Source organism: Danio aesculapii, chromosome 16 (genome assembly GCF_903798145.1).
Source record: "Danio aesculapii chromosome 16, fDanAes4.1, whole genome shotgun sequence".
Classification (NCBI taxonomy): domain Eukaryota; kingdom Metazoa; phylum Chordata; class Actinopteri; order Cypriniformes; family Danionidae; genus Danio; species Danio aesculapii.
Genome location: NC_079450.1, coordinates 33872956 through 34017134, shown reverse-complemented (window position 1 = coordinate 34017134; position 144179 = coordinate 33872956). Strand labels below are relative to the sequence as shown.

The 144179-nt window shown below is 36.1% G+C and overlaps 8 protein-coding genes and 2 long non-coding RNA genes across 14 annotated transcripts in view; 4 read left to right on the top strand and 6 right to left on the bottom strand.

Annotated features, from left to right (window-relative positions):
* The window catches only part of trim108 (tripartite motif containing 108), a 6873-nt gene extending 6483 nt beyond the window's left edge, over nucleotides 1–390 (top strand). Inside the window, exon 6 of the mRNA XM_056474645.1 lies at nucleotides 1–390. This exon is cut by the window's left edge and continues 1813 nt beyond it. The gene's annotated coding sequence lies outside the window, so the exon portion shown is untranslated.
* LOC130242754 (uncharacterized) overlaps nucleotides 1–16453 on the bottom strand; it is a 17672-nt gene extending 1219 nt beyond the window's left edge. The window contains exons 1-7 of the mRNA XM_056474650.1: nucleotides 16375–16453; nucleotides 15877–16191; nucleotides 15463–15774; nucleotides 4822–4902; nucleotides 784–828; nucleotides 565–645; nucleotides 1–451 (exon numbers count right to left, since the gene is read on the bottom strand). The exon at nucleotides 1–451 is cut by the window's left edge and continues 1219 nt beyond it. Coding sequence (XP_056330625.1) covers nucleotides 399–451; nucleotides 565–645; nucleotides 784–828; nucleotides 4822–4902; nucleotides 15463–15774; nucleotides 15877–16191; nucleotides 16375–16435 — 948 coding nt within the window. The 5' untranslated portion in view covers nucleotides 16436–16453 and the 3' untranslated portion in view covers nucleotides 1–398. The remainder of the gene's footprint in view (nucleotides 452–564; nucleotides 646–783; nucleotides 829–4821; nucleotides 4903–15462; nucleotides 15775–15876; nucleotides 16192–16374) is intronic.
* A 3079-nt stretch (nucleotides 16454–19532) lies between these two features.
* On the bottom strand, nucleotides 19533–23404 carry LOC130243100 (uncharacterized). Its single transcript, XM_056475156.1, has 4 exons — nucleotides 23347–23404; nucleotides 22942–23256; nucleotides 22551–22862; nucleotides 19533–19600 (listed from the first exon to the last, which is right to left on the bottom strand). Exons 1-4 carry the CDS (start codon nucleotides 23402–23404, stop codon nucleotides 19533–19535), a joined length of 753 nt encoding a protein of 250 aa, XP_056331131.1.
* Nucleotides 23405–40178: 16774 nt separating this feature from the next.
* Nucleotides 40179–48658, top strand: LOC130243099 (uncharacterized). Its single transcript, XM_056475155.1, is given in 10 exon segments — nucleotides 40179–40230; nucleotides 40727–41075; nucleotides 41077–41435; nucleotides 42149–42229; nucleotides 42686–42799; nucleotides 44550–44645; nucleotides 44964–44992; nucleotides 45101–45169; nucleotides 47546–47608; nucleotides 47758–48658. Coding segments are annotated over 10 exon segments (1317 nt in total). The 3' UTR covers nucleotides 47863–48658.
* A 4109-nt stretch (nucleotides 48659–52767) lies between these two features.
* Nucleotides 52768–59576, bottom strand: dicp3.1 (diverse immunoglobulin domain-containing protein 3.1). 3 transcript variants are annotated; one of them, XM_056474649.1, is made up of 12 exons: nucleotides 59391–59576; nucleotides 58909–59214; nucleotides 58503–58820; nucleotides 57532–57564; nucleotides 57016–57054; nucleotides 55551–55589; nucleotides 54738–54821; nucleotides 54573–54601; nucleotides 54431–54481; nucleotides 54253–54309; nucleotides 54040–54099; nucleotides 52768–53891 (listed from the first exon to the last, which is right to left on the bottom strand). In XM_056474649.1, the coding sequence occupies exons 1-12, from the start codon at nucleotides 59494–59496 to the stop codon at nucleotides 53805–53807; spliced, it is 1209 nt and encodes a 402-aa protein (XP_056330624.1). In that variant the 5' UTR covers nucleotides 59497–59576; the 3' UTR covers nucleotides 52768–53804. The 3 variants fall into 3 exon arrangements, with proteins under 3 accessions (XP_056330624.1, XP_056330623.1, XP_056330622.1); XM_056474648.1 differs by lacking the exon at nucleotides 55551–55589; XM_056474647.1 differs by lacking the exon at nucleotides 57016–57054.
* A 4751-nt stretch (nucleotides 59577–64327) lies between these two features.
* Nucleotides 64328–82987, bottom strand: setdb1b (SET domain bifurcated histone lysine methyltransferase 1b). Its single transcript, XM_056474818.1, has 22 exons — nucleotides 82775–82987; nucleotides 80429–80679; nucleotides 79489–79652; nucleotides 79370–79413; nucleotides 78792–79086; nucleotides 78245–78446; nucleotides 78100–78173; nucleotides 77690–77880; nucleotides 77439–77568; nucleotides 77111–77270; nucleotides 76892–77020; nucleotides 75338–75626; nucleotides 73368–73720; nucleotides 72895–73011; nucleotides 72621–72790; nucleotides 70871–71110; nucleotides 70299–70463; nucleotides 68825–68997; nucleotides 68603–68690; nucleotides 67550–67788; nucleotides 67322–67410; nucleotides 64328–64983 (listed from the first exon to the last, which is right to left on the bottom strand). The coding sequence occupies exons 2-22, from the start codon at nucleotides 80674–80676 to the stop codon at nucleotides 64866–64868; spliced, it is 3678 nt and encodes a 1225-aa protein (XP_056330793.1). The 5' UTR covers nucleotides 80677–80679; nucleotides 82775–82987; the 3' UTR covers nucleotides 64328–64865.
* A 1764-nt stretch (nucleotides 82988–84751) lies between these two features.
* On the bottom strand, nucleotides 84752–94797 carry LOC130242877 (uncharacterized). Of its 2 annotated transcripts, XR_008839101.1 has the most exons (5): nucleotides 94501–94797; nucleotides 94281–94381; nucleotides 92428–92509; nucleotides 88570–88622; nucleotides 84752–84976 (listed from the first exon to the last, which is right to left on the bottom strand). It is a non-coding gene; the product is annotated as an uncharacterized LOC130242877 (long non-coding RNA). The 2 variants fall into 2 exon arrangements; XR_008839100.1 differs by lacking the exon at nucleotides 84752–84976 and having other exon boundaries at nucleotides 88495–88622.
* LOC130242878 (uncharacterized) lies at nucleotides 86230–88060 on the top strand. Of its 2 annotated transcripts, XR_008839103.1 has the most exons (5): nucleotides 86230–86283; nucleotides 86586–86637; nucleotides 86790–86916; nucleotides 87231–87354; nucleotides 87973–88060. It is a non-coding gene; the product is annotated as an uncharacterized LOC130242878 (long non-coding RNA). The 2 variants fall into 2 exon arrangements; XR_008839102.1 differs by having other exon boundaries at nucleotides 86586–86916.
* A 923-nt stretch (nucleotides 94798–95720) lies between the features above and the next one.
* On the top strand, nucleotides 95721–119790 carry znf687a (zinc finger protein 687a). The gene is made up of 11 exons (XM_056474888.1): nucleotides 95721–95985; nucleotides 98169–100200; nucleotides 101262–101340; nucleotides 101492–101576; nucleotides 103805–103989; nucleotides 104081–104272; nucleotides 107186–107348; nucleotides 107437–107670; nucleotides 108105–108217; nucleotides 108919–109021; nucleotides 117250–119790. Exons 2-11 carry the CDS (start codon nucleotides 98190–98192, stop codon nucleotides 117823–117825), a joined length of 3741 nt encoding a protein of 1246 aa, XP_056330863.1. The 5' UTR covers nucleotides 95721–95985; nucleotides 98169–98189; the 3' UTR covers nucleotides 117826–119790.
* Nucleotides 119791–124795: 5005 nt separating this feature from the next.
* The window catches only part of LOC130243508 (otoancorin-like), a 28621-nt gene continuing 9237 nt past the window's right edge, over nucleotides 124796–144179 (bottom strand). The window contains exons 13-30 of the mRNA XM_056475688.1: nucleotides 143153–143261; nucleotides 142843–143061; nucleotides 142597–142758; nucleotides 142169–142309; nucleotides 142038–142093; nucleotides 140319–140439; nucleotides 140085–140203; nucleotides 139799–139934; nucleotides 137510–137703; nucleotides 134441–134531; nucleotides 132185–132347; nucleotides 131876–132063; nucleotides 130277–130429; nucleotides 128220–128362; nucleotides 127995–128131; nucleotides 127805–127902; nucleotides 126484–126706; nucleotides 124796–125348 (exon numbers count right to left, since the gene is read on the bottom strand). Coding sequence (XP_056331663.1) covers nucleotides 125269–125348; nucleotides 126484–126706; nucleotides 127805–127902; nucleotides 127995–128131; nucleotides 128220–128362; nucleotides 130277–130429; nucleotides 131876–132063; nucleotides 132185–132347; nucleotides 134441–134531; nucleotides 137510–137703; nucleotides 139799–139934; nucleotides 140085–140203; nucleotides 140319–140439; nucleotides 142038–142093; nucleotides 142169–142309; nucleotides 142597–142758; nucleotides 142843–143061; nucleotides 143153–143261 — 2533 coding nt within the window. The 3' untranslated portion in view covers nucleotides 124796–125268. The remainder of the gene's footprint in view (nucleotides 125349–126483; nucleotides 126707–127804; nucleotides 127903–127994; nucleotides 128132–128219; nucleotides 128363–130276; nucleotides 130430–131875; nucleotides 132064–132184; nucleotides 132348–134440; nucleotides 134532–137509; nucleotides 137704–139798; nucleotides 139935–140084; nucleotides 140204–140318; nucleotides 140440–142037; nucleotides 142094–142168; nucleotides 142310–142596; nucleotides 142759–142842; nucleotides 143062–143152; nucleotides 143262–144179) is intronic.

The window sequence follows — 144179 nt, the reverse complement described above, 5'->3', positions numbered from 1 at the left end:
TTGTATTATATAAATATTCCTACTACCACAAAGAATAATAATGAAAGCATTATTGAAAGTTATCTGCACATGTTTGTTATGACAACAAAATGGACTATTAAAAAATTCAAAACCTGCTGTAAATTTTTTAAAGATTTGTAGACATGAAAATATACACAGTAGAATTAAAGGGAGATTTCAACCTGATAATCCTGTCATCATTTACTCACCCTTCACTTGTTCCAAACCTGTTTGACTTTATTTGTTCTGTTATTTAAAATAACTGTTGGAATATGGTAACTGTTGACCATAGTGTTTGTTTTTTTCTACGAAGAAATTCAACGATATTTGGAATTACTTGAAAGAGAGTAAATAGTGAGCTTTTTTTGTTTTGATGACCTATTCTTTTAACTGTTTATTTATTCTAATATTGCAGGCATCTCTATTTCTTCTAGATGTGAGTCCTTCTTTCCTACAAAATATAAAATAACACAAAACATTAGTGACGTCACATGCATTTTTCTATTACTCCAGATTGTTAGAGATCAGTGTGAATTATCAGATTATGAAATGACTAAAACTCACCAGCCTTTCTTGCACAGATGATCTGAAGAAGAATCACAGTAGGAGCAGCAAACACTGCAATCTCAACAATAATCACAATCACTGCAGGAAACGTGAACAGATGAGGAAAGAGACAAAGAAGACAACCAATATGTGAAAGAAATACGATGACAATTACAAATCCATTGACATTTTCAGTATAAATTAAACATCAGTCCAAGCAAGCAAGTCATTTCATACCTCTTAATAATGAAACCCCAGTCATACAGAGTTTAGTTTCTGTACCTGTGGATTATACGTTTGTTTAGTGCAGCTCAAACATAAAGTAGAATATGTACATGTTGACATCTAAACTTTTCTATCTTTTATAGAAGCTATTTCAGATGTGTATATATACATACATACAGTTGAATTGAGAATTATTATTATGGTGGCTTGAAAAGCCAGCATACTGTTATCTATCTTAAACTTATTATTATTCTTCTTCTTCTTCTGAGACTAATTTCTAAGTGTATCTCCTCCTAGGCCTTTCAAGCTACATACTTCAAACTTTCGTCAAACCTTCGAACTGGTCTGACTCGGGTTGCTATATCTTTTCTAACTGATCCGACCTTGGGTTTTCCGAAAAACGACCCAGAAAAATCCCAAAAGTCCCATTGACTTAACATTGGGTCAAACTTTGTGAGCTCATAACTCTGCATCAGACTGTCCTACAGACTTCTAACTGGACTCATTTAACTCAGTCTAGCCAGCAGCCAATAACTGATGACTTTTTAACTTACTAGCCACTCCCTAGCAACCAATTACAGCACCCTAGCAACTGTCCCATAGACTTCCATTGTAAAAGACTCCCATTTACTTAACATTGGATCAACCTTTGTGAGCTCATAACTCTGCATCAGACTGTCCTACAGACTAGAGTCTGGCCTCATTCAACTCAGTCTAGCCAGCAGCCAATCACTGATTACCTTTAAACTTACTAGCCACTCCCTAGCAACCAATTTCAGCACCCTAGCAACTGTCCCAGAGACTGTGACTAGCTATTCTAACACACGCTAACAGTTTTAACATCCTACTGACATGCTAATCTTGCTAGAAAGGTGCTATCAACACGATAGTGACATGCTAGTCATGCTAGTAACATGCTAATTCATGCTAGAATCATGCTAACAACATGCTAATTCATGCTAGAAACAAGCTGATTCATGCTAGAATCATGCTAGTAACATGCTAGTTACATGCTAGTTAATGGTAGAATCATGCTAATTCATGCTAGAATCATGCTAACAACATGCTAATTCATGCTAGAAACAAGCTGATTCATGCTAGTAACATGCTAGTTACATGCTAATTAATGCTAGAATCATGCTAGTTACATGCTAATTCATGCTAGAAACATGCTAATTCATGCTAGAATCATGCTAACAACATGCTAATTCATGCTAGAAACATGCTAGTAACATGCTAATTCATGCTAGAAACATGCTAGTAACATGCTAGAATCATGCTAGTAACATGTTAATTCATGCTAGTAACATGCTAATTCATGCTAGAATCATGCTAGTAACATGCTAATCCATGCTAGAATCATGCTAGTAACATGCTAATTCATGCTAGAATCATGCTAGTAACATGCTAATTCATGCTAGAATCATGCTAGTAACATGCTAATTCATGCTGGTAACATGCTAGTAACATGCTAATTCATGCTAGAAACATGCTAGTAACATGCTAATTCATGCTAGAATCATGCTAGTAACATGCTAATTCATGCTAGAATCATGCTAATAACATGCTAATTCATGCTAGAAACATGCTAATTCATGCTAGAATCATGCTAATAACATGCTAATTCATGCTAGAAACATGCTAGTAACATGCTAATTAATGCTAGAAACATGTTAGTAACATGCTAATTCATGCTAGAATTATGCTAGTAACATGCTAATTCATGCTAGAAACATGCTAGTAACATGCTAATTCATGCTAGAATCATGCTAGTAACATGCTAATTCATGCTAGAATCATGCTAATAACATGCTAATTCATGCTAGAAACATGCTAGTAACATGCTAATTCATGCTAGAATCATGCTAGTTACATGCTAATCCATGCTAGAATCATGCTAGTAACATGTTAATTCATGCTAGAATCATGCTAGTAACATGCTAATTCATGCTAGAATCATGCTAATAACATGCTAATTCATGCTAGAATCATGCTAGTAACATGCTAATTCATGCTAGAATCATGCTAGTAACATGCTAATTCATGCTAGAAACATGCTAGTAACATGCTAATTCATGCTAGAATCATGCTAGTAACATGCTAATTCATGCTAGAATCATGCTAATAACATGCTAATTCATGCTAGAATCATGCTAATAACATGCTAATTCATGCTAGAATCATGCTAGTAACATACTAATTCATGCTAGAAACATGCTAGTAACATGCTAATTCATGCTAGAATCATGCTAGTAACATGCTAATTCATGCTAGAATCATGCTAATAACATGCTAATTCATGCTAGAATCATGCTAATAACATGCTAAATCATGCTAGAAACATGCTAGAAACATGCTAGTAACATGCTAATTCATGCTAGAAACATGCTAGTAACATGCTAATTCATGCTAGAATCATGCTAGTAACATGCTAATTCATGCTAGAAACATGCTAGTAACATGCTAACTCATGCTAGAAACATGCTAATTCATGCTAGAATCATGCTAGTAACATGCTAATTCATGCTAGAATCATGCTAGTAACATGCTAATTCATGCTAGAATCATGCTAATAACATGCTAATTCATGCTAGAATCATGCTAATAACATGCTAATTCATGCTAGAATCATGCTAGTAACATACTAATTCATGCTAGAAACATGCTAGTAACATGCTAATTCATGCTAGAATCATGCTAGTAACATGCTAATTCATGCTAGAATCATGCTAATAACATGCTAATTCATGCTAGAATCATGCTAATAACATGCTAAATCATGCTAGAAACATGCTAGAAACATGCTAGTAACATGCTAATTCATGCTAGAAACATGCTAGTAACATGCTAATTCATGCTAGAATCATGCTAGTAACATGCTAATTCATGCTAGAAACATGCTAGTAACATGCTAACTCATGCTAGAAACATGCTAATTCATGCTAGAATCATGCTAATTTATGCTAGAAACATGCTAGTAACATGCTAATTCATGCTAGAAACATGTTAGTAACATGCTAATTCATGCTAGAATCATGCTAATTTATGTTAGAATCATGCTAGTTACTTGCTTATTCATGCTAGTAACATGCTAATTCAGACTCGGCTTTTCAAGCCACCATAAAGTTTGTCCTCAAACTTTAATATCTAGTCTTCGAATTATTATTATTTTTTAATAATAGTGATGTTTAACAGAGCAAGGAAATTTTCACAGTATGTCTGATAATATTTTTTCTTCTGCAGAATGTCTTTCTAATAAAAGCAGTAATCATTTTTTAAACACCATTTTAAGGTCAATATTATTAGCCACTTTAAGCTACATTTGTTTTCGATAGTCTACAGAACAAAGCACCGTTATACAATAACTTGCCTAATTACCCTAACCTGCCTAGTTAACCTAATTAACCTAGTTAAGCCTTTAAATATCACTTTCAGCTGTATAGAAGTGTCTTGAAAAATATCTAGTCAAATATTATTTACTGCCATCATGGCAAAGATAAAATAAATCAGTTATTAGAGATGAGTTATTAGAACTATTATGTTTAGAAATGTGTTGAGAAAATATTCTCTCTGTTAAACAGAAATTAGAGAAAAAAAAACAGGGGGGCTAATAGTTCAGGGGGGCTATTAATTCTGACTTTAACTGTATATTCTCACCTTGAAATTGTAAGGTTTTATCTGCGTTCTGAATGATTTAGAGATATTGAGCTTCAAAGTTTTTGCATTCCATAGCAAACAGTATGTGTGTAACATTTGTTTTTTTAAATAAAAAGTCTTAAATTGTAAACAACTTATAAAAAACATCCCATAATGTAAATAAGTTGTCAATTAATAAGAATATGTGAATAACACAATTTTGACAATAATGTCAGATAGAACCTTATAATTCTAATATATATATATATTTATATATATATATATATATATATATATATATATATATATATATATATATATATATATATATATATATATATATATATATATATCTTTTTTTGTGGAATTAGCAGGAAGGCAAAAACATGATGATGTGTATCAATAATCTTGTACCTTGTGTTGTTGGAGCTGCTATAGTTCGGCTTGTTTTCTCAGAGTTTGAGCTGCTTTCTGGAATCAGCGTTGTTGGGTCAACTGGATAAGCAGCAAAAATGTTAACAGTTATTTTTGCCATATGACATGTTGTCTTTTGTTTTTTTTTTTTTGTATTGTTAGAGTGGATTATGAAAGTAGAATTTAAATATTCCAATGTTCCAAATCTCTGAGACTTTCATTCCACTTCTAAAGAAAAATTTAAATATTTTAGATGAAATCAGAAAGTTCTATGGCCTTCTATAGAGAAAGGGAATGTGTTGTTACAACATTCTGGATATGTAGGGAATGGTAGCCTGATTCCAATTTAACTTATTAATTAACTTATTTATTTATTGTATCATATACACTCGTCAGCTATAAACTGTAAGCGCTTACCCCAAAAATAAGTAATAAAATTATATATGAAAATGTTTTACTGTGGCAGCTCATATATACCCTGTCACAGTTGGTTCATTTGGCTTCTCTGTTTCCACTTTAGAGCTGGAGATTGAAAAATATGTAATGCAAATTTTCAGCTTTTCAGACACATAAAAAGCATTTATAAATGTAGCTAAGATACATAGTAAGATGTTTTTCAAACGTCCAGAAAAATACTAAAAACAATATTGTCGAAACACTCTGATCTGACAAGGAAGTCATAGATAAACAAAATCATTATAACAGGGTTTTTGTGTCACACAAAGAACTTGGAGCTTTGTATGATTACAGCTGAACCACTGACAATGTTTTGACTGCTTTGTTTTCTGTTTATAGAAGATGAGAGCACTCAGATTTAATCTAAAATGTCTTAATTTGTGATCTAAAGATGAATTGATGATTGGTTTGGAACAACATGATGACGAGTAAATAATAACAGATTTTTTTTTTTTGGGGGGGGGGGGGGGGGGGGGGTGAACTAACCATTTAATGTTGCTGACTTAAAAGAACTCTCTTGTTGTTACACGTTGACAAAGTAAAATACTTCCTCCTTATAACTCCTTATGGGGTTTGGCTGCAGACCAGGTGCAAATGCAAGCTGAAATTGCATTCAATGCTTTTAATGTGTAAACCTAACCCCGTACCCAACCCTGCATGACTGCATGCAGGGTTGCAGACTGCATGTCTCAGTTTGTAGAGGTCTGCAGCCCAATACTATTGGAGAGTACATAAAAGACAAATTACAGCTCAGGCAAGCTGATTACATATAGCACAACTATGGTTGTTCCCTAAACTACAGGTGTCTTTAATGATTTAAAATGCTAAATAAAAAGCCACATTCTCTTCATGCTGTCATTTTGTTTCTGTTATTTAGCAGACATTTTTGCAAAAACAACTTACAAATGAGGAGACGTTAAGCAATTAATGAGGCAATACACACAAGAAGTGCTACAAAGAAACTGAAACTGTTTAGAAAATAAGAGCTAGACTAAGGAGGGGGATTTTGAATTTCTTATTGAAGTGCTCAATGCTGTAAAAAAATGGGTTCCACATAATTCCTTCATATTGTCCCAGCACAAATCTATTAAGTCAGCTTAATCATTTAAAAAAAAATGAAGTGGATTGAACATAAAACAATCAAGTCCCCCCCCCCCCCCCCCCCCACCCACCAATTTATAAAAATTAAGAATTGTGTTGTTTCAGCTAGTTTAAAATAAAAAGTAATAATGTTAATCATTCTCCAGTCCTCCGGCAGCCGCACCCAAACATACTTCCTCTTTGTCTACAAATTCTTTGTACAATATTAAAAGCATGAGACTTTCTCAACTGCAAATGATCTGTGTTCAGGTTCAGCACATGTCCGCTCACAGGAAGTTTAGCTGCAGAGCTAAATCTAATTTTAGACATTGAGGCCTCTGCCTTTCTATCAGCTTCACCTACTTCTGCAAAAATGCTAATTAGTTTTCAAACACATCACCTTAACCAATCCAAATGTTTAATGAAAAGAAAAGAGACCAAAGAAATAAATATGAATTCCTTTTTCACAACAAAACATGCAGCATAACATCAATGTTTTATGTTCATCTTTGACTCAAACACTGGTTTGCTGCTCCACAAAGGTGACACACAAAAAGGACAGAAGAAATTTGACTCTGGTTTCACTGAAAAAAAATGTTTTTTCCCCACACAAACAAACAAAACAATTAAATATCTGGTGATGCTGATTTTGTTTTAAGTGAGGCAGAACATGTCCTGAAATTATGTAAAATACTGATGTTATCCAATGTTTAATCTATCATTAAAAGAAACGGTAAGATGCTTGCATGTGCTCCATGGTTTAATTTAGGCTCACACAGTTTAATTTAAGCTCAGACATCAATGATCAGCATATGAACCTCAACAATGGTGACAATTAACAAAATGAACAATAACAATCAGGCTATACTTGTCAGGTGTGTGGACAGAACCCAGACGCAGATCAGCAATAGAAAAAATACCCCTTTATTAATTAGGAACAAAAACAACAAAAAAAAAAAACCCGGAAACAGAGCCCAGATGTACACAGTACGTAACATAAGAAACGAGCTCAGGGGGGTATTCCAGAAAGCAGGTTATGTGACATACCTGGGTAAGTTTAAGAGTAAGTAGGTGGATAACCTACTTACTGGTTCCAAAAACGGAGGTAACTTTTGGGGTATGTTAACTAACCTAAGGAACTTACTCTCTGAAGACAACTTGCTCCGGAGCAGGTTATGTTCCAGAGTTTGTCTGTTTTAGAGTGTATACTGAGCATTGCGTGCTCTTGATGAAAACTTTGATGGACGTAGAAGGACAGATATACAAGTGTTTTCCTCGTGAGAGGGTTATAAGTGCATGGTTCTTTTCATAACCAAATGAGTGAATGAGCGTTGTTATTTTAAAAGAATCATTAATGTATTTAGCAAACCTTTTGATTGAAATCAAACGTGACAAACCGCGGGTCTACGCTTACCACATAAAACTTTCAGTGCAGCTCTTTGTTTTTGCGTCAGGGCATTTTAGGCTACTGTACAATTTGGCAATAGCATGTAGAACTATCTGTACAGTATGCCTGGCACTGAACTGTTTTATACACTTTCGTACAGTTCCTTGGCCATAAACCACTGCGTATCATTACACAGTCATTTTTGAGCACCACAATAGCATAGTGGACAGTGTGCTGTTACAGAACAATGGTGCGCACAACAGAGCAAGTTTGAAACTTACGTATAGAGATCTTGTGTTTTTTCCCTCTTTCTCTTTCTGCAACCCTCACATTTTTCTGCAGCTTATAGATAATTTTATAAGAAGTGGCAGCCCTGCTGAAAAATCCAGCTTAAACCAGCCTAGGCTGGTAGGCTGGTTTTAGCTGGTTGACCAGCCTGGTTTTAGAGGGGTTTTGGCCGTTTCCAGGCTGGTTTGCAGCCTGGTCTTAGCTGGTCAGGATGGAAAATGACCAGCTAAATTCAGCTAAAACCAGCTTGATCAGCCTTGGCTAGCTTGGCTGGGCTCTCAGCCTGGCTAGGCTGGTAAAGCTGGTTTAAGCTGTTTTTTTCAGTAGGGAGCTTTTTCTTTTGTAGGAAAATATCCATATTTTAAGATGTAGTCGTTCATTTTAATATAATTTTTTTCAGGGTTTCTAAATGCTATTGGGTGCATTAATTGCAGCCTGTTTAAAAGTTCCATCAGTCGCTAAGGGACACTGATAATATGAAATCTGTCCATAGTATAAATGTGCAAGTACAACTTAATTTTCTGTCCATAATATTTTGGTGTTTCAACTATTAAACTCATTACTGCTTCTACTAACTAGCTCATATGTGATCACCCCACCTCATCACTATGTTGAGGCTAAATGGCTGATTTTCAGGGAGTAATGATTCAAGTGTACAATACAAATATGATAAAAAAAACAAAAAAGTTTTTTTTTTTACTGTATTTGTATTATATGCTCGATACAATAGTGAAATTCAAATATGGAAAAGTGCGGACAAATTTACACTGTTTGTTAGTTGAGACAGAAAGAACTTCATCTGCATGGAAAACAAAAAGCATAAAAAGAACCTAAAGCTACCTGACAACAATCACTACAACAGTGACTTATTGTGTGGTTTAACGTCAAATAATTCATTAGTAAGGGACAGAGCAGCTCCTCTAACTGGTGGCTCACAGCAGTTAGACAGGCCTCAGCCTCCCTTCTACATGACAGAAAAATATTCTAGAGTGTTTAATAGTTCTTCTAGCTCCAGAAGGATTAATTTCTACAAGCCTTATATACACATTCAATACAATTCAATACACAGTCAATAAACATTAATATAGTGGCCTAGAAATTAATGGCAGGAAAATTAAATGCATGAATGGTTACAAAACATACTTTGAAAGCATGTTAAAGAAAGGTTAAATTTTTCATTACAATAAAGGGAGGGTGGCATGTGTAATTTAATGAACTAATGCATTTTCTTCTTATTTATTTTTTCTTTTCTTATCTATTTCTTATCTAATATTTCTTTCCTTCGTTGATGCAGATGTGTAATCTGTGATTGAAACCTTTACCTCCGCCTCTGTAGAGTGTGTTGCCCTTTTTTTTCTCACCGTGACTTTCTATGGTGACTCATGAATTCGGCGATCTACTGAAAATGCCTTCAGGTATGCGCCGAGCACACGCATTAACCTGCGGTTATCTTCAGGAGGTTGATTTAACTAACTCTTATCAGCTGTTTTGGATCCAACATACTCGCAGTAAAGCTGCGGTCACACTGGGCTTTGTGTGTGCGAAATTCTGTCGTACGGCGCTGCGAAAAGAGGCGGGATTAAACAAAATGATTAGACATTAAAAAAGCGAGCGATTTGCTCCATGTTTTAAATTTCTGTCCAGAGAGGTCATGTTTTGATTGGTCTCACGCAGTCAAGCGATGCGATTTCGCAGGTCAGAGTTCACCAAGCTTGAACTTTGCACCGCAGCGAACTGCGAAGCTTAACGCATGACCCTGCGTTTTCGGTCTGACGCATTCGCGTGCGTATGAATGGAAGTCTATGGGAGGAAAAACCTAGTGTAACTGCAGCTTAAACAGGTTAAGCTGCGGTCACACTGGACTTTCCTCCCCATAGACTTCCATGTTGAATGAATAAATAATCAATAAAATGTTATAAATAATTGATATAGAAATATATATAATATATTATATTATTATTTACATTTATAGATAATTATAAAAAAACTAAATCTAGAGCGCAGCAGACAGATTTAAGCAGATAAAAAAAAATCTGAAGAAAACACTTGTTATTGTTCTAAACACAATTTGTGTGGTAGGTGATTATGGTATCTAACATGAATTCCTCATCAACAAATATTAATATTATTGTGACTTAATAAACAGTTGATTATGCACCTGTTTGTGAAGAAGTTACTTGTGTTTTCCCACAAAACACAATTGTGTTCAAATTACGTCTTTTACACGTTTCTTTTGGACAATTAGACATTGAAATGACGTCCCCTAAGGGTGCAGAATAAAAGTTCCCCTTCGGGAGGGGAACTTCAAAGCTATGTGGAAACTTCCACTATGGGGATTTCGTCAGAATCCAATCATCTGAAAGAGTATATACACGGACCAATGAAATGCTAATGAGTTGGCAGCGTCAGATTGCACAGCTGTCGCTACTTGCAATCAATTTGGCAATAAAATCACAGTGCGTGCCAAGCTGAGCATCCTTTCTAAGATCCTTTCACAAAGCTTCTGAGAGAGTCGATGAGCGTTCCTCCAGCTGCATCTACAGAGAGAGAGAGAGAACAAGAAAGTGGGCTGCTACTTCCAATCCAGAGTGTGCGATACGCGGTGGCAGATGGTCGAGCTGGGGTTCTCCCTTGCCTGGTGTTCTTTGGGTCCGGTCCTCTAGAGCGGTTTGTATTGTTGCGAATTTCCTAAAAGAGCAAAACGGTCATGCAGCGCGTATTTTTCTGCATTTCTGGATGCGGTAGTTTCCTGTCCCCGAATGATGGGCACGAGCACTGCGTTTCATGTCTGGGGGTCCAGCATGTTAATGCGGTGCTCGCGGGCAGTGCATGTCTGAAGATGGTATGTGGAGGATTAAGAAGGCAAGAACTTCTAGCCTCCCATCCATTTCTTCCCGAAAGTTCACAGTGGGCTCACGCAGTCTTGGAGGGCACCTTTCTTTGCCCGATCTGCATGCGCCTCGGCCCTCATGTGCAAGGCGTGTCAGTTATCTGCCTCCCTCAGAGCCAGAGCCCACACATCCGCGGTTCAGTTGGGCTCTCTCTGTCTCTGCGGGTTTTCACCAAGCTCGCAGAGGGTGCCCAAGTGCCCCTTCGGCTCGCAGGCATCTGCATACTCAATTATCTTGACAACTGGCTGATTTTAGCTTACTCACGAGAGCAATTGATTATGAACAGGCACCTTGACCTATTGGGGTTTCAGGTCAACCGAGAAAAGAGCAAACTCGCACCCGTGCAGAGGATCTCTTTTCTCGGGTTGGGGCTGGACTCGGTCACCATTACAGCGCTTCTCTGGAGAGCGTGCCCAGCTAATGATGATCAGTCTAAGAGTTCGACAGGAAAATAGTGGTCCCCCTGACATCATTTCAGAGTCTCCTGGGGCATATGGCATCCACAGCCGCTCTCACGACGCTCGGATTACTCCATATGAGACCACTTCAGCACTGGCTTCACGATCGAGTCCCGAGACACGCATGGCACACTGCGCTGTGTCGCCACGCCCTCAGCCCTTGGAATAACCTCGCATTCCTACAGGCCGGAGTGCCTCTAGGACAGGCATCCAGACATGTTGTCGTTTCGACAGATGCTTCCAGCACAGGCTGGGGGGGCCATGTGGTGAGGGCATGCAACTGCAGGCCTGTGGAAAGGAACCCAGTTGCATTAGCATATCAGTTGCCTAGAGCTGTTGGCAGTGTTTCTCGCTCTCAACACGTGCTGGTCAGGCAGGACAGCAGGGTGACGGTAGCGTGTATCAACCGTATGGTGGGCATTCGCTCACACCGCATTACTCAGCTCGCTTGCCGTCTGCTAATCTGGAGTCATACGTGGCTGAAATTGCTGCGCGCCATTTATATTCCGGGCGAGCTCAACCATGAAGCTGACACGCTCTCACGGCAGCCTTTACGTCCAGGAGAGTGGAGACTCCACACAAAGTCTGCTCAGCTGATATGGGAGTGCTTCGCGGAAGCCCAGGTTGACCTGTTTGCTTCCCCCGAGAACGTTTATTGCTAGTGTACCGAGGGCTCCCTCAGAGGACCTGGTCTCTCAGGGACAGGCCACCATCTGGCACCCTCGCCCAGATCTTTGGAACCTCTACGTGTGATCCTTAGACACAGCGAGGAAGACTTAGGTAACCTATTGATGGTGGTGGTTAATACCATCACTCAGGCTAGAGCCCCCTCAACGAGGTGCGCCTATGTCCTAAAGTGGAGTCTATTCACTGAGTGGTGCGCTTCTTGCTGAGAAGACTCCCAAACTTGCCAGATCAGCGTTGTGCTTTCTTTCCTTCAGGATAGGCTGGAGAGCAGGCTGTCACCCTCCACACTGAAGGTTTACGTGGCTGCCACCTCCGATCACTATGACGCAGTGGCTGGCAGAACCGTGGGAAGGCATAACCTCATCATCCGGTTCCTCAGAGGCGCTAGGCGACTAAATCCACCACACCCCCCTCTCATGCCCTCTCGAGATCTCGCCCTTCGAACCACTCGACTCAGTATCTTTAAAATTTCTGTCCCTGTAGACAGTTCTGCTGGTTGCGTTGGCATCAATTAAGAGGGTTGGAGACCTGGAGGCATTTTCGGTCAGTGACTCGTGCCTGGAATTCAGGCCGGCCTACCCTCATGTTGTCCTGAGACTCCCGCTTGGATATGTGCCCAAGGTTCCTACCACACCATTGAAGGACCAGGTAATGAGCCTGCAACCGCTTCCCATGGAGGAGACAAACCCAGCCCTTTCATTACTGTTTCCTGTTCGCGCTTTGCAAGCTATGTGGACCACACTCAAAGTTTTAGATCATCTAAGCAGCTCTTTGTCTGTTATGGTGGTCGGCAGAAGAGAAGTGCCATATCAAAGCAGAGGTTGGCCCACTTGATAGTGGATGCCATCTCCCTCGCTTACCAAAGCCAGGGCAAGCCGCGTCCCCCAGGAGTTCAAGTGCACTTCACTCGGAGCATCACACCCTCTTGGGCGCGTTCCTGTGGCACCTCTCTAACAGACATCTGCAGAGCTGCGGGCTGGGCAACACCTAACACATTTGCAAGGTTTTATAATCTGCGAGTAGAGCTGGTTTCCTCAAGGGTGTTAAGAATCCCTTGGTGATTGCGGAAACATTCGGTGAAGGTGTTGTAGCACGTTTGCTGAGCCATTCTCTCTAACATGGAGATCCGTGCACTTTCTCGCTCTGTCAGTAAAGTTCTCCGCTTGGCGAACCCTGCAGAGATTCCTCCGAGGACCCCACCATCTGACTCAGCGGAGGAGTTAGGTGCTGTCCCGTTACATTGTTGGCATGCCCACTGGTCAGCCCGCGTTCTGGGTATAGGTGCCCTATGTGTGATCCCTGCTGGCAATCCCATATGCTCACTCAGCCACGATGCAGTCCCCCCTCACAGACAGACCCGTGTCTTCCCTCACCGCTAACCATCTTATTTCATATGTTTACTCCCCCTTCTCAGAGCCAGTCCATATGTCCTCCTTGCCACCAGGTCTCCCTACTTGGGCAGCAGGTGGCTTCCGCAGCGTCCTCCCTATCGAGACTGCACGCTTTCCCTATATACTGTCGTATTCTAAATTCCTAGAAATTAACTAGATGCATTACGACTCCTGAAAAATATATCTAAATCTGTAAATCTTCTGTTAAAGTGGGATAAGGAAGAGCCAGGGAACACATTGGAAGACAGCGCCCTCGGCGATGAAGGTGCGCTCACGCTCTCGGCTTGGCATAACCTCTCATCGGGGGCAAAGTAAGGGCCAATTATTGTGCCGTTTTCCATACATTTTCCCATAGTGGAAGTTTCCACATGGCATTGACGTTCCCCACCCGAAGGGGGACCCGTACCCAAGTACTTATTCAGAATTATTGAGAACTAAAAGTTTTAAATGTTTTATTCGTTTTAAATGTTTTTAAAAGTTTTAAATGTTTGGGGAAGCAATGTGCAACATCAAGAATCATTGTATGCTTCTCAATGATGGTGACACATTTCATGCTGTGAGAATCGTACAACACTTGTATATGACTGTATGGAAATATTTCACCATCATTGAGATGCATACCCTGATACTTGATGTCTGTGTATTTTTAGTGCCTCAAATGTTCACTGTGCTTTTAAAACCTGACCAGTGGACTGCTGGCTCTTAATGTGTTAGTGTAATTAACACCACAGCGCCATTACTATACAACACTATGGTCACTGACTAAATGAGATCAGCAAATCAAACTTTTAAATAACCCAGCAGAAATAACAAACTGCTTCTAGGTTTTCTTGCTACAGCAGCAGATACATGTGAAGGGGGCATTTGAAGACATCTGACAGTAATAAAGTCAAACAGGTTATAGTAAGTGAAGAGATGCTGTTGATGCTGTTTGATGCAGTTGTTTATTGATCCTCTGCTGAGATTTTGAGAGATTTCATTAACTTAAGTCCAAACAGGACGTCATAAAAGCTTTTATTCTGCTCCCTTAGGAGACATCATTTCAACGTCTAATTGTTCAAAAGAAATGTCTAAAAAACGTCATTTGAACACAGTTGTGTTTAGTGGGTTACTGTTGTCTCTGAGCTGCCGACTGTATTTCACGAGTAAACTCTCTCAGATATTTGACTGAATAGAATATGCATATTTGGCGTGCTGTCTTGGGAGAGGGCTCTGAGCTCAGAATTACACTCTAACTTGTGTTGTTCGCCTTTTCAGGATAGAGAGAGTGATAGGTGTCACGGTTGCAGGTTGTGTGCACTTCCTGGTGTGTCTCTGTTTTTGTCACATTTTGTTCTGTTTTATTCATGTGCGTTGTAGTAGCAGTTTTGTTTTGGTCACATGAAACATGATAGACAGTTTGTTTTGCTGATTCAGCTGTGCTTATCATTCGCATCAACTGTGGCTTCATTGTGCTCTGTGTTTCATCGGGATGCTCTGTGTTTTTGGGTCTGCCAGCTGTTTCCAAAGGGCTACTCTGATTGGACCAGCTTTTCTATACAGCACCACAATTATTTTTTTGTTATAGATCTATTTTTTTGCACTGTTTGTCTTCTACCAGTCATTAAAGACCTTGCATCTTCGAGCCTTGTTGTTGTTTTTTCAAGGAGCATGACAGATAGGGGTCTGAGTACAGTGTGTAGCCCTGCTCCAGAACGCTCCAACCCTCTGATTCATTCTGGGTTTAAAACAGTGGATTAGGGATGGTGGAGTTGAGAGAAACAGAGGTAGGATATTCTTGACTATTTATTTTGGTCTTAAGCTGGTTGGATATTAGAATGACTGTTAATAATGAATAAGCCTGGTTAAAACTGATCATTCTACTTAAATTTGTTTATAAAACATCACTTTGTGTGTTTGTCTCAGTTGGAGCTGGGATTTAAATGTTTAGACAAGTCATACTGTAGAATAAGATCAAATTTTTATACTTCATCATTAATACAAAGTTATAAATAACAGTTTACCTGAGTACTTGACAGTGAATGAGGCTGAGGTCTTCATTTGATTTATCTGAGTAAGCTGACATCTCCACTCTCTGTTGTGATCTTCATTCAGGAGTTTTGTAGTCAGACTGATGTTACAGAGATTTGAGAAGAATAATATCTGATATCTGGAGTCTGTCATCAGATTCACACCAGCCTGATTCACCCACATCAGCTGATATCCTTCACTACGGAACAAAGTATCACAAGAGACTCCATAATAATAATACAGCTGACAGGAGAGAGTCACATATCTGCCTGCTCTGATCTCAGTCTGAGAGAGTGATGGAGAGACTGAAAGAGACAGATATTATGATTTAAAACAATTCATAAAAATTATTATTATTATTATTATTATTATTTAAATATACTGTAATTATTCAAGAAATCACTGACCATGAAGAACATTCAGATAAACACGTGCGTCATTTCCTTCTCGTTCTCCATTCACATATTGTCTGCATCTGTAAGATCCATAATCTTTTTTTGTGGCTTTCTTGATGTTCAGAGAGCAGTCAGAGCCCAGACTCAGTCTCTCACGTCTCTCTGTGTCGTTCTTCAGTTTTCCTCCAGCAACCAGTTCAACCGTCTCTGAATTTCTGCTATGGATCCATGTAGTTGATGTGCAGTCAGAACGAGCATTATTACAGGGCAGACAGACATTTTTTCCAGAACTGAAGAACACATGAGTGTCTTCTACTCCACTGGAACCTGAATCACAAAATATTTGAGTGAACCTATATTAAGTATTATCAATCAATTATATCTGCAAATGGGGCTCAAAAAGAGATCACACTGTGAAGCTAAAAACTGAAAAGAAATTGTCTGTCAACCTTGCTGCAACAGAGAAATTTAATTTAACATCTTAAAGATCATACAGAGGTTTGTCTTTACCTGAGAGAAGTGGACAGAGAATGATCAGACTCAGCAAACCCACATGACACTTGTCAGCCATTTTCTGTTTCTGTCTGTCTTTTCTTTACAGCTCTTCCTATAAACACCATAAGCTCCTCCTGTGGTTGTGTAATTACTTTGGTCAAAACCAACCGAATGTTTATTGCTGACTCTGTGTTACAGCTGAATTTCACTGACATGCTATCAGTGCATGGTAGACAAAATAAAAGTATGACATTAGGGAATTACTATTGAGCCAACCATGTGACATTTTTAATAGTCCACAGCAACATTAGAGAGCAAGTAACACTGGAACTCAGATCATCATTGGATTCATACGCACACACACACCCACACGCACACACGCACACACACACACGCACGCACACGCACGCACGCACACACACACACACACACACACACACACACACGCACGCACGCACGCACGCACGCACACACACACACACACACACACACACACACACACACACACACACACACACACACACACACACACACACAAAAAACAAATATCTGACAGTTCCCTAAGCAAGATCCTGATCAAATTAAGCACTGCCGCCAACAGTTCATTTGCGTAACGTTACTTGAATATACACGACTTATTCGCCACCTGTGAAAGGTTTCCTTTGCCTCGCGATCTCCAATGAGGCAAGACGAGCTCACAGCATTTAAACTCCAAGATGCACCCGTTCAAACTCCCGTCCTGCCCCTGCTGTTTTTGTCCAGTTTGCACTTTATGCTGGAGCTCACACGCCTTCTTTCGGCTTTTTCTCGGCTGGTACTTTGCCGCAAAAGCTGCATGGTGGGTTTTAAAATGTCTCTTAACATTTGATTTTTTACAAGAGGAAATGCGTTTTGTTCAAATCAGACAGAGCAGAGCACCAGAGCTTTCAATAAAAGCAAATGTTTCTGCCCACTCAATTAGAAACTTTCGATGTTTCTCAGGATTACTTTCTGTTTGCCATCATCACCACTCATGAATGTTGTTTGAATTTCCGTGCGCGCGCGGTTACCATAGAAACGCAAGCTTATTTACAGCGCCGCACACACGCATTGTTCGAAACCTCGAGATTTTATTCTTTTTCCTCCAAAAAATACAACAAAGAGGGAACTGTAATTGTATTTTCAATGGGAAACTGATTTCTAGTTATCTGACGTTATCATTTTTTTAAGCAAAAAAAATATTATTTAAGGGAGACAGCAGGAGAGCCACGTATTTGGTCATAGAGCCACTTGTAGCTCTCGAGCCATAGGTTCCCGACCACTGGTGTATGCTGGATAAAATGCCGGTTAATTCCGCTGTGGTGACCCCAGATTAATAAAGGGACTAAGCCGAAGGAAAATGAACAAATTACTAAAAATAAATGAATTTCACAACATTGCTGCAATTTTCCACAGTAAATTACATAAGTATCACTTTACAAAATTTAACTGCAAAATTTACAGTAATATGTTGTCTTCAGAATTTTATTGTGTAATTAAATGACTATATCTTTTGCATGTTAGTAATAGGAATTTCACTATCAAGGACCACGCTACAACCGTTGCTTGAGAAACTTTATTACTAATTGTAGGGAGAAGTAGGTAATGGTTATGTAGATTGAGAAGAGAAGTATGGATGATCGAGACTCAAAGTGGGGGCTTTGTCTCGTAGGTTAAGGTAGAAACTTTAGAAGACCCCCCCGATGCAGCCTGTGGAAGAAGAGAGGGATGTTAAGAGGTATGGAGAGGTGAGGGGAGGGGGGGGGGGGGGGGGGGGTGTAGGGGATGAGTGGATGAGATTTAGAGGGAAATTGGGTGGGAGGGAGGGAGAATCTGAGACAAACGGTTTAGGGAGGGTCCACTTCCTCTAAATAGTAGGCGGAGGAGGCTGATTGGTTTAGGCGTGGTCCCGCTACTGAACTTTATTAACTCCATTCAACCTTTTTTTTTCTAAAAAAAATATACTCTAAAAATTTAAACTAAATTGATATTCAGATATATTAATATTTAGAATATTTACAGTTATTTATTCATTCATTTTCTTTTTGGCTCAGTCCATTTATTAATCAGGGGTCGCCACAGCGGAACGAACCAACTTTTTAACAGTTATTTTATATGATTTTAATATTATAGGATTATTCATTTTTATTACATGATTGTTTATTTTTGTTATTTATTATAAATTTTTTGTCACAGAAAGTCTCACCATTAAGAACATATGGATAAACACGTTCTTCAGGTCCATATTGTTGTTTGTTCACATATTGTTGGCAGATTCATAATCTTCTTTTGTGACTTTCTTGATGTTCAGAGAGCAGTCAGAGCCCAGACTCACTTTTCACATACATGTTAATAAAGACTGTGAGAAATCAGTTTAAAAACACTGGGTTAATCCATAGAGAGCTGGCTAATCAGTGTTTTGTTTCTTCTCCAGAATTGCATGCATTATCAGATTAATGTCCTACTACCTTTTTACTTTTCTTTACCGTTCTACTTTACCCTAAATGGCTACTGGAACCAAATCTTAAGTATTAAGATATCATTATTTTTATGACCAGATTATTTATGACAACTCATACAAATGACAAATCAGAACGTTGTTGTTATGTCCAAAAATGAGATGTTTTTGCTTTTACATATTTGTGACTGGACCACTTGTGCTTGAGCTGCAGGAGTAAACATTCATTTAGTTAATTTTTTAATGCAGGGTAAATTATTATGCCAAGGTAATTGTTATGCCACTTTTGACACTCTAAAAATCCAATAATACAATACTTTAATTATAAAACGTAATGTTTTGAAAAGTGTACATTTTTCAAGATGTTTTAAGACTCAATATTTATTATCAAGTAAATGCAGTAAAACATTAAATGAGATATTATTACATCGCTAAAATAATTTTCAAATGTATGCTTTAGTTGAAAATTAAACAGAAAAGTTAAGTTGAATTTGATAAGTTGAAAATGATTTTAGTTAAGTCAGTTATTAAAGACACACAAAACAGCCAAAAGTCCATGATAATAAATGCAAAAGGAAATACAACTGCTGAGATGACATTGGGATTTTGAAGCATATATATAAAATTCAATCTCAACAGAAAGATCCACAAACATCTTCACTGTCAGTTCATTCTATTTAAGGTATTATCATGTTATTTAAAATCCACTCAGTAAAGTCCCCTGTGTAAAATGAACACTGCTCATCCCTAATATGCACCTCTGCCCTCTGTGTGTTCTGCCTTTCAGTTCCAGTGTTTTCAGATGTGAACGCACGGATGGTCAAGCTCTATATCTGAGATCATCTTCCACCCTAGACTCATTGGTGTGAACGATCTCACATTTCCTCCTCTAAGTGAGATGCTGTATGCTCAAATTATTTCTCATAGAAATAAATGGAAATCACAAGTTCATGTTTGGATTTCACAGAAATTAAACAAATTAGACAAAAGACCTATTTCTCTCAAATATTATTCACGCGTTTGTCTAAATCTGTGTTAGGCCCTGCTCTCGCTACAAATTCTCTGGCATGATGTGCTGTTTTGTGGGCAAAGCAATAATAAGAAGAGAAGTTGCCCATACAGTGATCTAGTGAGTGAAAAGCTATGTGGTGCACCAACACAATCTCACGGCAATTCGTAACTTTTTGATTTAGTGGCTAATTCGTATATGAATACATTTTCGTACAATTTGCTCATCCCCCAATGACGGTTGGGTTTAGGGGTGGGGTTAGGTGCCACGCCTCCTTTTTAAAATTTCGACCGAACTCGTACGAATTAGCCACTAAACTGACAAAACGTGAAATATTTACGTTTTCTCGTGAGACCAGGCTGGGTGCACTGGTAGAAGTTTGACATGATGTTAGAGGAGATGGAACACCTCTATGTAGATGTTTGCAGTGAAATGTCTAAAACTGTAAATTGCTTATACACTGTAAGACCCGATAAGTAAAGTTAAACTGTTTGATGAAACCGATTGCGGCAAACTATTTAAATTTTGAAACCAAATGGTTTGAGTATGTACTGCAAACTTCAAAGTAACTTTAAAAAATATATAAGTTAAACTAATTTATTTCATTTAGTGATTTTTCACTATTAGGTTTTACAGTGTACGTCATTTTAGCTGTTCAAAACTGATCCCTTCCAACTTTATTCGTCAAGCAAAACTGTACAGTTAATTTTTTTACATTCACAAACAGCTACATTACACACTGCAAGTATATATGCAAGTACATTTACAAGGTGCGAATAAATTAGGCTGTAGCTGGATAGATGAAGAAGAAGACATTTGAAATATGCTGTATTTAATGTTGTGTATGAGGTCAATATCGGCGATAGGAAAGGTACCTTAAAGCAAAATGCATATAGTCATTGCGATGCTATCTCTATATTTGTTTGTAAGCAGTAATGTATTCTAAAATTGTTGATGTCAAAAATTGATCTGGGTGGTAGTCAGGGTCCTTCCTCTGTTTTCTTAATAAAAAACAAAACATAAAAATATATGTTTTTAATGTTTCAAGTTTGAATCATCAGATTGTGTGAAGTTTAAAACTCACCTGCTCTCCTTGCCCAGATGAACTGTAGAAGAATCACAGTAGGAGCTGCAAACACTGCGATCTCAACAATAATCACAATCACTGCAGGACACATGTGGACAGATAAGAGACACAAAGAAATTCAAGGGTGCACTTTTAAACAATTACAGAATTGTACAGCGCAATGAACAATTATAGACATTTACTTTTACAGCATTTAGACATCCATCGACTGTTTAATTGTTAGAAATGAACAGCATTGCAAAGTCATACCTCTGAATAATGACCTAACAAGTTCTACTGGCTTCAGTTTCTGATGCTGTGTCAGTGGAGCATGTCTGTTAATTCAGTTCAAATATATAATGGTATATTTAACAATTTATCAAGACTCGTTATTATTAGAAATAAAAAGAATTTAGATTTTTCAATGCATGTAAATCAAAAGAATGAAAAAGAATGAAAAGATTTCAGATTTTTCAGTGACCTGCTGTTCTCTTTATAAGTTTTAAGAGAGAAGTCAGAGTTATTTTTAATGATTATTTTCACAAGACAAACGATAAAGTATGTGAGAGCAACAACAAAACACTTGTGGTGTCACCAACTGTCCTGTGAGTGGCACTATAGTGGAGTGTGTGAAGTAATGTGAGAATGAGAGAGGAGAATAGTCTGGACATGTGGTGCAATCCAAATGGGATGTATCAGCCTTTGAAGGGTTTTTCGGAGTGAAAGAATTATGGCCACAATAATTAAGTGCCATTACAAACTGAAGAGATCAAAACTGGACACTTTGAAGGGCCCTTCGGAATGGAGTATTTAGAAAAATATAACACTTCAGGAAATTATCCTTTAAGCAGGGAAGCTGTTTGGTGTCGCATATTGCACTCGATTCAAAGGGCTCATTCATATGCTCTAATCCCTCCAGAGGGACCATCTGAAGGAATTAGGGCATAGGGATGAGCCCATCAGTATGGAATCGAGCCATGGCCTCTGTCTTATGTCTCTACTAAATAATAGCACCACTAAAGTGAGAAAGATGGTGCTTACCTTTTGTTGGGCTTTGGGGTGTGTTTCTGCTTGAAGGATCCACAGATTTTGTGGTGCTGACAGGAATCACTGGAGTCGTTGCATCATCTTGAGCTGTTCAAGATAAATGTTAGTTCATACAACAAGGATATTCTTTCAATAGGTGCTGCTTAAGTCAGTGTTTCCCAACCCTGTTCCTGAAGGCACATTAACGGTACACATTTTCAACCTCTCCCTAATCAAACACACCTGAATCAACTCATCAGAAGATTAGAAGAGACTCCAAAACCTGAAGTTAATGGGTCAGATAAGGAAGACATTCAAAATATGTACTGTTGGTGTGCCTCCAGGAACAGGGTTGGGAAACACTGGCTTAAGGGACATGCTGTTGAATCCCTAAAGGCACTTTTTTCTGAGTGTAAAGTTCAACATTCATTATACTGTAGAGAACATCCATTTTTTTCTTCCTTACATCTGTTTGTAATCAGCAAAAATAGGCTATAGTAAGCAAATCGATTAAAAATTAAAGGGAAAATAAAAAAAATCCCACTTGATGACCTAAAACCAGACATGGTTATGCTTCTCTAATTCCCCTGAAACTGATTTATACAATTTCCTACCTGAGTACTTGACAGTGAATGAGGCTGAGGTCTTCAGTTGATTTCTCTGAGTAAGCTGACATCTCCACTCTCTGTTGTGATCTTCATTCAGGAGTGTTGTAGCCAGACTGATCTTACAGAGATTTGAGAAGAATAATATCTGATATCTGGAGTCTGTCATCAGATTCACACCAGCCTGATTCACCCACATCAGCTGATATCCTTCAATACGAACCAAAGTATCACAAGAGACTCCGGGATACAAATGCAGCTGACAGGAGAGAGTGCCAGATCTGCCTGCTTTGATCTCAGTCTGAGAGATTGATGGAGAGACTGAAAAAGAAAACAAGACATGCAAGTTCAAGTGTGTGGGTTTAATAAAATAACTACTCTTTTGTAATTGCAAAAGTACCATGAAGAAAATGCAAAAAAACATGTTCATCGGTTTCTTGTAGACGTCCATTGAGATATTGTAGGCAGAAGTAAAGCCCATACTCTTTTTTAGTAGCTTTCATGATGTTCAGAGAGCAGTCAGAGCCCATTGTCAGTCTCTCATGTCTCTCAATGTTGTTCTTCAGTTTACCTCCATTAACCAGTTCAACTGTCTCTTTATGACTGTTATAATTCCATGTAGTTGATGTGCAGTCAGAACGAGCATTATTACAGGGCAGACGGACATTTTCACCAGAACTGAAGAACACATTGGTCTCTTCTATTCCATTTGTACCTGAAACAAAGTGATGTATCACAATTTATTTGCATATTTATATTTAACTTGTTTACTAGTGTTGTGAAAAGCATATGGAAATGTGTTTACCAGTAAAAATTGAGCAGAGAATTATCAGTTCCAGCAGAAACATGTGACACTCAGCCATTTTTAGTTTCTGTCAGTTTTTCAGATCTCCAGATTCTCACAGGCTTCTACAGTTGAGACCATTATCTCAATGCAATAGTTAGATGCACCTTACAAAGAGAGAGAGAGAGAGAGAGAGAGAGAGAGAGAGAGAGAGAGAGAGAGAGAGAGAGAGAGAGGAACTACTAATGGAATTATTCAAAATTCCCACCAACCAGTCTAAATTTGTTTGAGATATGTTCACATATATGTTACCTTTTACGTTACAAGGTTATATTTCTATGTTATTCACAATGTCCTATTAAACAATCTTCTGCCTGTTTTGGTTCACTATACGACAGTACCTTAAAACCAGGTTCACATACAAATACACAGTCAGAAATAAATGTGGTTGCATATGCTGCACAAAAAAAGGAAGTTAAAATCCATTGCAAGAAATGTAAGAAAAAAATCATTATTATATAATTTGTCAATAAAATGTTTCAAAATATTTGTCTCTTAAAAGTTCTCATTTATGAAAAATGTGATGAACCAGAATCACTTAGTTATTCATGATTCCAGTCATCTTTCTCTTTTCTTGAGATCTCAGTTCACTTACAGCTCCGTTAAATAAGGCACGTCTGAGCAGTCAGAAAAACCTCAAGCACACAGAATTACATTAAAACAGGATGTTAAGCAATTAAGTTTTTTATAAAGTTGCAACATCAGTTATAATGAATATTCAATTACAGTTTCGGCACACTAACAGAAATCAAGCATCATGTTTGTTCAGGCAGAACACATTAGTAAAGCTTGTAGCAAATGGTTTTGTCTTGAGGGTTTGACTGACTAGTCTGCCCTCTCTGTCAGCCCGTGGCTGCATGGACAACATTATGGAATTTTTCCCAAGCCTAAACCATATACCTACCTCTAACTGTATGCTTATTACAGAAATATACATTTATTAAAAGTGATGGAAATAGACTTTTTTCTAACAGAAATTAATTTTTCTGTAAACTGAGTGAATGAGCAACTATCAAAACAAACAAAATAAATGTATTATGAGATTATGTTTAGTGAAACAACAACCAATGTTTGGTATTAATATGTTAAAGCTTTGAAGAGGTACAACCTCAGAAACCACCAGGCATTTTGACATCAAATTTGTTAATGCCATAAACAATTAGAAGTACAGAGGCAGAATGTGCAGCAACGTTTGTCATGGAGCATCAAACCAAGTGGATCAATGAGTGACAAGGCATTTTAAGTTTTATGCACAAAATCAGTAAAATCGCAAAAGAGATTTATTTATTGTTTTATAAGATTTGACCAATAGGTGTCACAGTTACTAATTTGATGTGGTGTGGTTAGTGTGAGGTGTCAATAACGCACCTCAAGTTTAATGTCAATATGTTTAAGCATTGCAGAGATACTCTTAGTTACTCTTAGATGCAGTTTGGCAACATGTCAACACATTTAGTGATGCATTTAACGAACATAATTTCATCTAAACACATGCAATCCATCACATTTGATCAGCAAGGTCTGAAGATCTTATGCAAATTTGTGAAAATCTGATCAACAGTCTAGGTTTAAAGACTTGTGGTATAGGCCATTTTGATGTGGTCATGTCATTGGCCAATGAACATTTCCTGCTTGTTTTCAAACTAATTCATAACTGTAACCAAGAGGCAATTCAATCATAACTTAATGTTAAAATTCATTCATTCATTCATTCATTTTCTTGTCAGCTTAGTCCCTTTATTAATCTGGGGTCGCCACAGCAGAATGAACCGCCAACTCATCCAGCATTTGTTTTATGCAGCGGATGCCCTTCCAGCTGCAACCCATCACTGGGAAACACATACACACTCATTCACACACACTACGGACAATTTAGCCAACCCAATTCACCTGTACCACATGTCTTTGGACTGTGGGGGAAACCGGAGCACCCGGAGGAAACCCACGCGAACGCAGGGAGAACATGCAAACTCCAGACAGAAACACCAACTAACTCAGCCGAGGCTCGAACCAGCAACCTTCTTGCTGTGAGGCAACAGCACTACCTACTGCACCACTGCGTTGCCCCAATGTTAAAACTAAGCTGTCATAACATTATTTATCAATATTGTTGGATGCAGACCTGGTGAAGTGCAATCTAAGCTGCATCCAATGCTTTTTCATGTGCTCACCTAAACCCACCCCTAACCCTACCCGTCACAGTGACGTCACTCACTTTATTGAGTGCATTGTGTCTGCCATTGCACCACTGAGTGATGCAATCTCAGCTTGCATCATAAAGGCTACATCCAGATACTATTGTCAATATTTGGCTCTTTTTGGATTCTCGGAATTTATAGAAATTAAAAATGTAAAACAGGAAATATATCAGGACCATTGTATTTGTTTACATCCTTTAAAATGGTATATAGGTGAATTGCATTCAATAAATTGGCTGTCGTGTATGAGTGTGTAAATGAGACAATGTATTATTGTTCCCCAGCACAATGGGTTAATGGGTTAGTCTGCCCTCAGTGCTGGCTTGTGCCAAGGTAATTGACAGTTCATTCCGCTGTGGGTGAGTGAGTGTTTTTGATCAATTAGCAAGCAGTAATCCGTTTTAATGCAACTTGATGAAACCCATAGGAATCAGTTGCATCAGATTCAAAAATTTCTTTCAAATAAGTATGCAGTCAGAAGCTCACCTTGGTGGACTATTACATAGGGAATATAAAGCTTTGTGCCATCAAGATTACCCTTGAATAGTGGAGGCACTAGTTAGAAAAAACTCAACATTCATTCATAGTGTACAGTATACTGTACTACTGTACTACTATCAAGCCATGCAACCACCTGTCCGCTTGATCCCATTCCCTTTCATCTCTTGCAAGCCATTTCTCCTGCAGTCATACCAACACTGACTCACATAATTAACACATCTCTTGACTCTGGTCTATTCCCTACTTCATTTAAGCAGGCTATGGTAACCCCACTGCTAAAGAAACCCAACCTGGATCAAACGCTACTTGAAAACTACCGACCGGTATCCCTGCTTCCATTCATGGCCAAGATTTTGGAGAAAGTAGTGTTCAATCAAGTCCTGGACTTTCTTACTCAAAACAACCTCATGGACAACAAGCAATCTGGCTTTAAGAAAGGCCACTCAACTGAGACTGCCCTGCTCTCGGTCATGGAGGATCTCAGACTGGCTAAAGCAGACTCTAAATCATCTGTCCTTATCTTGCTGGATTTATCAGCTGCTTTTGACACTGTAAACCACCAGATCCTGCTATCTACGCTTGAGTCACTGGGCGTCGCAGGCACTGTTATTCAATGGTTCAGTTCTTACCTCTCGGACAGGTCATTCAGAGTGTCTTGGAGGGGAGAGGTGTCCAACCTACAGCATCTAAACACTGGGGTACCTCAGGGCTCTGTTCTTGGGCCACTTCTCTTCTCTATCTACACGGCATCTTTAGGAACAGTCATCCAGAAACATGGATTTTCCTACCACTGCTATGCTGATGATACCCAGCTATACCTCTCTTTTCACCCCGATGATCCCTCGGTTCCAGCTCGCATTTCAGCCTGCCTGTCAGACATTTCACACTGGATGAAAGATCATCATCTTCAGCTTAACCTCACGAAAACGGAAATGCTTGAAGTTTCTGCCAACCCGACTCTTCACCATAACTTTTCAATCCAGATAGATGAAGCAACCATCACTGCATCCAAAATGGTAAAAAGCCTTGGAGTAACGATTGATGACCAACTAAACTTCTCTGACCACATTTCTAGAACTGCTCGATCTTGCAGATTCGCACTCTATAACATCAGAAAGGTCCGACCCTTCCTATCTGAACATGCAGCTCAACTCATTGTTCAAGCTCTTGTTCTCTCCAAACTGGACTATTGCAACTCTCTACTAGCCGGGCTTCCAGCTAATTCTATCAAACCTCTTCAGCTGCTTCAGAATGCAGCAGCACGAGTGGTCTTTGATGAACCCAAAAGAGCACGTCACTCCGCTACTCACCCGTTTGCACTGGCTGCCAGTTGCTGCTCGCATCAAATTCAAAGCTCTGATGTTTGCTTACAAAGCGACCTCTGGCTTTGCTCCTTCGTATCTGCTCTCACTTCTGCAGATGTATGTGCCCTCCAGAAACTTGCATTCTGTGAATGAACGTTGCCTCGTTGTTCCATCCCGAGAGGGAAGAAATCACTTTCCCGAACTCTCACATTCAATCTGCCCAGTTGGTGGAATGAACTCCCTAACTACATCAGAACAGCAGAGTCACTTGCTGTCTTCAAGAAATGACTAAAACTCAACTGTTTAGTCTCAATTTTCCTTCCTAATCTGCAACTGCCTCTCTGGCTATACCACTAACTGTACTCTCTCTCAAAAAAAAATAAAATAAAAAAAAATTGTTTTTTTTACTAATGCTTTGCTTCTTAGACTTTACACACCTGAAACTTGTCTATAGCACTTGTTCACTGCTGCTCTTATAGTTGTGTAAATTGCTTCCTTGTCCTCATTTGTAAGTCGCTTTGGATAAAACCGTCTGCTAAATGACTAAATGTAAATGTAAATGTATACATTCCATAAAGACATTTCTGAGATGCCAAACTCCTTGTCAAGACAAGGTCCTGTCAACTTGGTTCCAAGAACCTCAAAGCAGATGCTCTCCATTCAGGTTTCTGAGGAATGCCTTCAATCCAATTTGGTTATTAAATCCTCAGAAACCCAGAATAGGTTCTCCACAAATGTGTCACACAAACCGAAGTGTATGGGGTGTCCCAAAAACCGACATTATGTTCCATGTTCACAACGCTCTCCCTGATTCACTTCACTCTTACTCCGCTCTGGCCAACCAATGGCTAAAAACACCTTCACGTTTATCAGCAACAACTTCTGGTGGCCCAAAATGGCAAGAGATATATGCTGGTACTATATGTTCAAGCATGTGCCAAATGTGCAATGACAAAGAGTCCTTGCCATCTACCACTTGGCCAACTAAGAAAAACACTGAATAAATGTCTTTGGGATTTGTCAAGATATTGTGTCTGGCCCCTAATTAATTTAAGTTAAGTTAAGGAAAGCCATTAATAACTCCTGTATGTGGTCATAAGCTGCAAGCTAATCACAGATTTTATTGGCCCTTTCAATGGAAGACAACAAATAGAATCCGGCACTTGCCTACTCCAACTCCATTCTCAATACTGGATTCAGTGCTAAATTTCTATCACTCACCTGGCCTTTTCGCCATAGAGCCTGGTTCTCTGGCAGACATATTTGATCCATAAAAAATATTTGTTTCATAACAAACATCCAGACCCTCCTGCTACACTTGGAAGAGGCAGACCAGCACAGTGTCAAGGCCTTCTATCCTCAGGAGCAGGCCATGGAAGAGGGGGTACTATCAAACTATAGGCTCTCTCACCTAATATCAATGATCTCCTTCATCTGAATACTAGCATCTGCACCTTGTCATCACACTCATAATTCTCTGCATGTACAGCACACCCCTCAGCAACAGATACTGAGCTCTCGATAACTCAACAGAGGATCTTGCGTGCAGATGAAAACTATAATGCAGAACAGCATAAAACAAAATCAATAAACCAACAGAGTTCTGTATGTTTACACTGCTACATCTGGGAACCAACATTAACCCCATAAAACCATAAAAAACATATAATAATATACCACAATAAAAAAGTATAAATACAGATGTCACCACTTCAATATGTTCCCTCTGCCACCATGCTTGCTGTCGCCGCGGCAGTAGTAAGTGCGCCTGCAGGTTTTGATCACTGGGTGGCGCTTTAACCATAGATTTTCAGCTTTGCCTTTTCACAATACTAGACAGGACATTGTACCTCCAATAAAAATATAATTTTGTTTGGTTGTTTTGGTTTTCTTGGTAATAAACATGCTTTTACACTATAGACAAGATACAATACATGGTGAGAAGCACAGACCTAGGCTGCAAAAATTAATTAGCCTTTATAGTGCCCCATTACATTACATTGGAGTGAAAAGAATGTTCGATTTCTAAATCCTTTAGTTTTATTTATGCACGGTAACCATTTTTAAAGTCTGTCTAATTTGTTTCACTCCAGGCTAATGCGACATGCATACAAGATTGACATTTAATACTGAAAGAACTTCCTTTGACCAAGTGGTGATGTTATTACCTCAAATCTTAAACGTGCGCACAAGATGCATTGCTTTGCGCATGTCCTGTCTTGTTAATATGATTATACGCATTACTACCAAAACATGTTAATTCTGTACATGGCTGTCAATCGTTCATTGATTCATTTTCTTTTCGCTTAGTCCCTTTATTAATCAGGGGTTGTCACAGCGGAATGAACCGCCAACTTATCCAGCATATGTTTTTTATGCAACGGATGCCAATCCAGCTGCAACCCAGTACTGGGAAACACATATACACTCTCACATTCATATACTATGGCCAATTTAGCTTACCCAATTCATCTATAGTGCATGCCTTTGACTGTGGGGGAAACCGGAGCACCCGGAGGAAACCCATGCGAACACGGGGAGAACATGCAAACTCCACACAGAAATGCTAAGTGACCCAGCCGAGGCTCGAACCAGCGACCTTCTTGCTGTCAGGCATTAAAAAAACTTCAAGAATTATGTTGTTTCAGCTCATTTTGAATAAGAACAAACAGCAAACATCATTTTTTGAGTGTAACATGAAAGCTAATGCACTCATCTTGTAGCATACGATGGCTGAACTTCATAAGGATTCCTACGATCTGACCAGAACAGCAGAAGTCGATCAAATAAAGGCTAAATATTGGCTACATAAGGTTTCCCTTCAGGAAAGATCCTCAGCAATCCCCCAGGCTCCTAATAAAACATTGAGTGACATTTGATTATCAGTAAATTATAACATTTATAAACATATACATCATATGAAAGCTGAATGAATGAGCTTTCCATTGGCGTATGGTTTGTCAGGATATTATTATCTGAGATGTAACTACTTGAAATTTGCAATCAAAAAATATATTTTGATATATTTATGGTAGGAAATTGACAAAATATCTTAATGAAACATGATCTTTATTTAAAATTCTAGTGTATTTTACATTAAAAAAATAGTTTTGATCCATAGGCTACCATTTCCAAACATATACATAGACTGATTTTGTGGTAGTTTTCAATTACCAAAGTCAGTTGTAGTTTTACATGTAGTTCTTTTTACTGGGAATTAAATCTAGCGACATTATTACCACATGCTAGTTATTACTTTAGATTAAAAAATGGGTAACATGCATACAATTATTTCTACTTTTTACATGAATTTGTACAGTGAAATGTTTTGCAAATGGCATTAAAACCACTTAAAATTTACTCCCAATGTTTACCATAAGCCTGCTCTGTTTTACCCTTTATCCAAACGAAGTGAATTAACTCTTTTACTTTAAGAATTACAAAATCATGTTTCAGTACAGAGCTGTTAAGATTCCAGTAAGAATTATATATTTTAGTAGGACACTGGCTAAAAATGAATATGAATTTGTATTGCCTTATGATCAGTTGAAGGGGTATCAACTCTTAGATTCCCTTCAAATATACGGGAGACTAACCACAAACCTATTCTTGACTGCTTAGATCTTGATTTGTTACACCAAGCAAAAGCTCTTTTATGAGGATTCATGACTCTCCAAGCATTGATCAGATCAAATCTTTGCATCAACATTTTAGCTTTATATTTGTATTATTACAGGATGCAGGAGGCCATCTTTGAACTGTGTTACCTAATGTGATCTTAAAATCACCACCCAAAAGCACATGTGCGTCTGGGAAATTTAGCTAACCAATAAATAATTTTTAAATATTATATGAAAGAGTATTGTTGTCAGCCTTTAAATTGTACCCATACATATTTATGACAACAAAATTAAAGTTCTGAAGTTAAGCAATATGACATATGTAATGTCCATTAGTATCAAAGTCTACAAAAGGAAGTTTCCAGCAGAACGTTGAGGAGCATGGGAGCAAAAAAATGTCATTTCCCCATTGGGATTTCCAAAAAGGTACATCCTCGAAGATGCTGTGAGTCTCTTGAAGGAAAAATCTGTTTTACACCATTTGGCAAATTAAAAAAATGGCTTTCCATTTTAAATTGTGCCTTAATCCCCTGGCATTAAGAGGTGAAGTAGATAAAGACATAACAGTAACAAAATTGGAATAATATTACAAAAATAAAAGTCTTAAAAACAAATCTTAAAGCAGAAGCTCAAAAACTGCTCAAGTGCTCAAGTTAACTGTGATAAGAATAACGTTACATCGACTTTAACTATTTTGGATCTAAACCAGAGATGCCCTAAGTGGGGCCCATGGGCCAAAGTTGGCCCATTGATTTGGCCCACAATCCCATCTGAGAGAAGAGTGAGAATGATGGAGAGAGTTGAGGTGATTGCTTTTAACACAGAGATCGTCATTTATAATTTGACGTAACCTTTGTTGTTTGTTTTATTGCTGAGCTACAAAAAAGCAAACTAAAACTAAATGTTTCAATTAAATGTTGTATCTGTTTAAAAAAAATGTAAATACTGTCACAAATAGAGGACTATGCAGAAGTAAGTAAATAATACTTAACATCCAATTGAGATGTAGATTGAAAATAATTAGGACTGTTATGTTGCGTAAAAGTAACTTTGTTGATGGTCTATTGCTTACACTTATGCTCGCGGTGCCATCTTGCGTATCCCCCTCTTCAACGCTTCTCTTGACAACATTCTGAGCCAGTGACGTCGCATTCTAAACATTCGATCTGCATTCTTTTAAAGCTCTTATGGTTTATCTCAGTTTTGTCAGTTGTCAGTGTTGCTGTTTGTACTTGACCAAGGTGAGTTCAATACCGACAGTACGAGTGGAGCCACGCCAATTTAACGAAAGCTTCGTAAAGTTTCACTCGGGCCCGTCTTTGCTGTAGTTCCCTGCGGTTTGCATATATAAATGCTACATAACAAGGATTATTATGTGTTTGTTGCTCGAAATGTGCTGCCGAGCAACATTTCGGGTAATCCAGCACAGACTGGCGCCTGGTTAGCTCGTGTACTCCCTGAGGTGAGGCTAAGCAGCGTGCCACACGGGTTCTGAGGACCCTCAGGGAAACACGGGGGGCCGGTAGTGGGACCTGCTGCCAGGGTTATGGTGGGTGGGAGCAGCGTGGTCCACTTTAGCTTCTATTTTATAGTTTTAAACTTTAGTTTATTATAGTTTAAAATAGACAATATGCCTTTGTGTGAACTGTTTAATGTTTTGTTCTGTTTGTCAGCAGGCCAGGGTTGTTGAGCAAAGAAGCTTTCAGAACAATACGCTCAAGACCGCGATTTATAGTTATACCAACAAATAAGTAGTTGTTGCAAATATACCTTAATTTCTCCTCACGGTATTAAAATCCTTAATAAAATAAATAAACAAATAAACAAATAAATAAATAAATAAATAAGGTTTTTGAAAAATGCTATATGTAACTTCATCAGAATTGCACTGCAAATTACATGTGGTTTCTCCTGGAAAGTCTAGCTGTCAAGTGTAGTTAGTTTAGACATGTGTTCAGCATAGGCTACTGTTTTTATAAAGGAAGTCTGTCAGGTTTTTAAGAAATGGCATTAACAAACCAGTGAGGTGAATGCATTAACATTGAACCATACATACGTCTATGAAAGTAACGTTAACTCTACAGTTAAAGTTAATAAGAAAAGCAGGAAGAATACAAACGGGGGGAATATTAACTGCTTACCTTCAGGTGAGGTTGTTCTTACAGTTTCACACAAATTCATAGTAATGGCGATAGTTTTACTCACTCGTTTTTGCGACCTTTGCTAACTATGAAAATTGGTGGGAGCTACGATATAAGCTATAGGCCAATATTAGCTAAAGATAGAGTAAATATTTATAAAGCTGATGAATAATTAAACTATGAAGAAAAAAATGTATGCAATATGCCCACTGAAGAAATTTCAAAACATTTCCCACTGATTATAAGAAGGTCTCACATCTGATGGCAGAAAAATGTAACGTCAGATGCCAGTCACAAACATGCAGCATATTACAATGCAAAGTACTTTTATTAAATACTACTGCAATTTGTCAAATCTCATTTACAAAAATACCATTAAAAACAACAACAAAATAAATTCTAAGTAAAAAAGTCAAAAGAAGAACAGCTGTTTTCAAATAGCATTAATTATATAGGTAGAAAGCTGTAAAACTTAACATTACAATCTAATCTATTTTCTCTGTAGCAAATAACACATGATTGCAACCAAATATTGCTGTTAGCTATACCCCAAACTAATTCTATTCCCATTTAATAACTATAGAGACATTTATTAGACTTCAGGATAAGTATTCATCAGAAGGGTGCTTTTGACAGTAAATGGAATTTATTGTAAACTTCAAGGTTGCATTAACTTCTAAAAGGGCCTTAAATCTGAATGGTAAAATTGCTATTTCTTTACATTATGATTTCTGATTATTTGAAGTCAATAACCATTCTGGGCTCATAGTAATTAGAGATACATAGAAAAAGACATAGTAATTAGATCATAAAAATATATATATATTTAATTACTGATCTTATGGTCATAACCCAGAATCGTCTTATGGTCTGTTTCCCAAAAGCAGCGTACTTTAAGGGGCAATTAGAAAACTGTTGTAGCTCTATGAATGTTCTAGAGTAATCGTCAAAGCACTACATACATCTGAAGACACAAAGTCAGAAATTACAGGGTCACCTTTATTACTGTTTAAAAATAACGAATAAAATGAAATTAAAAAGAGCAAAAAACAAACAAACATAAAATTTACGTCTAAATTAAATGACTGAAAAAAAATATTTCAGCCATTTTGCCAGTGTCTCGTCTGTAGGTGCTCTTTATAGACTTGTCTTGTTTGCTAATCTACATTAGATGAAAAATGTTCAGGATCGAACTCCATTAAAGGTGATATTTCAGCACTTCACAAATGGACAGTGAAACAAGTAGCAAGAAGAACAAGTTCTCACACATTCATATTGTGTGTATGTTTGGGAAATGGACATGGGGTTGTGAAGTACATTCATAGCCTTGTAATGAACAGAACACCTGGCCCTGTTCTTCTCATTTTAATGTAAAAACATAAAATAAAATTAACGGTTTGTGAACGACTGCATTTAATGCCGTATGTATGTGCATATATAAACTCCTGGACAATTACCTTAAAGGTAGCAATCATATTTAAAATCTTATTTTAAAAAATACAGATTTTTGCATATAGTTTTATGGTTAAGCGCATTGACATACAGTGTTCAGCATAAGTGAGTACACTTCATTTTGAAAAATAATAATTTGATCCATTTCTCAGTGAATATAGGCAATGCATTTTGGTGCATTTAGACATAACACATTTATTAAACAGAAATATTTATTAAAATAATATTTAAGTCACCAAACATTAAAAATGAAAAGATAATACAATTAAATTCAAGCAAAATATTGTAAAAAAAATTACAAACTACAAAACTAACACATTTTTCCTTTTTTTTGCTTCTCTTGATTTTTCTTGTTTTTAAATTTTGTATTTAATATTTTTCTCTAACATATAAATTTGGGTGTACTAGTTTTTGGACCGTTATTGTAAGTTATTTTGTTAGATAAGCTCCAGATTTGGCTTCAGTACTGACTAATCTAATGTATGCACTCACAGAAATAATGGTACGCGAGCTGTCACTGGGGTGGTACCTTTTCAAAAGGTAAACATTTGTACTTGAAGGGTCCATATTGGTACCTCAAAAGTATATACTAGTACCTACAAATTTTAAGAGGAATATTTTTATACTTTTTAGGTACTAATATGTGCCCTTGAGGTATTAATATGGACTTTACCCTTTGAAAAGGTACCACCCCAGTTACAACGTGCGCACCTTTATATCTGAGAGTGTATGCACAAATATAATATTGTATAGCTTCCTATTAAAAATATGAATTTAAAAGAGATATTTGTAAGGGGTGTACTTATATATTCTGAGCACTGTATGGCAAGTTTAATTCCTCATGTGATCCTTTTAAAGAGAGTATATATTCCAGTATTGTTAGTACCAGAGCTAATTCATATGGGTGGTCCTTCCTTTGTTCTCTGAAGAAAAAACAACAAATAAAGAAGTTTTTATTATGTTTTAACCTTTTTATAGACTAAATTATCATATTCAACTCACCAGCTCTTCTTGCAGATGAACTTTAGAATAATCACAGTAGGAGCAGCAAACACTGCAATTTCGACAATTATCACAATCACTACAGGAAGCAATGACAGAGGAGAGAGAGACAAAGACATTGTCAAATTACCAGTCAAAATCAAGGGTATAACACAATTTACAGTTCCTGAGTTTCAAAGTGCAATAAATAGTGAAATTTATAGCATTTCCAAATTTAAGCTGCGGTCACACTGGGCTTTTCCTCCCATAGACTTCTATTCATACGCACGCGAATGCGTCAGACCGGAAACACAGGGTCATGCGTTAAGTTTGCTGCGGTTCAAGCTTGGTGAACTCAGACCAGCGAAATCGCATCACTTGACTGCATGAGACCAATCGAGGATCAAAACAGGACCTCTCTAGACAGAAATTTAAAACATGGAGCAAATCACTGGCTTTTTTAATGTCTAATCATCTTGTTTAATCCCGCCTCTTTTCGCAGTGCCGTACGACAGAATTTCCCACACACAAAGCCTGCAGTGACCGCAGCTTTAATGATAGTATTTAGTGATGCTCTAAAGCACTTCATACCCCTGAATAATGATCCAACAGTCTTACTGACTTCAGATTCTGCTATTGTATCAGCCACATCTGTAAATTATATCTGAGAGTTAATTTCAAACATATAAATAAAACACATTAATGTTCACAGTGATACAGTATTTTTATATATACACAGAAGCGTTGTAATCATAATGGGGCATATTGTTTGATGAAAGGACACACAACCAAGCTTCAAGCTTTCCTTCTTTTATTGCTGAACTATAACCTGCTCATATTGGCACCTCCCTCTGTTTCTCTATAACTTCTCTTGATATCAAAACAGCAATTGTTTAAACAACCATTATTATAATCTCTGCATTACACTATTCCTTTAAAGAGACTGTTCCAGTTTCTTTAACAGAACTCTGTAACACACAGCAACCTTTATTTATTACCAGCTTAGTCCTTTCTTGGACTTATTTCTGGTTATCTGCTGGGTTTGTCCTTCTCCTTCCTTAGCAGGGTCCATTAAGTGGGAGGAAGCTGCAGGTAGCACTGCATTTTTCTGTAGTGCTTCCTTCTCTGATTCCTTCTGCTCTCTGGCCATAAGTTGGTAGGGGGCAAGTCATTCATGATAGATCACTATTGTCCATCTCATTACCACCAGCTTGACCCGGTAGGCTGCATAACATCAGAAAACCTGGTTAGCACCTCACAGGGACAGTAAAGCTCTGGGAGTGCCCCCTTTTCCTTCTTGAAGTAAATCCAAACACATCCCAGTGTCCTCAGGATCACTGTTTGGGAGGGCAAGGGTGATGAAGATGCGTGTTATGGGGAATGTGAAGACCAGTTCTGCCAATGTTATTAGCATTTGGCCAAATGTGAAAGCTTCTGGGAAGATTCTTGGAATGTTTTTATGGGCTCAGAGGATCAGGATTGTTAAGGTATGGTTGAAGCATTCCCAGGTGTCAACACAGTTCTTGGAATATTTCAGCTTCAAAATAATGGTAGCTTTGCAACTCAGAGAGGTTCTGTGGGGTAGTCCAACACTTTAATTCTTATACTGATCAATAGTGACTTATGAGGCACTTATCACATTTCCCAGGTTTGCAGTCCCTCTCACTTTCTTTAGATTGAGTCACACCAGAGAAGACCACCTGAAGGTTTTGCATTGTCCTATTAAAGTCTGCAGCATGCACCAACAGATAATCTAGATACACCACACAGCACCTCCATCAACCAAGAGTCCAGACAGCATTACCTGGAACTGCCATAGCCCTTGGACAATAGTGAAAGCATCTTCCACCTGACCGCTGTGGGAATATAAATTTATATAATCTAATTACTTATTAACAATAATCTATATAAAACTGAGAAGGTATAGTCTTTGTTTTTTAATTAGCTGATTTCATTTGAAACTCTGGCTAAGGTGTGACATTAAAACCTTTTGCTCCCTGAGCCTGAGTTTTGTGAAAAGTCTTGTGGGGCAAAAGCCGAGAAATCACAAGCTACATGTCATGCTTCATACTATACGGTAGCATGGGTCCCATCAAGTGGAACACCCTCGCCAGTTCAGAGGTATTCTTTTTCTTCTCTTGGTGTTTTATTCTGATTCTCTTTTAATTCTCTCCTCTTCCTGTAGCATAAGGTCACCCCCACATGATCTACCAATTCAATGTCAGTGTTGCTTGCCCTGCCATACTTGGAAAGAAGGGTTATAAAAGGGAAATTTACCATGAAGAACATTCAGATAAACACGTGCATCATTTCCTTCTCGTTTTCCATTCACATATTGTTGGCAGCTGTAACATCCGTAATCTTCTTTTGTGGCTTTCATGATGTTCAGAGAGCAGTCAGAGCCCAGACTCAGTCTCTCACGTCTCACTATGTTGTTCAGTTTCCCTCCAGCAACCAGTTCAACCGTCTCTGAATGTATGGTATAGATCCATGTAGTTGATGTGCAGTCAGAAAGAGCATTATTATAGGGCAGACGGACATTTTCTCCTGAACTGAGGAATACATGACTGTCTTTTGCTCCACCAATACCTACAAAGATGATTTGAGGGATTATTCTGTTATAAAAATACTACATACACACATGCAACAAGGCCATGCTCTGTATCAACCATCAGATCGTCATAATAAAAAAAATCTTTTACATATTCGCAAAAAAGTGACTAATTAGTACAAATGAAAATTTGAAAAGCCCCCCAAACCATACACCTAAAACTAACTCTCATTGGGGGATGAGCTAATCACAACAAAATGTATTTCATCTAAATTAGCCACTAAATCAAAACATTGTTTTCCTTGAATTTGTTTGGGGTATTCAGGAATGAAAAATGATTTGCAAACACCTCAATGGCTAAAGATCACATCTAGCCCTATGCATGAAGCCTATTATATGATATTATTATATCTAACTTTTTCACCAGTGACGTAGAAGGAATACAGAAATGTGTTTACCTTTGAAAATTGAGCAGAGAATCATCAGTCCCGGCAGCAATATGTAACACTTATCAGCCATCTTCTGTCTCCTTCAGTTTAACATTGACAGCTTGTCTTCTGCTTGTAGCTTCTTGTAATCACAGACTCCAAATAGTCTATAATGTGGTTTTTCAAAAAGCTTACACAATGTAGCCTCTTTAAGACTAGCCTAAGCCTCCAGACCTTTGCCTGCTTCTGTAGTTGAGATGATGAGACCAGATAAAAAAGAATGAAGAAGAGAAACTACCAATGAAATGATCCAGATTTCACACCCACTGATCAAAAATAGGTTAGTTTATATTTCATTTCATATACAGCGGAGATTTAAAGTGCTTTACTTAAACAGGAATAAAAGAGACAAGTAAAATAAAATAAAAACAAATGATAAAAGTGATTAAAAACAGATTAAAATGTGTTAAAACAGGTTAAAAAAAGAATAAAAAAGAAAAGAAAGACACATTAGTGCAATCTGTCGGACATATCACAGTGCTCATTCAGTAAAGGCACAGCTAAACAGATGTGTTTTCAGTCTTGATTTGATTGTGCTTAATGTTGGAGCCAATGACTGTATAAAATATGGACGACGCGACAGCGCCATTTTCCATTGAACGCTTTGAGGTCAAAATGCCTCCGTGACGGTCAGAAACTTGTCACAAAAGACTGCTGAAATTGCAGCATGGGCATGTGCAGAACTTGGAGCACATCTGATCATTTCTGGAAGCTGATTCCAGCAGCAGGGGCGTAGTAGCTGAAGGTCGATTCACCCTGATTTGACTGAACTTTTGGAATTTCTATGTGATCCTAAAGATCTGAGTGATCTATTAGATTTGTAGTCAGTGAGAATATCTGTAATGTATTGAAGTCCTAGGCCATTTAGTGATTTATAGACGAGTAGTAATACTTTAAAATCTATTCTGAATGTAACTGGGAGCCAGTGTAGAGACCTGAGGACAGGTGTGATGTGCTCTGATTTTCTGGTTCTGGTCAGAATCCTTGCCACAGCGTTCTGAATCTCACATAGCCAAATTTCTCCAACCCCGATCTAGCCCACACAATCAGCTTTTGCTTGGCCCACAAGCCGCAGTGAATTATGGTACATGATTGGACCAAGTCTGGCTTCCATACAAGGCCCAAACATGGACCATATGTGTGTGTTTTATCTCTGAGGAATGTAATACATGACTCTTTAACTCACATATTTGTATGTTGACAATATTTATGTTTATTGGTTGATTACTACTTCTTTCTGTATTAATAATATATTGGTTCAAAATATTATCTTGTCTCACAAATATTTCACTTGATAAGCTTGAAAGAAATATGTGACAAGCAGGAAATCATTCAAAGGTTGAAATTAATCAGTTCATATTGTAGATTGAGAAAACCATTGATTGTTAAGCCATGATTGTCAGACAATAGAAAAAATAAATACATAATCACATGGCAGTTTTTTCCATTACACAGTTTACAGTGTCTGTGTAGGCAGTTCTTTTCTGAGGATCATGACTAAGAACTGTAGCATAAGAGGAAGTAAAATCAATTGCAGAAGATTGCCAAAAGTAGAAAATGGGTGCTGAGCGTCACATGTGTCTGATGGTTCTCTTCTCATTTCTCACAGGTAAGCACATCTGTAAAACATTTTTAAAATCTGTGCACAAACATTTATTTAAATATATTAAAAGGAACTTCTAATTTAATTACTCTCAAGCTAAGACTGAATACATATTCTTGCAAACATTTAATCTTTGATATATTATACTGTTTACAGCCTTAATACAGAATGCAATTATAAGTGCTTTGATATTTACAGCTTGGAGAAAAATCCTTGAATTTTTTTTATAATTTATATTTATTGAAGCTGCATGAGAGAATTTGTGTTATAAAGTGAACCAAACTATCATATAAGAATATATTCCTGTGTAAATTATGTTAGCTATGTGTTAATTTCTGTCTGAAACAACCAAAATATTTTATTTTAGGCACAACTGGTATAAGTGTAAACTATGAAGGAACCTGGTGTTTGTCATTAAAGATTAAATTGGATTTTTGTAATTCCTCTTTTAATATTTATTTTAAATGGTAAGACATGATCACTTAAATTAGCTGTTTTTCAGGTACAAGTGGAGCAGAAGACACTCATGCGTTCTTCATTTCTGGTGAAAATGTCCGTCTGCCCTGTAATAATGCTCTTTCTGACTGTACATCAACTACATGGATCTATAGCATAAATTCACGGACAATTGAACTGGTTGCTGGGGGAAAAACAAAGAATGACACAGAGAGACGTGAGAGACTGAGTCTGGGCTCTGACTGCTCTCTGAACATCAAGAAAGCCACAAAAGAAGATTACGGATCTTACAGCTGCCAACAATATTTTAACAGACAACAATATGGAACTGATGCACGCGTTTTTCTGCATGTTCTTTATGGTCAGATTTTCTGTACAGCACATAATATCTTAAAATAACCCAAAGAGTGAATCCATCATTGCATTTTTGTATTGTGTTTCAGTCTCTTCATCACTCTCTCAGACTGAGATCAGAGCAGGCAGATATGTGACACTCTACTGTCAACTGGATCTTTATGCATTCACTTGTGGTGATTTGGTAAATTATAAAGGATATCAGCTGGTGTGGGTGAATCAGGCTGGTGTGAATCTGATGAAAGACTCCAGATATCAGATATCAGATTTCCCCTCAAGTGACTGTAAGATCACTCTGACTACAACACTCCTGAATGAAGATCACAACAGAGAGTGGAGATGTCAGCTTACTCAGAACAATCAACTGAAGACCTCAGCCTCATTCACTGTCAAGTACACGGGTAAATGTTTTTTTTTTTAGAATATCAGTTATTTCAAGAGTTCATACTTAGATGATGATTGATTATAAAGCATGTTTGGCATGCTGTCCCGGGGGAAAGCTCTGAGCTCATAAGATCCCAGAACCCGGGGCTCCCTCCCGTTTGAAGGGCAAGAGGGGAGTTTGAGCTCAGGTAGATCTTGAGAACTCCCCCCACTGATAAGGCAAAAAAAGGGGGATTAAGGATGGCTATGAGGATGTGCTGCTGATTAAAGCTCATCTATGGTGCCAATTTGGTTTAGTCAACTTACTTATGTTGCATGTCTCTGGACTGAGGGGAGAAGCTGGAGAAAACGGGGGAAACCCACACAAGCACGGGAAGAACATGGACTCCACACAGAAATGTCAACTGGCCAGGTAAAACCCAAACCAGAGACATTCTTGCTGTGAGGCAACAGTGCTAACCACTGGGCCACCGTGCCACCCTATAGAAGAAACAAGGGGGAAGGAAGGGGGTGGAAGGGAGGATTCTTCAAGACAAAGATGACTATGGTAAGATACTTTGGCTATTTATAATGAGTTAGAAATCGTCTGATTGGTGAATCATGCATTAGCTAATGCGGGACCATAAGCATGTGATCCTCTCGAAATTAGTTTATAAATAAACTTTGATGATGATGTATTAAAATATGATCATATTCTACAGTATGACATGTCGGAACGTTTAAATCACAGGTCAAACTGAGACAAAGACACAAACTCCAGTCGGCAGCTCAGAGACCACTGTAAACACACCAGTAACTTCTTCACAACCAGGTACATAATCAAGACACTAATATGAAGGTTTGTCAATGAGGAGTTCATGTTAGATGCAATAATCTCACCCCCAAATCTTTTAGAACAAATAACAAGTGTTCCTTTTGATTTTTTTATCTGCTTGAATCAGTCTGGTAATTCTCCTCTGACCACAGATATGGCTTTTCCCCCCAACACAACTGCTGTTCTCTTGACTATTTATTTATTTATTTGTTGAGAATTTTCTATAAACCCTGGAGATTGTTGTGCATGAAAATCTTTGAGGCAGTGGTTTAACAAAACAACCAAGCCACACTAAAAGTCACTCAGATGACAGATGATTGGTCTACATTCTATTTCTTGAATTGAACTTCAGCTGATTGTCGTAAAATGAGATTTTATGTCACTGCGGTTTGGACAACAAGCTGTCAAAAACCCAATAATATTATAGACTTTTCTTCTTCCCATCTTTCCTAGCATCAACTACAACAACAGCAGCACTGATTCCAGTAGCCACAACAAACTTTGTAATGACAAGTAGTCAAGTACCAAGGCCACCAGATGATAAAGGTATGTATCCTATATATTTTTGTAACCTCTCCTATATATAGGACATTTGTCCCTTCCCTGATATATGACCTTTTATATGACCCAAAAAGTTGCAATTTGTGTAGATCAATTGGTACATCCATTGCATTATTGTAGCACAATCATGGACTCAATTTCATGAAACACACATTCTTAAAAGTTGAACAGTTAAAAACTGTAAATTATGTTCCATAGCATTTACAAAAATCAAAAAAGTACATTTTGTGAACTAAAAACAGAAAAAAAGTGGATAAAGGCCTGTCTGAAAAGTTCACAAAATGCATTTCTATAAACCTTCATTTTGATTGGTAATGCCAGTCAACACATTAATTTTATTTTATGTCAGCTTGAGAGTGCTTAACTTTAAAGAGCCCCTATTATACATTAAAAAGGGTCATATTTTGGTTTTAAGGGTCTCCAACAACATGCTGATAAGCATGCAAGGTCAAAAAACTCTTTCATGGTCTTATAATCTGCATTTATTTTTACCTGATTATCCCAGCGACTCCCATATGAATCGTTTAGCGATTCATTTGTTCCCAGTTCAGACACCTCACCCCAAACCTAACCCCCCCACCCAGGTCTCCTGGATTTTCAGGGACAGATGTTGGCAGGTATATGTGTGCAGTTAAACACCAGCATATTGCTCTATTCTTAACTATGACACACATCAGTATTAATCCACACAGTGGCCATACCTGCCAACAGTCCGGGAGATTTTATCCGGGGGTGTGCGCGAAGTGAAGAGCGGGGGGGTGGGGGTAGGTGCGAGCGAACTGAAGAGAGAAGATGCGCGCGAACTGGGGAGCAGGTATGAACATGGTTGCGTGTTGGTGCGCATGGGGACTGAACCAAAAAACTCAGAGGGGGGCGGGAATTCCGGGAGTTTTCCGGGAGACAGAACAATACGGAAGGGTGGGCGGGAGATGGGTCTGAAATACGGGAGACTCCCAGGAAAAACGTCTTCATGATAATTCAACCGGCGTCTGCTACAGTGCTGGTCTTCCTCTTTTTCTTTGCTACTGTTTGTGGGCGGGGCCGCAGGTTTCAATTTTCTCGGGTTTGCGTGCACAACAATTGGGCGGGGCTTAAGTTTCGTATCCACGTCACGCCGAAACGGCGAGACTCGTTATCAAGACAATTCATTTGAAGCACTATGAGTCGACTTTTGAATCAATAGTTTTAAACACGGTGCACTTTCAGATTTAAGCCTTAGCTGGATGTTTCACTTCACTTAGAGCTGTGTTACACACTACATGGAAGGTCATCCTCAAAAACCCATAATAGGGGCTCTTTAATGTGACTCTGTTATGCCATATAAAATGTTCCTTAAGATCATCTTGTCTCTCAAGTCTTAAATTATTCATTTCAAGATTTGTTCTTTATAAACTCTTGCTTTCTGAGAGCCTGCTCTCTGATTGGTCAGATGGCCCAGTCTGTTGTTATTGGTCTACTGATTATAGTGTGTATTGGTGGGAAAAACACTCATTACCATATATGACAAGTCATTCCTTCTAATCGTTTGTAACAGCTGTATTACGATAATATGGTGAAAGCCCATATTTCATTTAAACAATAAAAAGTACGCAGTTGGTAACCATTTCAGCTATCCCTGACTTCATGAGCTTTCTGTAAACCTATAATTTTCCACAAGCATGAACTTTCTTAATGCTAAATATTGACATATCTGCAAATAAATCTCATTTGTAATTTATTCTATTTTTAATGCTGGTCTAAGTGTGTCCCCCTATAGTCTCTCCCTCAGTGATTGCAGTTGCTGTTATTCTCGCTGTGTTGTTTGTTCTGATCATTGTCGTTGTTCTCTGGATGAGATGTCAAAGAAGAGCTGGTAAGTCTTCAGAGCTTCTTCAATATTTGAACAATAAATAGATAATCGACACATTACATGTTTAATGGTTTACACACCAACCCATCAGTTTCTAGGTACATCACAGAAATCTTCATTTGATTATATGCGATGGAAAAAAAAGTTTAGCTGTTTTTTTGTTTTTTTTTGCAGCAAAGTTTGTTGATTTAAAAACACTGTAACTTCAAACTTTGGTTTTAAAAACATACATTTAAATTCAATTAGCATTAATGAGATGTTGTTTTACTTGTGTGGTTTACTGTAAATATTTTTTTTACATGTTGCAATACTATTTTTCAGACAATACAAAAGAGACTAACGAGCCTGTGGTGAGTATTATAATGTCAAAGACTTGTGAGGTTCACACTCTGTCTTTGTTATATGTGGACTCAGATTAAACAACAAGTAAGAATAATTGTACTGTTTCTTATCTAAAGGTCGCAGATACAAACACAAGTTACAAAGAAACAATCAACGTGTCCAGTCATCCTTCACCCAACATTATTGTAAGTACTGATTTATCTTCATTAAAATGATTTCCAGTTGGTCAGGCACATTAGGTTACTTGTTACATACCAACCAAATAACCTGACAAAAAAAGTCAAAATATGCAAATACTTGTTCAGTAGTCTCTGCTCAATAGATTAACAGTTTAATAGTGGCGCATTTAATTCCCTGATTTTTAAAAAATAACGCTTTACATTTCATCACCTTGGATTTATAAGCTTCTACCTGCATTCTGAATGATTTAGAGATATTGAGCTTTAAAGTTTTTGCATTCGTATAGCAAACAGTATGTGTGTAATATTTGTTTTTTAAATAAAAAGTCTTAAAATGTAAACAACTTATAAAAAACATCCCATAATATAAATACGTTTTCATTTAATAAGAATATGTCAATAACTCAATTTTGACAAAAATGTCAGATAGAAACGTATAATTCTAAGGTGACGATTTATTCTAATTAATTTGCACTGCAAATGTTTTCAAAACAGACGGCACGGTGGCTCAGTGGTTAGCACTGTTGCCTCACAGCAAGAAGGTTGCAGGTTGCTCCGGTTTCCTCCACAGTCCAAAGACATGCAGTATAGGTGAACTGAATAAACTAAAATTGGCTGTATAGTGTACAGTATGTGTGTGAACAGTGGCGGTTCTAGCTTAAATGACACCCTGGGCGAATCACCCCGTATACGCCCCTCAACCCTAAAAACCATCTAGATAAACATGTACATTCTTAAAAAAACAAAAAGTTGTTGTTTTGACCAAACTTTGGGTAAAATATGGACAAAACCAGATATGGGATTATTAAAAAATAAATAAAATTATTATTAATATATTATTATTCAATTATTATTCTAAATAAATAACAGAAAACAATCCTAAATGTAACTGTAAAACAATGTAAAGACACAACTGGAGTGATATGCTAAGATCACCTAAGAAATATTTTATACGAATATTAATGACAATTCTAATACAAAAAAGTTTTATAGAATTATCTGTTCATCTTTGACCCGTCTCAAGGCCGAGAATTAATGTTATTAAGTCTTACCTCCCTGACTCTATCTCTCCTTTCTGCTTCATAGCCATGCTTAGTCAAAATAAGATCATCATCATATTATAAGCTTCAGTTTTGTTAACTTGCAAAACTCGCTGCGTGTCGACACCTTGTGTCATAAAAGTAACAGAAAAGGCCTTTACTCCGGTTAAATAAAACTTAATGTAAACTATCACAGTAGCCATATTAGTGATGTGCCACCTGATATGTTGTCACTCACTTTTGCAAAAAAATACATACATGTGTGATTAAAGTACATACAGTCTATTAAAACACAGTTAGAATAAAGCCATTTATTTATAGGGTTGTTCTAATTGTGTTTTAATAAACTAAGTCACACACATAAATCTTTTCTTGCAAAAGTGTGACACTGAATTATTCAGAATAATCCTACGATTCTGTGGTTTTAGGTGACTAAAGGCTGCTCTGATACTCGGGTAGCAGTGGTAGTATTAGAATTTATCCAGTTATAAGTTGTTCTTTCACTGAAAAACTACATAGTGTTGCATTTTAAGATATAAAAATAGCCATGTTGAAATTAATTACAATGGTAAAACTGCTACAGAATCCCATAACCTGGTTAACTGTACATTTCTTTTAAATATACAGTAAATAACCAAATATACAGTAAATAACCAAAAACTGACCATGACACTCCACTTTTTATGCTCTTTCTTTTGGTTGACACTTCTGTTAGTTTTATTTTACTAATTAGTTATGTACATTACAGTTTCTTGTAGTTTACAGTACTTTAATATTATTAATCTAATTTTGATAAATAATGTTTACTGCATTGCTTTAATTTGATTTGTGTTATCGTGATAGTGTTCAGTAGCTGTGTGAAGAACACCAAGCAGCTTTGGATGTTTTTCTGTTTGTAAGAAAGCCGTTTGTTCATCATATGTCTTTCTCATGTCCACATGCTTATGATTGGGTTTTTATCTGTGTATCAATGTTATAATAATAATAATAATAATATTTTTTACTTTTATATAGCGCCTTTAAAACTAGTATCTCAAGGCTCAGACATATCAAATGTACAGCAGTAAAAGATAACATACAATTTTATTATTATTTTAATATTAGTAGTAGTACTTCTAAACATTGGTGTATAAAATTCTAAATTAATGAAATATGGTAGTTTACTGAAAAAATTTTACGGTTCTTTTACAGTTTTTTAATGGTTAAATTCAGCTGCCATTTTTACTGTAAATTTTATGGATTTATTTTTAAGTCTACAGATTCACAGTGATTAAAAATCTCCAACATTCATGTATGGATAGGTCTTTCCTAACTGGGTTACCCATTTTCCAATGCTGTTTAGGAGCAGAAAGATGATGTGAATTATTCAGAGGTTGTCATACACCGTAAACTACAAGACAACAAGGTGAGTAAACACTTCTTATCCTCCATCCAGGACTTTGCAGACCTGTAGCCGTTTTATTCTTAAATACAGTTTCTAATGTGAATAAAACTAATGAAACGTTGCAGCATTTGTGTGTTAACGGTACCACCTTGCTTGTGTTATTCCTGCAGGTCTATAATACAGTGACTTATTCTTCCATCAGAGGAGTAAAGGCTGAAGCACAGGAAAACTGTTGCAAACTTTATGCCTCGGTTAACAAGATCAGACATTTATGATTAAAAAAATAAGAGTATCATAAAAGTTTAATAAGAGTTTCATACTATTGTAGAGACTGTTTTATATGATCAAATCTAGGTGTTGTTTATTTTGTATTATCAGTCTTTTGGTCAGTTTGGGATGTTTGTATCATGACTAGATGTGCTAGGTCATTTGGAGGACAGTTTTAGATCATTCAGATTATTTTCTTTCTTTTTTTTTACTATTTTTAACCATTTTTAAAAGACGCTATCCTACAACATCCTCTTTAGTGGCTAAAGCTGAAAGACTGATTTGTTTCTCTTAACAAAACTAGCTAGAGGAACTTTGAGAAGACAAATAAACCTCTGTGACAACAAAACCTGCACTGTTAGATGAATAATTTCCAGTGATTGCATAAAAAACATTTACCAGTTGACAAATTTTGCATCAATCCAATTGTAGAAGTGTTGAGATTTAGTTCAACTAGTGAAATGCTTGTCAGAATTATTATTATTTTTGAATGTGACAGAGGATTGAAATTCTGTTCTGCTTCAAGAGTCGAAAGAAATCTTCTTATTTTTGTTTTTGGAAGTGTTGTGTTATCATATATACAACCCCAAATAGGTATGTCTGCAGTCCTGACCTATCTCCAATATAGAATGTGTCACATTCTGAAGCGCAAAATGCAACAGCAAAGACCCTGTACTGTTGCCCACCTTAAGACTTGTTTGCTGGAAAAATGGGGCAAAATTACACCTGAAACACTTCATCACTTGGTGTCTTCACTCCCTAAATGTCTTTTAAGTGTTGTGAATAGGAATGGCAACATTACAAAGTGGTGAATGCTTTACTGTTTCAACTTTAGTTTACAACTATTACTAAGTAATGTGTTGTTGTATTTTCTACAATGAAATACAAGTCAAAGTAAATTTAAAAATCACTACTTTCTTTTTTATTTGTGTTTTCCATACGGTCCCAACTTTTTCTGATTTGGGGTTACTACTATATATTTATATGAAGTCAGAATTATTAGCTTTGCCTTATTTGTTTTATTTTGGCCAGAATAAAAGCTCATTTGAATTTTTTAAAAAACATTTTAAGGTCAAAATTATTAGCCCCTTTAAGCTATATATTTTTATATTTGCGCTGTCTGTGAAATGTAGGCATCTAAGAATAGCCAAAAAAAAATATACTAGTCATCAAATTAAAAGATTAGACAGACTTATGCGTAGTCAGTCATTCCTGTTTATTGATGACTAGTCTAGTTTTAGGCTATTCTTAGAGACCTATTCAATTTAAATGACAGCCCAAGTTTAGCCTTGTTTTAGCCAAGCCGTTTATGTTTAGACATCTATTGGCTTCTTTTAAACACACACAGACAAAATGGTTGCAGTAGTATTTACTATAAATTACTATATATATTTTGCCCAATCTCACAGGGAATTGTAACTATTTTACATATTATCAGAAAAGTGGTTAATATGTATGGCTTAACTCATATGAAAATAACAACTCAATGCTTTACCGACCCCTCATTGGAAGATGAGCAAATAGTACTAAAGTGTATCAATGAAATTTGATAAATTCATATGAATTAGCCACTAAATCAAAATGTTACTATTTGTTATGTGATAGTATTGATTTTTTTCAGGGGAATCATTTAAGAATACCTTTTCCTCTCAAAATATTTTCACATGACATTAAATTGGCCCTTTGTAAATCATGCTAGGTCTGGTGGAGATGTCTCTCAACAATATCTCTAAATAGGGCAATCACTTCATTTGAAAGTCTAAACATAGAACGGTATATACAGCTGAAGGCAAAATGGTTAGCCTTCCTGTGAAATTTTAACTAAGTGCTGTTTAATGGAGAGATTATTCAATACATTTTTAAACATTTAATGACTAATTTCTAATGCATTTTTTTTCCCCTTTGCCGTGATGACAGTACAAAATATGCTATTTTTTCAATACACTATATTCAGCTTAAACTGAATTAAAATAGCATAAATACAAACAAATTCAGAGACAGTAAAATCTGTTTTGGTGTATATGAGCTGAGTTTAACAGATTTCAATTATTGAAATGTCTGAAAAATATAGTAGTATAAATATTATACTAATAATAGCTATAAACATAAATTGGATTGATAGCCATAAAGACTACCTTGAGAGTCCACATTTAAAGAATTCAATAGCATGAAGCAACTTGTGAATAGAAAGAAGAGAAACTAAGAACAGAGGCTAATTTCCATCAGTCTAAACTGATAGTGTGTTATGTGTGGGTGGATCTACTGTGGTCAAACTAATTTCTCACGCTTAAAAATTGTTTCACAACAATAAAACCACAGCTTCAAAAACACCCTGGAAAACTTATAATTTAACACAATAAGCAAACAGTATAGCAAAACAACCTACAGCTATTGTCATAATCATAAAATAAACAGTATCTTTTTAAAGCAATGATTCTAAACTATTTTATATGATGTAAATATGTCACCCTGGACCACAAAACTCTAAATTGCACTGGTATATTTTTGGTAATAGGCAAAAATTATTTTGGTTAAAATTGTATATAGAACCGTACAGTAATATGCATGACAAAAAAAAAGATATTAAGTGAAGATCATGTTCTACGAAGATATTTTGTAAAATTTATACCATAAATATATTAAAAAATTCAATTTATGCATGGCTAAGAGAAACTGACAACTTTTTCAAAGCTTATTTCTTAGTATGTAGATTAAAAAAACAAACAATTGACAAAGTGATTTCAGATGATTCACATTTTTCTCAGCTACATTTTGTCCTATCCTAACAAACCATATCAATGGAAAGATAGTTTGTTCCGCTTTCAGAAAACAAATCATATCCATTTCCATCAAAACATTCATGAATAAAATAAGTGAACATAAGAAATGAAAAGTTAATTGGCACACAAGAAATTAATGTCATACAGTTTTATTATATACAATAAACTACCAGGAGAAATTGATAAATATATGTGTTTTATGCTGATGAATAAGGATTTTCTTTATGTTTAAAATATGTATAAAGTTTAAACAACTAGCAAAAAAGAACAACTTACTATAATCAAAGACACATAATCTTAAGATTTAACCCAGGACATTTTTAAGAAAAAAATCTGACCTTGACTTTATTTACAATCACATTTGAAGATATTTGATTACTTGAATTGAAGCTAATGTAATACTAAGACTATTAACACCAAACCCATGTAGACAAACACACAAACCTATATACAAAACAATAAAAGTCAACCAATTTTTCATCTGTCATGCCATCACGAGAAAGATCAATGACCTTGACTATCTACAGCTTGTACCAGTGCAAACTTTCTACTCTACATTGCTTTTGACCAGTTTCACAAAAAAAAATTACACAAAATGTTCATAAAGGCTATAGAAGTTCCAGCTAAGGGCCAGCTTTAAACTAAAATTGATAATTAGGTATGACAAAGCAATGTGAGACTTGTAAGTTTAAACGCAGCAAGGCATTCATTATGTGACATGTCATGTGACAGGAAGCTTGTGCTCCAGTTGAGAATGTGCTCATATCCGTTTGCTGAGGTGGTGTACTGAGGGTAAAGCTGCGGTCACACTGGGCTTTTCCTCCCATAGACTTTCATTCATACGCACGCGAATGCTCGTGCGTCAAGTTTCGCATGTCGCTGCGGTGCAAAGTTCAAGCTTGGTGAACTCTGACCTGCTAAATCGCATCACTTGACTGCGTGAGACCAATCGAGGAAAAAAACATGACCTCTCTGGACAGAAATTTAAAACATGGTGCAATCGCTGGCTTTTTTAAATGTCTAATCATCTTGTTTAATCCCGCCCCTTTTCGCAGCGCAGCACGACAGAATTTCGCACACACAAACTCTGGTGCGACCGCAGCTTAATAAAAATAATTGTACATAATGTTCAGTTTCATGAGCAGACCAATCATTTCACTCCATTAAACCTCAATATATTAAGCTGATCCTAATCAAAAATGTTATATACACAGTGACACTTTTATTATACACAATGACACAACTTTTGAAATGTACATTATACACTCTATACTGCAGGATAGTTAATCAAATAATAATAATAAACCCTTTTGTATGAGGAACTACGTTCTTCTGCCGTTCATCTGCAGCTGACGTCAGAACAGCATAAACCGTTGCTACTTCACTAATGTCTCTTTACAGCTAGTATTTAAATGATTCTCTAGCGTAATGTCTAAAGTGATGACAAAACGTGATTTTGCTCACATTTTAAGATTATAAGGCTGAACTGCATGAAATGCCATCAGTCTACAGACATTTCCCAGTATTTCTCTGTTGCAATCAGGAGATCACAAAATTAACCCCCAAAAATATTGTGTTTGCAACAAGGAAAAACACTAAACACATGTTGGCATTTATTCTTTTTTTCATTTTACTGTACTAGTCTGCAGTAACAAAAACTGACGACTCATTTGAAACAAACAGTTGGCCAGCTAAAAAATAATTCAGGGTTATACAAAGAGTGGCCAACACAAAATACATATATTCCTGATATGCAAGTCCCATCTCACACTCAATACATTTGGTATAAATACAGCATTGCAATATACAAAAAGACAGATCGAATCAGATAGTCACTTACCAGAATAATAATAAAAAAAAAAAAAAAAAATATATATATATATATATATATATATATATATATATATATATATATATATATATATATATATATATATATATATATATATATATATATATATATATATATATATATATAGTTGAAGTCAGAATTATTAGCCCCCTTTGAATTTTTTTTTCTTTTTTAAATATTTCCCAAATGATGTTTAACAGAGCAAGGACATTTTCCCAGTATGTCTGATAATATTTTTTCTTCTGGAGAAAGTCTTATTTGTTTTATTTGGGCTAGAATAAAAGAAGTTTGAATTTTTTTTTAACACCATTTTATGGTCAAAATTATTAGCCCCTTTAAGCTATTATTTAAGCTACAGAACAAACCATCATTATACAATAACTTGCCTATTTACCCTAACCTGCCTAGTTACCCTAATTAACCTAGTTAAGCCTTTAAATGTCACTTTAAGCTGTATAGAAGTGTCTTGAAAAATATCTAGTAAAATATTATTTACTGTCATCATGGCAAAGATAAAATAAATCAGTTATTAGAAATGAGTTATGAAAACTATTATGTTTAGAAATGTGTTGAAAAAAATCTTCTTTCCGTTAAACAGAAATTGAGGAAAAAATAAACAGGGGGGCTAATAATTTAGGGCGACTAATAAACTGTATATACATACATACAATTAGGTCTATAAATATTCTGACATCGACACAATTCTAACATTTTTTGCTTTATACACCAACACAATAGATTTGAAATGAAAGATGTGCTTTAACTGCAGACTGTCAGCTTTAGACTTCAGGTTGTAATTGACTGCAAAGGATTTGCAACCAAGTATTAAAAAGTGAAAGTTTGATTTATGATTATTATTCTGTCCAATTACTTTTGGACCCTTAACAAGTAGGAGGCACATATGCAAACTGTTGTAATTCCTACAGCGTTCACCTGATTTGGATGTAAATACCCTCAAATTAAAGCTGACAGTCTGCGGTTTGTTTCAATTCAAATTGATTGTGTTGGTGTATAGCGCCAATAGAATTGTGTTGATGTCCCAATACTTATTGACATAACTGTATATACTGTCCTTCCTATACTCAGCACACCAAACCAACTCTCTCAGATTTTGATTGTAATCCTTTTGTAAAGCTGCTTTGAAATGATAGTTATTGTGAAAAGCACTATAGACTTTTGTATTGCCTGTAAATGTAATATATATAATTCTTCCAAATACCAAAAACACAAATCTCAATAGTTGTGCAAAAATGCTAATTTGCAGATTATATTAGATCATGCAATGATTTGCATAACTGGTGATTTGCTTAAATTTTTTTTACTTCACAGTGGCATAAAGTACATCCTGAGGTGCACATTCAGTTTCTCTTATGGTCACGTAAGTCACCGTTTCATTACAACGATCCTGAAAGAACACAATATTCCATTCAGTTAATCCGGACATATCAGCATAATATAGACTTAGAGAAGAGGTGCATTTTTCAAACACACAAATAAAGAACAAATTAATGTAAAGCTATACTGTAAAAAAAACTCATATTGTCCAGTTTTACCTGCTTGTTTCCTTTATTAGATAAAGTAACCTCAGAGTAGGTCACATCATCTTTCTGTTCCTAAACATCAGTGGAAACAATGCAAGTTAGTGATAGTATAAAAAAGACATCTGTCACTACACTAGTTAAAGTAGAGCAAAAGATCTGATTAAAATGCATTGTGGACAGGACAAATCGAAAAATATATTGAATGAACGGTCATTTTGTACTCACATTAGCATTTTGCGCAGAAGGAACGGACATGGTGATTGTTTCATATGCTCCATCATCCTTCACCATTACACAACAAACAATTGAGACATTACAGTAAACAAACAGTAAATGTGTCAACTACACACATTATTGAACTAAAAGCTAATTAAATTTAATTATCTGGCATGACTGAACTTACCGCAGTGTTGATTTTTTCATAGTTTTCTTTATGTTGATTCGGATCTCTGGCCTTTTGATAACAAGCAGTTGTAAGTACTTGTGCAAATTACATACTTTATTCAACTTAACAAAATCTAAATATCTGGCAACACATAACTTACATCAGTGTTGGCAGCCTGTCTTGGATTACCTAAAAAAAAAAAAAAATTATATATATATAAGTATTTATTATAAATACTTACTTTTTGTTGTCCAGTTAACTTGATGAAAAATGATTTAATAATGAATAAACTTTTAATTGAAAACATCATATTTCAAAAACCCACCAGCTCTTTTTTTAAAGACCACCCAAAACACAGCAACAAAGACCACAGCTAATGCAGCAAACACAACAGCCACAGCAGCGATCACTGAAGGAGAAATGACATAGAATTCATCCAGTTTACTAATTGTAGTTATTAATTATTAATCTAGGCAGTCAGGAGATAACAGCAACACTTTTTTGAGGTTGAAAATCCTAGGACATTTTACAAATGGATTGACAGCAGTGGTTCTTGAGCAAAACTGTTCAAAATGAGCAGACATCACTCAGTGGCTTATTCTTAGAAATTACACACAGACTCTATAGGATTAAGATGTTGAGGACTACTTGATAATTACTGACAGTGTGTGAATCATACATTATCTATTGGTGGTCAACTTTTTTTCGGTATAAAATATATGCATGCTTCAGTATATCTAATTAATATATTTAATTCAATTACCTCTCATCAGGTAAAATTCATTATTTTACCATACACAATCCTCTAAGATTATGTTTTTTTTATATAAAATGGTAACTTTTATTAAACTTTAGCTGATATGAATTCATTTTTAAATTCTTATAAGCTAAGGTTTTTTTGAGGGTTGAGGACTAGAGATTTTGAATGTTAAAATAGGGGTCTTCTGGAAAAAAAAAGTGGGATAATAGGGAATGGAGAATGAGGTTATTGGGAGATTTTGGATTCAGCATTTTGATTGTTGTAGCGCCCCTTGTTTAGTCTCTGTCAGATTTTACCCAAACTAAATTACAGAGCTGAACTTATTTAAAGCTGATCTGCATCATGTCATGTGACTTAATCATCATTATCATCATGTACCTTCTGTTTTATTTTCTGGTGTCACAGCACGGTCTGAATCTGTAAAGAATGAATACAAAAACATGGTGAGTAGAGAATACTTGGAACATCTGTAGAAACTAGTTAACTCTAAACATGTTAACTAACTCAAATTTTAAACATGCTCAGATAATGATCTGCACATGCACACATGCAATGGAGTTTCATTCCAATAGGCCTTCATTAACCTTGTCTAATAGGTGTTCAAACTACATCCACCTGTGACACTACATGTCAAATTTCAAGATAATCGGACTAATGCTGAGATAACAAAACAATGATTTTTAAATCATCAGATCACAGTTGTTTTCACACTGTATTAATATAGCAATCAGTTATTTCTGTGTTTACATTGTATGATGGATCAGTGACAGGAGGCTACACACTGCAGGACTTCACTACAGGAAAAATCGCAGAGAAAAGAGTCTGGTTCGTTGACCCTGTTTCACAACTAAATGCACATATTAACTCATTATAAAGAACGCAAGATCACTTGTGAAACCAGACTTCTCATGCTAGATTGGAAATGGCACCTTCCTGTGGTAGGCTACAACTAAAACAAAACACTGAAAACATTCCTGCTAGTTTTTTCAAACTTTTCTTCATTTCTTGTGTCTAAAAAGACTTAGAAGAAGCCTTTCTCCACACTGAATCCATGTTCTGGCTATTGTGGTTTATAACTCCTCCCCAAACTCCCTGCTGTCCTGTATCTTGTTCTCTTATGACTGTAGGTCATTGCCGATGTGTTTGCAGTCAAAACTCTTTTCATACAGCAGGATTTTGAACCACAGACAGGTTGATATTTAGCATGCCAATAATTTCAGTTGTCTGCAATTTTCTCTGATCGCATTTTTAATAATTCACACTAAGTGACTGTCACAATAGCATGAAAGAACACATATTTGCCTCCAGTTTTGGGCATTTGTTGGAGATTTCATGATACCTGTCAGCAAGTGAAAATCAGAACTAAAATATAGGTCACAACGTTTATCTCCAACCTGCTCCTACTTAAAGTTCAGCTTCAACCTTGACCCAAACACACCTGAAACACCTTATCAAGTGTCCAAGTAAATAAGTCAATTATACATTAACAATTAGGGGTCTACTTTTTTAGTACTTAAAAAATATGCTTCAGTACTGTATATCACATTCATATATTTAATTTAATTACATCTCACTTGTGTTAAACTGGTTATTTTAACACACACGTGATCCTCAAAGATGACATTTTTTATATAAATGGATACTAAATTTTGCCAAACTGTGACAAGTTTAGATTTAAGCATTTAACAAGATTCTTTTAGTTATTTTCAGCTACTTTTTTTCTGAGGGTTGAGGACTTGTTTAGTCTTTGTCAAATTTTGCGCAAACTAAATTACTGAGCTGAACTTATTTAAAGCTGATCTGCATCATGTCATGTGACTTAATCATCATTATCATCATGTACCTTCTGTTTTATTTTCTGGTGTCACAGCACTGTCTGAATCTGTAAAGAATGAACACAAAAACATAGTAAGTAGAAAAGACTTGGAACATCTGTAGAAACTTGTTAACTCTAAATATTTAAATGCCCTTTTAAGTTAACTAACTGAAATATTAAAGAAGTAAAACTGCGGCTCACGACTGCCCATCTTAATGTGAATTACAATTTAATTCAGATTGGTGCTACAGCAGAATAGGTGCTGGAGTGGAAATATGAAGCCGACTCTCCTTTGGAAAAGGAGAATCGAGCGATTGAGGGTGTGTCAATGTAAGTGTAGCAAAATTTGCACACATAATTATGAATAATAAAAATAATATAGACTAACAAGTTATTATTTAATTATTTATATTTGGGTCGACTTTTATGATGCCTTGTGCTCTAACATTAGGATTTTCCCTCAATTAATGAACCATTCATTTTCTGGAGATTTATTTAAGGCAGATCAGCTGCATAAGGTCATGTGGCTTAATCATTATTTACCTTGTGCTGGTTTGACTGTTGTTGCATTAGAAGCTGTAAAGAATGAATGCAAAAACAAGTAAGTAGCAAATGCTGTATAAACTTGTTAACTCTAAACCTTTTTTTTAAAGCAACTCACACAATACAGAAGTACTGGAGCTCGTGCCCCTCTTTATATCAAACTTCACAAGCTATTGTGTATCAATACCTTGAAGAAATAATTATATTATTATAAATGAATATTGTTGTTCTAAATAATTACTTTTTTTTTTCAAGATATCTTTAGAAAAGTGCAAAAGTGCACATTTTTATGTTGGTAGGGCTATTTAAGTTAACCTATATCTGTTTATGTTATAATAAATAATTCAGTTCTATATTATGAATCAGTTATAGATCATTGTTTTTGAACCAAAATCTTTATATTTTCTTATAATTGCTTTTGCTATTAATGTCCAAAATTCGACACAATACTACCACTTTCTCTAATAATATTAACAAGTTACCAAATGTTTAAGTATAAGGTCAAATTTAATAAACCTGTTCATTTGGTTTATTTGCATAAATATACTCAAATCTTTCAGGTTTACCGTAAGTTAGTAACAGTATGTATGCATGTGCTTATATAACAGTCAGAGCGACTATTATTTTGAACTTGTCACAGGGATGTACATAGTCAAGCATTATATTTTACCATCAAAGCTTTTCAGCCTATATTCAAACTAACCACAAACCACTTGTCACCACACTGTTGTTAACCCTACAAAAGTTGAGTGTAATCATCACAATACAAATATAGGAGTTAAAAATACTTGCTAAGTTTCAATTCCTTCCTAACCAGAACATTATTATGAAGAGCTGCTTTGATTTATTTGAATATGCTTTGACAGATTATGTGTCAGACCAAAAGCATCTATAGACTCATTGGTATGTGCGGATTATGTCAATGATCTTTTCCATTAAGGGTTATTTAAACTGATATATAGTTTTCTCACCTGAGTACTTGACAGTGAATGAGGCTGAGGTCTTTATTTGATTTCCCTGAGCAAGCTGACATCTCCACTCTCTGTTGTGATCTTCATTCAGGAGTGTTGTAGTCAGACTGATCACACAGCGACTTGAGGACAAATCTGATATCTGATATCTGGAGTTTGTCATCAGATTCTCACCAGCCTGATTCACCCACATCAGCTGATTTCCTTCAGTACGGAACAAAGTATCACAAGAGACTCCATAATAATAATAATACAGCTGACAGGAGAGAGTCACAGATCTGCCTGCACTGATCTCAGTCTGAGAGGGTGATGGAGAGACTGAAAGTGAAAACAAGATTTCACTCCTATAATTACACGTCAGTTTGAAGGAAGAATATGATCTTTTTAAAATTACTATTAAAATTACCATTTAGAACAGTCAGATAAACAGGTGCATCATTTCCATATTGTTCTCCATTCACATATTGTCGGCAGCTGTAAGATCCATAATCTTCTTTTGTGGCTTTCTTGATGTTCAGAGAGCAGTCAGAGCCCAGACTCAGTCTCTCTGTGTTGTTCTTCAGTTTCCCTACACCAACCAGTTCAACCGTCTCTGAATTTCTGGTATAGATCCATGTAGTTGATGTGCAATCAGAAAGAGCATTATTACAGGGCAGACGGACATTTTCACCAGAACTGAAGAACACATGAGTGTCTGCTACTCCACTGGTTCCTGAAACAAACGTGATGTTGCTACATACTGTGTAGAATAAACTATTCAACAAACGCTCAATGAAAAATAATAATCAGCAGATTTCTGTATGACACTAATATTTGTGAATTCATTAGCAAAAGTTTAAACTAAATGTTGCGAAACATTCAACAGCATTTTATTATATTATTATTTACCTTTGAGAAGTGAACAGAAAACCATTAGTCCCAGCTGCAAACATACGTGTCCCTTATCAGCCATTTTACAATCCATTTCTCTCGGTTTTCTTTTCTGTTTTAGCATTCACAGCTGTTTCTTCAATCTTCAACCCTTCATTGAGTAACTTCCTCTAATCTGACCCACTGGTTAACTCCTGCTAGAGTTGCTATATAGTGACTCTGTGACAGTGCAGAATGCAAAAGTGGCGCTTCACATATATTGTAAATACGTTTCATTAATATTTGTAACTCATGCTTAAAAGTAACTCACAATGCACTTTAGGTAGAAATTCTCTCAGACTCTTTTGGTTGTGCCCAGCCTAGCGTTTATGTTACACACAATACATCACACCTCAACAGAGACACATTTTAGCAATTGCAGATTGACATTCTTCAGCATGGGAATTCACACTTCACACATTAGCTCAACCCACACATGACCAGCTATTTATACAATTATGAGCTCAGGTTTCACTTATATCTTTAAAACAGTTCCTTCCTGCAAATATAGTTCTAACTTACAAATATTTTTTTTTGTATATTAAATAGATTGGCATGCACATATAGACTGAAAAAGGATCTGCTAGTCAAGCACCCATGATTTTTTTTTATTTAAGTTAATTTTATAGTTATTAATGTATTCCAGTTATTAATGTATTCCAGTTATTAATATACATTAAGTATTCAAGTTATTCCATTATTAATATACATTAAGTTATTAATGTATTCCAGTTATTAATGTAATGTATTCCAGTTATTAATGTATTCCAGTTAGTAATATACATTAAGTATTCCAGTTATTCCATTATTCCAGTAATTAATATACATTAAGTTATTAATGTATTCCAGTTATTAATGTATTCCAGTTATTAATATACATTAAGTATTCAAGTTATTCCATTATTAATATACATTAAGTTATTAATGTATTCCAGTTATTAATGTAATGTATTCCAGTTATTAATGTATTCCAGTTAGTAATATACATTAAGTATTCCAGTTATTCCATTATTCCAGTAATTAATATACATTAAGTTATTAATGTATTCCAGTTATTAATGTAATGTATTCCAGTTATTAACATACATTAAGTATTCCAGTTATTCCATTATTCCAGTAATTAATATACATTAAGTTATTAATGTATTCCAGTTATTAATGTAATGTATTCCAGTTATTAATGTATTCCAGTTTGGTCAAGCAAAAAGAGCTCATTTAAATACTATACTCCTGTAAATTTGGTCTGAAAGAGAAAAATGCAAAAAAGGTGAGCTGCAAAAATAATTGTCCATTCCTCTAAGACACAAATTGTTCAGCAAATTACCAGCAAGTGTGTGTGTGTTTAAAAGACGTCTAATAGATATCTGGGCTAAAATGAGGTTAAATTTGGGCAGTCAGTGAAAATCCAATAGACGTATAAGAATAGCCCGAAAATCGTCATCAAATGCACAGGGATGAATGACAACACATGTGATATCTGTCTAATATATCGATTTCATGACCACGTTAGTTTTGGGCTATTCTGGATGTCTATTAGATTTTCACTGAAAGCTCAAATTTAGCCTGGTTTTAGCAAAGGCACTGATGTTTAGAAGTCCCGTAAAACATAATTGCTTGCTGGGCTGTGACAAGTTTCTAAAGAAGGCTAGTGCAGAGTATAAAAATTTCTTGCCAGGAAGAGAAAAATCCTAATCAATTTCAATTAAAAAAATGCTCTTAAAAATAAGCAAAAAGTGAAGGGAACCAATACAAGGGTTTAATTAAGGTAAGACATTCCTAAATCTGCAATTCAATTTGTTCAAAAGATTTGTTTAAAAAAAAAAAACAGAATCAACTGAAAACTATGTGTACACCAAACTGTGTACAGTAAACTATGTGAACACCTTTTTGACTGTATATTTGTCTGTCTACATGTGTGTAATGTGTTTTTCTTTGCGTGTTTATTGTCTTTCACATATTTAGTCTTTGACGCATTTATTGCCAACATTGCTAATAGTATATTGTTTTGTTTTTGGAGTAAGTCATTGTATTTTGCAATAAAATAATAAAATCATAAAAATGATTTGATGCAACCACCACACACGGACACTCCATAGATTCAATGTTACATGTAGAAATAAAAGCCTTCATGTTTGTTTAATTTGTCTATTAAATAAAGTAATTTTTGCATTAAAGGCTGACAATAAAAAATACAATATGACTTGACTACCCCCTACCACACACACAAGTAATAAGAAATGAATAATATTTAAAATGTATTAATTAACTTTTGAAGTTCTGCACTCTCCACGAACCATTAAACCAACAAGGATATGGGGTTTGAACCTTCTGACAATAGTTTGTAGAAATATATACTTTTAATTTTGAAATTGGAAAAAATAGGTTAACGTATAACTCCAAAGTGACAACATATACTGGGGGATACAAACATTAAAATCAAAGTTTTTTTGATTGTATCACTTGCATCCTAATAAGTTGGAAAATGGTAGTAAATTCTTTACGGTCTTGCCCACTTTTTTATTCATTCTTTGAACAGATTATGGGCCTAAAGATAACCGTGTGCACATGATCATCCCTTATTATTATTTCACACAGTGTTTTTCACCTACTTTCTTTTGCTTACAGTTATTTTTTGTTAATACAGTTTAATTATCATCATTTCTTTTCTTCCTAGTCCCTTTATTCATCAGGGGTCGCCACAGCCGCCAACTTATGCAGCATATTTTTTACACAGCGGATGCCCTTCCAATCACAACCCAACACTGGGATAGACCCATACACTCTCATTCACACATTACAGACAATTTAGCAATTTAGCCCAATTCACTTATAACGCATGTCTTTGGACTGTGGGGGAAACTGGAGCAACCGGAGGAAACCCACACCAACACGGAGAGAACATGCAAACTCCACACAAAAAATGCCAACTGACTCAGCTGGGGCTCAAACCAGCGGCCTTCTTGCTGTGAGACAATTGTGCTACCCACTGCGCCAACGTGACACTCCTAGTTTAATTATCATCGTTTACAATAACATTGCTTTAGGAGATTATCTCCCCATTTATGTGTAGTAAACTGGTGATCTATGAGCCAGGACGGACTGCTGTGCATAGTTTTAGATATATGGCAATAATTATTTTTTAAATGTCAATTGTTTTTTTTTTTAAGAAAGGTTTTGTTGAATAAAAAGCATTTATAGAGCTATATTTAGCTTGTTTTGACATATTATTTAAAATTTGTGTCTAAGAAATAATTATTTATAAATTTTTGGTGCGGCCAGAGATAAATTTTGTAAATCCTTAGTGTTGAGCCTTAAAAAGCCATGTGAAATAAAAACGAGTTGCAATGCGACACCATGAAACCATAACCCATTTGCTTATGCTCATTTAAGTTCATACACACAAAAAAGTGAAATGAATGAGGAGGCATGTGGACATAACGCAAAGTCTAAATCAAGTAATTTTAGCATGTCAATGTTAAATTTATGCATATAAAATATATATTTCCCAAAACAAAATTAAGGCAAGTGAAAATGCCGAGCGGCTAGCAGTGGTGTAAAGTAACAAATTACAAATACTCAAATTACCGCAATTCACTAGTATTTCACAGAAACTGTAATTTACCAAGTAGTTTTAAAAATGTGTACTTCTACTTTCAATTGAGTACTTTTTTATTGAAGTATTGGTACTTTTACTCCACTACTTTCCTTCAACCTGCAGTCACTACTTTTTTCCCCTGTCTATGAGGATTAGAAAAATCAGGCCTGTGATTCCTGTCCAAATCAAATCGTGCATAGAAGGTAAATCGCATCATAACTAACTACCTCAAGACATGGGTGATTTATAACGGTTTGGAAGTGTTAAAAGTGTCCAAGAAGATGTCCAAAATCTTTACACGCATTGACCCAGAGACTGTTTAGATCCAGGTCCCTGATGAGAAGATGACGGATGTTTACTGTATGATGACAGAAATGGCCTTAAACACCCAGCAGGTAAAGACATCAGAACCCAATGTCAGGCCGACATCAATGTCCAACGTCCAACCTAAAATCAACCAAATAACAACGTCTAATGATGTTACCGCTTGAAGTTGTGTGGACATTATTACTATGACGTCTACAAGATGTTGGATTTCGGTTGCCATACCTGACGAATAAATATCAGCATTTGATGTCAATATGACATTGGTTTAAGACAGGGCTATTTAATTGGCGGGCCACATGCGGCCCAGAATCAACCTCCGAGCGGCCCAGCCCGTGGTTCCACCCATAGATAATAAATTAATATATATTATTCATTAATTGTTATTTAATATAATTTAATATATTATAATAATATAAATATAAAGTATTCATTATGTCTATGGTCCTGCCAAAAACGCAAATTCCTACGTTATGTAGCCTGCAACACGCAAACAATGCAGAGCGTTGTGATTGGAAGAGGTGTGCCTGAGCACGGTTCACTTCACGCTTCTTAAACTGAACAGCACATCATCGATGACATAAGCGTGCTCAGGCCCAAATGCAACACGAGTGCAGGCTGTCGATGGAGACGGGAGGGGGGGGACAAGCGTGCTTCAGCCCGGTTCAAGGCAACTGTACATCGTGCGAGTACACCCTCAGATTCTGTTAATTCAGCTCTTTTTGTATGCACCTTTTGCTCTGCATCAGCTTTTAACAGCGTAATACTCACTACACTTGAGTACTTTTGAAAGGGCTATTTTTTACTCATACTTTGAGTAAAATTTACCACAGACACTTTTACTCGCACTACATATTTAGGCAAGTAATAATACTTTTAATAAAGTATGATTTTTCAGTACTCTTTCCACCACTGGTGGCGAGTAATGTTGGAAATCTACTAGCCACAGTGGCTGGTGATCAAAAAAGTTAAGCCCTGGTCACAGGAGAAAATGACATTTATGGTCTTTGGAGAACTTTAATTCAAATTGTGACAAAAGTACAATTTTGTCTGTTTTCATAAACTTACTGACCAACAAAAGCACATTTACACATTAGCATACAATAACACAAAACCATGAATAAAATGATAAAACAAAACACTCAGGTCCTCATTATCAAAACTACATAGGATGTAAAAGAGGACAAATATAACTAAGCAAAATCACAAGGGTGTTGAGACTGATGATTGCATACATGTAAAAAAAAGAAAAGAAAAAAAGAGCGATATTAATGGGAAGGACTGCGTTAACCACAGTGATAGACACCATGTGCCCATTTAGGGTTTAAGGCGGAAGGCCTGTGAAGCAGGACATGCGCATGTACACCTATTTTACAACTTCAATAAGTTCCTGAACAAATGTCCCCTCATTCAGTGTCTGCAGAGTTCTTATCAGTAGCACAGACATCTCTGTACTAATCTAGCTTCCCAGAGCTCCAAGTAAGTGTTCAGTGGCCCAACAGGAGATACCTTTAGTGCATGTGTTCAAGTGTGTGTTACAGCAGTCGTCCTCTGCATTCTGTTGATCCACAGCAGCACAGAAGCTCCTTGCCCTCCACACTGCCTACTTCATAATTATAGTCCCATGTCAGCTCCGTCCCTGCTCGGATTCGCCTGTAAAAACACACAAAGGCCAGAGCAGTGTTTACATGCGGCCTGATAATCATTTTATATTCTCACTAACAGCTCAAACTAAATAAAAAGCCTTCAGTTAAACAACTCAAGCAGGGTCTGAAACAGTAGCTATGTTTCCATCCAAAACTGCTAATTAAATTTATGCGCAAAACTGTAATATTGCAAGACATGCAAATAAAGAAGCGTTTCCATCCGAGTCAGAGTGAACCAAATCATCACTTCCTGGTTATCTGGCGCCAAATATCAACAGTAAAAATGGCATTTACTGCGGTAGGTGAAGCTGCGTGAATCTTTTCCTTATTTAATAAATTACTTGCACCTCACAAGATGATGCCGACACAAAATGAATGCGTGGTGGTGTTTGAAGGTCTGAGAGCACAGTTTTCTTGACAGTTCTGGAGGTAACTCATAATATGATACCACTAATACTGAAATGGTTAAGGCGTTTTAGAATGACCAAAACTAAATTTCAGATCCGCTTGTTAAGTGTGACATCACGCAAAGCGGCTTCGGGGTCCAAGCGCTCTATCAAACTGCATGGGGAGACTCATGAAATGGTAATAATAAACGTTTACAAAGCGCTGTAATACTTTTGAAAATATGATCGCATTATATATGTCAATGCCTAATATCCGATGACCAGAAAGTGATTCATTTTTTTATAAATTGTTACAATTTCGGTATTTGTGATGCAGCAAGCCCAGATATTGTTGTGTACACTATGACTTTATATAAAATTCACTTTAATGTGTGACATGAATAAAAAGTGATCATAAACTAATATTTTCTCAATTCAAATGAGTGACGGCTTGGACCCGGAAACAGTACTCCATACATCAACACGTCACCAACAAGCGGATGTGCTCAGCCTGCTGGTTTGTCCATTCACACACATTATCATTACATGATCTCTTACAACAAAACCACATGACTTGTTTTAATGCGCATACTGGAATTTGTGTGGTAAAAGTGTTTCCATCATAGTTTAATAAAATGTTTATCCTACTCAGTTATAAGCATACATTTTTATGTGCATTTTCAAAATGTATGCGCATCTTGGCGTTTACGTCAACCGTTTTTTTATGCGCATATCCAAAATGCACATAGAAACAGGTGGATGGAAACACAGCTATTCTGAGCTTGTTCCTATACCACTTCCAGAGGTAGTTGAAAATGCATTAGAATTGGATTGTGTTAATAGTGTAGATGCTATGTATTTAAATGTATTCAAACAGTCACAAACACCACCTACTCTCTGCATACTGGCCCAGGATTTTTTCAGGTATCATCAAATCAAATGTAATTTTAAAACCTTTTCAAAGGTCCAGTGAAATGATAATAAATGTTTTTAGATGTTATTAACTGTATGACAGTCTTAAAGATATTTATAAGCTAGTGTGCTACAAACCAGTGGCAAAAGTCTCATTTAGACAATATAAACCTAATATAAACATCCAATGTTTGCAGTTTGTCACTTCCACATTAAATGGATCCTGTTTTTTTCATGTCACCTCATACTTCTGTTTCTCATCAAATCTTGACCAATCAAATGCTCTCTAGTATCTCACATGCCCTGCCCCTTTCAAGACACTTCTCATTTGATGTGCTTGAGCTCAACCACCCTCACTGGCAGAGCCGTGATAAAACAAAATGCTATTGGCTATTTTTAAAAAAGGGAGGGGTTACTCTAGGTCCCATCCTGCCTTCATGTTTCAGCTGAGATTGTCAAACATTAAATGAAAAAAAAAATGCACATCTCAAAGCACTTCACGCAACCTTTAATGCTATTTTAAGAAGGTTAAGTGCTGTACAGACAGTTTAATAATGCTCAAATATGAATTTGAACGTATCTACTTTGCAAATTTACAAATGGATAAATGTTATGAGCGCAAGTGTTTTAAATAAAACTTTTTGCAATTTTGCAAAACTATAAATAATTAATACTATAACATTTTGTTATGCATACATTTAGTTTACTTAAGGGTCTGCTTGTTTTGACACATTATTTTAAATATGTGGCTAAAAAAATAACTAATTAGAATTAGTTTTTTGATGGGGCAAGTAAAAAAACCCTTAGAATTAAGCCCTTTATAAGTCTAAAATTTAACTCTTGGTGGTCTTAAAAAGGTCTTAAAAAATCTTAAATTTGACTTGACGAAACCTGCAGAAACCCTGATCTAAAAGCTGAAGATTATGTTTAACAAAAATAGCATTTTTATTCACTAAGTAATTGACAATGACAAAGGTAACATACCGTAACTGTGAATATAGTCCTATAATATTGGCTGATAAAAAAAAAAACTGATGTCATGCTCACTTGCTAGCAAAGAAGGCCACCCAGGGAAAGCGCAGGTCGTGAGTGTCCACAAACACATTCTGGACAAACAGATTGGGGCTGCAGCTATGCTGTGAGACAAAGACAAAAGAGAAGAGATGTAAACACTGTAGTTGTAAAAAATAAAATAAAAAAAATCTGTTACAGAATCCTTTGTATACCAATGAATGAAATGCAAACATATTAAATGCAAGTTATTCAGGGACTCACGTTGAGGTATCGTCCGAGGTTGCCCTCTAGTTTGGCATCAATAATGTAGCAGGATTCCTCCCCATCAAAGAACAGGCGGGTGTTTTTAGGGCCATTGTCTACACCACCTCCCCCATGCCCCTGAGACGGGCCTGACCCACCGCCTCCTGCACCCCCTCCCCCTGATTTCACCATCATACTGTGGGACTTCAAAGCAATGCCCCGTGTGGACTTCACTGCCACCTGCCTCTTCACCACAGCTGACAGAAAGACACACAGAGAGAAAATGTCCAATAAGCTGCATTCTCCAGAAAATAAAGCTCTTTTCACAGTTGCAGTTTGATTCTCACACAGGAGATTTACTGCTCATTAACAAAACCAGCTTTACTGACAAACACACATGACAATAGTCTTCAATTTTTGGTGCAGCCTTACTCAAAATTGCATTATTGACATTTTAAAATGTGACTTTCACATAAACGCAACATTTTTTTCTGTCTTTAATGCAGTTTAGGCCCAGCGCAAAGCAGTTGCATTAGTGTTTGTATCACATTTAAAAATTTCATTCAGAATTTAATGTAAAATAGGTTACCTGTAGACCTAAAACAATGAAGCATTAACAAAAAAGCTATTTAGTTCCATTCATTCCAATAGAAATAATTGATATTTATTTGTACTCAGATTGAAAGAAAGATTGATAAATATAAACAATTACAGCCCCATTAACCTTTTACATGCTTAATATGTATGGAGTTACTTGCATTATACAAGCAACTTTGAAATGTAGGTGGTTGCAAGTTTAAGGTGACATATTCTTGCAAATACAGCAATAACTGTTTAGTAACTATAGTTGTAAGATTTTCTGACCTTATTGTGCCCATTTAAGCTTTCACAACCGGTTGCTGTAGCACAACCAAAATGATTAACATCTCATTCATTATAAAGGCATAAAATATAAAGCATTAAATTTAATTCTGTTCGTGCAGCACCAATAAAACATGCAGATTCAGTCAGTTGACAGAAAAGTGGAAGTCCCCAGACGACTGAAGCAATTTCCCCTTTTCCTCCACTTACCCTGAGTCTTCTTCTCTCTCTCCTTATTGTCATCTGATCCTGAGCTGATAGTTTGCACATCGTCACTGTCGGAGAGAGTCATCACATCCTGAAACAAAAACAGATTATAATAGAAGTGAGTAAAGGGGGTAAAAACTGCATCAGAAAGAGAAACAGAGAAACAAAAAAGATGTCATGCAAAAAATAAAACAGGAAGCAGGATGAAAGGAAAAGCACATTCACCTTCTTTTCGGACTTTATTCCTCCCTCCACCTTGACGCTCTGATTGGCAGAAGTGGAGGACTGGTTAGTGAGCCAAGATGCCACTTTGCTCTTGCCAGTCTCTTCTGGCATGTGGGGCGGCTTTCTGTCCTCGCCTGCAGAAACACTCAGTCCATCCTTGCTGTCTTGACTCTCTACAGCAAAGGAGGAGAAAAACAAAATGATGAAGTTACTTACTTTCAGTGTAAGCAGCATTTTTTTAATTTTTTTAAAAATATTATAAATAATTAGATTATAATTAATAATTATAATTAATTAGAATATAATTATTCTAACACAAAATACCATCATTACATTTCAACACAAAAAAACAGACGTTGAATCATTTTCAAGTCCATGATTTGATTAGAAATAATAATAATAATAATAATAATAATAAGTAAATACAAATGTCTATCTATCTATCTATCTGTCTATCTATCTGTCTGTCTATCTGTCTGTCTATCTGTCTACCTATCTGTCTACCTATCTGTCTGTCTGTCTACCTATCTGTCTGTCTGTCTGTCTGTTTATCTATCTATCTAACGGTCTATCTATCTGTCTGTCTATCTGTCTGTCTGTCTATCTATCTATCCAACGGTCTATCTATCTGTCTGTCTGTCTGTCTTTCTATCTATCTATCCAACGGTCTATCTATCTGTCTGTCTATCTATCTATCTATCTATCTATCTATCTATCTATCTGTCTGTCTGTCTGTCTGTCTGTCTGTCTGTCTGTCTGTCTGTCTGTCTGTCTATCTATCTCTGTCTGTCTGTCTGTCTGTCTGTCTATCTATCTCTGTCTGTCTGTCTGTCTGTCTGTGTGTGTGTGTGTGTGTGTCTGTCTGACTGTCTGTCTGTCTGTCTGTCTGTCTATCTATCTATCATGTAATTGTATTCAGAATATTCAGTCCTATAACGCATATTTTAATAATTATATTAAAAACCGTTATTGTTATAGGTTAAGGGAATTTACCACTAAAATAAAATACACTGTATTTAAGAGACATAATATTTCCATAATATATATTAAACAATGTTACATAATATGTTATCATTTATTTTAGTAATGATAATTTCTGTATTATTAATAAATGTTGTTTGTTGTTATTATAATTAATAACTGTTTAAGTAATTTCCCCACTAAATAAAAAGTATTGTGTATGACACATGAATACATTAATTCTATTTACTACTTTTTTTTAATTAACAATTGTTCAAAGCATATTTGAACACAAATATAAAAATTTATGAACATAATATTGCCTAGTGTTAATAAGTATTACAAAACTGTCATGTAAGCCATACACACTATGTCTTGACAGGTTTCGAGAATTTTCTACACAACCCTAACTCACATAACACTGACACAATACTTTCTCAAGCCTGCCCTCCAGTGGATGACTTGTCTTAGTGTTATAATCTCTCTTGATTAAAACATCTTAATGCTCCCTCACCTTCCTTCAATCCCTTGGCCTGTCTGCGAGTGGTGTAGCTCCTCCACACCGAGCTGGTGGTGTAATATGTGTCTTTCACAAAAGTGTCATCTGAGCTGTCGCTATCGTCCTCGTTGGAGTCGTCATCTTTTTCATCATCGCTCTCTTCAGAGGAATCATCTTGGCCTAATAAGTGGATCATAAAAAAATATTATATACATGATAAAATGATAAGCTTCACCCGCTAGTTATCTATTACAACACAACGAATGTGTAACTAAATAAAAAGAAAAAAAGAAAAATATTTTTTTGTTTAAAATTGTATGAAACTACATTAAAACAAGAAAAGTGAACTGTAATTAAAAATATAAAAACCACATGCATCACAAAAATATAAGTAAATATTTAGCATACTTTAAATGCAAACGCCATAACATATACAAGGATTTTGGATCAGGTTTATGGCTAGTGTGACAAAAAGTTTCTTCACAGTAGGATTTGTAAGCAGAATGTGGTCACCAAGGAAAGATTAGATGTTTCCGCTTTTACACAGCCATTAGTACATCAATCAGATGTGTGCGTAGGTCTCTCACTTTTGCCAGTTGTGCTGCTGTTACGCTCCTCCATCTTGTTGGATTTACCGTGTCGGGAGGAAGCAGGTAGTTTAACTCTGCTCATGTCCACACCGCTGCCTTCGCTGTCCGAGCAGTGGGCTTCGCTCTCGTAACCTTCCTTAAAGTTCTCCACGCTCTCAATGTGGTCTAGATTGGCAAAATACTCATCGCCCATTTCCAAACCTTCCTTATCGGCAAAGTCATCTGTCAGGATCTTTCCTGAGAAAGAAATCAATATATATATATATTTTAAAAAAGAGGGAGATCTTATACAAGACTAACACTGGAGTCATTCTCTTATTATTGAACTGAAATGCAAGTTGGGGTGTGTAATACTTTTTAAAAAACTGCAGTATTGTTTAGCATTTTTCTCAGGCTCGATTCAGTAATTTCACTTATATGGCAAATTTTCATCACTTTAAACCTGAAATAACTGATCATGAATATAAGAGGCTAAAAAATGTCATAGTAGAAAAAACATTTCTGATGGCACTTTTTGTGACAGGTTTTGCAGCTGAACTCTTCAATTTAAAAAAGAAGAAAAAACAGACAATAACGCATCTAAAATTGAACTCAATACTCTAAAATTGAGAAAAATTTTAGATGCGAGCACGAGAAATTAAAACGATCCAACTAACGTTACTTAAAAAGCAGACAACTGTTACAGCAGAATCCGCAAGCCCCCATTCCACTGCCATGGAGATGAAATGAAACGTGTGAACTCCATCTCTACTCTGTGTGTCCATGTGTGTGGACCTTTGACCTGCTTGCGCAAGGTAACGTTTCATTCTCTCTATCGATTCTTGTTGATCCACACACAATAATATTTACAGCAGTTTATTTTCTATAAATGCTTTTGCTGTTCTGTGTATGTATTTGAGTTTTGTTTGATGCATTCAAAATAAGTGTTTTCTTTGAGCAGGTCAAATTAAAGGTACAGTTTATGTATCTGACTGCTTGTATTAAAGGGACAAAATTGTATTTCAAATAAAATTTAAATACATTCAACCATACATTTTAATACAAGAATTCTTGTGCTGTGAAGCAAAATCTAAAAATGTGTATGGAAACCATCATCAATGCACCATGAATATCATAAAATCAATATGAAGAATGTAACAATCTAAATGTAAAGGTTTTAAAGGTTTTATATATCTATATATAAGATTTTATATATAATTTAACTACATTTAAAATACTGTAGTCATTGTCTTAATTTGTCCTGACAACTTTATTGGAAAAAATGGTTTTAATAAAACAGTAGCATAGTGTAGTGTAGTTTGTGATCATGCTTGGTCTTTCTTTGGTGCTGTTAAAACCACCAAATCAAACCTGCAACTCTTTTATAAAATTATAGTAAATTGCATTTTAAAATGACTATTTATTATTCAAAAAAAAATTTTTTTAAATAAAAAAAATTCGTAGTTTTGATCAGATAAATCGCAATTAGATTTTTTTTTTTACCAATTCGTGCAGCCCTACCTAACAATATCATAAACAAGGAATGCAATTTTACATTACAGTCATTCTAACTGCACTGAAAGAGGACACAATGTGAATGGTTTGAATCCTCAAGATGCAGTTTTTGTTGTTTTTTTGCAGAATGAGCAACAATGTTAAGTCACACATCATTTTAAATATATATAAAAAAAACATGATTTTATTATATTATGCTATTATCGTATACATTGTACACTCCTAAGTCTAAGGCTTTTTCTTAGTGTTTTACCTGCATAGATGCAAACAAAGGAGCCCTTGGCGATGTCATCAAGACACCGAATCCCCCATCCTTTATTCTGGGTCTTAAAGAGCTGCAGTCTGACCTGCAAACCGTGCTGAACCAGACGATTAGTGCACATCTGCATATTACAGCGACACCGCTTATTACATTCATAGATCCTGAGAATGTAAGAGAGAGAATGAAAGAGGAGGAAAAGAGAAGTATGACGTTAATTTGAACTCAACATGTGTATGACACTAATGAGTTGGTTATAATCACACACCCTGTAGGAAGACATTCCTCCAGTCTCTTGTAATGGTATCCAGCGTTGGGGTTGATCTGCCCACCTGGAGTACATCCTGTAGCCTGTAGAGTCAGCTGATGACACGAGCACTTGGATCTAAAAACAAGCAAAGGTACACAATAAAGGAAGTCAAGTCTTAGAAATAATTAAATTGTATCTGTATTTCCCAGATAAGTCTCAAATGAGTAGCTAAAAAAGTCACAAGGTGTAGCAAAACTCATCTTCATCCTTAACACCTTAAATGTGTTATCACTCACTCTTCTCTAAAATTTTTGAAAACCATTCTCATTTAATTTTTTTTTTCAGTACAAAGACGACTGGTGTAGAAAAAGTGTGTGAGAGTTGGCTACTGACTAAATTTCGAACTGAAATAAAATATTGTACTTGCATTTAGTAACATGATTTGTTTGTTTGTTTTACTTCTCTTATGACAGCTGATCAATTATACTAACTTGTCCCTGCAGCCATCGGTGCAGTCACAGCCCACCAGGAAGTCTGCACTGGTGTTAATATATACTCCATCTTCTGGGATCCTCTCTTTGCTGTAGGCCACGCTGGGTGGTGGCGTGTTGTCAATCTCATTTACACAGGACAGGGGAATGTCTTCACGGCCACTCGTGATGTCTCTTATGAAGTAGAAGGGCCTCTGGGGTTGGAATCGGCGGTCCACCAGCACATAGGGGTCTAGACAGAACATCTCCAAGAAGATGAAGTCACACTGAGTCTGGAAAAGGTAGCGCTGAATCTCGGTCATATTCCTTAGACTCAAGCCACACGGGGACTTGTAGATGACGTGGAATGACATCTGAAAGAGAAATAGATAGTTTACTCAAATTAGATTTTGCATTAACATGAATTATGAACGATGAAGGAGATATCTGAATCAACCGCTGGGAAAAACCTATTGGTTGATTACTAGTTTCTAGTGGTGAACATCAGAAAATTGTAACAAAACTTCATTGGCGAGAAGATCAATAGGAATGCATGAAGCACAGATAACACAAAGGTCACTTTTAAATTAAGCAGCAACTTTAACCTGGACATTTTGATCATATTGTATTTTTATTATTATTTAAAACTTCACTGTAGCTTTTATTAGGGGTGGGAATAAGAAAAATATATGCATTTTGATTCTCTCTCTAAAGATACTGAATCAATTCTCAGTTCTGAATCTATTCTGTATTGAAATTTGATTAGTGGGAGTGTGCATGAGCAAGAAACAGAAAAATCTGTATGTATGCTGCTGAATTCACTTCATTTGAACAGAGATCGATAAACTTGAATTAATTATTGATTATATTTGAATTCCTGTTGTGCCACAAAGCAAAACCTCTAGTTTCCATGAACATGATGCAGCTCTGCACTTCTCCAGTGTGCAACCAACATTATATTCACCAAAAGAAAGACACGTTTTTTCTTCTAGGGGAGACGATTTTCTTTTAGTTGGGCTGGAATATTTAAATTTTATTTGTAAGGTCAATATATTTTACAGGATTAATAACTTTGTCCTCAACTGTATCTATATATATTCTGAACATTATAAATGCGCTATAACAAATATAAAGGCAGGTTTATACTTCTGGGTCGAGTGATCGGTGTGACCAACGGTGACTGCCTTGTGCATAACCGTGCATTTATACTTCTGCGTGCTGTTTGTGTTGCTCTGCAATAACACCTCCGAAAGGCTAGCTGGCAGTAGGTTATGTTCCTTTATGTCGAGTTTCTTTGTGGATGTTTTGTTTTTTTTGGATGTTTTGGACGCGGGAACTGGCGGACATGCAACAATTTTAATCATAAGGTAAACACAAAACAAAAGTTTCCATCTGGAGCTCCTTCACGAGATTTGACACTTGTAAACACTCGCACCCTCTGGCTCGCGGCTCATAGCACATAGCCCACGCTCATCACAACTACCCAAGCCAACCAATCACAAAGCTTGCACTACGTGTTATTGTGATGTGTAGTTACATTTTTTGAGAGGTGTGCGTCAGCGTCAGCCAAGGCGAGGGCTATGCGACTGTACGCAGGCTGTGCCGGAGCATACGTGTGCGCTTGATGCAGAAGTGTAAATCAGCCTTAAGGCTCTCCTAAAGTACAGTTGATTCTTTGTAAATGCTGTTTGTAATATGGCATTTTAATGTTACGTTAAGAGCTTGTTCGTCCTGAATAATACTTTAATAAAATAAATCATTTTTAAGATGGCAGCACTGTCATACAGAGATTCCAATCATTAAACAAAAGCATATAGAAACTCTAATAAGAAATTATTAAGTAAATAATAAACAATTAATTAAGTTGTAAATATGTAAATAGTTTTACAGCAGAAGAAATAGGGAATATGAGGTAAAGAATTGTTTTGGAATCAGATTGTGACTCCTAGAATCAGAATCTAATCTTGAACTACACCTTTCATCTTACAAACCTTGCGGTTAAGGCGTCTGCGACCAGTCATGCGGCGAAATTCATAGAGCAATGGTGTGAGGAGTGGATTGCGACCTCGGTGCAGGTTTGGACGGGTGGGTCTGATGCGCTTTAGACATTCTGGAGAGCAGTTGTGTGTAAGGTAGAAGAGTCGGTCATTTGGGGCCTGGTATGAGGGCTCCTGGGGAATGCGCTCATTTGTGTAGGTCGAAACAGCTGTCTGCACAGTTTGAGGGGCTGGTGTGATTGGTGTCAATGTGTGCACGGGTCCAGACTGCAGAAGGAAGAGCCTGCAAGTAGTGAAACAAGGTGTTGGTACGCTTCAAAGACTGTAAAAATGAATTACATCTCTCTACTTTCTTCCACTGTATAAAATGTATAATTAAAATGTCTAAGCCTGGCTGTTATCATCTATTCAGTTTGTATCAAAATCCCACTCAATCTTCAGCAGAGCCATTTACAAGCTAACAACCAAGTCAGCAGCAAATGTCTAAATATATAAGACAACAAATACTTAAGACAACACACAACTGAACATAAATCAGAATGACAAAATGACAAAAACCATAATTAGGAAAATGGTGGGGATTATGAACTGTACAGCAAAATATAATGCCATATACAGAAGTTGGACAATGAAACTGAAACACTAGTCAATTTAGTTTAGTAGGTTTCATGGCTAAATGGAATCCCCTAGGTCCAATACTTGTGGTAAATGGGTGTGTCACTGCTGAGGACTACCGAACCATTCTGGAGGACCATGTGCACCCAAACATTGTCTCCTGAAGGCAGTGCAGTGTATCAGGATGATAATGCACCAATGCACACAAAAAGACTGGTGACAGAGTGACTTAATGAACACGACAGTGAAGTTAAACATCTCCCATGGCCTGCAGTCACCAGATCTAAATATTAATTAGCCACTTTGGAGTGTTTTGGAGGTGTAAGTCAGGAAATGTTTTCCTCCACCAGCATTACATAGTAACCTGACCACTATTCTGCAAGAATGGCTCAAATCCCTCTGGCAACTGTGTTCCCAAGACGAACTGATGCTGTATTGGCTGCAAAAGGAGGCACTACACCATACTAATGAAGTCTCGTGGTGTCAGATGTTTCAGTTTCACTGTGCTACCCCTGTATAGCAACATATTTCAAAATCTGAGTTTATATATGAATATGACAGGATGGCTGTGCATAAACAGTGAGATGACCAAGAAAAATCCCCAGGAACTCCTTTAAAACCAGAAAAGATATCTATATATAAAACAGGTATTATATGTGAGAGAGAGAGAAAGATGACAAAATTGTTTGTGGCTCAATGACCATGTGAAAAGGTGCAATAAACTGTTCATTTATCATTCTAAGTAGCTAAGTAGCTTATTCATTTAGAAACAAATTAACCATCTTTATGTTTCTTTAAACACTAAATATTGGCACTCTGAATTTGTAGACAATTAAACAAGAAACAAAACAACCAAATATTGCACTGAGATGCACAGATGTTCTGTTCAATAATAAAAATAGAAAGTATTGAATTGAAAATTTTGTCACTAACCTGGATGTATTGGTCTGAAGAGCATTGATTAGTGGTTTAGGCTGCAGGTCAGAGGGCATGCCCTGACGAGGCTGCAGTACGAGTTGACCAGTGCTCTTCTTAGCCATTTGACTCTTAAAACTAGGACTCCTGAAATGGAGAAAAAGGAGATAAACATGTTTTAGAACTTGATCTGGATAAATAAATGTAGCATTATGAAAGAACAGATAAAGCACCCACTCTGTGCGGGTCGGTTGTGGGGGTCCGGCAGGCTGGGGGGCTACAGGACGAGTAGGAGTGCCTGGAGTGGCGGCACCACTACCAGTAGCTGCAGCAGCGGCAGCAGCAGCACTATTGTCGCTGGTGTACTGCACTACAGGGCCCTTTGTCCTCAGTGCTCCTACAAACACAATCAGTTTTAGTGAATGCAAACTTAAAATTAGTGCAGAGAAGAGATGGGAACAACTTTCGATCATTTTAATTTTATTATTACATATTCATAAACAATATGGAATTAAAAGGCTGCCAATCGTGCTATGTGAAAGACAAAAAAAAAGTGATCAGTTACCCATATTAGGCCGCTGTCTTTGTTGACCAGCCATTTTCTTTTCTTGACTGTTAGCAGTGTTCATTTTCAGATTAAACATGGGTTCTAGTCGTGTAGAGCCACGATAAATCCATTCACTTCGCTTATCATCCTAAATCATAATTCACATCAAACAATATTATTATTAAACAATACCGCTATTATGCACATGGACATGATATTTTCATTTTAAAATCATCAACTCTAACATTTCTACTGGATGTCAAACTAACCAAGAAGAGCATTTTCACAAGGCTGCCATCCACTTCTTCCACACGGCTCTTCCACCATGTTCCCTCCCATTCGGTTTTTATAATTTGCCCTGGCTTCAGCAGCACCATGGGTCTGTTAGGATACGATGTGATATACTCCTCAATGAAATCTCTGCAGGACGCATCCTCAATATCCTCCCAGGTCTTTTTCACTGAATACAGGTAAACAGGAGGAGACTGAGCCATTATAATTACTCTTTTAGTGGAATTAAAACGATTTTATTTTCAAAATCATTAATGTAAATGTATTATTTGTAACATTGTCTTTTGATAAAAATGGAATCACAATTAGCATTACAAAAGGTGTTTGACATCACATACTAAAACAGAAAATGCATTAAACGAAAAAGAACAGAAGAAAAAGTTCTTACGTGGTCTGCAGATAGGGTAGAGCTCAGGCAAGCCCACATACGAGGCATAACCATCATCAAAAAAGATCAGGAACCTGCAAAATACACCAAGTCAGCAATGCAATGCATTTAAATCAACAAACCCAAGGTCCTGTGTTAACCTTACCTCATACGGTTCTTGCTGTTGGGCATCTCAGCGACTACGCCTGCATACAGCCAGACTTGATTACCATCCTTGTACCTGGCAACAACACGGGCTCCAACAAACAGTCTCTCCAGTGTTGGGTGGTACTCAAAGGCCACATGATTCCCAGAGAGAAGACTCTTCCCCTTATTCTCAAACCTGACTTTGTACTTAAGATTGTTGCCTGTTTAAATAAGATACCAAAATAACAAATATTTTGTCATCTAAAGCACTTACAGCAGGCCATTGATTTCACTAAATGCTTTTAAAAAGAGTATAAATAATTTAGAAACTGAAACACAGGTTTGTTGGTGTTTTGAATAGTTAATGTCAATGTGTAAATCATGTTAACTGTTAATTGTTTGTTTTCTGCTAGACCCAAGTGATATGTATTGCCTAATCTTGGCTCTTGTGAAAGAGATTTTTAATCTCAATGTGTTTTTCCTGGTAAAATAAAGGTTATAATAATGATAATAAGGCCATGTAATTGAGAGAACAGTTGAACAGATTTTAAACTGCATGCACTTACCCACTTGCTTGATGGCAACAAGTGTTCCACGATGCCACGTCTTGGTTCGTTTTTTACCCAATAGTGTCATGTTTATCTTGATACTGTCCTGTTTTATATTAGGGTTTGGTTGAGTGGGCGTGTTTCTTGGGGCTGAGGACATAAACACTGCTGGAACAGCTAGAGGACCTTGTCCGGCAGGGCCCCCTGTTTTAACTGGTGTAGTGACCCCTGATTGGGCCGTTCTGTTGACAGTCTGAGCCAGGTTCTGCACCTGCTGAGATGTTCTTTGAAGCGCAGCTGAAGCCTCCTTAAACTTCAAATGAAATCCAGACACAACACACAAATAGGAAACATTAATTAAACACCTTAACAATTAGGATTGGCCAATAAAACAACAGGCATTGTAATATAAATTCTCAATAAAACAATAAAAGACTTTTGATTCTATTTAATAGATTGTTTATGCAGTATGCTAACAACAACAAATGGCACACAGCTCAGTTCTTCACATTAATTCAACTTAATCATATGGATTTCAATCAAAGTTACTAAATTCTGCAGTAAATGAGTCAGTTGATACAAAGGCATTCTCTTACCGCTGGGTCCTTGGCTTGAGTTAAACCCTTCTTGGGAGGAACCACTGTGGAGAAAAACACAACGTTACGGTAAAATCTTTACATCTATAAAATGACATAATATACAACCTCTAACTTACAACATCCCACAGCAATGACATCGTCGTCATCATCATCATCGATCTCGATGACCTCAGAGGGGTTTGCCTTGTCTCCTCCCTCATCATCTGAGCTGCTTTCACGATACACTAAACCCATGTTACTGTACACTTCCTTCACCAGAGCTTCACACTGAACCACAGACCTTAAAGCAAGCAAGCAAACAAACAAAGAGATTGAACGTCTTCCAAAACCTGGATTTCACTCAAATCAAAACCTACAGCAACTAATGGGAAATCTGCACTTGCTGAACTGAGGCTGTGCTTTTGATCAGCATATCAGTTTCTTCTTAGAAGTTCTTACCACATGATGAAAGAATTTTTATACTACATGATTATTCTACATTAAATCAGTCAATGTAACAGCATGATATAACATTGTCTTAACTAAATCACATAACGTTCACTTTCTTAAAAACCTGCAAAAAACTAAACCAAACAAACAAAAAAAAAGCATCTATATCTTTAATCTAAACAAAACAAGGCATCTTTATCTTTCATTTCTTAGCCAGTGTTGACATCTATCTTTAGAAACTACAAACATTTGCAGAAGTCGATTTTTCCAGTGTTGATTGTTAAAAAATTCCACCATTAAGCACACGAAAAGTATCAGATATATAGTAATAGAATTAATGGTGTACTCCAGTGTGCTATATTTTCATTGTTTCTGTTTGTATGTAATTTCTGCATGCATGCATACACACATGACTATTGCATTCATGCCTCGTGTCTGTCACAGCATATAATGCATGAAAGAGCAACATAACACTAATGTTAAAATGTAATAGTTGCAAATAGCTTCCAGGATATTTCTGGCACATTGTACATTTGTGTATTATTGATGTTCATTTTGACTATCAAAAAAAACTGAACATAAATAAAAGTTAGTTTAGTTTAAATCAAATAAACTCTTTAAACTTACTCTGAGGCATTGGAGCAAAGAGCATCGATGTCAGCAACCTCCTTCTCACGCTGCTCAACCCAGTTCTGCAGCTGCTCCAGATCAGCTTTCCTCTTCTGCACGGCCTCGCTGCCGTCCACCTGCTCCTCGATCCACTTGCGCAGCTCATCCAAAGACACTCCTAACTCCTCCTCCAACTCTGGTTCCAGCTCCAGTTCTGGTTCCAGCTCCATCTCCATCCCTGAGTTTAAACATGCATCCACTTCCATGCACTTGAAAAAAATAAAATAAAAACATGTTAGTAAACACAGTCACAGAATAAACCATGATGCAACATGACGTTTCCATTAAGTGTGGAGCAAGCAAGCACATCAGTCTAGAGGAATTTCAGCACATTTCTCCTCAGCATCTGTGCTTTGACTCAGTGATGATGTTCTGTGTATAAACAACTCATTGGATGCACTTCCACCCCAATTCTATTGTATGGTCCAATTATAATCAAAAATTTTGTCATTCTTTTCATGCTCTTTACTTTTTTCTGGTTCACAATCAGATTAATGTGTTTTCCACCAGCAAATTTTGTATCAGTTTGGTCAAAAAATATTAAATGCTTTGTTAAATGAAGAAGATTTACAGAAAGAAATACTAAACTGTGGCAACACTGTACATTAAAAGTTTGATCTGTTAAGATTACCTACGTTATTACTCTTATTTAATGAATCTGAGGCAACCTGATATAATAAGGTATAAATATTTTAATTAATGCTATGAAAGTTTCTTACACATCTAATTAAATGAATACATATTTTCAAGTGAATATGGTCACATCTAGGCTGAGTTAAAGGCATGGTTCACCCAAAAAAGTTATTTTTTTTTACTACTTACTCTCAATTTGTTCCAAAGTTTTATGCATTTAATGTTTCTGTTGAGCACAAAAGATGTTTTGAAACATGTTGGAAACTGGTAACCATTCATAGTAGGAAAAACAAATACTATGCAAGTGAACGGCTGCCGGTTTCTAACATTCTACAAAATATCTTCTTATGCGTTCAAAAAGAAAGAAACGGATTTGGATCAAGCAAAAGGGTGAGTAAATGATGACAGAATTTTCATTTTTGAGTAAACTACAGGTTGCACCATATCTGCTGAACCTTCAAAGTACTGATACAATGTCAGACTAAATTCTGCCTGCTCTGGCCCACTTCATTTCCTAGTATTAAAGTATAAAAGTCATAAATTGGGATAACATTTTAGCCACCTCTGAGCACTACTGAAAAGAATATGCCACAGCAGAAGCACTTATTTTCCATTTTGCACTGTAAATTATGCCAAGATTGCACCACAAACGATGAACCAAAGCATGTAGTGCCATTGCAGTCTTTTAACAGACAATCAGAAGTAGCATTTACACAGCAATTCTTCAATGTGTATTTGGATACAAGGCGATGAGGTGGGTCAGATAATATAGTCTTGTTTTTGACATTGCATTATGCTGTCTTCACACTGAATTTCCAAAAGCAAAACAGCCTTTTAAATGGATAGTTCACCCAAAAAGTAAAAATGCCTCATCATTTACTCACAATTTAAGTTTGGTTAAGCTTATGAATTTCTTCTGTTGAACACAAACAAGATATTATGAAGAATGTTGGGGAAAAAACAGCCACTGACTTCCATTGTACAAACAAACAAACTAATAAACAAAAAAATACGATGGAGGTCATTGGCTGCTTTTTCCCCAGACATTCTTCAGTATATTTTCCTTTTTTGTTTAACAGAAGAAAGAAACTCAAACATGTTTGGAACAAGTGCAGTTAAAGTTAGAGTGAACGATGATGACAGAATGTAAATGTTTGAGTAAACAATCCCTTGAAGTTAGCGGTGTAAATAGGACTTCAGCATCAGATTTACATGTTCCCCATTGCTGTAAATAAAATACAGAACTGTACCAATTATAGTGTTGTTAACAAACGTCACATAACTTCATCAAAATACCTGATCGATAAACCATTAAATTATCCTGTTGGAATGTAAACACGACCAGTTCGCTGATGTAGAAAGCAACATGTTACTAACTCTCCTTCGACTGGGATACGTGCAATATTTAAATTACCTGAAAATGCCTCGTTCGAGTAAAAACACTTGATCAGCCATACAAGTCGAGACCCCTGATGTTAAACGCGCGCAACTCGCGGATGAGAGGGCAAACACAGTGTCCTTTCTAGCAAAGAACAAAATGCAAATAAAATATGTACGATGGTACGTCGGTATAAAGTTTTCTGTAAAACACCAACACATGAGGGTGAAGAAAAAGACTCGGAGTCAAGTGAGCTTTATTGAATAGTGCTGATGCTAGCCGAGTTAGCTTACCTCAACTAACGTGCCTGCGCCTCCAGCCCTTTGTGATTTTTCTCCTTTCTGCCGTGCCTCAAATGACTGGTAAACAAACGGTAGTGCGTTTAAAGTTTTCTCCTATATTCGTGACATTTCAGAAATGTGGTTGTTTTTAATATTTTGATAATTCACTGGTCATAGAACGTCATGCACACCAAAATCACAATGAATGTTTTTTGGGTGATGATCAGGATCACGAGCTGGCCAATCGGCATTCGCGTGGTGAATGAGTGGCAGTTCCAGTGAGCAATCGCGTGTGAGCAAAAACCGGTAGCACCGCCTACCGTTGCGGGTAGTGGTTTACATGACTACAACGCATTACACTATCTATCAAGTTTGATAGTGTTGTCAAAAATAAAGTCAAAACAGAAAGTCCAAAAACTCGACTTAATAACTTTCAGGAAATCGCTTACATGTAACAATAAAAATAGATCTTATTTAAAAAAAATAAAAGGTAAATAAAAGATAAAATTGGTTTCAAAGTCAATAAATTATATTCAAAATGCAGTGATATTAACCTTTAATTCATGATATAGAAAATGTAAAACATTTTTTTGCCTCATTTTGTTATATACAACTTCATATGTTAGTGGATTTAAAAATACACACTTGTGAAATCCACAATGATTTATTTATAGCAGTGTTTGTATAACAAACCAATCATAAAAAAAGCAAATTAAATAGAATACAAAGTTTGTTAGTTTAATTAGTTAATGTTGTCAAATAAATCCACACAATGGTCAGAGAGGGGGAAAATGACAGTACACTGTCACCTCACTTTGTAATTAATGACTTCAAGTTCCTCACCACGACAACCAACAAACAGTATTAATAAATAGTGATTTTTCCCTCAGACAAAGATATATGCAGGCCTATAGTCAGTACTTCCATAACAACTCTAACCAATGGATGTGTTATTCTTGAAACAACAGACAAATTGAAGTGTTAAAAAAATAACCTACAGGAATCCTGCAGGATTTAAATTTTTTTTTCTGCTGGTATCCAGTAGGAATTATGAATTTCTACAGGACAAATTGACAATATGTGCAGACAATTCCTACAGGTTTTAGAATCATGCAGTACTTTTTACAGGAATCCTGAAGGATTTATTTTTTCCCCTGCAGGATAGCTGCTGTCCTGCAGGAATTATAAAATCCTGTGGGACACATTGACAATATGTGCAGGAATTCCTTCCAGGTTTTACAATGGATCTAAGCAAGTGACAAATACTGCAGGATTTTATAATTCACGCAGGACCTGCAGGAGTTATTTGCTGTAATTGGAATGAAAGAAAGAAATTCTGTCACTTGGTGTTATTTTAATTCATGAAACTGTTGGTAGCAATACAATATGAGTTCTAACAAATAAACATACAACAACCAAACAAAAAATTACATAAATAAATAAATAAATAAATAATAGTATACTTATAAATAGATTATAGGCAATTATAAAACTGTTGGTAGCAATACAATATGAGTTCAAACAAATAAACAATACAACAAATAAAATACATAAATAAATAAATAAATAATAGTATACTTATAAATAGATTATAGGCAATTATAAAACTGTTGGTAGCAATACAATATGAGTTCTAACAAATAAACAATACAACAAAATAAATAAATAAATAAATAAATAAATAAATAAATAAATAAATAAATAAATAAATAAAAGTATACTTATGAATAGATTTTAGGCAATTATAAAACTGTTGGTAGCAATACAATATAAGTTCAAACAAATAAACAATACAACAAATAAAATACATAAATAAATAAATAAATAATAGTATACTTATAAATAGATTATAGGCAATTATAAAACTGTTGGTAGCAATACAATATGAGTTCTAACAAATAAACAATACAACAAAATAAATAAATAAATAAATAAATAAATAAATAAATAAATAAATAAATGTATACTTATGAATAGATTTTAGGCAATTATAAAAATAAATTAGTACTCTAAACCATTACAATTATGCATTTATGCAAACAAACAGGCTGTACACTTTTACGTTTTATTTCTATACTTTTTTATTTAATTTATTAAAATGTCAATTCAGCTATCTATTTTAATCCAACTCCCATCTGTTTGGCTGGATGCCTTTTTGTGGCAGCTGAAACTGGTGCCTCTTCGTTTAAGTACACTTTGTACTCCATTTTTATCCTTTAAAAAGAAGCAGGTTAGGGTTATTGTTAGTGTGATTGGCAAACATAATGTGTTTTCTGCAATGTTAGAGTAAATTTAATTAGTAAATTATTATAAACATTTATTAAGCATTTTAAAAGAAAGATATAAATGCAAAATTTGAATTAGATAATACATTGCTGTCAAAAATGTATAGGTCTATATTATACACGTAAAATATAATTACAATATTTTAAGTTATTATAATGACTACTACTAATATATGTGTGTGTTTTATTTGGCAAAATGGATTTGAGTAGACACATTAAAACAAACATTCTTTATAAACAGACTTTTTTCTTTAAGAAAATAAATTCTTTGTTCGTGGAATACATGTGTTTTAATAAATCTCTGCTTTACAGGTTCATACAGTCATGCTGCGTCCCAATTCGCATACTATCCGTCCTAAATAGTATTTGAAAGTAGAATTAGTATGTCCCAAATCGTAGTATGTTGAAAACAGTATGCCAAAGGTTCCCGTATGGTTTACTATTTCCGGTAAAAACTCGAAGTGTACAAGTGTACATATTATAACCGCTGATATTGCCCACTATGCATTGCGCTTAGGACATAAATTTGATTTAAAACTACAAACGCGGGTGAAATGAGTAAATAAACTACAAACATGATGGATGCGCGAGACCAACCATCAAGTAGAGAGGCTTCAGTAAAGATGTTTGTATGACTGTTATTTAATATCTAGCCCACTGGAACATGTTTTAATCGCCTTTTCAGTGTTATATTTCATCTGCAACAACAATACTGAACTTATATAAAGATGTGTTTGGACATTAACGTCTGAATGCAGAATTATCCAAACACCTGAGGAGATTTCTCTGCATGAAAGACTCGTGAATGGGAGATTAACCTGCTGCTGCTGCTTCTCCAATAAGGTAGGGAATTAAATATGAAAGAAATGTGGATAATGTGTGGATGATTGACAGGGCTCGTAACGAAGCAACACAACGATTTGTTAACGAGGAAGTAGTATGTCCCAAAAGCTGGCATACTCTTCTGTTACACACTCAAACGTGTGTACTTTTCCTTCACAAAAAAGTACATACTTTTAGGGTGTAGTAAAAGTATGCGAATTGGGACGCAGCAATAGTCTTTCACTCTTAAAAAGACGCTCGTTTTCGCCACCTACTGGCGTAACAATGTAGTTTACATTATAAACTCCGGTAAAATGAATCATTCTGACAAAAGATTCGATTCATTGAGATGACTCGCTTCACGTCGCTGATTCGAATGCACGTCAGTCAACTTTCACCAACCGTCTTCTGAAGGTAAAGTACTTTCCCTAAGTTATTTTATCGTTAAAGTGCTATAATTACTGATATGTTTTAACGTTAAATCAGTAAATTGCTTTGTAACACCAAAAAAAAAATGCTTGTTTTCTTTTAAAGTCGAGATCACATTAACAATACTAGTACATTGCTAACGTAATATAACGTACCCAGGCCTACTACCGCCGGCGCCTATTATATCAAAACTTTTTTTTTTTTAAATTTATCGTTGTTAACAGAAACAGTGTTTTGTATTTTCACTGCTTATAATTGATGCTAATGTTGTTTTTTTGTTACCTCAGAAATAATTTTGATCGCCGGCAGCAAACTACCCTCTGGCAGGTTGACATTAAGGTAAAATTGTTGTCATGGTTACAGTCAGCTGAAGCTACCAGATAAACGAATGATATATATTTGTGTGTGTGTGTGTGTTTGTCTGTCTGTCTGTCTGTCCGTATTTCTATCTTTAAAAATGGGCAAAACATGGGTCCTATTGGATTGAGGAGGAGCCAACGACCTATGACATTGTTCCTAAAAAGAACCTACAGAAAAAGAACTTTGAACTTGGGGATGTTGTGGATGTTGCCTATAAGGATTAAAGTTCACCAGCCACAGTTATAGACCGTTTCTAAGGTATTTGTAAAGGTTACAAAAATCTGTGTTTTTGAAACTAATGACGACAGCATAAGTCAATGATTTATTTAAATTATTTAGCCTGACATGTTTACTGTTCCAAAATATTTTAAATCTTTCCTAAAATAAAATATATTGTGTTCAAGTTCTTGTTTTTTTACTCAGATATTTAAAAATAACTTATTTTAGAGCAGTAATCACAATATCGTGATATTTTTATCCAAGGTTAACATACCACCAGAAACTTATACCAGCCCATGCCTAATCATGATTGAAGATATGCATTTTTAACTTGAGTATTTATTTCTCTTTAGAGAACAAAGAAAATCTCAGGAGGAGGATGTTGACACAGTACAGAAGAAATTTCCAGATGTACCAATAAAATATATCAGGGCAGCACTCGGAAAAATTAAATGATGAGCACAAGTTACGAGTAAGGTAATAATTTGCGCATGCACGCACACACACACACACACACACACGTATGGACCCTTTTCACGTTTGCGTGTTTCTCAGCAGCAGAAATCATCATAGTTGAGTAAACTCAGAGCACAGTAAATGGGAGAGTAGCCTACAACAATTTTTTTTTTACAATTCTATTTGCTGAAATAATAAAAGAAAAACTCCAGGATGGTGTTATCAAGACTTTCAGAAAAAGGAAAATAAAATAGTGTGAGCCTGATAACGGCAGCCAGAAGAGGGAATAATGTCAGATCTACTGTCCTGTCCCCATAGACACTTCATTAAATACTCCTCGCATAAGCGATCATTCGTTTTTTGTAATTTGACGCAAAGATTATATTACACATAAATACTTATAAATGTACATACATAAAAAAAAATATATACTTTTTTTTTTTTTTTTTAAGATTTTTTTTCTACTTTTTTTAAGATGCTAATGACTATTTAACACATCATAACAGTCTTGTGAAAAGGGTCCATTGGTTGTTTATGGGGATTCATAGCTGTAATGGTTTTTATACAGTACAGACTGCATTCTGCCCTACACCAACTATACCACTTACAGGAAACTTTCTTTACTTTTTTTTTTTTTAGGAAAATGGAGTAAATGCAGCCTGCTGTGAATTGGATTCTGCTTAGGTTTACTTTTTTTATTTTTACAATTTTAATAAATAATTTGTGAAAATACATTGTTTCGGTGCGAAATTTCTCTAACTTCTTCATATCTATCCAGCACAATAATCCTGCTGGAACTGTATATTTTAATAGACCGTGTTTCTTTCATTATGTTTCAAAATGAGCTGAAAATCCTGTGGGAAATCTGCATAATATTCCTGCAGGATTCCTGCTGGTTTTTTTGTAAGGGACCCAAGAATTTAACTTCTTATTAGTTACTCATCCTCATGTTTGCCAAACCCTTGAGATTTCTTGAACAAAAACTAAGATGTTTTAGATGAAATCTGAATGATCTCCCTCATCCTCCATATAGCGATGGTCCTGATGCGCTCAAAGTCCAGAAAAATACAACAACAAATCCTCAAAACAGACCACATGCCTTCAGGGGTTCAATCTGGATGTTACCAAGCCACGAGAAAAAATTTGTGCAACACAAAAAACTAAATTAATGACTTTAATTCAACAGTTTCTTCTCCTCAGTGTCAGTATAGTGTGTGTATATTGGTTGAACTAAACCTTTAATTGTAAATGTTGCAAGACCCGACTGCAAGGACCTGACAGCCAGATTACTGTGAAAACAGGAAAACAAAAAAAGACTGGAAATCATTTCTGATCCTCTTCATATTTGTTTACTGAAGATCAATAAATCATTTTTAACACTGTCAGGCAGTCTGTTTCAACATTCAACAAACTCTTATTCATACTTTCACATACTAATCAACAAAGACTTATTTATTCAGATCATAGACAGACCCAAATCACACGACTGCTGTTCTGTCAGAAATCCTAAAATATCAGTGCAGCACAAACACATAACCAATATTTTAGAACCAGGTATTCTTTCATTTTTATGTCAAGGGACCTTCTTAGGGTTCATTCACTTTATTTTTCAAGGTCCAAATAAAAGTATAAATGTACTGAAACCAGGTTGCGTTTTTTCAGTTCTAAACTATTTAATTCATTTATTATATTGAGCAGAATAACTAAGCTACCTTTATAAATAACTATATCATGAAATATAAATGCAGTCACTGGCCACTTTATTAGGTACACCTTACTAGTACTGGGTTGGACCCCTTTTGCCTTCAGAACTGCCTTAATCCTTCGTGGCATAGATTCAACAAGGTACTGGAAATATTCCTCAAAGATTTTGGTCCATTTTGACATGATAGCATCACGCAGTTGCTGCAGATTTGTCGGCTGCACATCCATCATGTGAATCTCCTGTTCCACCACATCCCAAAGGTGCTCTATTGTATTGAGTTCTGGTGACTGTGGAGGCCATTTCAGTACAGTAAACTCATTGTCATGTTCAAGAAACCAGTCTGGGATGATTCAGGCTTTATGACATGGTGCGTTATCCTGCTGGAAGTAGCCATCAGACGATGGGTACACTGTGGTCATAAAGGGATGGACATGGTCAGCAACAATACTCAGGTAGGCTGTGGCGTTGGACATGATGCTTAGTTGGTACTAATGGGTGCAAAGTGTGCCAAGAAAATATCCCCTACACTATTACACCACCACCAGCAGCCTGAACTATTATAATTAGTTTTTTTTTCAGGGTTTTTGCCTTTAATTGACAGGACAGTAGAGATTATAGACAGGAAAGCATGGGGAACAGAGAGAGGGGAAGGATCGGCATAGGACCACGAGGCGGGCCGCCGCGAGCACTGGAGTGCATGTGTAGACGCATTAACCACTACACCACTGGCGCTGACCCAGCTTGAAGTATTGATACAAGGCAGGATGGATCCATGTATTCATGTTGTTGATGCCAAATTCTGACCTTACCATCTGAATGTCGCAGTAGAAATCAAGACTCATCAAACCAGGCAACGTTTTTCTAATTGTCAATTGTCCAATTTTGGTGAGCCTGTGCAAATTGTAGCCTCAGTTTCCTGTTGTTAGCTGACAGGAGTGGCACCCGGTGTGGTCTTCAGCTGCTGTAGCCCATGCGCCTCAAGGTTGGACAAGTTGTGTGTTCAGAGATGCTCTTCTGCATACCTCCGTTGTTGAGTTACTGTTGCCTTTCTATCAGCTCGAACCAGTCTGGCCATTCTCCTCTGACCTCTGGCACCAACAAGGCATTTGGATATTTTCTCTTTTTTTTTTAGACCATTCTCTGTAAATCCTAGAGATGGTTGTGCGTGAAAATCCCAGTAGATCAGCAGTTTATGAAATAGTCAGACCAGCTCATCTAACACCAACAATGCCACGTTCAAAGTCCCTTAAATTACCTTTCTTCTTCATGCTGATGCTCAGTTTGAACTGCAGCAGATCGTCTTGACCATGTCTACATGCCTAAATGCATTGTGTTGCTGCCATGAGATTGGCTGATTAGAAATTTGTGTTAACAAGCAGTTGGACAGGTGTACCTAATAAAGTGGCTGATGAGTGTATATCTTTACTGTAAAATAAAATGACTCATTCTATAAAATACCACCCACCCCTACTCTAAACATTTTCCTTAAAGGAAGAGTTCACCCAAAAATGAAAAATTGCTGTGGATTTAATCACCCATAGGCAATCCAAGAAGTAATTTTTTTTATTGAAGTAAAGTTGGTTTTATATTTGCACATTCAGACTTTTGGGTTTAATAAAAGTAGAATTTAAAAAGGCTAATACAGAAATAATCAAGAAGTAATGTTACAGTATGAGCACAAAGTATATTGTATTTGTAACTTTAACTTGGCATTTTAAAATGGCTAATAAACACGACTATCTCTATGGAAGGTTGTGGCATCCTCATTCATGTGATGAACCTTCTACAAATGAGCAGCTCCCATCAGAACATGAATAAAAATATAAATAATCTCATTTGAATGCATAATGTGTGTGATATGTGCCATTACAGATGTGGTTGGCTGCAATGCAGCTGTTGATTTTTAACAAATCCACAACGTATGACACAGTCCCTATATTGTTTCCCATGCTATATTGAATATACAATAGAAATTGCATGACTTAGACGACATTAGCCCTGTTTAATTGACTGTGCACAATGGTGTCCTTTCTCAGTCATTGGTTGCTAATATGAATTCCCTGTTCAAAAATATCAAAGAATATTTTTGTGAAATTTGATTAAGAAGTTGAAAATCTGAATGTGCGAACTTTACCCCAATCCTCTTTTTCATTTAGAAGACTTCTAGCTGTGGCGGTGTTCATATGTCATTAAAGAAACAATCGTTCTGTGCAAGAAACCGAACATCATAATTAACGTTACTAATATTACCGATAATCCACAGCCTCTGCAATCTGCAGTGTGAGCTTGTTGTGGCATAATAACATACACAAACTCACAAATGTGCTGATGCCGTCCGTTTACAATGAAGAGTGAAGACCAGTGTTTTGTTCAATTATTTGTGTATGTTGAATTTTCAGAACTCAGATATTTGTTAAGCACCATTTTTTTGTGGCAAGACGCAAAGCTGCAGAATTTCATGAATGTGCTCAAAACCATTTGATGAGCTTGTGAATTAAAGTAATAATTATAAAATAATAATAATAATAATAATAATAATCAGTTTCTTGCACAGACCAGTTATTTTGATTATTATTATTTTCATTATTATAACCTCAATGTATTGTCAGAAGCCGTATTAACTAAAAACTGACAATACCTAATGTGCTACTAAATAAAATCAATACTGAATCAAGATGTAAATAGAGAGGTCTAAGCATGGCATCAAATACCTTTTAGACCAGGGGTGCCCAAACTCGGTCCTGGAGGGCCGGTGTCCTGCAGAGTTTAGCTCCAACTTGCCTCAACACACCTGCTGGGACATTTCTAGTATATCTAGTAAAGCTGCGGTCACACTTGACTTTTCCTCCCATAGACTTCCATTCATACGCACGCGAATGCGTCAGACCTAAAACGCAAGGTCACGCGTCAAGTTTCGCAGGTTGCTGCGGTGCAAAGTTCAAGTTTGGTGAACTCTGACCTGCGAAATCGCATCACTTGACTGCGTGAGACCAATCGAGGATCAAAACATGACCTCTCTGGACAGAAATTTAAAACATGGAGCGATCGCTCGCTTTTTAATGTTTAAACATCTTGTTTAATCCCGCCCCTTTTTGCAGCGCCATACGATAGAATTTCGCACACACAAAGCCCAGTGTGACCGCAGCTTAAGAGCTTGATTAGCTGGCCCAGGTGTGTCTGATTGGGGTTGGAACAAAACTATGTAGGACACCGGCCCTCCAGGACAGAGTGTGTGCATGCCTGTTTTAGAGGAAAATGGAAATAGAAGGGAAACAGACTTTGGCATGGGAAAGTTTTGCCAAACATTAATAAACACTTACAACACAGCTACAATATACACATTATTGCTGGGCTTGGGGGTTAACATTTTGAAATCCAAGAGACAGTACCTGGACAGTGTTCGACATCAAAGCTCGATCGTTTCTCCTACGCTGTTTTTGAGCTTCAGATCTCTTTCCTTTACGAGGCATTCTTTAAAACAATTAAAATATGAAACACAACAATTAGTTGACAGATGTATCTGTTAAACTCACTTATCTGACTACACTAAACACAGGATCCTAAGACATTTTAAAACCAGGTAAAGATTACAATTTTTTGAAGGAAACAATTTATTTAAGGTTTTATTGTAAGCCCGCTTCAAATTAAGTGGTGCAAGAATTTTGAGAAATATTCAAAAAACATTTTTTTTGGAATTAAAAAGAATTTTAACAAAAATGTTATGGTCATTTTTGTACTTCAAAGAAATGTTGAAGGGTGACACGGTGGCGCATTAGGTAGTGCTGTTGCCTCACAGCAAGAAGGTTGCTGGTTCAAGCCTCGGCTGGGTCAGTTGGCGCTTCTGTGGGGAGTTTGCATGTTCTCACTGCGTTCGCGTGGGTTTCCCCCACAGTCTAAAGACATGCGGTACAGATGAATTGGGTAGGCTAAATTGTCTGTAGTGTATGAGTGTGAGTGAGTGTGATTACAGCTGGAAGGGCATCCGCTCCGTAAAACATGCTGGATAGATTGGCAGTTCATTACCCCTGAATAATAAAGGGACTAAGCCAAAAAGAAAAAATGAATGAATGAGAAACGTTTAAATAAAATGTTAAAGCTTTGTAATGTTACATCATAAACTCATTGCTTGAATGTTTTGCATCACATTTTTAATGTCTGATACCGGATGGCTTGAAAATTCATGTTATGCTTGTGGCTGCATCCACAAATAAAGGAGCATGATGTTAACAAAAAGTGCTAATAGTTTTATGTATATTTGATGCTTAAATAACATGATGATGATGTGCAATAGTGTAGTTGTGTACCATTTTAAACACATTTTTTCACCCCTTAGGAGGCAGATGTAAAGGGTAAGGAAAGTGGTACAACATATAGTTGGGACTGTTTATTTGTGAAACTTTAAAAAAATAAATCAACTTTAATGTACAAAATAAAATTTATTTAAAAATCTTTAATTTGGCACAGAAAAACTAACTTAACCAACAAAAGGGAACTTTCATACCACACTGAACGATGTTTGTTCTCGTTTTGAACTCAACTTTGTTGAATTTCAGAAAAGAAAAATGAATAGTAATTTTAAATTTTGTACTAATAATGAGAGTTGTACTTCTGCTCTGGTCCTAGACCTTTTCAAGGCCTCAAAGAGCAAATTAACTCTTTAACTTCCCCACCAAGAAAAAAATGTTTGGATTGCATTTCTTAACTCCCAATGTCACTAGTTAACACACTCATTGCATTTTTTTACACATCCCATCATTTCTAAAATATCAGCCTCTACCAAATGGTTGATATGTCAGTTTATGGTCAAAGTACCAGAATTAATACATATACTAGGGAAAATCTGAAATTATGAAGTGTAAGACCAGTTTATTTTAAAAGAATATTCAAAATAAAACACTTTTGAATACTAAATCTTTTATTTTTTGTAATAAAATATTTCAAATTCTCATTTAACATGTTTTCTTGTTTTTTTTTTTTTTTAATAAAACGAAAATAAAGTGAATTAGTGCAACAGAATTATGTTTGTTTATTTTATTTTTTTTGCAAATCAACAATACTGTGTGTTGCTCAATCTTTAATTTGGCTTTAACAGTCATTACTTAAAACAGTCAAAACATGGTCAACCGTTTGGTAGAAGGGCAGTCAAAGGGTTTTCATAACCTGAAAAAAAAACTGATTAAATGTAATGTAAAGAAGAGGCTTCACTCTGAAAAATCATCAAAAAATACTAAAATATTCCTACCAACAAAGACTTGTTAATCCAATTCAATTCAGCAGGACATCCTCAATTTAAGGTAACATGCACGTACTTTGAAAGGTCCCCTGATGTATGAACCTCTAAGCCTGAAAAGATGATACTTGTAAACTCAAGAATAAAAATGTATAAATACTCTGTAAACATAGCGAAAGTCTGGACATTGCTTTAATTATCATTATTTTTTAAATGTAATTTCATGTCTTACATTTTATTTAGTCCGTTAAGTTAATTGATTGGTTAATTATTTGAAGATCAGTCAGCATCTTTCTCACCACCAAGAACAGCGCAGTGGTGGCCAGGCAGGGGTCCTTATTTCCCAAGTCAATGGTCCTGACTGTACATCGGTCGAATAGGATCTGCATTAACAGCATATGATATGATACAGTTAGTTCTCAATGACCCAAAACCAGCAGATTACTAGAAAACTAGAGTCCCTTGTTCTTCTTTTATGCTAATACGGAAAATAGGCATGCGCAGTCCGCGACCTCCTACAATTACAGAATAAGAGTTTTTTTTTTTAAAGGCCCGTTGCCTTACGAGACATTTAATAACCTGTAAATTCTGAAGCGTCAGCTTGTTTTTACTTAACTAAAATGTTACTTAACTTTACCTTACTAAAAAACAGCCTGCATGATATGAATGAAACAATGAATTCAGATCTCCTATGCTTAGGAAAACTCTATTATCATCATAACGTTATGTCAACAAGAAAAACTTTCTATCATCATACTTATTCACTCGTCACAAAGCTGTTTAAGTTTCTTTCTACTGCTGAGCACATTTTTTTTTTTTTTGCAGAAAACCTGTAACTACTGACTTTCATAGTATTTGTTTTTGCTACTATGTAATCAATAGTTACATATTGCTAAACTTTTTCACAACATCTTATTTTGTTTTAACAGAAAAAAAGAAACTCAAACATTTAATGTCGCTCGAGGGTAAGTAAATAGTGAGTAAACTGTCATTTATGGCTGAACCATGACATTAATGTCCACGAATCGGTTCTTTCAAACGGTTCATTTCATTAAATTCGGTTCTTTAACATGATCAGGTTGTGTCCTTATGAATGTTTAAAATCCTTACACAATTTGTTTTTTAATTGTATTGCAATTGTATTTTGTAATTTTAATCATACGCAAACACGTCCATCTGTATGGGAAAATAGGTTTATTACTGAAATTTGAGAGTTAATTCGCTGAATTACTATGAACCGATTCAATCGACTGATTAAAATGATTCGACTCAATCAAACAATTCTTGAAGATTTGGACACATCATCAGCAGCAGCGGCGGCCAATTTTTCATAACTAAAGTGGAGGCTTGCTCCGTTGTCATATAAACATACGTTAATGCCATATTTCCCGTATAAATCACTTAACTTCCTCTTCCGGAGTGATTGGTTTGTCACACTCTGGAAGTTACCCGTATGGCATAAGTAAAACTCATTTTCGCCACGGTCAGAAGCAACAGGTGTGTATTAAAGATAAGTGCGCCATAGTTTCACAACCCCGGTTGTTCGTAAAGCAATTTAACACAAGCAAACAAAGCACAATCGTTCAGCTTTCTTTTCTCCATTTCGCTTGGAGTAGCAGGTTTTGTATGTGTGCGCCGGGGAAGATTTTTTCAGAGGTGACGCAAATGCTGTGCGCCGTCCTGGTCGCTCCAGGAGTAGACGAGAACATTTGGCCAGGTAAACAAAAGTTACACATTTGGACAGAGCGCAACATGTCACACATTCGGCGTTTTAATTTAAGCATAAATATACAGGTGCACTTAAATTTAGCATTATCATCGTTTGAACGGTCTGGTGTGTTATTTTATTGAGCGCAGACGCTGCAGACTGCGAATTATGCTAATCTAGCTGTCAGGCTACTGTACAGTTGAGCAAGTACTACTAACACACGTTTCATTATGGCAAACAGCAGATTGACAGTTTATAGTTAATGCTTAACTACATGCTGTAAGAAAATAGATGGTCATTCTGTAGTGCAAAATACACTGATTATACTTTGTCTTGCTAGCCTTTGAAAACACACTGCCAAGTTTATATAGCGTTCTGTAGATAAAGTTGTACGTTTTACACATTGGGTAGCAGGTAAGCCAACTTACTGCGTAAATATAACATTTCTTATTCATATTATCTTAATTATTTGCAATTAACGTTCTGTGATTGTTTCTCTTATTAAAAAAATACTGGCTTCCTTGATTGTCCCAAAAACCTGATGCAATATCAATGCACACTCCCAAGAGCTTCCTCAGTTCTGTGAAACATGCTTATACAGTGCTTAAAATAACGCAGACATTGAGAGCTATTTGATTCTGTAATGTGAATGTGTCGTGCTAAGAATTTTTTTTTTTTTAAACTATGAAATATATGATTGTATAAATGAATTATAATATAGCATAGCCAGATGCATATAGTTTATATAGTCTCAGATACTTTAAAATCAAACTATCATAATATAATACACTGGTCTTTTATTTTTTAATGGTCAATTTCAATTCATGATTTTTTTCAAGCAAATGGGACAATGCAGATTTCCCTTTTACATTTTCTTAAAATGGGTTAAAATACACAAACCTTTTTTTATTGGCTTTTTAAAATATGTATTTTTTTACATTTTTGTTTTATTTGGTTAATAGGCATTGTCATGCTTGTATGCCAAAAAAATATATAGTATTTTTCAGAACAGCTAGTCGCAATCACATATTTGGAGCTAGAAAGGCCACTTCCAAATTCATAGCTAGTCAGCTTATGCATCTCTATCGTTTTATTTACCTCCTCTGTCAACGTGAATTGCAGAGCTCATTCAAGCATATCCTCATTACCAGTGTTGGGGGTAACGCATTACAAGAGTTACATAATAAGAATACTTTTCAAGTGTAATGTTACTTTTAAGTAATGAGTAAAGTAACTCATTGCTTTAAAAAAATAAGTAAGAATATTTGAGTTACTTTTTTGAAAATGTAACAAAAGTTACTTTTGAGATTAATTAATACGCTTAAAAAAATAATTGCTGAATTAAAATTTGTGTAATCATGTTGAATCACACTCAATAGGAGAATGAGCTCCCTGTGGGAACAGACAGAAACCAAGATAGCAGAGCTTTATATTTCTGTGATGGAAGTATTGTCATTATTTTGAATGGAAGAAAAAGGGGATTGTAGTCTCAATGGACAGTGATTTTACTGAACTAATAAGACAAAAATAACAAAAGTAGCAAACACATTGCTTTCAACTTTAATCTCTATAAACGGCATGTGTAGCTTCAGTTCTCAGAAGGTAACATTGTTCTTTTTTTTTTATTCATTTGTTTTTAAAGGTAAGTTAAGGTGTAGGTTATACAGTGTGTCGTTAAATGCTGAGCTCCTCTATTTAAAAAAGAAAAATGCCCTGCAAGTTCTGAAAGAGATCAAGCCTCAGGCAGATATGTAAAAGTAACTCAAAAGTAATGCATTACTTTCCATAAAAAGTAACTAAGTAATGCAACTAGTTACTTTTTTGGGGAGTAACTTCATATTGTAATGTATTACTTTACAAAGTAACGTTCCCCAACACTGCTTATTACTACGGTCATATGTTTTCTTAACTTTTGTCACTGAGGGGGAAACACATTTACAAATTCTCCTAAACATGTAGGTGCTTGCTAACAGTATATCATTGCAAATGTATTTCGAGTTTTAGCAGAAAATGAACTTTCTGTATCACATTTCAGCCTACTTTATTACATGTAGACAAGTGCAAGCACAGATAATAAGTGGCTTCAGTTTTTTTGCTAATTACAAAATTTGCACAGCCCATTTTACAGTTTATTTATTATTTTTTGAACAAACTAATACTAACCTATACTATTGCAATGTCTTTTAATGCAGGTATTTGTCATCCATGTGGGAATGGGGGACATGAAGACCCCAGATTTCGATGATCTGCTTGCAGCATTTGATATTCCAGACATTGATGCCAAAGAAGCAATTCAGTCTGACACTCATGGCAATCATAATGAACACATTAGTGTAGTTGGAAAGGAGAGAAGTGGAAGTCCTTCCTTAAGACCTTCAGGAAGTCCTGATCCTCCTCACAATGACCCTTCCGTGGTCAGTGTGATTGTAAAAAACAGCGTCCATTCGGATGACAAAGCCGAAGGCAATGTAACTGTGGAGTTTTCTAGTGCAGATGAATCACAAAAGTCTCCCCAGAAAGGTCCCAGTAAAGATAGCTCAGTGCCTTCAGATCCATTCATCTATAATGGGCTCAAAAGCGTCTCAGGTGGGTCTAAAGAATCCTCTCCACCACCTGATCTAGCACTGGGGCAGCCTAATGGCCCACTTTGGTCTCTTTCTGCCTCTAGAGCTACTAGTCATGATGACAAACAGGGTGACGCTTCTACTAATCACCCTGCTAGCACTTTTAAGTCTTTACCCCTGACTGATCACCCCAGCGTATCTTCACATTTAAATAGTCCAATCTTTTCTTCCAAAGTTGATTCTGAGGAAGCACAAGCAATAAATGGCACTTTAAGGGCAGGAGTTCGTCGGCACCTGTCTGAAGATGAAGAATCTGAACCAGACCTTGGCAGTCCTGCTCTTGTCATACAGGAGAGCCCCAATTCTCAGCTGTGCCCTGCTCCCAAGGTCCCACGCATACAGCGGTGCCCTTCAAGTGTGTTTCAACCGCCTTCTCCCTCATCACCTTCCTTACCTGTCAGTAACACCCAAATGGAGGAACCCTCTGTCCAGCATCCAAAACTACACCGCGGCACCAACCCAACATCTCTGACCTCCACAAATAATCTACCAGTTGAAGAAAAAGATCTGGAGCATATAATCGAGGAGAGAGATTCTCCTGAGAGCCCTGAGCCAGAAATCCCTCAATCTCGTACATCTCTTCCTTCAAATCCACTAGGAGCCATTGATTCAAAACAGTGGATAACAAGAGAAGAAGCCCCTCAAGATCAAGTTATGGACATGAGCGTGCAGGAGAAGGTGGATGATGGAGCTGAGGCAACAGAAGGGAAATCTGCTGAGCCTACTTTGCTAGAGTCGGCCTCTGATGGCATCCCCAGCTCGGCTTCTTCAAAGCCTCTTAAAATGAGAATCAAGACTGTCAAGACACCAGTTGCAAGCATTAAACGCACTGTATCTAAGGCTGCTCCTAAAGGTGGAGCCTCTAAGGGTTCTGGTGCCTCTAAAGTTCAAACAGTAGCCCGTAAGTCAGTGCAGAAGATTCCGAGATCTGCTGCTTCTCCTCAACTGCTACCTCAGAGTACAAAGGTTGCAATGTTGCCCGTGTCCACCCTTCAGGATGCCAGCACGGCTATGTTGTTTGCAGCCAGCAGGGCACAGAATCAAATACCCACTGCTCTTTCCGCCACTGCAGTCAACATCACCCGAGCATCAAACCTCCCCTCCATCTCTTCCTCATCCATTCCTGGAGTTAACGTTCGCTCTGCTCCAGGCCAGAAAACAAACACTGGAACAGCCAAACCAGCCTCAATTGTGAACAGTCCAGGAGCTGTGATCTCACGCAGCCAGTCTAGCCTTGTTGAGGCTTTCAACAAAATCCTGAACAGTAAGAATCCACTGCCAAGTTACCAGCCAGACCTCTCCTCTCTGCCACCCCCAGAATGGGGTCTTCGATTGCCCTCTACGGGATACCGTTGTCTCGAGTGCGGGGATGCGTTTGCTCTAGAGCGCAGCTTGGCGAGACACTACGATCGGCGCTCTATGAGGATTGAGGTGACCTGTAACCACTGCTCCAAACGGCTGGCTTTCTTCAATAAATGCAGCCTGCTGCTCCATGCACGAGAACATAAGGAGAAGGGGCTGGTCATGCAGTGTTCTCATCTCGTTATGAGTCCTGTCAGTGTGGAGCAGATGATTGGCCAGCAGGATACTGTGCCTATAGGTTTGTTTTTATCTTCAATTGTCTATCAAAAGTCTGAGATATTTCTAGATTTCATGAAACAACTAGACATGTGATTACGTCAGGGGTTTATAAACCTGTTTCTGGAGGGTTGGTGTTTTGCAAAGTTTAGCTACGTCAATCCTTGAATTGATTCAAATCTTGAATGAAACCCGCTTCATTCACACGTCAAATTCACTTCACAATAAATGCAGATTCGCATCATGGGTAGGGCTACTGTCTGCCCGGTGACTCTAGCTTCATTGCTGAATGGCTAACATGGATTTTATTGAGAGAATAGCTATGTTTATGTGCTTTAGGAAGGCTGATTAACAGCGTTGATTCGTTTGGAGCCGTGTGACTCCACTAGATCCATTCTGATGTGCACCCAGCTCTATGAGTTCAAAAACTCCTCCAGAAGCTATACATAGATGATGGAAGTTTTCAGCGGTGCTGCCGAGCCCAGTTTGATGAACTGTCCGCAAGAGGATTTTTCCTCCGGACATCAACAACAGGCACTACGTCATAATCACGCCCCTACAAGTGCAAGCTCTTGATTGGTTAACTTCGCCTTATTTGCGCGTATCGCACCGCAGGATGTCTAATATTTCAATTGTGTAGAGATATATAGAGATTTTCTCTTTGTGTCTGAACAAAACATGACATTTGTAAAACATTCCAGGAGTAATAACAGTGATGAAACCCATAGCTACATGTAACAGTAGAAAGTATGCCCATGATAATCAGCACAGAGATCAACCAGTCACTGTCTCTGTCCACAGGGAATCTGTGCACTGCAAAACAAAGCATTCAAGCATTGATGTGGAATAAGTCTGCTGGGGCATGTTCGTTCTTGTTCTCACACTTTTCAAAGAACGGTCTCTGGGCTCAGTGCTGGCTAATGCATTAGGGAGTTGCACTATTAGGCCTACAATGCATTCGATGATTGGCCACAGTTATTTAGAATAATGCATTTAATTAACCAATTTAATTAATCAATCATTTGAGAATGATTATTTTACATTGATATGCAATAATGCTGACTGTATTTCTGTTTATTACAGGTGTGCTCTCTCCAGCAGTTTCTGCTCTGTCTGCCATTAAAGAAAGTGGTGTCAATTTGTCACAATCGTCTGATCACAGGTAACACCACACTGTCAGGTTATGGTTATTTCAAGTGTGTATTAATAAGAAAGAAAGGACTAATTAGGCATTTAATGGAAATGAGTGGAGACATTGAGTGTCTGAGGGATTAATATGCAGTCTGATATGTCTGTTTGCTTAATTTTTGCAGCTGTCAAGAGTGTTGGAGCACATTCAAAGGGAAGCAAGAATTAGTAGCACACTTCCAAGAAGTGGAGCCTGGTTGCACTGACACGGTCAGTGAGTGAGTGTATGGGTGCCTGGACAATATTTTTGTCCTGCTTGTTACAAAAATGTATTGCATGCTTCAGCAAATGTATGCTTTTTTTAAATACATATTTATTAGTTATTATTATTTAATATTAATAGAAAGAATACCAATTACAATATCATTGTTATACATTCTTAAATTTAGAGAAATAGCCCATCGAAACATTTTAGCTAGCTGGAAACCTCAGGCCATTCAAAATGTATATGTGACCCTGAGCCACAAAACCTTTTGTTGCACAGATATATTTTTGCCAAAACAATCATTAGACTATTAAGTAAATATTGTTCTATGAAGACTTTTTGTAAATTTCCTATTGTAAATATATCATAACTGTGTTTTTTTTTATTAGTAATGTGTATTTATTATAGACTACTTTTAAGGTGGTTTTGTCAGTCTTTTCTTTTTTTCAGTTTTGTATTTTATTAACCCTCTGATTCAAGATTTTTAAATAGCTCTATCTATTAATGTTGTCTTCTCCTAAGCCATACATCAATGCATCTTTTTATTCAGCTTTCATGTGATGTTTAAATAAATTGACACTTACTGGTTTTGTGGCCCAGGTTACGTTATATTTTTTCCATCTAAGTATATTAGCTTCTACAAGCGTATGACCAAACTGTTAAACATTCAGTGATATGAGAAATAATAAATGGAATGTACAGTCGAAGTCAGAACTATTAGCCCCCCTGTTTATTTTCCCCCCCAATTTCTGATTAACGGAGAGATTTTTTAAACACAGTTTTAAACATAATAGTTTTAATAACTCATTTCTAATAACCGATTTATTTTATCTTTGCCATGATGTCAGTAAATATTTTACTAGATATTTTACAAAAAATTGTCTTTTTTCAAACATTTTGAAAGTATATTTTTTGCTTCGGCTGTCTTACATGCTAAACAAGAAAAATTAGATTTAACTTTAAAATTTATATAAATTATATATTTGTAGTATACTTTGCATATTATAAATTATATGATATATTTGCTGTTCCAGCTGTTCTATATCTATTTACTTTTTCAAGACACTTCTGTACAGCTTAAAGTGACATTTAAAGGCTTAACTAGGTTAATTAAGTTAACTAGGCAGGTTAGGGTAAATAGGCAAGTTGTTGTATAGCAATGCTTTGTTCTTTAGTCAGTAAAAAAAAAAAAAAAAGCTTAGAGGGCTAATAATTTTGACCTTAAAATGGTTCATAAAAAATTCAAAACTGCTTTTATTCTAGTCGAACTAAAACAAATAAGACAATCGTGCGAAGGAAAAATATTATCAGACAAACTGAAAATTTCCTTGCTCTGTTAAACATCATTTGGGAAATATTTTTAAAAAAAAAAAGAAAAAAAAAATCAAAGGTGGCTAATAATTCTGACTTCAACTGTACATCCATCAAAGTAGCCCATGTAAACATAACACAAATAAAAATATAAAAAAAAAATTAAATCATATTTTTATTTATTTTTATTTTTTTTACCCAATCTTTAAAAGAATGTCTAGAATAAATCAAAACAGAGATGCTTGTATTCTGAAACAGCCTGATACAAAAACATCTGGATCTACACCTGGGATCTACACACTATCAGTTTTGGTTAAAGTGGTAAAAAAAAAAAAAAACGTGCACATTGTTGTCGAGATGTTCACCTTCAAAGTCCCCATGAACTGGAAGCTGAGATCATTATTTGTTCCATGTTGTGACGCAGTTCCTAGAGAAATGTAATATTATTAACAGAGAGAGAAAATTTTCGAAATATATCTGATAATAATTTTTCTTATGCAGAAAGTCTTATTTTATTTATTTTGGCTAGAATAAAAGAAGCTTTTGCTAAAAAAAAAAAAAAGATCAATATTATTAGCCCCATTTAGCAATATATATTTTTAGATTGTCTACAGAACAAGCCATTGTTATGCAGTGACTTGCCTAATTACCCTAACTTACCCAATTAACCTAGTTAAGCCTTTAAATTGCACTTGAATACTAGTATCTTAAAAATATTTAGTAAAATATTCTTTGCTGTCACCATGGCAAAGATAAAAGAAATCAGGCATTAGAAATGAGTTATTAAAACTATTATGTTCAGAAATGTGTTGAAAAAATCTTTCTGTGAAAAAGAAATTGTGGAAAAATATACAGTGGAGCTAATAATTCTGACTTAACTGTATATTTATATAGACTTCTTGTTGTTGTTTTTCCTCTGTAGTGTTGTCTGCAGTGTTCTCCACCAATGCCGCTCTGGAACTCGTGCTGTGCTGCAGCTCACCGTCGGATGCACCAGCAGCTCCCTCCGTTCGTGTGCCCTGAATGTGGACTCATCTGTCAGACTCATGAGCTCAACACTCACCTTAAACAAACCTGCCTGCACTACTCGCGCCGCCTTGGATACAAGTATACTCTCAATCATGCTCACAGTACTGCCAAAAACCTTTGTTTTGTCTGTGGTTTTCGGTAATAGTGATATCTCCTCTGTTCTTTACAGATGTCCCTGTTGTCATTTGGTGTTTGGAGGAGTGAATAGTCAGAATGCGGTAAAGACGCACATGCAGACGGCTCACTGTGAGATCTTTCATAAATGCCCCTCCTGCCCGATGGCTTTCAAATCTTCTTCTGGTGCTGAAAGCCACTGCTCATCCCAGCATCCTGAGCTGTCTGAGACTGCGAGACAGTCCAAGTAAGTGCAAGAAACTGCAGATAGGCAATTATATTAAAATATTAAGCTATTATAATAGTGATCATGTAAATGAAAAATAAAACCTGTTAATAATATGTACACTTACCGGCCACTTTATTAGGTACACCTGTCCAACGGCTTGTTAACGTAAATTTCTAATCGGCCAATCACGTGGCAGCAACTCAATGCATTTAGGCATGTAGACATGGTCAAGACGATCTGCTGCAGTTTAAACTGAGCATCAGAATAGGGAGGAAAGGTGATTTAAGTGACTTTGAACGTGACAGGATTGTTGGTGCCAGACGGGCCGTTCTGAGTATTTCAAAAACTGCTGATCTACTGGGATTTCCACCTCTAGGGTTTCCAGAGAATGGGCAGAAAAACAGAAAATATCCAGTGAGTGGCAGTTCTGTGCGCGCAAATGCCTTGTTGATGTCAAAGGTCAGAGGAGAATGGCCAGACTGGTGTGAGCTGATAAAAAGGCAACAGTAACTCAAATAACCACTCGTTACAAATGAGGTAAATGGAGGAGCATCTCTAAATGCACAACACGAAACTGAGGCTACAGTTCGCACAGGCTCACCAAAATTGGACAATAGAAGATTGGAAACAGTTGCCTGGTCTGATGAGTCTCGATTACTGAAGGCAACTTTCAGATGGTAGAGTCAGAATTTGGCGTCAACAACATGAAAGCATGGATCCATCCTGCCTTGTATCAACAGTTCAGGCTGCTGGTGGTGGTGTAATGGTGTGGGGGATATTTTCTTGGCACACTTTGGGCCCATTAGTGCTAGTCGAGCCTCGTGTCAACACCACAATCTACCTGAGTATTGTTGCTGACAATGTCCATCCCTTTATGACCACAGTGAACCCATCTTCGGATGGCTACTTCCAGCAGGATAACACACCATTTCATAAAGCACAAATCATCTCAGACTGATTTCTTGAACATGGCAATGAGTTCACTGCACTCAAATGGTCACCACAGTCACCAGAACTCAATACAATAGAGCACCTTTGGGATGTGGTGGAACGGGAGATTCACATCATGGATGTGCAGCTGACAAATCTGCAGCAATTGCGTGATGCCATCATGTCAGTATGGACCAAAATCTCTGAGCAATATTTCCAGTAACTTGTTGAATCTGTGCCACAAAGAACTAAGGCAGTTCTGAAGGCAAAAGGGGGTCCAACCCAGTACTGGTAGGTGTATCTAATAAAGTGTACATATTAAAGATTAAATGGGTCTGCAAATGACAACTTTACATTTTTATATTTTATTTTGTACATTAGGATGTAGATTTTTTAACAAGACAAAAATATGACTCAGAAGAATAGTATATGACTTTACAGATAAATAATTTGATGATTTGATACTATATAATATTCATAATGCAGCCCCCAAAATACTATTTTATTGTTTAAAATGTTATTATGTTGCCACTATTTTTCAATCTGCTAGGTTTTATGAAGTTTCCAACAAAATGTTTATAATAATTTCAAATATTTTAATAAGTAGAAGTCAGAGTAAATAGGGTTCATATTTACTCAAATATTTCAAAATGGCAATCAATGATGATGGAGCATTTCACCCAATTTTTATTTTGACTTTGACAAAAATGATTTGAAACTTCATTAGAGATTTTTAAAGTTCTCATGTAATAAAAATCTTTTAGATGTTTGTTTCTGTTAGTTTAAAGGTTATCTATTAGCTAGTGTGTTCCAAAACAGTGACAAAATTTCCATTTTAAGATATAAAACGGATATAAACATGTAACGTCACCGTTTCCACTTCTGCCTAAATCGATCAACGATTTTTCTGAAGAGCACAAATGAAGCTACAAGAGAGCGTGGCCAATCATCGCCATCTTATGCACACCGACCGGGGCTAACCAAAAAAGGGCAAAGAGGCTAGCGTGAGCGGAACTACAGATGCCTGCTAGCATTTTGCTTAGATGAGATTTTCTTTGGGAGAAACGCTTAACATTTCTTTACCTGTGACTCGTTTGTGTTCTGACCACATGTGCTTGGTTGTACACTATATCAGTAAAGTGTTTAGACTTTTAAAAACACTGTTGTAATACATTGAGCCTCTAAACATTATGACTTTTTCTACAGGAGAAAAACGTAAATTACTTCCAAATACTTTAAATATAGTCTGTGTTAGTAAATGCTATTTATAAAAATCTAGACATAACTCTGTATGACAACGTTTCAGATGACTGTTCTTTAGCCTACAGCTAATCAATCTGTCAGATTCTGGAGTGCTTTCAAGTTCTAAAGAGAATTATAAAGTATTTGAAATAAAACAAAAACATTTATAGAGATGGTATATGTAAGAATTGCACTCACCTGGGAAATGGAGGCCACTTAAATGGTTTGTGAGCAATTAAGTGCACACAGCATGCCATTTTATCTGATAATTGTAAGAAATAATTCCAAAAGGCAACTGACTGTGTAAAGCTACATAAAACAAAACAAAAAAATTTGATGTATATGCCGAGCTCAGCGGCTAATCAGCCGAAATGACGTGACTGCGACCAGCGAGACCTAGCTGTCAATTAAGTGGCTACGCCCTTAGTTATACAGACTTAATATAAAGGAAACGGATGAGTTATAAAAATATTCACCCCCTCACAGTTGTCATAAAGTGTTATCTTCGCTATATACACCAAAATCGTTCTTTGTACCAGGCTGTAAACACTTTATTTCTGCTGTAAAGTTGGGCATTCTAACGTTGGGGTCATTAGAAGTGTGTTCTATTTTGGAGCCAGGACTAGTGGAATTTCGATGAATTGCAGTTTCAGTTACTTCGTATTTTACTCACTGGCAGTTTTAATGTGTTTTTTCATTTTTGTCAGTCTTAAAATATATGTTTGTGTGAGAACCACTTTTTGTTTTGTTTTTTAACAGGGAGATCTTTAAATGCGTGATGTGTCGGACTGTTTTCACCCAGAAAGCATTGCTCAGCGTCCACATTGACACTCACTTAACAAAGCAGAAAATGCATGTCTTTAAGTGCCCTGACTGTAACAAGCTGTTCACGCAGAGAACTTCCCTCCTTGAACACATTAAGGTTTGCTTTCTCTTCTGTTCAACCCAACATGAGCTTCATTTGTTGATGAGCTTTTTGAGCGTTTGACCATATTGTAATGCTTCTATAGGACACTCACAGGGACTCCAGCAATCATGACAGCGCATCAACACAGAACAGTTTGGTAAAGATGGAGAGCTCTGATGGGGAGGAGTGGGGACGGGATGAAGAAGAGGACAAAGTGAGAATGGCGGATGGAAACTCTGCTGTCCCACGAAGCCAGAGCTGGAGCTGCTCACAGTGCCAGACGCACTACACCGACAAAGAGAATTACATCAGTCACATGACTGAGCAGCACGGCAAGGTCAGGACATCACCAAGCACAACTCAAAAATAAGGAGATGAAATGGTTTAATAGGATAAACATTGCAATATTATTAAATAAATAATAAAGAACTTCACAACATTACTTTTACTGTATTTTTGATCAAATAAATGACTCCTTTCAAAAACAAACTTCTTCTGCTGACTCCAGACATTTCAGTAGTAGCTTTGGTAATTAAATACACATTATTTATTAGGGTAACATATTGAAATCAGAAGAATTTACAGCAATGCAACATAAGTTTAGTTGATATTTATATATTTATTTTCTATATTTATATTTACATTTGTCTGGAAGCAGCAAGCCAAAATCAAGGATATTTAGTTTTTATTTGATGTCTGTATTATTAGTTTATCAAAAAAATGTAATTTACAAATTGTAATTTTTGTGCTGTTATTCTTTTTATCTTGAAGGAACTGAAGAAATTTCCGTGCACTCTTTGTGAAGGCTCCTTCTCTTCATCCTCAAGTTTAAGACGCCACATTCGTGTCAAGCATAAAGGCATTAAAAGAGTGTTTTATTGCCAGTGAGTATAACGTAAAAACAGCAGCCCTAGAGGCATTTGAATGCTTAATGCAAGTCAATTCGATGCTAACCAAATGTCAAACCAATCATCATTTGCAAACAAATAATATTGGACTGCTTCTAAAAATGCCATCATTTTAAAGTCAGCCTTAAAGGAATAGTTCACCCAAAAATTACCTCATCATTTACTCCTTCTCAAGCCATCCTCAGTGTATATAGTAGTCGAAGCAGTCTTAAATTTGATCTTGGTTCCTCCATGCTGTTTAATGATGTTTGGTAGCGCCCCAAGCTTCCAAAAGTGTATAAATTTGTTGTAAAACGAACCCACAAGCTGCCGAAGGGTTATCGCATGTTTTATGAATTGGTTCAATATGTTTTTATGAAAAAAAAAAGTATTATAAACACACACCGCTGACCCCAGGCAGCTGCCGAATGCGTGTTCTTGACAACTACTTGGCTGAACTCTGACCTGATGTATGATGCATGACATAAGATCCATTTGTAGCAGAAGCTTCAGTGAGAGTTGATGAACGAGGATAATAAAACGTCAGTAACTAATTAACATGTTTGTTGTGTTTGTTTGAACCATTCATTATCATCATTGTCATGCAACCTTTAAATTCACAAATGGCTTTTATCACAGTTTTTTTCTTTTGTCATGGCATAAACAGGGTGTTTTTTCTGTTGTCTCTCGTTGTGAAGGCTTTGTACAGATGGAAAAAGGAGCTTTAGCAGTAAGCTGATTCTGGAGAAACACATTCAGGCTCAGCATGCGGGAGAGAGAGGAACCGCCACACAGAGTCAGGTACGAGTTCAAATGCACCTTCAGGTGGACCTAATGCACCCACAGCCTTGGTCACCAAAAATTTCCTTGGCCGGAGGTATTGCTGCTTGCAGATGCTGTAATGTGGTTGGTTAATAGTTTAACAGGTCATGCATTACTTTTGAAAATATGATCACAAATTATATTTTTAACCGTCACCTCATTGCACTAGTGCACATTCGCATAGAGTAAAAGTCTCTGGACACCCTGTACAAACACTAAATGCCTGTTCACAAACCGATGTCAACAGAGTTGATATAAAGTACTAAATTTTAAGTAATAGGAAAGTCCATGCTAGAACAGCAACCAGCGATATTTTGACACAATCAATTATTAAACATCATTCGAATAATAAATCCACTGATCATTGGTTATATCACTTATTAATTAGAAAGTTTGATTTATTATTTTTTTTTTTTTGTTTGCATATCAGTGATATTTTATTTGTCTTCCAGCTTTGCTAATGATATAAATAGTGAATAAACTGAAATGTGTCATTTAGCACCAGTTTAAAGTTTGTCTTGAGTTTGTTACTGCAGTTGGAAACAGCTCACCAACACAAACTTTTTGGGGGAGTTTTGGCTCCTAAACATAAGCTACCTTTAGTCAGTGGGTTCTTCAACTTCAACTGTTTTTTTACATGCATTTTTTATTTCTCTTTGCTATTTGGGCTTATTAGAACCTAATTAGAATAAAAACAAAAGTATTAAAAGTTTCATCTTTTGGTACACAATGTACTTTTAGAGAAAATTGATGTCCATATATGTGGACTCGTGGTCCAAATTTACATAAAACACTTTTTCTTGAATATTTTAAATGCATATTTAACATAGAAATTTATTTTTGAACTTGCTTTGACTATCAGAGAGTAAAAACAAATAGTTTTCCCATTTTAGACAGTTAAAAATAGGGTTTGGGACATTTCATATGCAGCAAAACAGTTGCAGGATGACACTGAATGTCTGTAATAAAATCTAAAACATTCAAAGTATTTTAAATGGCCACTTAAGAGCTAAAATGTGCTGTATGTGGACACTCAAGCCCAACGAGGGTATGAAACATGAATAATGTTGAATAAAAGGAAAAACTTGCTGCCATTCTTTTTGTTTTTAAGTGAATGCACACTCGATTTTTCCTGTTCCATTGAATAGATCAATGATACAGCCAGATGTTTACGAAACTGATCTCTCACAGACACCATCATTGTTATGTTTAGAGGATACATGCAAGCAGTGAGATATGTTTACAACCTTGCTTTGTGGTTAAAATGTTTGAAAGCAGTATTCCATTGCTCAGCCTTTTTGCCCTTAAATGAAGAATGGGAAAAAATTGAAAAAAAATTAGTTTAAAGTCCACTGGGGCATTAAAATTTACTATTAATAGAATATAATTGTAGATTGGCTTGGTTGCTAATATAGTTGCCCCCCGTGGGGACCCGGGGTAGAATAGGTCCCTAGCACCCCCTTGCTGATCGTAAAAGGCGACAAATGGGGCGACTTGTTTGCCGTGAGTTGCAACCAAGCGGCAACCTCCCGCTCTCTCTCGGGAAGCCAATACGGAAGTAGCTGAAACTGCAATTCTTCAAAATTCCGCTAGTCCTGGCTCCATAATAGAGCAAGTTGCAATTGAGCCCACTGTTAGAATGGCCAATTTTACAACAGAAAAAAAGGTGTTTACAGCCTGGTACAAAGAACGATTTGGGTTCATATAGCAATTATTACCCTCCATGACAACTGTGAGGGGGGTGAATTTTTTTATAACTCATCCATTTCCTTTATATTAGGTTATATTAAGTTTGCATAATTAAGGGCGTGGCCACTTGAGTGACAGCTAGGTCTCGCTGGTCGCCGTCACTTCACCTCAGCTGAATCCGGCAGATTAGCCACTGATCTCGGCATATTCATCGTATTTTTGTTCTGTTTTACGTGGCTTTACACAGTCAGCTGCCTTTTGGACTTATTTCTTACAATTATCAGATGATATGGGATGCTGTGTGCACTTAATTGTGCTCACAAACCATTCACGTGGCCTCCGTTTCCCATGTGAGTAAAGTTATATACTTGTATACCATCTCTATAAATGTAATAGTTTTATTTAAGATCATTTATCATTAATATTTTTCTTTAGACCCATAAAGCACTCCAGAATTTGCCAGATTGATTAGCTGTAGGCTCTAGATCAGTCATCTGAAGCGTTATCATACAGTGTTATGCTGGAGTTCATCAATAGTCTTGCATTTACTAACACACACTATATCTGAAGTGTTTGGAAGTAATTCGCGTTTTCCTCCTGTAGAAAAACGTCATAAGAACAATGTTTAGTGGCTCACTGTATTACTACAGTGTTTTGAAAAGTCTAAACACTTTATTGATATAGTGTACAGCCAAGCACATGTGGTCAGAACACAAACGAGTCGCAGGTAATAGAGTATCAAGCGTTTCTCCCAAAGTAAAGTCTGTCTGCTAGGTCTAAGCAAAGTGCCAGCAGGCGTCTGTAGCTCCGCCCACTCTCCGCCTCTTTGCCCTTATTTGGTATCCCGCCGTGGGTGCGATGACGCGCGAACAAAATGGCGACGGTTGGCCGCGCCTACTAGTAGCTTCTTTTGCAGTGTTCAGAAACCTATGGGTGACGTCACGGATGCTCCGTCCATATATTTTACAGTCTATGGTTGCAACCCGTGTCTGTGGAGAAAGAGATCCTGGTATTTGAGGAATGTGGGTAACTGCGGTTCCCTCAACACCAACACAGTGCTTTGGCTCCAACTTCACATAGACGGGAGGTTGGATGGGCTCAATCCAATCAATCGGCTGGTCAAGACTTACTTTGTAAGACAATGGCTAAAGGGTCAATCGAGGAACGTGAACTTTGTTCTGCTTACTCGAGTATATTACCTCTGTATCCTTGACGCATAACTGGAGGATATCCGCAGCTCTATGCATCCCCTTGTTGGGCTCCGAGGTGGGTGAGGAGCAGAAGTAATGAAACAAATTCTATACAAATATGGCAAAGTCAAAAAAACCCCAAACGACTTAAATCAGATGACGACTCAGAGAATGGATATACGACTCCTCAAAAAGGTGATACATGGCAAAGATTCATAATTCTAGAATCAACCCAAACGGAAATGCCGCTGACAAAACTATCACCTTTTGCTATACAAAAAGGTATCGCTGGAATTGCAGGAACAGTTAAAGATGTGAAAAAACTCAGATCTGGACAAATACTAGTTGAATGTTTGAAAAAAACTCAAGCGGAAAACTTGATGCGTGCAAATATACTGGCCAATGTACCTATGAAGACTTTCTATCATCCCTCTCTTAACAGTAGTAAAGGAGTAATACGTACGAGAGAGCTGCAAGACATGGATGAGGCAGAGATCCAAATGGAATTGATGCAACAGGGTGTAATTCATGTAAAAAGAATTACAATCAGGAGAGAACAGCAGATTATCAAAACTGGAACCTACATCATGACTTTCAATAAACCACATCTACCAGAAAAGATCCATTTAGGATACCAGAGTGTACCAGTCAACACATTTATTCCAAATCCGTTAAGATGTTTCAACTGTCAAAAATTCGGACATGGTTCTGCAGGATGTAAAAATAAACCATTATGTACAAACTGTGGAGAAGAAGGACATGGACCAAGCTGTAATAAAACAGCAAAATGCAGCAACTGTAAAGCAGACCATCCATCTTCATCAAAAGAGTGCCCTGTATGGATAAAAGAAAAAGAAATTCAGAGAGTTAAATGTACGGAGAAAGTAAGCTATACAGAAGCAAGAAGAAAGATTGAAGAATCCCCAATGTTTAAACTCAAACGATCATATGCATCTGTGGTAAAACCAATCTTGAACTCTATAGAATGCCAAACAGATTTGACTTGGTTAAACAATGATAAACCTCAATGCCTAAACAAAAACCAAAACTTAAATAAAAAGAAAACCCAAAATGCTTCAAACCAGACTCAAATGGATGAAGATCAATGCCAGATAATAGAACCCAACGTTTCATCAAAAGGAAGGAAAACACAAACAACCACTACTGCTCAATCATCAAAGAATAGTTCAAGTAAAAAAAGTCACAAACCAGAAACTCCAAAAGATGTGGAAATGAAAGAGATCCTAACTTCCAGAAGCAGAAGTTTATCCCCAAAATGTAACCACAAAAGTACTGTTCTTGTTTTACCTACCTAAATATGAAGGACTGCATAATCCAGTGGAATTGTAGAGGGTTGAAAGCAAATTTTGCTGAAATGCAACGACTATCAACAATTTTTAACCCTATTGCGTTCTGCCTACAAGAGACTCACTTAGAACCAAATAACAAAATAACCTTTAAAAATTACAAAATATTCAATGCATTTGGTAGAAATGTACATAGACCTTCAGGAGGATCAGCTATAGTAGTTAGAAGGGATATAATTCACAGTTATGTAACATTGAATACCAATTTGCAAGCTGTTGCTGTACGCGTAACCCTCCACAAAGTTATTACCTTATGTTCCATTTATATCCCCCCTGATGTTACTATAACCTTACAAGATATGGATAATCTACAACAGCAGATACCATCCCCAGCCATATTCATGGGAGACTTAAACAGCCATAATGCGTTATGGGGAGGAAGCTACAGGAACTCAAAGGGAAAAGTAATTGAGGACTTCATTTTAAAAAATGACCTGTGTATATTAAATGATGGATCATATACATACCTGCACCCAGGACATGGAACTTACACTGCCATTGATATAACACTCTGTCATCCTTTAATAGCTCCAGATTTTTCATGGAAAGTCTGGAATGACTTAAGTGGAAGTGATCATTTTCCATTGATTATTACCTCATTAGGTACTCAAAGACAAAGAACCCCAAGATGGAACCTTAAAAAGCAAACTGGTGCAGTTTTGAAATACAATGCAGTGAGAAATACAGAGAAATGGATCAAGTAAACCATAATTCAATAGAAGTTTTTACAAATAAACTGATTGAAATTGCAGAAGAAACCATTCCAAAAACATCAGGACACCCATATCGAAGAAATAATCCCTGGTTTGATGACAATTGCAAAAAGGTCATCAAAGAACGGAAAAAGGCAGAAAGAATATTTAACAAACATCCTACGAATGAAAACCTCATTAAATTGAAAATATTAAGATCAAAAGCAAGAAGGACTATTAATGAAATCAAGAAACAGAGCTGGAAACAATACATCTCAAATTTAACATCACAGACGCCAACTAAGAAAATCTGGGATATGATCCGAAAAATGAAGAACAAAGAAGGTGGATCACAAATATGTCACATAAATAATGGTAGCACCCAACTAACTAACGAACAAGAAATTGCCAACAACCTTGCAAAAACCTTTGAAAGAAACTCATTCATAGAAAATTGTCTTCCTCAATTCCAAAGAATACAAAGGCAACAAGAACAAAACCAGATTGACTTTTCCTCTGATAATGCTGAAATGTACAACAAATCCTTTACAATAGAAGAACTACAAAAAGCTTTGAAAAATTCAAAAGACACTGCAGTCGGTCCTGATAAAATCCATTATCAGTTTTTAAAGCACTTACCCTATGATGTGTTGTATCTCCTTTCAAATATTTTTAACTATATATGGACATCTGGAAAGGTACCATCTTGTTGGAAAGAATCTTTAATCATACCAATACCTAAACCAGGTAAAGACCACTCAGATGCCAATAATTATCGCCCTATAGCCCTTACCAGCTGTCTGTGTAAAACAATGGAAAGAATGATAAATGATCGACTTGTATGGTCACTGGAGAAGGACCAAAATATTAGTAATTATCAGTGTGGATTTAGAAGAGGAAGAAGCACAATAGATCATCTTGTAAGACTGGAATCTTATGTGCGAAATGGTTTTATTAAAAAAGAACACACTGTAGCAATATTCTTTGACTTGGAAAAAGCCTATGACACCACTTGGAGATATGGAATTTTAAAAGACTTGTATGAAATGGGTTTTAGAGGACATCTACCTGTTTTTATCTCTAATTTTTTAACAAACAGGTGTTTTCGAGTTCAGATAGGAACAACTCTGTCAAATAAATATATTCAAGAACTTGGTGTGCCACAAGGAAGTATATTATCAGTTACATTATTTAACATCAAAATCAATAGTATTGTAAATGCTATTGGTTTAAATGTATTCTGTAGTCTTTATGTGGACGATTTGTGCATCTGTTACAGAGGAAGAAACATGAATACTATTGAAAGACAATTGCAACTTTGTATTAACAAAATGCACGACTGGTCAGTCAAGAATGGATTTAAGTTCTCCAGATCAAAAACTGTGTGCATGCATTTCTGTCAATTACGTTCTCTTCATCCAGAACCAAGTCTCTTCTTGGAAGAAGAACCTATAAAAATTGTAAAAGAAACTAAATTTCTTGGACTCACCCTGGATAATAAGCTCTCCTTTATTCCACACATCAAACTCCTAAAAACAAAAACCTTAAAAAAAAAATGGATATCCTTAAAATTCTGACCACAACAAAATGGGGTGCAGATTGTACTACAATGCTTCGTCTTTATAGAACCATGATCAGATCCCAAATGGATTATGGAAGTATAGTGTATGGATCCGCTAGAAAATCCTACATTAAAATGCTGGACACTGTACATCACATGGGACTACGAATCTCATTGGGAGCATTCAGAACATCTCCTATTCAAAGTTTATATATTGAAGCAAAAGAACCATCGCTTGAAAGACGACGTTTAAAATTAGCACTCCAATATACTGTCAAACTGAAATCAAAAAGAGGTAACCCAGCTTATCCTTCAATTTTTCACCCTGAATATTTACAATTGTATGAAGACAGACCCAACCACATCAGTCCTTTTGGAATACGCATGAAACCCCACCTGAAGAATTTGGGTGTTAATATGGAAAAACTTTCATTACCTGATTTGAGCCATATTCCTCCTTGGTGCAACACGAAAATAAGAATCTTATGGAACTTAACCAAACAGAAGAAGTCCTTGACTCACCCAAATGAATACAAACAGGAATTCAAACAAATAACAGACAGCCTCCCTCATCATGAACACGTATACACAGATGGATCAAAAACAGACAAAGGAGTAACAGCAGCAGTGGTGTTTAAAGATGTCTTTGGTACTCGGATTCCAGGAGAAAGTTCAATTTACACAGCAGAAGCTTATGCAATAAATATGGCATTAGATCGAATGGAAAGGACACAGCATCGTAACTTTTTAATTTGCACAGATTCCAAATCCTGTCTTCAAGCTCTTGAAGCTTCTAAGTATGATCACCCCATAATGTCCATGATTTTAAAGAAAATGACAACACTAGAAAACCAGAAGTTCAACATTATCTTCTGTTGGATTCCAGGTCATATGGGACTTCGTGGAAATGAACTGGCTGATGAAGCTGCAAAAAAGGCTATCTCCTTGAATGTGACCGAATGTTTAATTCCTCCTGATGATTTGAAACCCATCATCAATTTATACATAAACGAATCATGGCAAAGAGAATAGGACAACTGCATCAACAACAAATTATATGAAATTAACCCGAAAATAAATGAAAGACATTTAGCAAATTATAATTTCGAAACCAGGCATGATCAGACGGTCTATACCAGATGTCGAATTGGACATTCTAGGTTGACACATTCATATTTATTAAATAACGAAGAATCACCTAAATGTAATATCTGCCAGACTGCTCTCACCATCAAACATACTTTGTTGGAATGTAGAAGTTTAAATTCCGTTAGACAGGATTTTTATAAGGAGAGTACTTTGATGGACATTTTTAAAAACGTACCTCCAGGAAGAGTTTTACATTTTTTATCAAAAATAGATCTGAAAAACCATATTTAACTTTGAATAAATTTTTTGTAAATTTTATCTATTTATATTTTATATATTTGTCTAAGTAATTTATTTATTTATTTATTTATTTATTTATATAATACGAATTTGTTTTTATCATGTAATAGTTTAATGTATATACATTTGGCCACGAAATAGCCATAAGTTGCTGATGTGGCAATAAATATGTAATAAATAAATAAACTAATATAGTTGCAGAAGTATAGCTAAGTCAGTGACCTCATGTGACCGCTTGATGTTGTCTTTAGGGGAAAATATTTAAATAAAAAATGACGAGGATGCAATTTGTAATATAATTTCGCTCTGTTTATCTCAGGCAGTTCCTCAAGTCACAGATGGAGCTGACAGCTCCTCTGAACATGATGCTGGCGCTCTGGGCGGGTCCTCAGTGGAACCCGAAAGCCGATTGGCTGAGAGCACACTGACGCGCCGTATCAGAGGAGCTCCAGCCGGGGAGCAGGAAACCGCAGGTTTGCGTTGCATGCCGTGTGGCTTCACCACAGAGGACCGAGAGGAATTTCTCCAGCACATCGTCTGTCATCGTGACGGCAGCAGCGGCGCTCAGTGTCAGCAGTGCGGAGCGTGTTTCGCATCCTCCTCTTCTCTCAGCAGGCATCTCTTCATCAGCCATCGAGTGCGGGATTCTCCTTCTGATCACGCTGAAGCAGCTCTGCACACCTGTACCACTTCTATGGCCTCTGACTCTGCGGGCGCAGGAGGCTCTCCGGGGTCTCCGCTGAGCGTTGTTGGGGGACTGCTGGAGGACGGGGAAGGTAAGCACATCTGTAAGGTGTGTGGACGTTACTTTAGCAAACCTGCTGATCTTAATACGCACTTCAGAACTCACGGCATGGCCTTCATCACTGCGTATAAAACAGACAAACCAGCATAGAGAGATGAAAGAATAAAGTTAAGGGAGGAACTCACACAATCTGTTAAGAGCTTGTCTGGGTTATATATCTCACCCCAAAATTGGTGAAAAATAAAGTAATAAGAAATTATATTTTGCAAGAGTGTGAAACTATTATATAGTGTGAAACTATTTGGTGAGAGAATTTTTTTTGAGAGAGATTTTCCTGTGCAAATGTGTCAAGAGTGCTGAGAAAAGCTCTATATACATGCAATTAATACATTTTTGTAAATTATTAATATTATTTTTTTACTTTTTAATTTTTTTTTTAAGCATAGCCATTCTCAATACTGATGTAAAAAAAAAAAATACATATTATACAAATTATTGCCCTGCATACTTTAGTTTTTAAATCAAACTGAAATACATCAGAGTTTTACCATGATACAGTAACAACATACTGAATTACAGTAGTGAAAATGATAATTACACAATTAATCTGAACATGAGGTGAAAATGAAAATTTGTTGCCGATTAACTCAACCTCAGACCATCCAAGATGTTGGTGACTTCTTCCTTTTAATATATATTTCTTATATAAATATGAATTTTTCTTTTGGTTATCAAATGCAATAAGGTAGATGGCTCCAGACTAGCATGAATGTGAATTAAAGGTATTAATTTTGTAATTAATGTTAACAAATTAACAGCAAATTTTCTTTTTTTTTTTCTGAGAACAATCTCTTCAAGTCAGTTAGATTGTTGTTACGCAAGCAACACATTATTTGATGTAAATAATGTTCAGGGTTTTATAAATTAAGCTACTTTTCTTTAGTTTTTTGGAGAGCAATCCAAATCCACACACATATATTCAGTTTGACACCGTTTTGTGCAAAATATTTTTTCTTATGCTTGTTTTTTTTCCTGATTGGGGAGATGAAATGTCAGCAGATTCTACATTACACAAACGTGATAGATTTCACATGTCATTCAAACTCTAGAGACCTGAAGTATTTGGGTTTGTCACAGGTTTTTAACACTCCACATTTACACACAAAATGTAAAACACTGTTTCAGGGTAACACGTTCATGATCAAGTAGAAACTCTATTAGCGCAGATCCTGCTGTTTAACAAGACGGTTAGATTTGATCTGCCTTAAAAGTGATTGCAGCAAGCACTTAATTCACTAAATCAAGATTCAGAGGGTCAAATACGTTGACCAGCCTTGCTTTATACACCTGTGCCTACTGATTCCATTGAGCAAACGAATAACCGTACAGTCCGTTTTTCTGAATGCAAAATACAGCAGATTATGAGTGAAATACTGTAATTACTAACGCTTTAGCACAGCCAAATGCTCCTGCATCAGGTGACTCCTTTGTGCTTGAATCATGTTTACGTGGTGTTGTCTTGTTCCTGCTCTAATTGTGTTTCCACAGAGGCATTAAAATCAGGACATTTGCTGAATAGTTGCTGATCTTTTGAATGAGAATGAAATAAAGTGCCTTCTTTATTTAGCGTAAGACTCGTCGAGCCAGGTTTGCTCTTAAAGGCCTCTTGATTGTTTCCTCACTGAGAGGAATCTGTATTGTGTGCGACTTAGATTAAGAAAAGTGGTATTTGTATGTTTGCGATGTACTTGTTTATGGGCTTTACACATATTTTCTGCAGGTTTTCTGTTTAAAGTTGATTAATAGAGCTTTGTTGTACCATAAATGCTTTTTTTTAGATGAATAAAAACTGTCATGGCTTAATAATCAGTACTCTGTCTGTGTCAGATATATGTTCTGTTTCTGTTTGTTCTGGTATACTTTTGTTCCTGAGTTTGGTTTGTCTTCACATTTAAGTTTGTTGGGTTATTAATCAATATTAAGCTGTTAGTTGTTGCTTTGATTAGCTTCGCTCTTATGCAATCAGTGCAGTTTTTGTTATGTGTTGTTTGTGTATGGATGTGTGTAGATTCTTTCTTTATTACCTGTGTGGATTAAAGCTCCTTTTTAAATGTATTCCTCTTTATGTCTCCTTTGGTTTATACGACTGCATGGCTGGTTGTGAGAACACTAAATTATAGGCATTACGCCAAACATAGGGCTGGGCGATTTGGCCTAAAATCAACATCTTGATTAATTGAACATTTTAACTTTGATTACAATTAATGAATTATTATTTTTTGATTAATTAATTTTAGTATTTTTGCCTTCATAGTTCACTGACAAGTTTTGGACAGTAAATATGCTCGTATTACAAGTGATAGAAGTTTTAATGAGGGGTGTTTTACTTGATTTTAAAATTGAAGCAAACACACATCTACTATCTATGATTATTTATTTAACATTAACGCTGAACAACTGAAATTGAAACGCGCATTGCCTCCATAACGTGGCTCTCTGCACCGCCCCCGTTGTCAAACAGACTAATCACAAAGCTTGCGCTATGCGTCGTTATGACTTGCAAGTCATTTTTTGAAAGGCGCGCGGGTTTTGCGAAGGCTGCGCCGGACTGTACATGTGCCCTTGGCGGAAATATAATATCAGAATAAAATCGTAAGTATAAATCATAAAATAATAAGTATAATTCAGCCTGGCGACGTGGTGGCGCAGTGGGTAGCGCTGTCGCCTCACAACAAGATCATCACTGATTCGTGCCTCGGCTGGGTGAGTTGGCATTTCTGTTTAGTTTGCCCGTGTTTGTGTGGGTTTCCTCGGGGTAGTCCGGTTTCCTTCACAGACCAAAGACACCCGGTAAGGGTGAATTGGGTAAGCTAAATTATCTGTAGTGTATGTGTATTTTGATGCTTCCCAGTGATGGGTTGCAGCTGGAAGGGCATTCGCTGCGTAAAACGTGCTGGATAAGTTGGCGGTTCATTCCGCTGTGGCGACCCCTGATTAATAAAGGTAATACGCCGAAAAGGAATGAATAATTCAGCCTTAACAGAGCGGGGTCATGTGACTCTACACACAGTAGGGATAGTAATTGAAAAAACTCACCTGGAAAAATTAGATTAAAGGATCTGAATGTTGCTTTTCGATTAAACGCCCAGCCCTACCCCAAACATTCTCAAACAGGTTATCTTGGGCTAACTGTGGCCCGTGGGCCCTAGTTTGGGCATCTCTGCCCTAAACTGTTCTTATTAGCTAACCAAGCACAGGTTGCTTTGTTTCAGGTTGGTATGCCGCTTGTCAATAAATGCAGTGGTCTTATGATATTTGTAATATACATTTTAAAAAACTCTTCATTTTAAAAACATGACTTCATTTAGAGACGTCAGTTAGACCCTGTTATCGGTCTTCGTATCGGCTGATATGGCTTCAAGTGATTGGTGATCGGCCCCAAAACTCTTGATCGGAGCACCTCGACTAAATGTCACACAATTTGAATGTCTAATGTTCACACGGCATGATTTTATCTCAGATTTTATTTACTGATCACAGAATGTCTACTTAATATGGCTTCATGCGATTGGCTTTATATCAGAGGTGCCCAAACTTTTTTTTTTTTTATGAAGGGTCATAAACCAAACTTGACTGAGTGTTGTGGGTTGTAGGTAAATATATCAAACTGTATTTCATCAAAGTTGCCATCAGTAATTGTATAATTTATTTCATAATATTTAAGAATAAATAGTAAAACTTACCTAATGCATTATAATGAATTTATGACAATAAAAACAAACAATTCATGTTATAACACAATGGAGATCAATGCTGTATACACTAGTAAAGTTGCCAATGTCTTGTGCATTGTCCTCTCTGTCAAGTGACAGTATTTACATGAAAAACAAGAAAATCTCATTTATTTACGTTTAATTGAAACATTTAATTTCAGGTAGCTATTTTGTAACTTAACAATAAAACAAACTAAATGTCAAGTTAAATCAGAAATGACAATATTTGTTAAATCTAAATGAATAATAGTAATTTAAAAAAAAAATCTAAAATGACTTGTAATTGCATCTATACATTCACTGGCCACTTTATTAGGTACACCTTACTAGTACTGGGTTGGACCCCTTTTGCCTTTAGAACTGCTCTAATCCTTCGTGGCATAGATTCAATGAGATACTGGAAATATTCCTCAGAGATTTTGGTCCATACTGACAGGATAGCATCACCCAGTTGCTGCAGATTTGTCGGCTGCACATCCATGATGTGAATCTCCCATTCCACCACATCCCAAAGGTGCTCTAGTGCATTGAGAGCTGGTGACTGTGGAGGCCATTTGAGTACAGTGAACTCATTGCCATGTTCAAGAAACCAGTCAGAGATGATTCACGCTTTATGACATGGTGTGTTATCCTGCTGGAAGTAGCCATGAGAAGATGGGTACACTGTGGTCATAAAGGCATGGACATGGTCAGCACCAATACTCAGGTAGGCTGTGACGTTGACACGATGCTCAGTTGGTTCTAATGGGCCCAAAGTGTGCCATGAAAATATTTCCCACACCATTACGCCACCACCACCAGCCTGAACCATTGATACAAGGCAGAATGGATCCATGCTTTCATGTTGTTGATGCCAAATTCTGACCCTACCATCCGAATACCTCAGCAGAACTGGAGACTCATCAGACCAGGCACAGTTTTTCCAATCTTCTATTGTCCAATTTTGCTGAGTCTGTGCGAATTGTAGCCTCAGTTTCCTGTTCTTAGCTGACAGGAGTGACACCCGGTGTGGTCTTCTGCTGCTGTAGCCCAACTGTCTTAAGGTTGGACGTGTTGTGCATTCAGAGATGCTCTTCTGCATATCTCGGTTGTAATGAGTGGTTATTTGAGTTCCTGTTGCCATTCTTTCAGCTCGAACCAGTCTGGCCATTCTCCTCTGACCTCTGGCATCAACAAGGCATTTGCACCCACAGAACTGCCGCTCACTGGATATTTTCTATTTTTCAGACCATTCTCTGTAAACCCTAGAGATGGTTGTGCATAAAAATCACAGTAGATCAGCAGATTCTGAAATATGCTGAAGGATTCGAATTTCTGCCTTCTAATCCGTCTCATCATAGATCAACGTTTATCCTTTTCACATCATCCTGTTTCTCATCATCTTTATTAAATATGATTATTTAAATGAGTATTTAACTTTGAAATGAATTTAACTAATGAATTAGTTAATACACTGCTCTATGTAAGAATGTTCAGTGCGTTTGCCTGTCTCTGTGTAACTTTTTCAGAAGCCACCAAACTCAGAGGTCATTGAGACCTTGAGTGGAGCTGAGGACTGGAAGCAACTGTTTCTATTGTTATTTCTAGGGGTTAATATTATCTAAAATGTCTAAAGTGATTTTACTATTTTACCGTTAATTCTTTTAAAGTGATTCTACTTTTTATTCAAGATAGACTTTATGTAGTAAGGATATAACTGCCTGAATGTAAATTATACTTGTTTTTAACAAGTTTTGATAGACGGCTGAGAGTACACTTAGCCTTGGATAAGAAACAGATTATACTTTGTGTGTGTGTGTGTGTTCTATTTGATTGTGGATCCGTTTCACAGGTCTGGAGTCGGCTCTAAACAGTCTAATGGATATCTGATGTTTATATGCTTAAGATATTGTTCAGAATTGTACGCACGCACCCACATGGAAATTTTCCTAGTCCATCTGTGTTTTAACCAATCAGGTTAGAACACCCCTATGTGTGACGTGAAGTAATGACGTTATGTAAGAGTATAATTGTTACTGATTGGTGATTGTAAGCAGAGCGGCCTAGCAACTCATTTTTGAGTGTTGAAGCTGGCTTCTGCTGATGAAACTGCAAACTATCTTCAGTAAACTTTATTTATTTGAATCTCTGACTCCGGCTTTTCTTCATCTGATCGACTGGTCATTCTTTGAGTCAAAACTGTATTTAATCCCTTCAATGCGCTATAGGTGAATTGGGTAGGCTAAATTGTCCGTAGCGTATGTGTGGGAATGGGAGTGTATGGATGTTTCCCAGTGATGGGTTGCAGCTGGAAGGTAATCCGCTGTGTAAAAACATGCGCTGGATAAGTTGGCGACTCCTGATTAATAAAGGGACTAAGCTGAAAAGAAAATGAATGATTAGGAAGAATTGGAGTCACAGGGGAAACAGGGTTGGGAAAAACTGATCCAGATCATGATCATGCGATAGATATGAGAATAAACAACTACTAATATAAATGGGCTATCAGCTAGGGACGTTTGAAAGACTGACTATGTTTTTGTTCTTGCTGTTTATGTGGCCATGTGTGATGTGTTATTTTGACTGTTAACTGTTTGACTGTTTGTTTGCATGTATAAATTGGTAATAAATCAATAAAGAACCAAAGTTTCAGGTATAAATAGTCTTTAATGTTCTTTTGAAGAAAAAAAACAGTACATCTTGTATTGCTGAAGGTGAGGAGATGAACGGCTTTCATTTTTGGGAAAACTCTTTTTTACTCTTTGATGGTAAATAAGGTGTTGTTCTCACTTCGAGTCATTTTCACCACTTATTTTATGCAGCATCTTATGTTGTGCATCTGATAAAAAGTTGGTATGACATTTGACTCAAATATAAAACTTAAAGACAGAGCTTTGTTAACCTCATCTCCAGGTATAAATGACTTAAATCATATTACCAAAGACCAACCTCTATACCAGTGGTTTCCATCCTGGGGGGTTGACCAAAGATTTATGAGTATGTCCCTATAGTTTGAGGGTGCAAATTTGATAATAAAAAGTAATTATTGACAATTTATTTGACAATTTTATTAATGATTAAAAGTGTTACATGAAATCCCTGAGAAATCATATGTCTACCTGTATTTTGGCCTTTAAGTAAGAACCACCTGTGAGAATGTGGATTAACATTTTCATTCAGCCTGTCTGTTCACATAAAGGTTAAAGTTAGACAGAGCTTTAATGCACTATTGCAAATGTTAAACAAAGACAAGCTGTGCATTCTATATAAAAATAATATATTTTATATGATCATGTCACCCAACCAAACTTAAAATATGAATATATTAATATTTACTACGTTTTTGCAAGTATTGCAAAATGCTGCTAAGATTTTTATTAAGCATCTGAGTGTTCATTAAGGAATTTGAAAGTTCATATAGGGGTTTCCTGCAAAAAAAATGTTGAAAACCACCATTTTATATACAAACATTTGACTAGAATTCAATAATTGGTAGTAAAACTACACCTTTGATACATTATAATGATTTGTGCACAGTGTTTAATGTCTCTCATAGAATAATAGCAGGTCATTTGCATTTGAAATGATCTAAATAGCAGTATTATCAAATATAGTTTCTCTCTAAAATACATTTCAATAGTTAAAGATGGGCTAGACTAAGTTTTTAATCAAACCACCATCTCTATCGTACTATCTTTGGCTTTAGCATGAGTTTAAATGAGCCATCAATGACCTTTGAATATAGCAATCATAACATTTCTTAAAAGGCCAGACGCTAATCTACTGCATTACTGGTTGATCATCAGCCTCTGAGTGTTTCAACCTTTGACCCTTCCTTACTTTAGAAAATATATCCGATCAACACCAGCACAATGACCTGCACGAGGAGGACGGATCCTGCCATGGTCTCTACTGTGGCGCCTGGAGGAGAAGATAAACAAATCATTTGTAACACTACTGAATGTAGAATGTAGTTTTACTATTTTTGTGTTAAATATATATGCAAAATATATGAAACCTGTTGTTTAATTACAGAATTCGTGCAAAGTAACTACATTACCCTTCATGCTGTAAAATAAGTAAAGCATTTTTATCCCCGCCAACTTTATTTGGTCAAATTTTTAGACTGGTAGAAAAACAGCTATGTAATTTACAATGCTAGGTCCAGAAAACTGTATTCAGACCTGACGTTACACCTGAATTCTGTCGTATCAACATCAAAAAAACCTCCACAGATTAGTCCCATTTATGAACCACTTCATTTTATAATTTCATCCAGATATATAGTGTAAAATATGGTAATAGTTGCCATAAATAAAACTAAATGGTAATATTAGAAACGTGTATTTTAGTTCCACTGACTCAACAAAAAGTACAAATATGAATATAATACAAACAGAAATGACTGTGGCGCTAATATTTATTGTAAATTTCAAGGTTTAAGACTTTAAGCAAAACTGAAACTATAAATGTGTGGGAAATATACAAATTCTACTGTTTTTCGTGTGTTAAAACTGTACAAGTTTATCTTATACAGTAGTGTAAACTACTTTTAAAACGACTTGATTCATGGGTTAATTTTCATCTCTTTATGGATGTTTTCAAGTGTCGAGTTTTGAGAGAACAGATTTTCAAAAGAGAGACAGAAATCTTTAGAATCTTTCTCTCAGACATTTTATTCTAAATATATTCATACAGGGTAAGTAAATGGGTGACATAATTTCGGTAACACTTTATTTTGATGGTCCATTTGAGTATTAGTAGACTGTCTGCTTAATATCTGTTGATACTGCAGCTAAACAGACATTTAACTGACTGTAAGAAACTTTGCAAGTGCATATCAACTTACACTAACTCTAACCCTAACCTAATAGTCTACTTATAATCTAATGAGAATCAGTTGGCATGTAGATGCAATATAACTTAAATTCAACAAACGGACCATCAAAATAAAGTGTGACCAGAATTACTATTTTGGGATGAACTTTTTAAATAACTGTAGGGTCAATTTCTAGAGCACTGTGACCAAAGAGGTTTCCCCCTTCCTGTTCCTCACCTCCTTTCAGTGGCTGTGCTCCTGATCCACCAGAGCTTGGATTTGAGTTTCCAGTGGAGTTTCCATTGGCGGTTCCAGTGGGCACGTCAGCACGTGCGGTCTTCAAACCCACCGCTTCATCCAGCGCAGCCCTCTGATCCACTTTCAGCCCCCCGCGCTGAGCATCTGTTACCATCGCAGCATTATCAGGACCCAAGGCCTTCAGCTGGCTGACTGACAGCGCCTGAACACATTTGTAGACCAACTGAACATTTAAACTACACTGAAAAAAATATTTCTGCAATATTGTTGAGTTTAAACAAACTCATTTAATTTTGTAATGTTCAACTTAATTCGGTTGTTTAAATTCAGCCCAAATAAATTGTTTACATCCACTTAGCTTAAAAAGTTTTAGTAAATCCAAGGAAATATTTTATTTTCAGCATACTCAATATAAGATGCACTCTTAAAAAGGGTGACAGGAAGAGTACATGAAGTTTTCGTAGTGATGCCATAGAAAAACCTTTTTAAAACTTTTAGAAAAAGTTCTTCAAAGAGCCATATTTTCCAGTGTGAAGAATATTTTAGTAAAATAAAGAACCTGTCATTGAATAAAAAGTTTCTTCATGCAACCTAATTATTTTCTTTATTCTCCATTTCCACCTGGGGATACTCTTCCGGAGGCCCTCAGACTATGCAGAGTCACTGATTCGATCCGAGACCAATGACGAGATGATCCCAAGGTTTCCATATCCTGGACCGGGCCGTATCCTGAGCAGCTACTGTGATGGTCATGGAAGAGTGGAGAACATGAGACTGATTCCTGTGACGCTCCAGAAACAGACGAGTCTTCGCTGAGACCAGCTTCCAGCCTCCGCCGCTGAGATTGCAGCTCTGCACAAGACGTTTGGCCAGCGGAGAAATTAAAATGGTCGTGCCCAACTGAGTCTGGTTTCTCTCAAGATGTTTTTTTCTTCACTTTTGCCAATCAGTGAAGTTTTTTTCCCTCTCCGCTGTCGCCACTGGCTTGCATGGTTCGGGATCTATAGAGCTGCGCATCGTTGGATTTGCTCTTCAGTGTTTGGACTCTCAGTAGTGATTTAAACCACACTGAACTGAGCAAAACTGAACTGAACTTAAACACTACAAACTGAACTACACTGTTCCTATTTACTATGACCTTTTATGTGAAGCTGCTTTGACACAATCTACATTGTATAAGCGCTATACAAATATAGGTGAATTGAATTGAATTGAACCTTGGACCTCAGTTTTTTAAGAGTGTATATGATGATAACAGGGTAAGATATACAATACTTTTAAAAAAAGAGAGTGAACTTACAGCCAAACGATCCACGGGTATGAGAGGAATTGCAGAAGGCTGAATGAATGGCAAGATGGTTGAATTTAGACGGCTGATCTCAACAGCGTTTAAACCAGCTAGAGAGACATTCAGTGACAAAGGCAGTTTTTAAGATTTCAAACTTCAACATGTAAGCATTCAGCTCTAATTCACTGATAACTTTCCTCACCAATGATGTTCCCCATTATGCAGGTATGAGCTTCAGTCCAGTTCTCTGGCTTTCCAAACACAGCCACTGCCTTTTCCTTGAGACGATCCAAAATGTTCAGTGGACATGAAGTGCGACCCACCGCCTCTACTGCTTCCCTGTTGAAGCCATCTCAGTTAGACTTTAGTCTATATAAACATACTTGGAAATTGAAAAAAACAAAACTAAATGTGCTAGTATGTCTACCTAAAGCTGAGAGGATTGAGCTGATCAATCTGGGCAGGTTGTAGACCACAGATAAACTGTCCCAGACCAGCTGTCTCCATCTCTCCAAGACCAGACACATTAATTCCAGTCGCCCTTTGAAAAGCCTGCCAGATTGCTGCCCGCTGCAAAATGAATCACTTTCAGTATTTAAACTTGTTTATCTGCTTGCTTCCATTCCCAATGGATCCTTTTCACATTTCCGAGTTTCTCAGCAGTGGAATTTGTCATAGTTGGGTAAACGTAGAGCGCAGTGAATGGGAGAGTACAACTAATTTTTTTTTACAATCCTATTTGCTCAAATAATAAAAGAAAAACTCAACGATAGTGCTATTAAGACTTTTTAGAAAGACAAAAATGCTGTGAGATTGATAACGGCAGCCAGAAAAGATAACAATATCAAATGAACTATCTTGCCCATAGACACTGCATGTACACACATTTTTAAATCTAAATATTAAAATCCTTCAAGGATTTAAGATGCTGATGACCGTTAAACGCCATCATAATAATTGTGAAAAGGGTCCATTAATTTTTAGAACATGATTTCATAATTGCTGGCATGTTTCATGTTTAACACATGGATGAATGGTAAAAGCATTAACTATGCCTTTGTACAGATCTTATAAACATATTTTAAAAAGTGTGCTTCGTATATATTATATTATATTTATTATATTATATTAGATTATATTATATTATATTATATTATATTATATTATTTATATTATATTTATTATTATGTATATTATATTATATATATATATATTATATTATATTATATTATATTATAGATATATTATATTATATTATATTAATTATATTATATTATATATATTATATATATATTATATTAATATATTAAATATTATATTATATTATATTATTATATTATTTATATTATTATGTTATATTATATTATATATATTATATATATTATATTATATATATTATATTATATATATTAATTATTATATTATATTAAATTATATATTATATTATATTATATATTTTATATTATATATATTATTAATTATATTATATTATTTTATATATTATATTATATTATATTATATTAAATATTATATTATATTATTATGTTATATTATATATATTATATTATATTATATTTATATTAATTATTTATATTTTATAATATTATATTATATTATTATTATATTATTATTATATATATTATATTATATTATATTATATTATTATATATTATATTATATTATATTATTTTATAATATTATATTATATATTATTAAATTATTATATTATATTATATTATTATGTTATATTATATTATATTATTATGTTATATTATATTATTAGTTATATTATATTATATTATATTATATTATATTATATTATATTATATTATATTATATTATATTATATTATATTATATTATATTATTATTATATTTATTATATTATTTTATAATATTTATATTATATTAAATTATTATATTATATTATATTATATTATATTATATTATTATATATTATTTTATAATATTATATTATATTATATTAAATATTTATTATATTATATTATTATGTTATATTATATTATATTATTATATTATATATTATTATATTATATTATATATATTATATTATATTATATTATTTTATAATATTATATATATTATATTATATATATATTATATTATATTATATTATATATTATATTATATATACATTATATTATATTATATTATATTATTATATTATATTATATTATATTATATATTATATTATATTATATTATATTATATTATATTATTAATATAAATGTTGACAACAGTTCATTTTTTTTAAGCCACAGCTTATTTTTTGTACAAATTTATTGAATTTATTTGAATTAGATGTGTTTTTGTAACATTGTCAGTGTCTTTCTGGCACATCTGATAAACATTGCACTACAAAACTTTTAAATTCTTACAGACATCTTTCAAACAACGACATTACAAAACATTTTTAAGACTTTTTAAAAAGATTTTTTATTAAATGTATCTATGCTCGAATTACCTGTGTCTGTGTGAAGTTACAGTTGGCCAGTATCTCCAGTGTGTCCAGCGAGGCAATGCTGAGGTTTCCAAGCTCTTCTGCGCTAAAGCTCTGGCAGATGCAGCCCAGATTAGAAATAAGGGACTCGTTCAACATGGACACAGAACCCCATGCCTGTAACACACCATAGACACGATTTCTGAAAACAAGCTGTTATATTCTCAGATCCTGCTGCTGCTGAATTTAAATAATTATTGCTGTTTTGATGCTCTTTGGTGTGGTACGACTGATCACTGTATACTGGGTGACTCGGTTAAAACTGCAAGTTATCATGATCATTTCTTCCCATTTAACTGTTCCAGAAAGAATAACAAACTATTATTTGTTTTTATTTGTAACAAATTTCAAAATCAAGCCATGTTATGAATCTTATATTTTCATAAAGCACTTTATTCACATATACGAATATACTGTTACATCCCAAGAATTCCCCCCACCACACCCCCACTAAACTTTAGTTAACTTGAAATGTGTGTGTGTAGTATTATGTATTATTCAGGGGCGTAGCGGACATTTTAAAAGTGGGGGGGACAGCTGTATGAGATCATACATTCATATCATTTTAATCACCTGTTTCTAAATGGTCTGTCTCTAAAAGTGAGGGGGACGTATCCCCCCGTCCCCCCCGGTTGCTACGCCCCTGGTATTATTGTATAATAACATGGGTATGAGCTCATTGTACTCTATAGGGCAGTGTTTCCCAACCCTGTTCCTGAAGGCACACCAACAGTCCACATTTTCAACCTCTCCCTAATCAAACACACCTGAATCATCTTATCATAACATCAGAAGAGACTCCAAAACCTGAAATGGATGGGTCAGATAATGGAGACATCCAAAATATGTACTGTTGGTGTGCCTCCAGGAACAGGGTTGGGAAACACTGCTATAGGGTATATGCCGAGCTAGTGTTTTTCCCATACTGATAAACTTCCAGTGACCTGTTATTGTGAAAATTGTAAAATGCATTCAGCTAAATAAACTTTGGCATTCGTTTAGTAGTTTAAGCGTAAAACGAGACAAAAAGCTGTTTACTCGCGCACGCCCGTCAGAATCGGCAGGCTAGCGCAGAAGCTCTATTGAATATAATGGGGTAAAATAAGTGCTCATATTATAAAGACATGATAGGGGAAATGTAATTTAATGCAGGGCTTCTTGTACAATCTGAGACCCACTTTATTTCAGATATCACTCAGCCAGTGGAGATCGCTGATTTTTTAAAGAAAACAGACCTTAAATGCGCAGATTTTTGCATTGGCATACAGTTGACCGGAAGCGCTTAACCCAGGTTACTGGCAAATTCAAAGTCCTATTAGCATGCTTCGGCATATACCCTATCAATGTGGTTTATGAGGACACACAGTGCGTCCTCGTAATTCAAAACTTAAAAACATGCATAATGAGGTCTTTTGACACTCAAGATTTGTCATGTTTCCTTTGAGGGTTGGGTTTAGGTGTAGGGTAAGACTATAAAATAAGCTTTTTTTACAATATAAAATACAATTAAGTACAGTCCTCATAAACTATATATACAAGCAGTTTGTGTGTGTGTGTGTGTACCTCCACTGTTTTTGCTTTGAGTGCAGTTAGTTGTTCTGTGCTATAGTTGTTTATCTCTCCTAATGTTGGCACAGCATCTTTGAAGATTTGCACAGCCATTTTGCTAAACTGAGTGGCAGTCCAGTAAACATTCCCCTGTTTTAAGTCCTCAATATTTGCAAGAGTAAGCTCTGTTGTTGTGAGCACCACTGTGAGGGAAAATGTTTAAAGATGGTTAATATTTCAGCTGTTCAAGAGTTATGAAAACATATGTTATGATTTAAAAAAATATATTGTTTCTATTCTATTTGCACTCTATGGCACACAAACCTGCACGCTTCCTGCGGCTTAGTAGAGCGCTACTCGTTTTGAGCTCAAAAAGTTTGCGGCGGAGTGCAGCGAGATCAAACCAGGAGCTGAATTCCTTTGGTGGAGGAACCACAGGCTGACTGGACAAACTGTCCAGCTCTGACAGATATAACTTCAACCAACTCTACACAACACAGAGGAGAGGATTAGCAAATGAACATAAAAACTAATCACAATAAATCACTTTATTAAATTAAATAAATGACTTGTGATTAAAGATTATTAAATCATTTGTGAAATTATAAATTAACTGTAAACAAATGTAAAATATATAATATTTATAAAAAAAAACATCCATCAATATTTAATTGATAACTCAAACAACCCATAACTATATTGTGAAATAAATAAATATTTTGTGAAATATATACATAGGTAAATATAGTATACATAGGTAAATGATTAGCCTCCATGTCAACTTTTTCATGTTATTTTGAACTTTTATACCTCACACAACATGAAATTCACAATACAAAATCAACATTCAGGAAAATAATGTAAACAAATTATAATAAATATAATTACAAAACAAAAATTATAACAAATATAAAATAATACAATACAACAGACGGTCAAAATGACAACCCTTCAATTTTCCTTTTATGTGCTCTACAAATACTCCAAAAAGCTACCCCATTTCTGATTAAAACTATGGGTGGAGTCCTGAAGTCTTGCCAACATGCGTTCGTATGATGCAGTAGAAGTCATCAGCTCAATCCAATCCTTTAAAGAGAAAGTATCTGAGTTCTTCCAATTTCGCAGCACCAGTCTCACAGCGATAAAACATCCTGCGATGACTAGCCCAGCCTGTGCTTTAGATATACCGTTCTGTAAAATGGATGTATCACCAAGAAGACAAACTCTTGGGGAATAAGGTAAAGGTTGTCCCAGCCATTTCTCCAGGTTTTGAATAACTCTTGTCCAAAATGACAGATCCACATTAAGTGTAAAAAGGTGCCCACAGAATGACCACATTTCCAACAGTGGTTATTTTTCATTAATCCTATACTATGCAGTCTTACTGGGGTCCAGTAATACTGATTATTATCTTGTAATATATGAGTTTACTCCTATAGCATCTCTCACAGCACTCCCTATACCAGAATCTACAACCTCCCATTCACCCTCTTCAAATTTCACCTCCAGGTCTTTCTCCCAAATAATTCTTAAATGATCACTTTTTCCATACATGTTGTTAGCAGCAATCTTATATAAAAAAAAGATGTGGTTTGCACTGACTTTGGCATATTTAGAAACCCTAATAAAACACTTTCTTCTGCTCCTGCCTTATATCCAACAGATCTTATACTACTATGCAGTTGTATATACTTCCAGAAATCCCCTTTATCTAATAGATTGAATTTGTTATTCAACTCCTGAAATGAATACAGTGCCCCTGTCCATATAAATCATCAACTGTTTTCAGGTCTTTTTTACACCAATCCTTCCAATAGGCTGTTTTCATTCCTATCCTAATAGCAGGGTTATTCCATAATGAAGAATAGCCTTGTTTATAATGGGTCAAATTAAATATCTTGTGTACTTTTTTCCAGACCTCCTGTGTGTTCCAATATAAGGTTAACTTTCCCATCCATAATAGAATGTAAAGATTTCTGGGATAAAGCATCAAGAACACTGAATGGGAAAGTCAGAGTTTTCTCTATTCTTTTTCAAATATTTCTCAAGTGAGGTTTAACACAGAAGAATTGTTTAAACACAATTTAAACAGTTTTTAATGACTAATTCCTTTTGTCTTTGCCATGAAGACAGTATATCATATTTAACTAGTTGTTTTGCAAAATGAACTAGGCAAATTTGGCTAATTAGTCAAGTTATTGTATAACAGTGGTTTGTTTTGTAGCCAATAGAAAAAAAAAATACTTATAAATTGTTTATAAAAAAATTTAAAACTACTTTTATTAACTATAAACTAAAGGAAAAAATATTTTCACCAGAAGAAAAAACATTATAGGAAATATTCTGAAAATTGTTGTTAAACATCAATTGGGAAATATTTCAAAGGGAATAATTTTCCCCTAACTGTAACTTGTGAAATAAACCAATAAACCGTAAAAATAGATTAACTGCAAAATAAGCAAACAACAAAATCTAATAATCAATCAATCAATCAATCAATCAATCAATCAATCAATCAATCAATCAATCAATCATTCAATCAGTCAATCAACATTTACAATTAAAAATCCAGACTCTTACTTTGGATGGCAGCTTCTCAACAGCCGTATCGTTAAGAAACAAAAGTGGCCCAATTGCCCTGACGTCTTCCTCTGACCAATAAGCAGGATCCCTTGTTCAAAGAAAACACAAATGTTTCATTATGAACAGTGTACATATGTCAAGGCTGGAGCAAGAAAGGAAGTTGTTTTTCTCTAAATGTTTAAAGAGCCCCTATTATGCTTCAAACAAATATTTTGGTTTTGGGGGTCTCCAACAGGCTGATAAGCATGCACGGTCAAAAATACTTTCATTGTCTTACAATATGCATTTATTTTTACCTAATTATCTAAACGAATACCATATGATTTGTTTGCGAAGCTGATCTGCTCTGATTGGTCCAATGACCCAGTCTGTTGCAATTGGTCAACTGGGTTCAGCGCGAGACAGAGAGAAACGCCCACGATGGCTTATCAGCATTGTTGAAGTAGTCAGAGTACAGAGTGTATGTGTGAGCCCAATGCAGGAGTGCATTAACACAATGCAGTTTAACACCAGCCAATTACTCTATTCTTAACCATAAACAAAAACAATGAGACACATCAATATTAATCCACACAGCAGCAAAAATTTTACTATTTTGAAACTTGATCTCTGCACGTGTTTAGGAACAGCTGACAGTGGCCATAGCAATGACAAAGGGCAAAGAATCGCGAGCTCACAAACACATTTAAATCGGTAAACAAAGCAGCACTCATCGCCTTTTCAACGCGGCTTATGATGCGATATATGAATATAAAGAGTTAACCAGATAACAGTACAAGCCGCGTTGAGCGATTACAAGTAACAAAACACAATTAAATACATATTTTGCAAGCTAGAGAAAACAAGGAGGCAACCATTTTAATTGCAATTACTTGCACTCATGACATGAGGGAAGAAACTGATCCATGAACTGTGTAGGGATAAAGTTCCCGTCAAGCTCTGACAAAGTCCCATACATCAATAGTCTTTTCTGATCCTTCCTTTAACAAATGGCTGACGAATCCCCCAGAACATTCACTTGTTAATGTTGACCCATCTACAATCATGATCAGTCTCACACACACCGCTACTCTGCTAGGGTTTGAAGGCAAAGGCATGTTCATGTTTTACCGAATCAGGCACAGACATATTTGGTATTGTTTTGTGTCGACGTCGATACGAACAGGCAAAAGATCCGGGCAAACGAAGAATCATTTTTTGACCCTCTTCTGCGTCGTGTACGTGAAGATTTGGATAGATGGACTTCTCTACCACTGTCTATTTTAGGAAGGATAGTCTTGATCAAGATGGTAGTCCTGCCCCGAATTTATATTTATTCCAAATGATTCCAATTCTTCTAAGTTGCACTAGACTTAGGGATGTTAACAGCTGGTTCAGTTCTTTCATTTGGAATAGAAAGAAACCAAGACTAAAATTGACTAAGATGCAACTTCCGGGACATAAAGAAGGTCTTGCAGTTCCGGATATTAGGTTGTATCAACTGGCCACCCAATTTCGATATGTTTTTGAATATTCTGTCTGGTTAGACATTGAATCGGTCAACTTAAGTGATGGCTCGCCAATTTCATTGGCCAGTCTATCATTTGTTTTAGATGTTAAAAGAATCCCTGGACTAGGGCAGAATATCGTGAGTAATACATTAAGAGTGTGGAAAAAAATAAGGAACTGGGAAGGAAAAGGCAAATTTTTGTCCCCTATGACGCCGATACAAGGAAATTTAGATTTTTAACCTGGAATTATGGACGATGGTTTTACATTGTGGAGACATGCTTATATAACAACTATAAAAGATTTATTTGAAAATGAGGTATTATTATCATTTGAGCAACTGAGAACTAAATATAAATTACCCCCAAATAATTTTTTTGATATTTACAAATTAGAAGTTTTGTGCAGAAACATGTTGTCTCTGGATTTTCTTGTCATCCTACCCCAATAGAAAAGGTGCTCCTCGATAATAGATCGAAATCACTTATAAAGCGTTGTTATGAAGCTTTGCTGCTAGGAGCAAAAGTTAATAATGAGACAACACTAGATGTTTGGCAGAAAGATCTGGGATGTTCAATCGATCTGGAAACTTGGACACACATTTGGCAGTATGCTGGCAATATATCAATCTGTAATAGAACTAAAGAACAACAGTTCAAACTTTTACATCGTCTCCAAATTACCCCATCACGTAGACATAAATTTAATTCAAATTATTCTCCATACTGTTTAAAGTGCAAAGTTGAAGAAGGTGATTTTATACATTGTATTTGGAACTGTATATATATCAAAGGCTATTGGGTACAGATTTGTAGGAGATTAAGCCTTATATTTAATACAAGATGTAACTTCAATTCTCTTAATTTTATGCTAGGTCTTACTGATAATAATTTGAAGAGTGCAAGAAACAGGAAGTTGTTTAACTTTCTTACCTATGCTGCCCGTAAGTGTATTTTTCTTAAATGGATATCTGATAAACTACCAACAGTATCAGAATGGCATAAGGTAATATTTGATCTTATGTCATTGGAATATTTTACCCACTGGTCAAGGGGAAAAAGTGATACTTTTTATCAGATCTGGACTCCTTTCCTTGAATATGTAGGTCCCAGGATTTCAGGTACATTTTTGCAAAACCTTAGACCACCATAAAACTTGGTTAATTTATGTATTCTTCTATTATTATTATTACTTTGTATTATTGTCTTTTTGATCTTCATTATGTGCTGTGATGTTGAGAAAATTGTTGGTTGTAAACTGTGGTCATTGTTCTGTTTTGTTTTGTTAAAATAAAAACAAAAAAAACAAAGAATCATTTAAACAGCTCTGAGTCGAATCTTTTATTAAAAAAATCTATATTTTTAGACAAGGAACACTTTCAGATTTAAATCTCAGCTGGATGTTCTCATTTACTAGAGCTGTGTTGCACGCTGCATAGGTTTTCAAAAACCCACAACAGAGGCTCTTTAAAGTACTCAGCTGCAGCCTCTTCACCACTGAAACACTTCTAAATGCAGTGATGTGGGCTCTGAGGTCTGTGTGAAATTGGTTTGTGTGTGAATCTGCACGTGCTCTCACCCATAGGTTGCGATAAGCAGTCTAAACAGATCCTGTCTGTTCTGTTGCTGGATGTACTGACAGGATGCCAGAGCCTGCAGTGTGGCGTTGCGAGCCGTAGGGTTCAGAGAAGAGATCCAGACTGGGTCCAGTTCACACACCAAAGGGCCGAGAGTCAAGACCTCTGTGGCTGTCAGATTAGACACGTTCCCCTTCTGCACATGCACACATACACACACATCAGAACACTTATGGCCAAAGCCTGCAATAATGTTTTAGACCAGGAGTGCTAGCTAATCAAGCCTGCAGGTGTGTTGAGGCAAGTTCACTGTAAAAAATGCAGGGTTCCACACAATTCATTCATGTTGTCCCAACACTAATCGATTTAGTTAGTTAACACTTTTAACAAACTTATGTGGATTGAACATAAACAAATTAAGTTGTCCCAATAAAATGTGAAGAATCGTGTTCTTTCAGCTCATTTTAATTAAGTAGTTTGAAATTTTTCTTTTTTTTTTGAGTGTTGGAGCTAAAATCTGCAGAACACCCCTGGACACCCCTGTTTTAGACAAACAACTATTTAATAGATGTTATCACAGAATGTGGTTCAAAATATTCCAGATTTTTAATGCAAAAATGAGGTGGACCTGTGTCTAAATAAAAATGTACAAATGTAAGTTTAAAAAAAAATAATAATCAAAACAAAACAAAAGAAGCCCGAACTCTCTTAAAATAAACATTTCAGGGTTTATGTAGAAAGGATTGGAGAAGTTTCCAAAGTTTCCTGAATTTGTCCTATTTGTGGTTGAGGTCATAAGTTAATTTTTCCAAAGGAAGAAAGACTGACAACTGAAAAATCCACATGGAAATAGTTGGAATTTGAGAAGTAGACAATTTTAGTAATAAACATTTCTTAACCAGACATGTAAGAGTTGTAAACAGAGGTTTGAGCTCTGAGTCAAAAAGGTCTTCAGGAATGTCATTCAACAAAAAAAGTGAGGGGGAGAAATTAAAACGTTTTCCAATTTTCTCCTGGATTGCAGAATGAACCCCACTCCAAAACGGATGGATGTGAACACAAGACCAAAATACATGAAAAATGTGCCCTTGCAAGTTTTGCACTCAAAGCAGAGTCAGAACAAGCTGGGAACATTTTATGCAGATGAACAGGTGTAAAATAGAATCTGTGGAAAAACTTAACATTTGTTTATGTATGGAACTTGAGGTACATTTTGGAAGAGTACCATCACAGATCTTGGACCAATCTGCAGGATTAAACAGAACTCCCAGGTCCCGTTCCCATAGGGGTTTCTAGAAATCACAAACTGAGGAATCAGAGTAAACTAATAAGGCATAGAATTTAGAATGAGCCCTTTAAAAGAACTTACTGACAGCATGGTTTCTTCCAGTTCTAATAATTTAAAACAAAATTCATTTTGTTTTAATTAAGACTCTATAAAACGAGTGTGAATAATTAATAACAAAATTTGAATTTTTGGGTGAATTAATCCTTTAGCTTAAATATTTTATTCACTTTAAAAAATATATAGATTTATACTTTGAAAAAACAAGAAAAACCATAATAATAAAAATAATAATAATAAAAAAAAATAATAAAAATAAATAATAATAATAATAATAATAATTATTATTATTATTTAAACACATTATAGACATATACAGCAAAATATGAAAATAGAAAAATAGAAATATTAGAAAACACATTTTAAAAAGGGTCATGGTTTTTATTTTATATTATGACATTCTCTGAGGTCCACTTATAATGTTAGCAAGATTTTTCTTGTTCAAAATATGAAAGTAATGTACTGTGTTTTCTATTCAAGAGGAAATTGTGTCACAGTTTTGCAGCATAATTGTGAAATAATATGGGTCAATTTGGTCTAAAATACAAACAAACAAATCATCCCTCTACTTTTTCTGCAAGAGATGAAATGCCATTCTAAAGGTCAAGCTTAAGAGTTTTGTAAAGTAATAGTTAATGTTTGTTTATCAGCAAATCAAACACTAAGAGAAGGATACATATACATACAATAATGGCTACATTTCAACAACTGCACTTAATGTTTGTGGTATGAAAAAGAAAGATGGATACAGTAATAAGGCAGCATCAGGGTTACTAAGGATAATTCAATGTTATTATTTGATGAAATATTCATTTTAATGTCCTGTTGTCCTTAGAACTGCATTAGGCAACATCAGACAAATGAAACCAGTTGTGAACATCGACACATTAACATATTGTGTGGGTTTTTGGACAAGAGAGGAAAAATGTGTGCTTGCAGATTTTACCAAGCAGCCGATGGCTCTTTTAGTAAGTGCGCTGCGAGCTGGGGAACTGTTGGGCAGAGAGGACAGATTGACATCCTTCATCTTCTCCATGAAAGCAGGACACACAGCATCTGACAGGTTTTGAATCTTCTCCACTCTGAATGTGGAATGAGAGTGTAAATGCACACACACAAAAACATGAAAAACAGTATCCTGCCTGTTTAGCATATGATTTACACTTCATTTACATGTCATTTGAATGCACTGAAAATGTAAATGAATGTTAATAGTATATGTGTGTTCCTACGGTAGATTGATGAGCAGCACAGCTGGGATTGCCTGAAGCTCAGCGTTTTTAATGTCATTGAAATATCCTGCTCTCTGTGCCTCCAGACTCGCAAAGAGCTTTTGAGCTGCACAGCGGATCTGAGAAGTAAAACAAAATCAGAAAAAATGAGTTGCTTTGTAGATTTGATGGTAAAAACTAAGTCAGAGTTGATGAAAGAATGTGTGTGTTACTGAATGAATACAAGATGTTGACCTGAGTCCTGGAGAGCCACATGCAGGATTTGTTAAGCTCCTGTGACATTTGCAATGCATCAGTTCGGTTGAATTTCTCAAGCATTTCACAGGTGACACCTTGCACAGCCTGACCCAGTTTCCTGCCGACAACATTTTGAGCTTTATCAGAACTTTGAATCTTAGCGGTAGAATGTACTAAATAATATTCGCACAGATTTGTACCCCGATTCAAAGTCTCTATAAATCTATGCTAGAATCTGAAAACCAGATTCCACAGAAAAGACCATAGTGAATAATGGACAGATATTTATCTTTCACAAATATACACTGCCCATTCAGAAGAAAAGCCACACACACTAATATTTCATTGGACTGCCTTTAGATTTGATTATAGCACATGTTTGCCGTGGCAACACTTCAATACTCTTCTGCGATCTCACAATTTATTCCTGTCCAGAGTTGCATTATTTTTACACCAAGATCTTGAATTGTTGATGGTAAGCAAGGCCCCTGCACAAAGTCTTTTCCAGCACATTCAAACGATTCTCAAGAGGGTTAAGGTCTGGACTCTATGGTGGCCAGTCCATGGGTAAAAATAATATCTTGTGCTCCCTAAACCACTCTATAACAAGTTAAGCTTCATGAATCCTAGCATTGCCATCTTGGAATATATACCCTTGCCATCAGGAAAGAAAAATGGATGTAGTAACCTGGTCATTCAGAATATTCAGGTAGTCAGCGCAGCTGGCCTCATTCTTTGGGCACATAATGTTACTGAACCCAGACCTGACCAACTGCAGCATCTCCAGATCATAACACTGCCCCACAGGACTGTATGGTAGGCTGTAAACATGATGGGTGCACCACTTCATCTGCCTCTCTTCTTATCCTGATTTACCCATCACTCTGGAACAGAGTGAACTCAGACTTATCAGACCCCATGGAATCCTTCCTTTGCACCAGAGTTTAATCTTTACGCTCTCTAGCAAATTGAAGGTTTTCCAGTTTTTAATAATGCAATGGACAGTTCTTAACCCAATTTGGCTAGTTTCAGCAATCTTCTTAGATGTTTTATTTGCTTGATGCATGCCAATAATTTGACCGCTTTTCTGAAACATATGAGGATATGTCTCCCGACATTGTTGTTGAAGATTAGATGAGAGTAGAATAGTAGAGAGTAAAGAAGCTACTCTCTGCATCAGTTAGGGTTAAAGAAGTTGTTACCAGCTGAAACATAACCATCCATGTAATTGTTCGGGAGGCTCTTACCTATTTGCTTAGTTAAATCCAGGTGGTGACTTTTTTTTGGACAGGCAGTGTATCATTTCAATGAAATTGTAAACTTTTTAATTCTCTGACTGAAGTAATTTATTACATTTAGGTGTGCAAAATCCCATATACCGTTAAAAATTTGTCATATAAAATGGCTATATAATAAGATAAAATTGCTCCTAGAAATATTATTCTTATATTTTATTTAGTTATTTTAATGTATTATTTACTTTTTCCTTTTTATTTTATTTTATTATTTTCATTATTCTTAAAATTATAAGAAAAGTTATGTGCATAACCACACTGAAAACTATTTTCAGTTAGAAATTGCTAGTAAACGTCACAAACATGTTTGACTGGAAGTAGCACACTGTATTAAAAAAATAAAATAAATAGTTTAATATGAATATAACAATAAACCTTGCTTTATTTATTATATAAGATGAACAATATGTATGAGTCTCACCCTAATTCGCCAAGGTTGATCTTATTCCCCATCATCTTCTTCAAAAGGAAAACTGACTACACAGAGAAAAAGAAATTAGATAGTAATAGATGGGGGTGGTAATGGATTTAGGGATTTGTATTAGTGTGTACCTGAGCACGAGTCCAGCCTCGTCCCTTAAGCTGATCCACAGAGCCCAGGTCAGCCTTCTCCAAAATGGACAGAGACAAAGATGAAAGGAGGGAATCTGGCAACCCTTTGACCAGTTCAGATGCATTCACGTCACGACGAAACTGATCATTTCACAAAACAAAAGACAGAGTGAGTGCAAAAACCAAGATGGTGGCAGATAGAGTTTCCACATTGCAGAATATTTTTTTGTAATAATAATAATAATAATAATAATAATAATAATAATAATAATAATAATTAACAACGACAACAATAATGATAATAATAAAACATGTCTACATAATATACAACAGAAATGCAACCCAGAAAAACCTAAATGACATTTGGAAAAAGGTTTCTATTGTTTTCTTATCATTCCATCTTTCTCTGAATGACTTTATCATCTTACCGCATTCAGCAGTGCTGTTCTCTGCAGGGAGGACATTTTCTCAGTCATATTTCCCAGGGCTTTGTTTCCCAGCAGACCTTCTGTCTTCACATTTTTGAGGAGGGAACTGGCAACCCCTCTCACCACTGAACCCAGAGACAACAGCTTCTCGCCACTTACATTCTACAAAAGAAATAAATAACATTATTGTGAAAGTAATAAATGGATGACGCTATCTATTGACATAAACTGTGCAGAAGGTCAAACCTTGGCAGTCTCCAGCATTTTCTTTGCCAGAGCTGTAGCTTGAGCGGGACTCCATTTGACCTGACTCAGGGTGCTGAGGGTGCTGTTCAGGTCCTCTGGGCTGAAACGGGACAGTCTGGAGAGAGGAAGAGCAGACACTGATGACCCTAGAGACTGAAGAAGCTCAGAGGAGGAGCTGTCATCTTTCTCCAGAATGTTCTGTACCAGCTGTCTCTTGACCTGAGGGACAGTTCAGCACAATGAAGGTAAAATATAAAGAAGAATATTTACAGTAGCAGCAGCATTCATCTCATCGAGATTCAATTCTGACCTTGTCTACCTCCAGGTTGCTGCAGGCATCAATCTGAGACAGCAGTTTTCTGCTAAAAGTCAGATTCAGAGACGGTGCGCTATCAAAGAAACAAGCCAGAGAGCCTAGTCTGTGGAAACAAAATGGGAGTGAATCAGTGTTGAAGAAACTCTTGGATGTATAGCGAGGGAGGAATACATGGATGCCTATTTCTCCCTCAAAATAAAATAAAATAAAATAAAATAAAATAAAATAAAATAAAATAAAATAAATAAAATAAAATAAAATAAAATAAAATAAAATAAAATAAAATATAAATAAATAAATAAATAAATAAATAAATAAATAAATAAATAAATAAATAAATAAATAAATAAATAAATAAATAAATAAATAAATAAATAAAATTAAATTAAATTAAATCAAATTAAAATAATAGACTTTATATTTAGTTTCAAAGAGTTTCAAAGAGTTGCAACTTATTTCACAATGTGATTTGTGTGAATTTGTTCATCATATTTGGGACTTAATAGGGCAGTGTTTCCCAACCCTGTTCCTGGAGGCACACTAACAGTACATATTTTGGCTGTCTCCCTTTTCTGACCAATTAACTTCAGGTGTTGGAGTCTCTTCTGATGTTATGATAAGTTGATTCAGTTGTGTTTGATTAGGGAGAGGTTGAAAATGTGGACTGTTGGTGTGCCTTAAGGATCAGGGTTGGGAAACACTGTAATAGGGTATATGCAGAAGGACTTTAATTTGTCAGTAACCTGAGTCAAACGCTTCTGGTGAACTGTATGTCATTACAAAATCGGCACGTTTAAGTTCTGTTTTCTTTAAAAATCCACTATTTTCACTGCCTGATTGATACATACTATATAAAGTGGCTCTCAGAATGTACAAGACGCATTGCATTAAATTAAATTTTCCATTCTATATCTTTAAAATATGACAGTTTTTTTTACCCCAGTATTTCCCATGGAGCTTCAGCGATAGCCTGCTGATCCTGATGGGCACGTGCATGTAAATGACTTATAATCTCGTTTTA

Excerpts from the sequence above, each read along its gene's own strand:
- LOC130243100 (XM_056475156.1), bottom strand. The coding sequence starts at position 23,404 with ATGGCTGAGTGTCACATGTTTCTGCTGGAACTGATAATTCTCTGCTCA. Across the intron at positions 23,257-23,346 it reads TCTCTGCTCAATTTTTACTG|GTACAAATGGAATAGAAGAG; the intron begins GTAAACACATTT and ends ACTTTGTTTCAG. Across the intron at positions 19,601-22,550 it reads ATTCACTGTCAAGTACTCAG|GGCAGAGGTGCATATTAGGG; the intron begins GTAGGAAATTGT and ends GAACACACAGAG.
- dicp3.1 (XM_056474649.1), bottom strand. The coding sequence starts at position 59,496 with ATGCTAAAACAGAAAAGAAAACCGAGAGAAATGGATTGTAAAATGGCT. Across the intron at positions 55,590-57,015 it reads ACCAGAAAATAAAACAGAAG|ATTCAGACCGTGCTGTGACA; the intron begins GTACATGATGAT and ends CATTCTTTACAG. Across the intron at positions 54,602-54,737 it reads GGTCTTTAAAAAAAGAGCTG|GTAATCCAAGACAGGCTGCC; the intron begins GTGGGTTTTTGA and ends TTTTTTTTTTAG.
- setdb1b (XM_056474818.1), bottom strand. The coding sequence starts at position 80,676 with ATGGAAGTGGATGCATGTTTAAACTCAGGGATGGAGATGGAGCTGGAA. Across the intron at positions 73,012-73,367 it reads ACCGATGGCTGCAGGGACAA|ATCCAAGTGCTCGTGTCATC; the intron begins GTTAGTATAATT and ends GCTTGTTTTTAG. Across the intron at positions 67,411-67,549 it reads ACCTCGGACGATACCTCAAC|CATAGCTGCAGCCCCAATCT; the intron begins GTGAGTCCCTGA and ends TTTGTCTCACAG.
- znf687a (XM_056474888.1), top strand. The coding sequence starts at position 98,190 with ATGGGGGACATGAAGACCCCAGATTTCGATGATCTGCTTGCAGCATTT. Across the intron at positions 100,201-101,261 it reads GCAGGATACTGTGCCTATAG|GTGTGCTCTCTCCAGCAGTT; the intron begins GTTTGTTTTTAT and ends TGTTTATTACAG. Across the intron at positions 104,273-107,185 it reads GAGACTGCGAGACAGTCCAA|GGAGATCTTTAAATGCGTGA; the intron begins GTAAGTGCAAGA and ends GTTTTTTAACAG.